Source organism: Engraulis encrasicolus, chromosome 9 (genome assembly GCF_034702125.1).
Source record: "Engraulis encrasicolus isolate BLACKSEA-1 chromosome 9, IST_EnEncr_1.0, whole genome shotgun sequence".
NCBI lineage: Eukaryota > Metazoa > Chordata > Actinopteri > Clupeiformes > Engraulidae > Engraulis > Engraulis encrasicolus.
In genome coordinates this window covers 14,989,008-15,133,186 of record NC_085865.1, presented here as the reverse complement: position 1 = coordinate 15,133,186, position 144,179 = coordinate 14,989,008, and the positions used below count along the sequence as shown (strand labels likewise).

At 41.8% G+C, this 144,179-nt stretch overlaps 6 protein-coding genes across 9 annotated transcripts in view; 4 read left to right on the top strand and 2 right to left on the bottom strand.

Moving 5' to 3' along the window:
* Positions 1 to 51,934, top strand: part of slc4a2b (solute carrier family 4 member 2b) — a 73,465-nt gene extending 21,531 nt beyond the window's left edge. Inside the window, exons 4-24 of the mRNA XM_063206660.1 lie at positions 2,811 to 3,029; positions 18,389 to 18,563; positions 20,593 to 20,834; positions 23,394 to 23,512; positions 25,370 to 25,551; positions 32,372 to 32,514; positions 34,390 to 34,570; positions 35,748 to 35,883; positions 36,436 to 36,658; positions 37,077 to 37,179; positions 37,647 to 37,831; positions 38,451 to 38,667; positions 39,023 to 39,378; positions 41,160 to 41,354; positions 41,620 to 41,856; positions 41,987 to 42,076; positions 42,379 to 42,545; positions 45,493 to 45,746; positions 46,116 to 46,285; positions 47,065 to 47,238; positions 48,628 to 51,934. Of these exons, the coding sequence (XP_063062730.1) occupies positions 2,970 to 3,029; positions 18,389 to 18,563; positions 20,593 to 20,834; positions 23,394 to 23,512; positions 25,370 to 25,551; positions 32,372 to 32,514; positions 34,390 to 34,570; positions 35,748 to 35,883; positions 36,436 to 36,658; positions 37,077 to 37,179; positions 37,647 to 37,831; positions 38,451 to 38,667; positions 39,023 to 39,378; positions 41,160 to 41,354; positions 41,620 to 41,856; positions 41,987 to 42,076; positions 42,379 to 42,545; positions 45,493 to 45,746; positions 46,116 to 46,285; positions 47,065 to 47,238; positions 48,628 to 48,708 (3,690 nt within the window). The 5' untranslated portion in view covers positions 2,811 to 2,969 and the 3' untranslated portion in view covers positions 48,709 to 51,934. The remainder of the gene's footprint in view (positions 1 to 2,810; positions 3,030 to 18,388; positions 18,564 to 20,592; positions 20,835 to 23,393; positions 23,513 to 25,369; positions 25,552 to 32,371; positions 32,515 to 34,389; positions 34,571 to 35,747; positions 35,884 to 36,435; positions 36,659 to 37,076; positions 37,180 to 37,646; positions 37,832 to 38,450; positions 38,668 to 39,022; positions 39,379 to 41,159; positions 41,355 to 41,619; positions 41,857 to 41,986; positions 42,077 to 42,378; positions 42,546 to 45,492; positions 45,747 to 46,115; positions 46,286 to 47,064; positions 47,239 to 48,627) is intronic.
* Positions 51,935 to 56,535: 4,601 nt separating this feature from the next.
* si:ch73-173p19.1 (uncharacterized) lies at positions 56,536 to 95,768 on the top strand. 2 transcript variants are annotated; one of them, XM_063206656.1, is made up of 19 exons: positions 56,536 to 58,301; positions 63,664 to 63,770; positions 64,494 to 64,624; positions 65,536 to 65,693; positions 67,558 to 67,716; positions 68,520 to 68,819; positions 69,616 to 69,742; positions 70,275 to 70,376; positions 70,616 to 70,717; positions 77,147 to 77,240; positions 78,455 to 78,678; positions 79,860 to 80,102; positions 80,360 to 80,458; positions 80,580 to 80,773; positions 81,335 to 81,509; positions 91,198 to 91,354; positions 91,674 to 91,827; positions 92,041 to 92,152; positions 94,115 to 95,768. In XM_063206656.1, the coding sequence occupies exons 2-19, from the start codon at positions 63,697 to 63,699 to the stop codon at positions 94,300 to 94,302; spliced, it is 2,793 nt and encodes a 930-aa protein (XP_063062726.1). In that variant the 5' UTR covers positions 56,536 to 58,301; positions 63,664 to 63,696; the 3' UTR covers positions 94,303 to 95,768. The 2 variants fall into 2 exon arrangements, with proteins under 2 accessions (XP_063062726.1, XP_063062725.1); XM_063206655.1 differs by lacking the exon at positions 56,536 to 58,301 and adding an exon at positions 62,417 to 62,701.
* Positions 95,769 to 99,456: 3,688 nt separating this feature from the next.
* si:dkey-12l12.1 (uncharacterized) lies at positions 99,457 to 103,451 on the bottom strand. 2 transcript variants are annotated; one of them, XM_063206657.1, is made up of 5 exons: positions 103,186 to 103,442; positions 102,098 to 102,175; positions 101,890 to 102,000; positions 100,872 to 100,907; positions 99,457 to 100,033 (listed from the first exon to the last, which is right to left on the bottom strand). In XM_063206657.1, the coding sequence occupies exons 1-5, from the start codon at positions 103,309 to 103,311 to the stop codon at positions 99,980 to 99,982; spliced, it is 405 nt and encodes a 134-aa protein (XP_063062727.1). In that variant the 5' UTR covers positions 103,312 to 103,442; the 3' UTR covers positions 99,457 to 99,979. The 2 variants fall into 2 exon arrangements, with proteins under 2 accessions (XP_063062727.1, XP_063062728.1); XM_063206658.1 differs by lacking the exon at positions 99,457 to 100,033 and adding an exon at positions 100,063 to 100,459 and having other exon boundaries at positions 100,823 to 100,907; positions 103,186 to 103,451.
* Positions 103,452 to 106,209: 2,758 nt separating this feature from the next.
* On the bottom strand, positions 106,210 to 118,343 carry uba5 (ubiquitin-like modifier activating enzyme 5). The gene is made up of 12 exons (XM_063206654.1): positions 117,944 to 118,343; positions 117,808 to 117,853; positions 116,278 to 116,367; positions 115,889 to 115,998; positions 115,546 to 115,632; positions 114,702 to 114,786; positions 114,476 to 114,580; positions 112,986 to 113,113; positions 110,022 to 110,157; positions 109,385 to 109,460; positions 108,640 to 108,746; positions 106,210 to 107,319 (listed from the first exon to the last, which is right to left on the bottom strand). Exons 1-12 carry the CDS (start codon positions 118,096 to 118,098, stop codon positions 107,233 to 107,235), a joined length of 1,212 nt encoding a protein of 403 aa, XP_063062724.1. The 5' UTR covers positions 118,099 to 118,343; the 3' UTR covers positions 106,210 to 107,232.
* Positions 118,344 to 118,629: 286 nt separating this feature from the next.
* tfr1b (transferrin receptor 1b) lies at positions 118,630 to 138,324 on the top strand. 2 transcript variants are annotated; one of them, XM_063206652.1, is made up of 19 exons: positions 118,630 to 118,794; positions 120,835 to 120,885; positions 122,201 to 122,414; positions 122,554 to 122,764; positions 123,086 to 123,232; positions 124,352 to 124,439; positions 124,529 to 124,648; positions 125,103 to 125,198; positions 125,644 to 125,783; positions 126,642 to 126,811; positions 127,294 to 127,413; positions 127,778 to 127,863; positions 127,982 to 128,045; positions 129,191 to 129,258; positions 129,352 to 129,422; positions 130,298 to 130,382; positions 131,679 to 131,909; positions 134,686 to 134,850; positions 135,856 to 138,324. In XM_063206652.1, the coding sequence occupies exons 2-19, from the start codon at positions 120,841 to 120,843 to the stop codon at positions 136,096 to 136,098; spliced, it is 2,364 nt and encodes a 787-aa protein (XP_063062722.1). In that variant the 5' UTR covers positions 118,630 to 118,794; positions 120,835 to 120,840; the 3' UTR covers positions 136,099 to 138,324. The 2 variants fall into 2 exon arrangements, with proteins under 2 accessions (XP_063062722.1, XP_063062721.1); XM_063206651.1 differs by lacking the exon at positions 118,630 to 118,794 and adding an exon at positions 118,802 to 120,787.
* A 3,430-nt stretch (positions 138,325 to 141,754) lies between these two features.
* The window catches only part of tnk2a (tyrosine kinase, non-receptor, 2a), a 31,751-nt gene continuing 29,326 nt past the window's right edge, over positions 141,755 to 144,179 (top strand). The window contains exons 1-2 of the mRNA XM_063206650.1: positions 141,755 to 141,917; positions 143,681 to 143,751. Coding sequence (XP_063062720.1) covers positions 141,755 to 141,917; positions 143,681 to 143,751 — 234 coding nt within the window. The remainder of the gene's footprint in view (positions 141,918 to 143,680; positions 143,752 to 144,179) is intronic.

Sequence of the window (144,179 nt, the reverse complement as noted above, 5' to 3'; positions counted from 1 at the left end):
TGAATTAACACATTCTAATGCAAGAGGAGGGTCTTAGCTTTTAAATGCAACTTATTTTATGTATTCATGTGCTTTGGAAGCTGAGGTGTTTAGGTTATTATAGGTTCAGGGCACCTCTTCCCAAAAAGGGCTCAGGCATTTAGTTTTTTTGCAGGTGCCTTGTGTTAAAATAGGTTAGCACACGCCGTTCCACTGGCTCCAAAACCATACATTTTAGCTAGGTTAAGTAAACTTTGACAAACTGTATATTATATTCTCCAAACACAGAAGCTTGGTATCATTACTCAAGTGACTTTCCTGCCAGAAAACTCACCGCCTGTATGCTGGACTCTTAAACTGGCTCTGTTCCACTTCTGGGTTTGGCATCACCATTCAGAGCAAAGAAGTCGTGCTCCAAACAGCCCAGACAAACCACAACACAAATTTGTTAGCTTCAGATTTAGGACCAGGGGGCCTGCCAGGAATGGCAATACATCAAACAATGACCCAGGGTGCCTATTTAGCTCTTCTTGGCAGTGTGCAGTGATCACATTTATTCTAAAACACAACATATTTTTTAATATGAACCTTTCAATAAACTACAGATATGGTCCTTCTCTTAGTCCTGCATGCCACCAGAAAGCTATGTCAAGGAAAAATGTTAATTAACCGATTGTCTCCTGGAGATGTCATATACGCTGCATTCAGGTTCTTGAGATTTGAGCTGTTTTATTAAAAATGTGGGTAATTTAGAGCTGAATGAGCACATTCTACGGCAAAATGAGGGTCCTAGCTTTTAAATGTAACTCTTTTCATGTTTTTATGACGTGCTTCGGAGGCTGAGATAAATAGGATTTAATAGGCAAGGGGCACCCTTTCCCAAAAAGGGCTTAGGACAACTTGGGTTAATTATACTATGTAATGGACATTCTTCTGCAAGTTGTTCTACTACTCTACAAAACATGGTAAAATGGTATCCATTATATAATTACTTCCACTTCCACTGTTTAGAAAAAAACAGTGCCCCATTGTCATGATTGCACTGTGTAAATCATGCATCAATATTTAACACTCAAATCTGTGCACTATGCATTTGACCTGTCCAATTATTCCTATATATGCAAACTGATCTTCAGTATAATGTATCGTATAGGGTAGAATAAGCCTGGTACCATAGAACAATATTCGTTTGATATTTTGTAGCATATTTGGTTGACATTACTTTCATCAGTCTACATGTTATGAAATTAATTATGGCCTGGAAAGCAAATCTTGCTGTGAACCTGACCTATCATGAGACATCAGACGAATGTCCAGACCATATGCTCTAATTCTGTTTCTGCTTTGTCAAATCCAAATCGTGTGCAATCATTCTTCCAAACATCAGGTGTCGTTTACTATAACCGTGAATATCATTGAGTTTACAGCTGCAATATTGAGCAAGTACAACTTGTACTCATCCCACCTCAGTCATGCTCAGATTTGGCTCAGATTAAGTTGGGAAATTGATACATTCCCATTTTGTTTTGAAATCTGTCTCTTAAAGGTGGTGGTGCAGGTTAACCAAGGTTAAAAGGTTACGTGTTATATTATATTACATTACTTTTCTGAAATGATGTTGGAGTCCCTGTATTCATGTTTAATCTTTTAACAGTGATGGTGTCACATTGGGGACTCCCCCTCTGCAGAGAGGCTCCTGTAGAGAGGCAGATCTTGGGTCTCCAGTCCCCAATGTGCTGTCATTCACTGCTTTATTGGGAAAGAATAATAAGTCACTTTTTCATATAATATTATGTTTTGTGGTACCCAACCAAGTCAAATACAATGGATAATAGTTTAAATGTGTACCACTAACAAGAAACCGGTGAAATGTCTTTTGAATCTTAACCTTAAATCTTAAATGACCACCTTTAAATCCTCTGTTAACTGTACTGACTGAGCCACGTGCGATTCCTTATCTGCATCAGTGTCCCACAGTAGCTGTTGCTTATCTGAGTGTTATCAGGCAGTCGGTCACTAATGATGGCTGGCAACGTGGAGGTGCGTTGTGGCAAGATCACTGCCCTACAAAGCAAAAAGGTTGAAAAAGAGTTATGATTTTAATTACATTTATCAAAAAACAAAGATGAATAAAATGATTCATCTGCAAAGAATGTGGTACAGTAATATAGAGTAACAAAAGAGCCATGTGTCAGTAATATACCTAAAACTACTTAGGCTGGACAAGAGAATAATTTTAATATCATTTTACTCAGTTTTGCGCAGTTACTGCCTATTTGCTTTGAAGGGCAGCATAGAACTCTCTCATTTCTCCTTCAGAAGCATCCAAGAGTATAAACCACTGTGCAGTCACCATTTATTAAAATTCAACTGTTTTGTTTAGTGTGCATTTAGGTCTCTTTCTACAGAAAATGAAAATCTATGAATGACACCCAAGACACTGAATGTATGCTTTTCTAATCATGTCTGATTTAAGCGTGTATTGCAAAACATACAACAAAATACAGTAACTATGAAATAACCGTTAAAAAGGGCCATAATAGTACTGTATTGTGTACCCTGCTATGCTGCCACTCTAACCGAAACAATTTGAAGGTGGTGGTAAGTATTTGTGAAAAAGTTAAATGGTACATTTGTGAATGGGCAGCATAAACTACTAAAAATATTACGCAGCGCACCTTTTAGGGGACACATTTCAAAACAAAAATGGGAATGTATACTACATTTCTCAATGTAATCTCTAACAGAAACAAGATCACGAACACACACACATACAATACTGTGGTGTTCACTCATCCAATCATGCCCCTGCCCGTGTGCTCTGCCCCCAGGTTATGCAGCCCATAAGTTCCGGCCTCAGTCCCAGCGAGAAGGAAAAGGGCTAAAGCCTGAGCCAGGTTTGAGGAGGCTCCATAGCAGTGCAGAGCCCTACCCACTACTTCCACACCACAGCCACCACCACAGGTGCCCACCACAGCGGAGCAGGAGCCATGAGTGACCCTCAATCCCCCATCCATGCCATGGACACAGTGGCGTCCATCACTTACACCGTGAGTACCTTTATCCTAATTAATCCAATTAGTTATATATAAATGTGTATATATATATACTGTATATTTGTTTGTTTGTTTGTTTTTTGTGCTTTTTCTTCCAATATTGAAAGTCAAATATATGTGCAATGAAATGCATCATTCACTGACTCCAAAGTCTGGCTAAAAAGTTGCATTAAGTAACAACAATAAGAACAACACCATGCATTCATTGTCTATAATTACAGTTGATATAGGTCACATAGAAATTATTTTGACATTGTTTGAACGAGTCATTCGGTGTCAACTCAGTCAGTGTCTCCCGCAACTAAATTTTGGTTTGGATGATACTTCACATGTACAGTATGTAATTGATGAGCAATGGTTAAACATTTCAGTTAAATTGTGACAAAATTTTCAAATTCAACAAGTTTTAGCATAGGAGGAAGGGTGGTTTCTCCCCCAAGGAATTTTGAACATACGGTAGTTGAAAGTGCAATTTTTTTTACACAATATGAGAACATAAATATAGACTAATAATGAAGTGGGTTTTTTGTAGCATTGAAGATTTGGGCTTCAGGCCCCTCTTGACTCCTGGGCCCTGGGCCTGGGCCTGGGCCTGGGCCTGGTAGGCCCGTACAGTAATCTGTCCTTGCTTGCCCGCTTGATGCCCTTCATTTACACTCCTCTCTATCAGTGTGTCTGCAGATGGAGCATGCTTGCGTCTGCTCCTGTAACATATTCGTCACAATCACAGAGACCTATTTCGAGGGGTGCTACTGTACATTTTTCCTGTCTGGAGTTTTGCTTGTTGTGGCTTCAGGCGACACACACTGTTGCAGTGTAATAATGACCTTAAACAAATTATTTCTTACAGAGTGACGTGTTTCTTCTAGAAAATAACCTCTACACCCTAGGTATTTTGTGCCCTTAAGATAAGGGACATGAGAGAGATATTTGCTAACCAAATATGAGAAAACCCCTGAGTGCATGCAGTACAATACCAAATGTCCGAAGCCCAGTTTGGTTGGGCGAAGGACCATTTCCAGAGAGAGTAATTGAATTGTCGCATACAGGCACAATTCCTTATTTCATTTAAGCCTTGTTTTAGGCACACCGGGGCACACATTTTCCTGAAGCCAAATAACTTTCTCCTGACCACTGCTCTGACTGTAGGACCTCATTGATTTTGCCCGTTCGAAGAGATTACAGTATAATCAATATTATGAGATCCAGTTATGTCACTTAAAACTGCCTGTTTCCAACACTGAGGTTTTGTCTCATTTAACAAGCACGACACACAAAAATTGCACTGTGAAGGCATATAGTAAAGCGATATTGAAGGTCAGGAATATTTCCCTATAGGTATTCCTTTCATTTAACATCTTGGGCATCTCTGTCTTGTTTTGATCACCTTACTGGATCAGGCTTAAATGCCACAAAGCAGCAAATGTCTGCAACTTGGCTCTCTCCAATTACAGCATCCAAAAGTCAGGCCTTTTCAGTAATGTATATTTCAGTATTTTCAGTGTATTCCAAATACTGTAGAGGTCATTTTTCTGTTAAGTATAACCTCATGTAGTATATGATTAAAACATATAAACCTTAGACAAACCTTTTAGTCATATTTCCTAATAATTACAAAACCATTCAAAATGAGTCATCTTTCATGCATGCCTCTCCACCCCAAAACATACTGTGAATCATGTCCTGTTTATTGTAAAGAGTGCAGATAGATGCAGATTTTCTAAAAAGTAAGAAAAGGTTGTGTTGTTCATCAACTTTTTTGTTATTGCACACATAGATACAGTATATACAACTAACAAAAGGGAGGTATACTATGGCCTGGTCCTGACCATCCCATAATACTACCATTTCATTTCGTATTCATGGTCTGGAGCTTGTGTGATCAGACGCAATTGCAGGAAGCGGAAAGTTTACACTCAGTTATGGTTTGAAATGATTGGACAGCTCTCACCCAATCGCCGACAGTTACTCAACAACAACATAGCGCAGACCAGAGCCATTGGCGCAGACGTTTACGTCACGAGCAACCTCCCCCACGTGGGGTGCTTATTCGCTTATTGGCCGTTTTCTTGGGCATCAAGATTCTACCGCTGCAATCGCTCCACAGAAAACAAGAGCCAGACTAGTAGTGGAGCCAATCCTCTGGCGGAAGCACGTAGGACGGCTCGCGAGGCTAGGTAACTTATACTAAGAACATGGTGATATATCAGGCTTAGTTAACCCATTGACTCCTAAGGCACCTGCAAAAAAGAGTGCTGAATGCCTGAGCCATTTTTAAGAAAAGCTGCCCTCAGCCTATAAAAATCTAAATATCTCAGCTTCTGAAGCACATAAAAATATGCACTAAGTTGCATTTAAACACTAAGACCCTCATCTTTCATTAGATTGTGTCCATTCATCTCAAACAAGGAGAGATTTTTAATGAAGTTGTCTCAAATCTCATGAGCCTGAATGTTGCGTAATGCAGCTCCAGGCGCCAGGACCAACGTTGCGCAACGCAACATCAGGCATCAATGGGTTAACCTACAAGAAGTTCTATTAGATGATTTACCTCTACCTAAAGGTTAACTTATCCTGGCTTACTATGAATCAGCTTCTTATATACCCACCAGGTTTTCAATAGTGTACTTAAGTCTTTATCTTAAGGATTTAACTTGACTCACTCCATTCACTCCCATTCAAAAAGTTAAAGCCCAATGGACCGGAAGTAGTGGGGCGTGACTTAGATGCCCCATTGGATGAGATGGGTGTGGGTATGGGGCCACACCCATCTCATCCAATTTCCCCAACACCCAATGAGAACTCAATGATAATTTACATCAATTATTTCTTCACATCATATTTGCAAATGCAGATTTTCTAAGCCAAGCGTTGCAAATAAGTAGTTTACAAACCAGTGTTTCTAATGTATTCCTGTAATTTAAAGTGGACCTTCCTATGTATTCATGACAACCACAAGTTAACCACTTAAGTTAAGTGGTTAAGATGATGTCCTTCTTCTTAAATGTTTCGTATCCTGGAAACCAACATCTTTTACAACCTTGGCTGATGTGTAGGCTAGTTTACAAAACTGTGAGCAAGCAGTTGTGTGTGTAACTCGCTGTATAATAATTATACAGATACCGAGTTTTCCTTTGGAAGATAAGACTATTTGCTATGGGACTGCTCCTCAGTTATAATTGGGTCATCATCCCCACAGCAGGCAGCAGTTGCTCCCCCGTAGTTAATGATTGATCTGGAAAGCGATGACTATATAGGTTTTTTTGTCTGTCTTTTTGGCTGCGTGCGTGGAGAACTGGTCATTGTGAAACTAGTCCCCACTTCACTTCCTGTTGCATAGGTGGTCATGTGAAGTGTGACACTGTTGAGTATGTCTGAACAGATGATCAGAGCTCCTTGAAGAACGTAGGATTTACCACTTGGTCGGCACGTTTGTATGGCACTTAATGGAACAACAGCCAACGGCTGATGGATTTCCTTTACACAAAGGTCAGTTTGGAAAGAGTATCATGTTACTGTTTACATAGTCAGATTTTGGAGGTGGTGTGTGGCACGTTGTGTTGCATGTCACACCATATGGCTGAACGGTTTAATGGAGTACATGTCATCTTATAAAGATGCTGATGTCAACGCTGTTTAATTTGAATGCTTTAATCTGAAGAAATCTCAGATTTGAACACTCCTGCGTCCTCATTTTTTATTCATACAACGGAAGCCTTCGGAAACGGTTCCAGTTAATGTTTGATTTTGTTAAGGGACACTGGCCACCGGTTGCCCCCAAGTAAATGACTATTGCCTAGATGCCATGAACTTTATCAAGTAGCAATTACATAGTTTGCATGTAAGAATGATCTTATCCACTTGCCACATCTTACAGACCTTGGTCAAGCTCCATCTTTGTTTTGCTTAGCGCTTTGACTAAAGTAGTTCTGGAATTTTCTGGTCTTTTTATAGGCCCTGTTTTATTGCTTTGTGAGCATCACATACTGCAGCCTGTACGTACTTCATTGTAAAAAAAAATATGAATCATTTGATAGCCTTTCAAATTCAAATGGTTCCAACTTCCAATGATGTCCACAGACTTTTGTAGTTAGCAACTAGACCAGAATGTCTTTGACAAGTGGTTTGTTTGCAACACAAACCACATTTTAATGTTTGTAGCTTTTGATTCAACCCTAAAATTGATGTTCCTTAACTGGTTACTGAAACATTTTGTTCCTGAACCGGTCAATTACGTTCTCTTGGGGTAATTGTATTTTTTTTTATATGGGTCAATGACATTTTTTGGGCTCAGATGTCAGGTTGTACAAACTCAGCTAATGCCCATAAATGAATTAGTGATTGGAAATGATGCACACACAATAGATATGCTCTATCTAGGCGAGATAATCCACTAAAAACAGAACAAAAAGAAATTTCATCCATACAATAGTGGCGTTAGCTGTGGTTGCACCACCCTGACATCTGCTAAGTACTACTTGGCTACTTTTGCCTATGTTGGTTACAACCTCAGTTATGAGACTATGCATCCTTTTGCCAAAAGCTGGTGACATCATACACCTGTGCAGAGGAGCATCTTGCCACCAGGCGCCGCGAGGCAGGCAGCCGCTTGGGGCCCCAAGCCCCTAGATAGTGGATAACAGCCCACACTTTAACACAGTAGTGGTGATTTTGGTTCAAATGTTCATTATTTTGCATTTTCGCTTGGGGCCCCATCTGACCCTAGAATCGCCTCTGCACCTGTGTACAGTATACTGCTAAAAGTATTTGCTAACATGTCTTGACTCGCATATGAACTTAACTACCATCCCATTCATAACCCCTGGGGTTCAATATGATATCGGTCCACCTTTTGCCACTATTACAGCTTCAATTCATCGGGGAAAGCTGACCACAAGGTCGAAGAGTGTGTTGATAGGATTTTTTGACCATCCTTCTTAAAGCGCATCATTGAGGTCACTCATTGATGTTAGTCAAGATGACCTGTCTCTCAGTCTCCGCTCTAATTCATCCCAAGGTGTTCTATTGGATTCAGGTTAGGAATCTTTGCAGGCCAGTCAAGTTAATCCATGTCATCCATGTCTTTATGGACCTTGCTTTTTGCGCTGGTTTCATGTCAGTCATGTTGGAAGAGGGGGGGGTGTGTGCTCCAAACTGTTTCCACAATGTTGGGAGCACGAACTTGTCCAAAATGATTAGGAGCAGACCAAAACGTTTTGGACAATTCTATGCTCCCAACGCTGTGAGAAGACTTTCAGGATACCAAAACAATTTTCAGGAAACCAAAACGATCATCCCTACAAGCAGATGACTGCTTCCAATGGTGCTGCACAGCTCAATGAGTCACCTTTCAGGGTGTTAAAGGGAGTTGATGTGGTCACTCCAGTCTATTGAAGACTGCGGTGATATTGATGAGCAGTTAAACTTGTAGGATGGTATTAAATGGATAATTGGCGGTGTAAACACCCCCATCTCCTCTGTTTAATATTTGTTGTTCCAGACAGCCTTAAATTACTTCCTTCACTCCATCTCAAACCATCTGTCCTCCTTATCCAAAATACAGTATGTACCTCACGCTGTTTCATTGAAAGTTACATAGTATGATATACTGTACTGCTGAGTGTGTGAGCTATCATCACCCTCCCTCTAGTTCTAGGACTGAAATAATATCTTCTTGCAAAGTCAGAGATGCATCAAGCTTCAAGAAGCAAGTAAAGACTCTTTTTTTCCGTGACTATTTACTGCACTAATGGTTGAGCTGGCCCAGTCCCGGGGTAGACTCTATGGCATGTTATGTATCTGTCTGTGTTAATATACATAAAAACAGTAACACTACTTGGCTTCTGCTATGTTGCTGGCTATGATTATGTCCTTGATTTGTAAGTTGCTTTGGTTAAAAAAAAAGTGTCTGCCAAATGCAATGTAATGTTGTAATCACAAACGGCCAGCCAGCTCACACCTAGCAGTACATTTAAGCAGCAGTGACCTGCAAGGAGTGAGAAATGTCCGACCAGCATTTCAACTGTACGCTTCATCATCACCACAGACATTTAGACATCGGTGTGTTGTTGCATTACGATGGGCTGAGGGGAGAGGCATGGTAGTGCACCTTAAAGGGCTGTAGAACTCCAGCTGCGAGTTTCTGCCATTTCTGCGACAGATTCTGCCGTTTCTCTCATGAACAGCAGAGGGCACACTTCCGAAAATGAAAGCAAAAACCTGTAAATGGCGCTTTTGACTATGAATGGCCTGCCACATTTTAATGGTTCTCTCGCCAAATGCGCCAAAGTTCGCCCGTTAAGTATGCAGAGCCCTTTAGTCTCTAGACTAGTGTTTGACAATAGAGGCTCTACAGCCCCCCAGGACCATTAGGGAGGCCTCAGGGGCTTAGAGAATGATATAGCTTGGGGGGTGCTTAGTTGCCACTGGGGGGCATTAGTCTATTTTATTTTTTAATACTAAGGGGGACATTGGCAGGCTTATCATGAGGTCCAGGGGGCATTAATTGAAAAAATGCATCTGCACATACAAATGCACCCGTCAATATACAGGTCCATGTGGACCCAAGTTTGAAGCCAGTACCTTCCCTACGCCATCTCTCTCTCCCACTTCATTTTCATATCTGGTCGTAAACCGATTAAGAATATTTAAGATAAGATAAGATACTGTAACAAGATCGGAATGGGATCAGACTAGATTGTATAGGATAAGATAAGAAACTACTTGTGTTAGATGTGTCACATGGCTCCAGTGGCTCCAGTCACTCTCACACACACAGACATTAAGGTGCAAGCTTCCCTTGTTTGTGAAACAGCAAGCCACCACTGATGTGTATATACAGTGCCCAAGTGTAGCAGTGGACATGCTCAACTTCTGGAGTAAAATAAATAACTTTGGATGCGTGGAAAAAGCGGTAAACTGAAAGAAGAGAAAAATCCACACTCATGAGCTGAGTCTCATTATTTATTTATCAAATACCACCATGTCCACAAGCAGCCGTGTTAGCCTTAGCCTGATGATGGGTATTCTGTGTAGAGTTGGGTATTCTGTGGAGAGTACAGCCTTCTGGAGAAATGTACATAATCGACCCATGATGTGTGAAAGAGTGCACTGTTATGAGAAGGGGAGTGGTTGCCCAGAGCCACGGACTCCAGTTGTGCATGGAGACACAGACGATTATACTATATGTACAGCTTATGTTTATGACCTTTTCAGTACAAGGTTGTATTACAAAAATGCTGTCCTGTTAAATGAAGTCTTGCTTCTATTGTACCTTTTTGTTTGGTCGTGTTGTTTCATTTTTTAGTACAGAGAGGCAAAGAAGCACATTTGACGCTGTTACAAGTTAATATATTTTTCTACAAGTTCGCTTGAATTAGGTTGAGGAAAACTGATTGAACACTGGAACATACTGTATGGCAGTGTGTAGCCTATGGCTGTATGCATAGAGTTGATTTTAGCTTTTGTGTATTGCCAGTTGTGGCTTTTAGTTGTGCGTGAGTGACCCCATTGTACGTACTGTATGGTGTGTCACGTTTACGACCTTTCTGCACAAGGTTAGATTACAGAGCTGGAGTTGTAAACTCAACAGACCTGGTGCTAAGTTAATCCCCCGTACCCTGTTATGCCCACTTTGATGCCAAACAAGAACCACAAGGCAAATATTGACACGTGCCAATGTCAAAAGTGTAGCACAAAATGTGTGGTATTGTTTCTGACCAAATCAAACAACCGTGTCCCTTTATGTTCGTGTTTGTCCTCTTGATGGAAAGAAAGGTTTTGTGTTTGCTTTAATCGTGTGAGTGGAGTCGTGTGCGTGCATGCGGGCCAGGTCAGAGGACCAGTTACTTTACCAATGTCATGATCAGGGGTAGGAATGGAAGAATGTTGATACTGGCTGTTACGCTGGCACCAGACGCTGGCACTTAGGCCTCCTATGTCGCCACAGTATATGTTGGGCTGTGATGCTCATAGGTAGGCCCAAGGAGATATGGGAGATGACAGGTGGATCAAAAATACATGTACACTCATTATACACATGTCCAAATATGTTCCTAAAATGTGTGTGTGTGTGTGTGTGTGTCAAGTCAAGTCAAGTGAAGTTGGTTTTATTGTCAATTTCTTTACATGCACTGGTCATACAAAGAATTTGAAATTACGTTTCTTGCTTTCCCATGCAGACATAGACTAATCTAAGTAAGGACATAGACAGTATAGACATAGACAGTACTCATACATGGACATAAGACAGTATGGACATAGACAGTACTCAGTGTGATGAAGCGGTCTGCACACTGTGTATTAACTCCAAAAATACTTTATTTCATTTAAACATATGGCAACGTTTCGATCCAACAGAGGGATCTTCCTCAGGCAATGAGAACAATGGTCTAAGTTGTCTTATATCACATGACCTACAGGTAGGCCACCTGGCAGAAAGGTGAGCGCACCCTAAGGTGACAAGTGGCATAGCATGCGCCTTGGCGCGCTGGTATACAAATTCAAGACCATGTGATCACAACCGGTGGTCAGAAGAAAACAAAAAAACTGAAAAACAAAACATTAAAAAGATAAAAACACACTCTAAAGACAATCAGTCACAATAGTCTGCACAGTCATAAATAAGGATTTCTTTTTTGTGTGCAGAAGACACATTACGTGCATCGATATATCATAGCCTAATCATAGTAAGGGCTTCAAGTCAAATTCCATGTTGAGACCTTTGGGGGACAAAGTATTTAGCATGTAAATATAGTATGCTTCCCTTCTCAATAGAATATTATCAATGTCTCCTCCGCGTCGGGGGATGGAGACCTGCTCAATGCCAATGTATTTTAATGTTGACAGATTATGTCTCAAAGTGTTGAAATGCACAGCCACTGGATTTTTTTGGTCATTGAGGCGTATGCTGCTTCTGTGCTCCGCGATGCGTGTCTTTATGCAACGTGTGGTTTTGCCAATGTAAGCGAGGCCGCACGGGCACTTGATCATGTAAATAACGTTCTTACTATTGCATGATATAACTCCTTTTATTTTCAGCACTTTCCCGGTGTGTGGATGGGTATAAGTGTTGCACTTATAAGTGAAATTGCATTGCGCGCAATGGGCGCATCTGTAATTTCCGTCGGGGATAGGCGAGAAAAACGACGCGGGTTTTTCTGGTGGTTGGTCAGCTCTTACGACCAGATTTGAGATGTTTGGCGAGCGTTTATAGGCGAACCGTGGCGGATGTCTAAACGACGCATCTCGTAATGCAGGATCAGAACATAGAATAGGCCAGTGTTTACGCACAATATTCTCGAACTCATTGCTGAGTGGAGAGTATTGTGAGACACAGGTCAGTCTTTTGTCAGTTTTGGCCTGCCTTTTATTATCCAGGCATTCTTCTTGGCCCATGTTTTTAAAGCGATCAGACGCAGCTTGAATCCAAGATTCATCGTAGTCTCTTTCTCTGAAGCGCTGAGACATTTGTGCGCTCCGGAGTGCGTAATCCTGATCGGAGCTACATACGCGGCGCACTCTGTTAAATTGACTCGTGGGTAGGCTGCGTTTTAAGCTAGTTGGATGGTAGCTCTTCCCATGTAACATTGTATACCACTTTTTGTCTTGCACCTGGACAACTACCTGTGGATGTGCGCACCCTACCTCCAAACACATAGACAGTACTCATACAGACATTTAAAGTGCAAGACTGGACAACAGAAGACTTGTAGAGAACATACATTAAGAGGAGGTATTTGTTGTGCTTTTTCTAAAAGTCCTTTATAGCGTTCTGACATAGTAATAGTAGCATTTTGAAGAAAAATAAATAAAATTAAAATAGGTCTATCAAGTACACCAGCAGCAGTGTGTGTGTGTGTGTGTGTGTGTGTGTGTGTGTGTGTGTGTGTGTGTGTGTGTGTGTGTGTGTGTGTGTGTGTGTGTGTGTGTGTGTGTGTGTGTGTGTGTGTGTGTGTGTGTGTGTGTGTGCAGGTAGAAAGTGCGGTGTGCGTGTGTGCGTGTGTGTGTGTGTGTGTGTGCATGGGTGTGTGTGTGTGTGTGTGTGTGTGTGTGTGTGTGTGTGTGTGTGCAGGTAGAAGGTGCGGTGTGCGTCTGTGTGTGTGTGTGTGTGTGTGTGTGTGTGTGTGTGTGGTGTGTGTGTGTGTGTGTGTGTGTGTGTGTGTGTGTGTGTGTGTGTGTGTGTGTGTGTGTGTGTGTGTGTGTGTGAGTTGTGTGTCAGTGTGTGTATGTTTGGGTTTAGTGCAGAAAGTGCAGTGTGTGTGTGTGTGTGTGTGCATGTGCATGTTTTGAGTTAGTGCAGGTTGAAAGTTCAGTCACAAATATAGTAGTGCAGGTGGAATGTTCAGTCGCAGATATGGTGGTGGGGATGAGGGGGGGGGGGGGGTCAGTGCCCTGGCAGGCTAGAGGCTGACAGTGGAGGGAGAGTGGGTTGAGTGTTCAGTATCTTGATTGCTTGGTGCATGGAGCTGCTTGCAAGCCTGGTGGTACGGGAACGGAGGCGCCTGTACCTCTTTCCAGAGGGCAGGAGGCTGAACAGTTTGTGTGCAGGGTGGCTTGTGTCTTTGATGATCATCAGTGCTTTCCGGGTGAGGCGTGTGGTGTAAATGTCCTGCAGGGAGGGCAGTGGTACTCCAATGATCTTCTTCGCTGTGTTCACAACACGCTGGAGTGTCTTCCTGTTTTTCTCCGTGCAGCTTCCTCCCCACACTGTGATGCAGCTGGACACGACGCTCTCTATGGTTCCTCTGTAGAATGTTGTCATGATGGAGGGTGTAGCACTTGCCTTCTTTAGTTTGCGCAAGAAGTAGAGACGCTGATGGGCCTTCTTCGCCAGTGATGTAGTGTTGGTGGTCCAAGAGAGGTCGTCGCTGATGTGCACTCCAAGGAACTTGGTGCTGCTCACTCTCTCCACAGCATCACCGTCGATGGTCAGTGGTGGCAGTTGTTTTTGGACCCTCTGAAAGTTGACAACAATCTCCTTGGTCTTGTTGACATTCAGCAGGAGGTTGTTGTCTTTGCACCATCTGGCCAGCAGGTCTACTTCTTCTCTGTAGTGAGTCTCATCGCCCCTAGTGATGACGCCCACCAGTGTTGTATCATCCGCAAACTTCACTAGATGGTTAGTGCTGTGGGTCGTTGTGCAGTCATGTGTCAGCAGTGTGAACAGCAGGGGGCTGAGAACACAACCTTGCGGAGCCCCCGTGCTCAGGGTCAGGGTGCTTGAGGTGTTATTCCCTACCCGTACTGCTTGTGGTCTCTGCATCAGGAAGTCCAGCAGCCAGTTGCAGAGGGAGGTGAAGCCTAGTTTGTCCAGTTTTCTGATGAGTTGTTGTGGTATTATGGTATTGAATGCTGAACTGAAGTCAATGAACAGCATTCTCACATATGAGTGTGTGTGTGCGTGTGCGTGTGTGTGTGCGTGCGCATATGAGTTGGAGAGAGCGGTGGGGTAGGGGTGAAAAATGACGCTGTCTGGATTCCAGCCTCGGTCCCCATGATCATGTAGCCCACATGGCCCATATGGCAGGTCTATTGGCACACGGAGTCACAGCAAACACCCCCACCCCTGATATAACTGATTGGTATTAAAAGTATTAAGACGTTTGAGAAATTAAATTACAATTTCAAGTTTGCTTTTTGCATTCCATGGACTGCCATTTACAATTAATTGCATTTGCAGGGTTAATAAGAACCATGTTATCCTGAAAGCCATCGCAGATGTACTGGCCATATACAATAGTGTGTAGGCTGTCTTTTGTTTTGAATTCAAACTTACTGTAAATACTGAGGGACTGGCAAATGTTCACCTAAGATAATGTGCGCAAGGCAAAAGCACATGAATGAAAATGTGTTAAAGACTGGCATGCCATTGGGAGAATAGCCCAATTTGCGAGAATGATTCCAGAACAGTACTGAAGTGAACTCCGGAAAACGAAGCTTCCTTGTACACTGTATGTTGTGTGAAGCTGAGGTTGTTTTTCTGAATTTTTCCTGGTCAGGTGCGTAGGTCTTCTTTCACTTTACTGTGAGGTCTTCACACTCCCTCACTAGCTCTGGGGATTAACTGTGAAGTGTTTAGAGAAAAAAAATCATTGCATTCTGCTGCGACCACAAACTTCTGCTGGTCCCACTGCAACAATATTAGAAACCACTGATGAAAATGTTATAAACCACATATACAAGGAAGCTTCTTCATTTTCAGGAGTTCACTTTGGTGCTGTTCTGGAATCATTCTTGCAAATTGCAGAAGTGAGTGGTAAGTGGGTCACTCACCCAACGCGGATTGCTGTTGCTGCCATCACATTTACCTCAACTTTTGGAAATTGATGGCGGCAAAGTTTCCCAGTCCACACACAAAGTGCATAAGAGTGTTAAGTTTCGAAATTTAGGGGGAAAAGACATGGAAACATAATTTATGGGCGCTGGCATTCAACGTATGGGGAGTAAAAAAATTAAATATTACGTTCCTGGTATTCAATGTGTTAAGCTGTTTGATTTGTTTGTTTGTTTCATCAGAAACCATAAAACTAAACAAACCATTCCCCATTAGAATAGTCATGCCTCGGCCCTACGTTGGCGCATGTGGCAGGGCACTCGTTTGCTATGAGGCCGACCTGGGTTCTATTACCAGTCCGAGTCCTTTGCCGACCCTTCCCCGTCTCTCTCCCAACTCGCTTCCTGTCACCATCAGCACTGTACTATCATGAATAAGGTCAAAAAGACCAAAATAAATCTACAAAAAAAAGAATGGTCATTCCTCTGTCTGATTGGTGACCTTTGTGACGTTTCTCTCAGTTTGGGTTAGTGTGGAAGTGGCACCTAGCCAGAGCCTAATGGAGACCCGTGGGGGCAAAGCTTGGGGAGATTTAATGTGCACTGCATGAGGCTCATTAGTCCTCTGTCAGATGAAAGGATCCCGACACTGCTAGACAGTAGGACATAGTGTATTAATCTTTCAATCATATCTTTTTATGATGAGGTATAATGAGTCCCTCATTAATGGTAAGGGATTACAGGTTCACCCCAGGACCCCCAGTCGCTGCATAGCAGTGTCTTTTTGAAAAAGGGGGCTGCTTTCCACACTCATGCACCTTGTAATGTTGTTAACTGGTCCCTGACAACTTAAAAGAGAATGCGTTCTGTCTGTATTAGCCTAACGGGACATCAGATCAGCATTAACTTGACTTTTTACTGACACATTTCATTTTAGTATGAACAGGTGGGAATACCATGTGGGTATTTATGTATATGTACATGAAGGATATACATGAATATGCGAGATGTACAGTATTTTAAATATAATATAAAGGCTACACTGTAATATCCAAAGAAATCAATCTTGTGCATATGTATCAAACACCTACTTGTACATAGAGCAAAAACCTGTGTTCGTGGATCAGAAACTGTCAACTTTCCAATGAATATATTTCACATGATTTTTTTCATGTTTTTCCCATCATACACTCGCCTCCAAAAGAGTTGTCGCCTATCCATCTGTTGGCAATAACAGCTAATAACCTGACTTTCAATTAATCACTTGGCTTCAGATGTCACTCATATGAAAGCTACAACCCTCCCGAATGAAAATGTATGTACAAAAATAAATTTCATGCACCAACGAAAGATTGACCCTTTATTAAACACAGACAGGGCAGATTTTCACAAGACATAAGTTTTGTCGCCTATCGAACATAATGTGAAAATGAGCAGATAAGTCACTTCAAAACACTTCAAATACGCAGATTGGGTGTCATACTTAATCACTGAATCACTCTCACCTCTCCAGAAAATCAACTTTGGCCTTAGGGGTATGTTTAGGGTCATTGTAATCATGGAAAGCAACACAATGAAAATCAATGGAGTTCAATGAGAGATGGTGACATATTCGCTATTCGTAGAGCAATACATGTTTAACTTCATGATGTAATCAATGATAAAAGCCCTCAAACACCTGCAGCATGCATGCAGCTCCTCATAAGAGCTGTATCTGTACCATGTTTCACGTTATGCACCATTTCTCTTTTTTCATATTCTTCGTCTACAACACCATATAGTTTTGATGCTATCAGTTCTAAAATGGTTGATCTTGGGATCTTGACTTCAGAGTATGAGTCCCATTAGCCTTCATTTTTGTCAGAATTAGGCCTGACATACTCTTGGCTGGCTTTTTTGAGACAGGACAGTGGGAGAGACTTCTTTGGTGTTAAAGGTGAAGAATTTGGAATAAATACATGGTGCCTAAAGTCAAACATGGGAGGGATACAGCTCTTATGTGGAGCTGCATGCATGCTGCTGGTGTGTGAGGGCTTTTATCATTGATTACATCATTTGAAGTGTTTTGAAATGACTTATCTGCTCATTTTCACATTATGTTCGATAGGCGACAAAACTTTTGTCTTGTGAAAATCTGCCCTGTCTGTGGTCATTAAAGGGTCAATCTTTCTTTGGTGCATGACATTTATTTTTGTACATTCATTTTCATTCGAGAGGGTTGTAGCTTTCATATGAGTGACTTCTGAAGCCAAGTGATTAATTGAAAGTCAGGTTATTAGCTGTTATTCCAAACAGATGGGTAGGCGACAACTCTTTTGGAGGCGAGTGTACTGTTGATAGTGTGACAATGGGAGAGATGAAGAGAGAGTGAGGAAGGAATAGGACATTTTCTTTGTCATATCCCTGTATTAAATACAGTATTTTCACCAAATGCATTTTTTGCGATGGCTGCTCTTTCGTGATACTTGCACCTAGAGGATAGTCATGAAAATGCGACCTGCTCAGCATCCTACCTGGAGGATGACTGTTCCTTATACCAGGCCCAAGGGCCACATGCGGCTCAGACGCAGTCCACATGCGGCCCAGACGTGGCCCTCAACTGCAACAGTGTACATTTCAGTTTTGATACTGCAGTACAACACGTGATTTTCTTGTGAATCTCCTCCTTGTCTTGGACATTGAACATTCAATGTGGTCAGGTTTTAGGTTAGAGGAACGAATGTTTAAAAAATGAGTTTGTAGACTACTGATTTCAAGTGTCATTTCTGTGTTAGTGATGGCTAAAAATGTGCGGCCTGACTTAAGTTCTTGGTTTCGAAATGTGGCCCAGATGAAATTCTAATTGAATCGCTCTGCCTTATACATGAATCATATTTTTTTTTCGGTGTAGTTTATGAATTGTAGCAAGACTGTTGTTTGACCGAATTGTTTTTCACGATCCCTGTCTCTTTCAGTCCGAGTCGCCGGCGGCATCATCGCGTGCCGGGAGTAGGCACCAGAAGCAGCAGGACGAGGACGATGTAGTTGTAGCAAGACTGTTGTTTGACCCAATAGTTTTTCACGATCCCTGTGTCTTTCAGTCCGAGTCGCCGGCGGCGTCATCGCGTGCCGGGAGTAGACACCAGAAGCAGCAGGACGAGGACGATGGAGACCTGAACAAGGCCCTGGGGGTGCAGCGCTTCCAGCAGATCCTCAGCCCCACTCCCGGCGTCACCGATGAGCAGCACCGCGCTTGCCATGAGGAGGACATAGAGTGTGAGTTGGGGACGGCACCGCCAGCCGAGAATAGCGTCCCCATCCACACTCTATGTTTATTTATTTTAGTGTGATAGAGTGTGAGTTGGGGACGGCACCGCCAGCAAGAGAACAGAGGACAATAGAACACAGAATGGAGGGAAATGGAACAGAATGTCTTTTATTGTCACTGTTATTGTCCACATGTACAATTAACACTATGCATATGCACAGGTCAGATTTTCAAAAGGGATTAGATTAGATTAGATTAGATTAGATTAGAGAACCAGTGCTCTCCCCCATCCCCCTCTATGCCTATGCCCACTTGCATAAATGCAACTTTGTTGTGTGCAGTGTGTAGTGTGCACTTTTGTGCTGTGAAGTGCTGTGTCACAAGGTGGGCTTTCGATATTTGCAGAAAATGACAAATGGTCAAAGTAACACAAAAGATGCAATGTTCTTTATGTAACGGAGGCTAGCTAGCAGATTTGTCGTGGAACGTTAGTAAAGCTCCCTCCGATAGCCTCATAGAGTGTCGATGCCGTTGGGCTGGGGGACTGGTCCTTTAGTCCAGCGGTATCGTACTGTGCCTCCCATTTCAGAACCGATGTAGTTGATGAGGGTTTTTTTTTTTTTTTCGCCCTACAAACTATGAGTCAAGCAAAAGGGAGTTTTTCCTCACCCCTGATGCCACTACGGGCCGCATCTGAGCGCCCATTTTCTGTGTGACTATCTATGACTTATGCTAGACCCAGCCACTATGGACCTTACGCATCTAAGAATCCTGGTCCTAACCTACGTTGACCTTATGACTCTATAATCTCTTTCTATCTCTTCTTCCTCTGCCTTTCTGCTATCTCTGCCTCTCCTCTCTTCCTCTCCTTTTAAATCCATCTGTTAACAATTATATATTTTTTTCTCATTTGTTAAGCACTTTGAGTTGCATCCCTTGTATGATACAGTGTTATACAAATACAATTATTATTATTATTATTACTATCGTGCCCCGAGGGGGACAAACAGGTGCAAGATGACCTCCGTCACAGTGGTGCTGTTAGACCCGGATGGGAGTGAGGTTTAAGGTGGAGAGTAAGGGAGGCTAACCAGCAGAGTTGGCGTGGAACGTTAGTAAAGCTCCCTCCGATAGCCTCATACAGTGTCGATGCCGTTGGGCTGGGGGACTGGTCCTTAAAGTGATACTGTCCCATTTTTGGAAATAAGCTTATCTTACACCTTCCCTTGAGTTAAATAATAGGGTTTTAACGTTCTCCTGTACTTTCAACCGTTTTCTAGTTATGACAGTGCAAATTTTACCTCCAAGCTAACAGTTAACATTGCCTCCTATGAGACCAGTTAGCCGCGAGCTGGTCTCATAGGACTCAATGTTAACCGCTAGCATGGAGGTAAAATTTGCACTGCCATACCCAGAGAACCGTTGAAAGTACAGGAGAACGGTAAAACCATATTATCTAATTCAAGGGGAGGTGTAAAATAAGCTTATTTCCAAAAATGGGACAGTATCACTTTAAGTCCAACGGTATCGTACTGTGCCTCCCATTTCCGAACTGATGTAGTTGACGAGGTCGCACGTTCGCGCCGCGAGGGGGACGAACAGGTGCAAGATGACCTCCATTACATTTAGCACCTGCCATAGATTCTCAATTAGGTTGAAATGATGCCTTTTGCTCCCTTAGCCACTCTGGTGCAATGACATGTTTCTCATTTATTAAAATACCATGTCAAAAGACAAATCCCATGGTCATGTAAAAGATGTTAAGTCTGTTTGAGGAGGGTCAAATGATGGGCATCAGCGATGACAGAAACGTTTGGTGTCAAGTCTAGGTTCAGCTACAGAATGTATTCAAAGAATGAGCACCGCTTACTTACTGAATATAGTGAATGACCAGATCATTCCATCAATGTTTTTTGTTTCCTGATGGCACAAGCATATTCCTTTCCTGATGTCAGGAAAGTCAGAGGGATGTGCATTTGTGTGTATGCCTACCCCCTCTGCCACCCCCTTTTTGATGACGTTCATCTCTCATGACAGATCACCGCAGCTCCTCTCATCACATCCACCGGCCTCTGTCCAAGCTTCCTGGAGACAGCAAGAGAAAGAAGAAGAAGAGGAGGGGCCGTGAGCACAGCAGCAGCTCCGGGCCTGGTGTAGCGCTCTCTGTAGAGGAGGGTGAGGAGGAGGATGAGGAAGAGGAGGAGGAAGAGGAGACCGCACGCAGCAAAGGCAGTGCTGCTCCATCGACTGAGGAGGCCCATGGGGTCCAAGATGTGCAGGTAGGCTACTCACTGCTATAGCCAGAGCCATGGACGTCGGGACCCACTAGTTTGACGCCCTCTCGGTACTTCACATGGTAATCAAACATTTCAAACAAGCGATTTAAGGTTAGGGTTAGGGTTAGGGTTAGGGTTAAGGTTAAGGTTAGGTTTAGGATTAAGGTTAGGGTTAGGGTTAGGGTTAGGGTCGTATGACGTAAGCGGTAAGTACCGAAAGGGCGTCGAATTAGTGAGTCCCCATGGACGTCAGAGTTGGGACAACCGGGGTACAGGAAGTCGGTTGGTGATACGAGTCAGGTAGATTCAAATAATTCTAGGCAGCAGCTTTCGTTTCGCTAGAGACTAACACAGAAACACTCAATGTAACAAGCACAGATGGTGTAAAAATTAATCTAAAAGAATTGCATTTACCATTACTGCACTTTTTTTGCTTTGGACGCTCACTTCCTGGAACTATGTCAATGGCGATGTGTGTGTCAAAGGTTCCGTGGGCCGCCATCTTTGTGTAAAAATTAGTGGTGGGCCGTTATCGGCGTTAACGTGCTGCGATAATGTGAGACTCTTGTCGCGCGATAAAGAAAATATCGCACGTTAATCTATTCTCAAAATATAGATTTGGAGTTTGGGTATGCACGTCACCATATCGCTTAATTGACAGACGCTTTTAGACTGCGCTCCAGTCGCTTGTCCTCTCTCCACCTGTTGTTTCAGCAGACCTACTAAATATGAAGTGTTTGCAGCTGAAAACATTAATCCCTCTGCCGTGGTAGTTGTTGTTTGAATGCTTTTTCATAAGTGGTAGACTAAAGAGACGTTATTGTTTGAGGTGAAGCATAGAGACATTATTGTGCGTGAGTAGCTACCAGCCCGACATAGCCTACATTTCCTCACGCATTGCATATAATACACAAACAACTTCCAGAAATCTTGCCTGTGCTATAATTGCAAAACATTCCGTGTGATAGTCCTATGCATTTTGAAGATTGTCAAACTGAAACTGTCAATCTACTCTCGCTGAATGTTTGTGTTGCAATCGCGCACATTTGCGATTCAGTGAGATATTCTCATGTCCGACGGTAATAAACCTCGCGGTTGTCGCGCTTGACTTTTTTTTTGCAAACTGAATTCATGTCGAGTTGTAACTCATCTGGCATTCTAACTCTGAGAACAACTGTCAAATCGCCGTGTGCCAGTGCTGTAGGTTCTAGATAGGCATATCCAGTAGCCTGGCTCTGCTGAGGGCTGCTGTGCCTACTACGCGCAGAGCTCCTCCCTCTCTTAAAGGAGCCGCTGCTCCTTTTAACAGTCAGTGGCAGATTCTCTTTCTCTCTCTCTCTCTCTCTCTCTCTCTCTCTCTCTCTCTCTCTCTCTCTCTCTCTCTCTCTCTCTCTCTCTCTCTCTCCCCATTAGAAATGAAATGCTGAATTGTTGAGGTAATATTGTTTAAATAGCCTAAATGTTTGATAGATTTATCTGTATTTGCCTCTACAACTTATAGCGCTGTTCATTTTGAAATTTCAGTAGCCTATCTTATAACTGTAAATGCTTCCTAACATATTGGACACACTTTACACATATTGCTGTGATTTTTTCATCTCCAAGTATCAACATGACCATTTTTTGAAGATGAGATGCATTTTGGAAAAAAAGATGAGCTCTGGTCTAATGCGCGCCATCTGTCTTAAGAAACCCCAATGTTTTTTTCGGCATTATTTCGCTATCTTGCCTATTCTGAATGAGCCATTTTGATATAGATTAATATAGATTAATCTAGATTAATTTCATAATTACAGTGAGATTAATCTAGATTAAAAAAATTAATCTATGCCCACCCCTAGTAAAAATGGAACACAGAGACAATGGGATTAGCCTAACTCTAATTTCCATGGCTGTGGCTATAGCCATAGTGATGAGAAGCTTGGATACAGTGCAAAGCACTCCTTTGAAAAATCATTACATCGGTTCATCTTTTTTGAGCTTTTGAGGTGTGCAGAGTGCAGAGAGAGTAGTGCAGAGTAGACTTGAGTGCAGTATTGTGGTTTGAGAAACATGGAAAGCTTTCTTTCATGGCGGTCATGCCAACATAATACACAAGCCTTCTCTAATTCACCCCATGTTAATATTTTATGGTTTAAATAATTAATGAAATAGTGCTTTGTGTTTTTATATCCGTGACTGAATTAAAAATGAAGCCTACTTCAACTACATGTTTTGTTTACCCTGAGTTGAGTTTCACTCAGTATTTTCTCCATATGTCTCATAGACTTTTAGGATTGCATCACCTTACATTACACTGAACTGACGATTTTATCCAAAGCGTCTTACAGTTATTATTTTTCAGGGTATTGGTTACAGTCCCTGGAGCAATGTGGGGTTAGGTGCCTTGTTCCAGGGCGACATTATTATACATATTATTTACTTTTAATTGTGTAGGATTCAGTGATTGGATGACTTAGTGTTAAAGTTAAACCCAGTGGAGTTACTCTAATTTTAATATGTGATTAATATGTGAACATAAAGATTCCCCTAGCTCATGTTGTGTCCCTATTGTCCACACAGTTCTTTGTGGCCTGTGACGACCCCGCTGAGGGGTCAGAGAGCGCCCACCCTAATCAGGACATCGCTATGGTGCCCGCCTCCACAGAAGGCATGGCTCGGCAAGATTCCACGCCAACTGAGTGAGTAAAGTCTGAGTGGTTAGACGTATTGCGTTCATTATGTCTAGCTGTTGAATCAAGTCTTAAAGGGATTTTTTTCGATTTTGAATTTAGCATTTGACATTGACATTTTTCATTGACCTTTTGTGTCAATATGTAATATACATAGTTCTGTTTGTGACAATCTGTTAATCTCTGTCAGATGGTATATGTGTCTGTGATGCAAGGAGTGTGTTATCCTCCCTGAGTCACTATGTGTTTTATAAAATACAGCAGCCCCAGGCTGATTCATGCATTGTCGCTTCAGCCTGTGCCTAGTGCAGTGGTTCCCAAACTTTTTCTGTCGGAAGTCGGGGGCCCCTTCTGAATCTAAAAATATTTTCACGCCCCCCGTCCCCCATATTTTTAGCCATTTCTTTTGTCCTGGATTTTCCATTAAAAGTTTGTCCACTAATATTGCTACTAGACATTTACAGGAAAGCAAATGCATCTATTAACCCTACAGGTGAATACAGTTACCTTCCAAATTATGGAGTTATATTAGCTTGTTACGTTAACCTGTGGATTTCCTGTTTTAAAGGGACACTGTGTAGGAAATGGTCAAACAAGGTACTGCAACTATGCTGCTTATTGAAATTGGGCTGCATATTGCCAAATTTGATCTTTACATGAAAGTTTACTAAGTATGAAACAAATATTTTCTAGTATTGTCTAAGTACAGTCATTTTTGCAGCTAAAAAAGGCTATTTTGGGAAATTCAAAATGGCGGACCATGGAGAAGATCCCCCTTTTCATGTATGAAAAGTGCAATTTTTCCAGTCATAATGAGAACTTAGAATTTGATGCTGGTGGTAAGTATTCATGAAAAAGGTAACATTAGTGAATGGGCAGCATGAATTCTGGAAATAAACAACTAAAAATCTCACACAGTGTCCCTTTAAGGCAAACCGTCCCTTCTGTCCGTGAACCCCCCCCTTCAGTACCTCTGCGACCCCCAGTTTGGGAACCAGTGTGCCTTGTAAATGTTGCTGCGGTAAGGTCAGGAGATGGTGGTTCACAGGACAGAGTGTACGTTACCTAGTCACTGCTATTCAGAAAGCCAGCAGGAGGGAAATGTGTTCCTGGATAAAAACAACGTCACCCCAAAGACCATATATTGAGCCATTTCCATGGGTACGGCCCCTCTCTTCTATATACCTTTCTCTTTCATGTTCTCTCACTCCATTTTTGTACCAGCTGGCCATTACCACTAGTGATAGTTCAGAGAGGTGTGGATTGCAGCTTGTGTATTGGCTCCATCGCTTCCGTTCTTTTCATGTGAGGATTTGGAAGAGTTTCTCTGCCTCTCAGTTATCTCCAAGGTTATATAGAAACGGCCTCATTGTTACAGGCAGGACAATGCCAGGCTCAAAAACGGTAGGAAAGTACTAAACTGTCCATAAAATAATCACTCAAGTTATAGTTTTGGAGAACTTCATTGCACGTGAGTACTGCTGATATATGTACTTTGTTTGCCAGATTGCTTAATGGGAAAAACTGGAAAACAAGTGTTATTTGATATATTGGCACATGAATTACTTGATCTGTGTTATGTGTTTTTGTTCTAAATGTTCAATCTTACACATTTTACATGGGTTCTTGAAGTGCATGATTGGTAATTATGGTAAAAATGTATGTAATAGGTGTAACCCTCAGAAGATTGAAAGTTTGTTTGACCACACCAGAATGTGCAGTTAAAACTAAACCTACAGACTCAGACATCTTGATACAGACACGGACTCACACAGACACCAACAACAAATCCACCTACCCGTAGTTTGAGGTTTGGCAGGTTGACTGGTCTACTCCTTCACGTCAGCGTTTGTATTGGTCTCTTAGGTCTCTTCCTGAAGCTCCCAGTGCCACTCCGATAGCGAGGGTGTCCAGCAGAAGCTACGACCTGCAGGAGCGGCGGCGTATCGGCAACATGACGGGCACGGAGCAGGCAAAGTACGAGCGCATCCCCACCGACGAGACGGAGGCACAAACGCTGGCCTCGGCCGACCTGGATGGAATCAAAAGTGAGTTGCTTTCAGCAGTTTCGCTCTATACACTAATCTTAACCCTATAATGCTTTAAAATGAATGTTGTCGGCATGAACCGCAGATGTGTACATCACTAAATGTAGTTGAAGAGGACTCATAGCAGCTAAAACAAGAAGATTACAGCTGCACTGCGTACTGTGTCACAGTTAATGGAACAGTGCTCTATTTTAATCTATTCAATTTACTGTTTTCTATTATAACTCCAAGCACCTTGGGGTTTTTCCGCCGTCATAGGACTGTAATGAGTGGACCTGTGTAGAGGACCTAAACTCCTCCTGACCCAGGAATGACTTCCTGGCTTCTCTGCCAACCTGGCATTCCGAGCTGTCCTTTTAAATCTCACTTCACCGAGCTCCAGGTTTGCTCTCCTGTGTCTTTGGCCGGCGATGGTACAGTCTGTATCTTGGTGAGAGGCAGGTGGAGTTGGTGTGTGAGTGCGGGCCTCTTTTCCCCAATGCACCTTTCCTGCGGTGCTTTGAAATTAAAAGTAGTCCAAAGCACCCAGAGGATAAATGTTGAAGGTCAGGCCAGGATGGCGGTTGGGGTGTGTGAAAGGAGGCACTACCTCTCCTCTTCTCTCCTCTTCTCCCTCTTCCACTTCACAGCAGCCAGTCTCCAACTTCTGGCAGTTTGTGGGTGGGTTCACTCTCCTCTGACTAATAGCACTCTAAGAGTCACATTTTTCATGGCCATTGAAGGTCAGTGTATTACCACCTGACTGGTCTCTTCTTTTAAGAGTTGTTATTTAAATGGCCAGGATTTCACCTCATGCAGAAAGGGGAGAAGTGTTGCTTCTAGTAAGATTGGTCTATTAGTATTGTGCTATGTTGCTATTAGATTTCTACTGTTCTACTAGCTCAGTGGTTCTCAAACTTTTCCCATCATTCCCCCCTTCGGAGGGTCTGGATGCTTCCTAGCCCCCCCTGAAGCAACAGCAGCAGCCCACTCGCGCAGACTGATTTTACGATCGCTGCGCTGTGCAGAATCAAAGGAAAGGTTCATTTCCTATATGAGAATTAATAACATAATGTTTATTATTATGTATATGATGCTTAAAACATATTGGCTTATTGGCAAGACAGGAAATCATTTCCTTGGGGAAAAAAAAACCCAAAATCAGATGTCACACGCCCCCCCTGTGATGCACCGCGCCCCCCCAGGGGGGCTCACGCCCCACTTTGAGAAACACTGCGCTAGCTCATAACACAGAAGTCCTTCGGTTTATGGAGTAGTTGGGGTATTTGGCAGAATATTTGAAGGTGCTCTGTGTTATATTTTAGTGGTTTCTTTCCAGAATTCATGCCGCCTATTCACAACTGTTACCTTTTTCACAAATACATTATGACGTGGAAAACTGCCCTTTTCATGCATGAAAAGGTTGATCGTCTTGTCATATTCCAGAAATAGACATTTTTACTTGCAAAACTTACTGTAGTTTGTCATACTAGTAAATATGAGTTTATTATATAGTAATATTAATGAGAAGATCAAATTTGGCAATGGGCAACACAGTTTCAATGAGCTGCATATTTGCAATACCTACCCTGGCCACAATCCTACACAGTGCACCTTTAAATGAGAGTTCTGTGAGTGTGCATCAAAAAAGAGAAGCCTTATGCATTCAGAATACCGATTCAGTCGGCACAGTGTGGAGAAGTTCTTCTCATATTGGGTCAGATTCAGTTTATGTACAGTGCCCTCCATAATTATTGGCACCCCTGGTTGAGATGTGTTAAAAGCCTTAAAATAAATTCAGTGTTTATTGCAGAAGAATACTGTCACACTGAAAATTGTAGGAAAATGTAGCCTTCAACTCAAATGAATTGTAGGAAAATAAAAAAAATCCCTGACTAAAAAATAATTATTTTTCATTAAATCACCTGTTCCACAATTATTGGCACCCTTAACAATTCCCAGGAAATACATATAATTGAAGCATTTCTGTCATTTCTACAGTAGTTTACAAAGTTTACCAGAGTATGTAGGAACATTTAATTAGTAATTCATCACTTCCTGTTTCCCTGGGGTATAACTATGACGTGACACCAAGGCCATTTCTCTTATCCACTCTTAAACATGGGAAAGACAAAGGAACACAGCATACAAGTGAGGCAGATGTGCGTCGACCTTCACAGGTCAGGCAGAGGCTACAAGAAGATTGCCACTCAACTGCAGCTGCCCATATCTACTGTGAGAGGAATAATTAAGAAGTTCAAAACAACTGGAACAGTGGTAAACAAGCCTGGACGAGGACCCAAGTTTATTTTGCCACCACGCATAGTGAGGAGGATGGTAAGAGAAATCAAAATATCTCCAAAGCTCACTGTTACAGAATTACAACAAATGGTAGCATCCTGGGGTCACAAAGTCTCCAAATCAACCATCAGGCGCTGTCTACACGCCAACAAGCTGTTTGGGAGGCATGCACGGAGAAAACCTTTCCTCACTCACAATCATAAACGCAAGCTTCAACTGGGACCGTGTGCTTTGGTCAGATGAGACCAAGATTGAGCTTTTTGGCAACAAACACTCTAAGTGGGTCTGGCGTGCCACGAAAGATGCGCATGCTGAAAAGCACCTCATACCCACTGTGAAGTATGGGGGTGGGTCAGTGATGCTGTGGGGCTGTTTCGCTTTCAAAGGCCCTGGGAAGCTTGTTAAGGTGCATGGCATCATGAATGCTTTGAAATACCAGGACATTTTAAATCAAAATCTGTTGCCCTCTGCCAAAAAGCTGAAGATGGGTCGTCACTGGGTCTTTCAGCAAGACAATGACCCTAAACATATGGCCAAATCTACACAGAAATGGTTAACCAGACACAAAATCAAGCTCCTCCCATGGCCATCTCAGTCCCCAGACCTCAACCTCATTGAGAACCTGTGGGGTGAGCTGAAGAGGAGAGTACAGAGGAGAGGACCCAGGTCTCTGGATGATTTAGAGAGATTCTGCAAAGAGGAATGACTGAAGATCCCTCTTTCTGTCTTTTCCCATCTTGTGAAACATTATAGGAGAAGATTAGGTGCTGTTTTGTTGGCAAAAGGGGGTTGTACAAAATATTAACAACAGGGGTGCTAATAATTGTGACACACATTATTTGATGTCAAATAATTATTTCTTTATGTGGGATTTTTTCCCCACTGAATAAATGCACTTGTATTGAAGGTTGGATTTTTCTCTTTTTTTCCATTAAGGTCCCATATTATTTAGAGAATAATAATAATAATTGGAAGCTAAAAAACACATCTCAACCAGGGGTGCCAATAATAATGGAGGGCACTGTATATGCATATGTACTTTATACTGAAAAGGTGGATTTTGTCCATGTCCACCGATTTGAATTACCCATAATAGACATATTTGGGTGCAAAAGTTACTGTACTAATTATCAATGAGCCTTCCCATCCAAGCCATCATGCCATCATCTTCGAGCTATGGCCCTCAGGAAGACAGTATAGGACCAACTCATCTGCAACAACGCAGTTTAGAGACAGCTTCTTCTCTTCTTCCATCAGACTCTTGAACTCTTGAACATCATCGTTTTGAAGGACAATCTTCTTTATTATTATACTTGCATGATGTTTGACTGTGCTGTGCTTTAACTTGTAATGTATTCCACACAGAAAACTCCACTGGTCTGGTGCACCTACTGTACTCTTCTCGAGCATTTTCATCTGTTTATGAATAATGGTAGAATTAGCCATATTGTCTTTGCCATATTGGCAGTCTTTCTGCTCAGTTTTTCCACCTTTCTGTTAGTCTACTTAGCCTATTAAGGAAAGTCGTGTTTTATCATTTTTCCTGGCCAGTGGTCAGCAGCAGGATTACAGCAGATCTTTACCATGTTGTCTGACCTGAGCATGTCCCCATGTCAGACCCCTAATAATCAGAGCTGATCCTGTTTGGGGTCAAGCAGGAGTCACTGCCACCTTTTTCATTTCCAATGCCACCTACAGTAGTCCCAAAGCACATTATTGGTGGAAATTCTATTTACTCTCACTGGTGGCAACAGATTGGTTGGCCATAATTGTACAGTATTCAGTGTCACCTAGTCACAAAGCACATTTGTGGCAACCGATCAGTTGGCCATATTTGTGCAGCATTCAATCACCTATACAAACACCTATGCAACAGCTTTCTGCAACCACTTCCTTTTAAGACTACTTTTGCTTATATATGAGCTAAACCCATCTTGGTTATACTTCACAGAGTCAACCTTTTTTAAGATGAAAACTCTGAAGAAATGTGTGATCGCTTTTCTTTGTTGATAGTTGGGCAAAATTGCTGGCATCATTGGTACAAAATGACTGAGTATTCATTTTAATTTCATGGTGCTGAAACCAAACTCTTGAGGAGACTACAGACATCTTAACATTGAATTCGTATATACCTGTATAAGTGAACCCATAGGATATCATGTGTTGATTTTCAAGAAAACATCACTGTTTCTGTGAAACCGTTTCTGTCAGGCAACAATGACGTACTGTGAATATTCGGCTAAATTATGTCTCAATGCTTTTGTTTGTGATGGGAAGATGGTATAGCATGTACTATTACAGAAGGCCAAGTATTTAGTATAATGCAAGTTTTACAAGTGTAAATTGTGCAAGGTATGAGTATTTGTTTACCTCTGCTGGTGAGTGTTTGTATTAAATATGTCTTAAATATTAAAACTATTTTGTTTTTAAGTTGATGTCTTTTGACTGCAAACCTTTTGGCAATTGCTGACATAATTTGCTAAAATCCTCTCAGCCAATCCATCAGGTGGATGAAATGTAATCCAACACTCAGTGGTCACTTAGCGGTCAATTTCTGTGAGTGCAGCCATCCCATTCCCTTGCATACCAGTGGCCGTTTTGTTCCCTAAAGCTGATTAGACTGTGTTCATCTGCAACACCTTGCACTCCAATCAAGAAGCACCCCACAGTCACCTCCTCACACCCCTTAACAGTTTTTTTCTCAGTTGCTTTGATACTTCATACTGGAGCAGCTTTGGCCTAGTGGTTAAGGAGATGGGCTTTAGATCTGAGGCTTGCAGGTTTGAATCCCACGCTTCCTCTCCCTACCATACTCCATAGCTTTGAGCAAGGCACCTCACCCCACACTGCTCCAGGGACTGTAACCAATACCCTGCACATAGCTGTGAGTCGCTTTGGATAAAAGCATCAGCTAAGGGTAATGTAATGGATGTGCATGTGCATGTGGTATATTTGGTGCATGTACATTTTGGTATATTTCAAGAAATATCCATATAATTTGCAAATCAATTAGTGGATTTCTCAAAACAATTGTACATTACCTGCAAAAAAAGTTTTGAAATCATCCTCAATATGCTCAGTGTATCTCTGATCAGTAAGATGAAGTTTCTGTGTCAATGAACATGGCATTGCCATCAGAATTACAAGTCCTTTCATCATTGTATACAAACAAGACTATGAACTTGATTGGCCTTGAGCAAATGCTAAAATGGCAAGACTAAAAATCAAAGGAGACAGTTGTTCATAACCTCTTGCATGGATGTACCGTACAAATGCATTTGCAGCCTGTAGAAAGAAAAGCCACAATGCTGTAGCAAATGAGCAATTAGATTGAGAACTCTTGACACATGCAAAGGCGAATGAGGGAAATTGTAACACAAACACCCAGCCACATGCGTGCACGCACACACACACATAGACACACACACACACACACACACACACACACACACACACACACACTTGCATGTGCTCAAGCACGCACGCACGCACGCACACACGCACGCACACACACACACACACACACACACACACACACACACACACACACACACACCCACACACCCACACACACACACACACACACACACACACACACACACACACACACACACACACACACACACAAACACCCACACCCCATATATAGCTGGTGAATGGCCAGCCCTGTAACCTGTAACTGGATTCTTAGAGGCAGAAAAACGGGACAAAAGGCGGACAGGGCTCCCTTAATTCATCAGCCTGAGATTTGATCTACTTGGTGAGGTCATCCTGACAGGAGCAAGATTGGAGTAGGGACACACTGAAAAGGCACCCTGGAGGGGACACACTGTCCCAAAGTGCACTGAGAAATCTCTCACTGGGCTCGCGTGGCGGAGGTCACATTTTGCTTCCCCCTATTAATGACTATAGTCAGCAGCTATGGAAGTATACCTGTACACAACACTGTTAAATGCTCCCAAATATTTAATGGCACGACGTTTCGGACTAACCGTCCTTCATCAAAGTGCAACGATGCACTTTGATGAAGGACGGTTAGTCCGAAACGTTGTGCCATTAAATATTTGGGAGCATTTAACAGTGTTGCGGACCTTTATTTTTTTATCAGTTATCTTACGTTTGGTCCAGCACCTGTGCCACTGATGTGAGCGCATTCTTTGACTTTCTAGTATACCTGTACAGCCATCTTAATCATTTATTCACTCATCTGCTTAAGCTCTGCAGTAGTAGCGACAACTTCTGTATCTGTTTCTTTCTGACCTGCAAGAAGCCAGAGTCGTGGAGTACTGTTGTCACCCGAGTTTGATCTGTTGTCTTTCACACTTGGTGGTGGTGTGCATTTCTCTGTTTGGACATACTTGTACATATCACTCCAACAACATGTTTTTTAATGATCGCAAATAGAAATCTGTGATTTTATTTCTTACCTATTGCCTATTATCTCTTCCTATCTCTCTCTCTCTCTCTCTCTCTCTCTCTCTCTCTCTCTCTCTCTCTCTCTGTCTCTCTCTCTCTCTCCCTCCCTCCGTGCTTCCCTCAGGTCACCGGTTCGAGGATGTCCCGGGCATGCGAAGACATCTGGTGCGTAAGAGCACCAAGGGTCAGGTGGTCCACATGGGCAAAGACCACAAGGAGTCCAGCACGCGCAGCAGCCGCAAACAACTGGACCGCACCCCACACGAGGTCAGCTGTTCTCTGACACACACACACGCACACACTCACTCATGCATGCACGCATGCATACACACGCACACACATGCACAATGACGCGCATGCACGCACAAACACACATGCCAGATCCGAACCTGGGTCCTCCTGGACATGTAGCCTATTCACCGTGTGCAGGGCCGGTTCTAGTCGATCTGGTACCCTAGATGAACACCCCCTTTCTTTTTCGTGCGTTTAGAAATTGGCGTCTGTAAACACAGACTGAAACAGTTGTTCGAATTCTGTGGGGCATTCGGGCATCCCAAATAAATACGGCACCCTAGGCGACCGCCTTGTCTGCCTATGCGTGGCGCCGGCCCTGTTGGTGCGGTGTCATGGACATGTAGCCTATTGGTGCGGTGTGTTAGTGCAGTGCGCCACAGCACACCCAGCTCACACAATTCTATACAGCAGAACTGACCTTGTATTTGGTTGCCATATTGTACAACATGGTATCATGACAATGTGTATACATAACACACCGATTTGAACCATTATCATGTGTAACACGCCTTTTCATGACGCCAGTCTGCATTGCACATTGATTGAAATTGTGTGGGTTTTTTTCACTGATGAAAAGTGCAGTGTGTGGGTCCTTTAAAAAAAAAAAACTTTTTTTGTCTTTGATGAGCCATTCCATCAGACCTGAGGTTCTCACGCTTTGGCAGGGTAGAATCTTTTCTGTTGGCTTTCTCTGCGAAGAAAAAGAATGCAGAAGCAATTAAAAATAAATGAATGAACCGCTTTCCTTTCACACACGGTCAAAAAGAGAGAGATCAGCTCCGGTAAGGTGACACCACGCGCTTGTGAGAAGAGATGTTTTATTAACGTGCTCAGACCCCCCAGTGGACAGGTGGAACAACAGCATCCTGTCACAGAAGGTTCATCAGAGAGTGGCGGTGTGGGAGTGTGAGAGCTCGTCGGTGCACTGTTGTTGGTGTTGTTGCATGAGTGTGAGAGTGTGTGTGCCTGCATGTGTGCATGTGAGTTGGTGGAGCTCTCTGGGCCTATTTGACAGCAGTTCTGTGGCAGTGAGCACAGCCCACTCTAAAGCTCACACCTTAACCTTCTACCGTCCCTCTAGTAAGTAGTCAGTTGTTCTGTATTGCTGACTCCCCACCTGACGGCATGGTGTTCCTGGACTTCTCCAGTCGGGTGGCCCGACACCAGAAGGTCAGCAGTTGGAGGATGTGTTGGCCTGCTTATCTGATTTTGGGAGTGCGTGTTGCCTGTGAGCCTTTGGATTACTTTGTGACTTTTTAGCGGGTTTTTTTTAGTGACTTCAAGACTTTTTGAATGAAGCCAATTGTGCTGTTTAGGATAGAGGTTTTGCATGGAGGATTTTTATTGTGTGATGGACGGGGACAAATACAGTATCTATAGCGGTGTATTTGAAGTTTCTTTCTGCATGTTCTGCACGAAATGTGAAGGGTAGTGTGTGAGCTGCTGTCTTTTTCAGGTTCACCCGGAAACTTTCAGGTTAGGGTTCAGTTACTGCTCTTGCAAAATGTGATGTACTGAGATGATGTGTGTGATGTGAAAGAGAGTGGTACTTGTACCCCATGCTTCTACTTATACTACGTACTACATGTCATTGTTCCACATGCAATGCAGAAGTCATGGTTGTGGTTTTCCCTTTGAATATCTGTCTTTGCATTGTCTAATATGTCATCTAAATGTTGCAATTTACAATGCAGTTTAACAAATTCCACACACATTTAATATACATCTTATACCTATACCTTATTGACATTTGACAATGGCTTGTTTGCTGATGATTTTAAATAAGACATCGAGACAGGTCATTGTTTTTCGAGGACTGATCATGTGGATTTGTATGTGTTCCATTAGGTGTTTGTGGAGTTGAACGAGCTGATCATGGACAAGAACCAGGAGATGCAGTGGAGGGAGACGGCTCGCTGGATCAAGTTTGAGGAGGACGTGGAGGAGGAGACGGACCGCTGGGGCAAACCCCACGTGGCTTCCCTCTCATTCCGCTCTCTTCTGGAGCTCCGCAAAACTATATCTCACGGTGAGGCTCCAAATAATCACTGTTAACATAGCTGACAAAATCACTATTAATAGCATAGTATTCTTTTAAATCACATTACACTTAGCTGACGCTTTTATCCAAAGTGACTTCTGTTTTTTTTATATGTTATTAGTTACAGTCCCTGGAGCAGTGTGGGGTTAGGCAAGGGCACCTCAGACATGTGGTGAAGCAGGATGTGAAGTAGGGAGAGGACGGGTGGGATTCAAACCGGCAACCCTCTGATCTAAAGCCCATGTCCTTAACTACTCGGCCACGGCTGCCCCTTATCAATATTATTTTAATTGGATAAATTCAGCCTATGTGTAGTTGTAATATCAGTGACATTTCTAAATGATAAGAGAATGAATCCCATTCATAAGCCAGTCATTATCAAGTGAATGGAAGCCTGTCTTGACCACTGCCACTGTATGCTGGGTGAAATCCACACTTACAAAAGCTGTCTACAGTCTCAAGAAACTTCATTATATTGCATTACGTTATACACGTTTTAACGACACGGTGGCGTTTCGGGAAGGTACTGTATTGGGGGGGGGGGGCGGTCCTTCTTCATGGGACATAATCAGATTTGCTTGCTGTGACTTTAACTTGGGCAACCATGGCCTAGTGATTAAGGACATCAGAGGGTTTTAGGTTGAAATCCCACCCTTCCACTCCCTATCTCTCTCCATATCTCTACTGAGCAAGGCACCTAACCTAACACTGCTCAAGGGACTGTAACCAGTACCCTGTACTTAGAATAATAAAAACGTCAATGGATAAAAGTGTCAGCTAAGTGTAATGGGTTACACTTTATATTATAATTATAAAGCATTAATAACACTTAGTAAATAATGAACAAATGATGAAGAAAGCATTAACAAATGTTTGTAAATGACTTGTAAATATTTGTGTTACGGTAATATTTTATATTTATCAAACATTTACACATTGTTTGTAAATGACTAATAATACTCTGTTAAAACATTTGTTCAATATCGTGAACATATTATTTGTAGATATTTTATAAAGTATGAACAAAATGTAGCTAATTATAAAAATATTTGTTAATCTTTTGTTCATCATTAGTTAATTGATTATTAAGCCTTTATAAGCAGACACTAATATAAAGTGTTACCGTGTAATGTAATGTAATGTAACTTGGCTTCTACCTCCTCAGGTACCGTGCTCCTGGATCTGGACCAGAAGACCCTCCCTGGCATCGCCCACCAGGTGGTGGAGCAGATGATCATCTCGGATCAGATCAAGGCAGAGGACCGCGCCAATGTCCTGCGGGCACTCCTGCTCAAGCACAGGTAAGGTGCACCACGCTGCCATGCTCAGGACTGTACTGTAGGATGTGTGGCTGAGCTCTCTTGTTAATAATGGATTAGGTAGGCCCTTCCGTGGCTGATATGGTAGGGCACACGTTTACCACTCGGTTCGATTCTCGGTCCGGGTCCTTTGCCGGTCCTTCCCCATCTCTCTCTCCCAGCTCACTTCCTGTCTCTCCTCCACTGTCCTGTCTCACAAAAACCAATAAAGGCTGAAAAGCCCCAAAAAAATACTTAAAAAAAATAATGGATTAGGTTCATATTGGACAGTAACGGCTGCATCTGCACTCCTGCTCAAGTACAGGTAAGATGCACCGCGCTAAGAAAAGAGCACTAGTGTACAGTACTTCTCACCTTCTTCTGTTTCCCCTCATAATGTTTAATCTTTCCTTTTATCTCACGACTGTCACTCTCCCGACTCCTGCATGTCACCAATAGACCAGAGTTACACCCTTTGCAGCCTCTTGTCCTGCACCTCACCCGCAATCTCCTCTTCCAACCCTCCCCCTCCCCCTCCCCCCGCCCCTCTCCTAGCCATCCGAGTGACGAGAAGGAGCACGCGTCTTTCCCGCGCAACATTTCGGCGGCCAGCCTGGGGTCCCTGATCTCCTCCCATCACCACCACCACCACAGCAGCAGCAGCAACCACCACATCTCCCAGCCGGAGCTGACCATCACTGAGCCCCTCATGACGGCTGGAGTCAACAACGATGGCGAGCTCCGCATCAGCATTGACAAGAACGAGCCACACGCTCAGGTAGGACCTTGATATGCTACTACACGGTTCATATTCATATTCAGTCACTGCTGCTAATCTGTGTGTGTGTCTGTGTGTCTGTTTGTGTGTTTAATGTGCAATAATGTGTATAGGATTTTGTGTATCTTTGAATTTATGTAAAATGCCAGACACCTTAATTTCCTTCTGGATTAAAAATAGTAATCTACTCTACTCTACATTGTTGCTTTAGTGCTTTGTCATTTTTTTCACTGCGGCTGTTCAGGAGTAAACCCTGGAGTTTTTACGTTCGTCCCCATTTTTCTGGGTGCGTTAATAAACCAACTAAATATGATGTGAACAGCATGATGATGATGCTAATTGTGATGATCATAATTGTGCTTTGAACGAATTCATTTTTCTGTAGTTCATGCTGCAGTTTATTGTTTCACCTTTGCAGAAGGACTCGATGCCAATAGGAATGCACAGGTCCAAATCGAAGCATGAACTCAAGCTGCTGGAGAAAATTCCAGAAAATGCAGAAGCAACAGTCGTACTTGTTGGTGAGTTTGTGTCACATTGAAAAGACTTCTGTTTTGAGTGTCTGTGTCAATTCAGTCCGTATAGTGAAAGAACAGAATTTAATATACACGTATTTCATTAAAATTCAGGGGAATACAAGGGAAAATAATAACCCATTATTTTTGGACACCTGTTTTTTTCATGGAATACTCAAGACCTGTTTTACCTTAGTGTTAGTGACCATGAACATTCAGTACTCAGAATAAGGGGTCTTTCTGAAAGACATTCTTAAACCAGGCTGGGTGTGTGTGTGTGTGCGTGTGCGTGTGCGTGTGCGTGTGCGTGTGTGTGTGTCTGTCGGTGTGCGTGTGTGTGTGTGTGTCTGTCGGTCGGTGTGCGTGTGTGTTTGTGCATCTGTGTCTGTGTGTCTGTCCGTCTGTCCGTCCGTCGGTCCTTCTGTCTGTCCTTCTGTCTGTCTGTGTGTCCGTCTGTCCAATCATGTTTCAAGGTGCTGTGGACTTCCTGGAGCAGCCCACCATGGCCTTTGTGCGACTGCAGGAGGCGGTCCAATTGGACTCGGTTCTGGAGGTGCCGGTGCCCGTGCGCTTCCTCTTTGTGCTGCTGGGGCCTCCCAGCACCAACATGGACTACCACCAGATCGGCCGCTCCATCTCAACACTCATGTCTGATAAGGTGAGAGAAGGCTTACGTCTGGTACACAAGCAGATAAATCGAGCGAAGACCAGTGAAATTCAGTGTTCCATTCTGACAGCTCAATGGTCAACAGGTTGTAGCAGCGAATCAAATCGACGATAACATTTATGCTGTTGAATTGATTACCCACCGCAGGCAAAATTAAACTTGGCCAAATACTTTCGGTTCACTTTGCGCCTGTTCGCTTGCCTTCGCCCCACTTCGCTTCCATCATAGGAATGAATGTCAAAGTTAACTTTGCTTGGCCAAATTCGCCAGCGTTAGAGAGACCTACCTCAAATGTTACAACGGTAATATTTTCAGCCTTTCAAAGTAATTCATTTATTCATTTTTTACTTGTTACTGAAGGATGAAGGATGCTTTATGTTTACTGAAAACATACATAATTGTAGTATATATCATTATTATCATTATATACTGTATATCATTATCGTGATATTAAGTAATCCGTATCATGGCATGTTTTTTTCCATATCCGCCCAGCACTACTGTACAGCACTTCTCACCTTATATACAGTATGCAAAACAATCAAATGTTGACTTTTACATTTCCATTTCCTGATTTGACTTGTCCCATCCTCCTCATCGTTACTGACAGCATTTCCACGAGGCTGCCTACCTGGCGGACGACAGGCAAGACCTTCTGAACGCCATCAACAGCTTCCTGGACTGCAGCATCGTGCTTCCGCCCTCGGAGGTGGGAGGCGATGAGCTGCTGCGCTCGGTGGCGCGCTTCCAACGGGAGATGCTGCGCAAGAGGGAGGAGCAGGAGGGGAAACTACTGGCCAAGGAAGTCAAGAGCCAAGAGGAGAAAGGTAATGCACACGTCTTGCACACTCATATAAAACTAACAATATTAGTGCCAGAGTCTTGCAAATTTCGTACACTTTTTGGGGTTCTACCTTGTTACTGAAATGGCATGTAAAGTTGCATTAGCATCTGTGCTGGCTGGTCCAGTGACTGGTTTGACATGGAGTGACTCCTCTTTCATACAAGCCCTAGTACTCTACCCTACTTAGCCATGTTCTTGGAATACTCCCCTAGTCCACCAAATAACAAATACAACAAAATGACACTGACTTTTATGCCTTGCTTCTTTACAAAACCTAGGGGTATCGAAATAGAAAAGATATGGAATAACATTTGTTCCATCCTCCTGTCCTTTCCCAGAGTCTCTCCTTGCTGCAGGCAAACCCGGAGATGACCCACTGCAGCGCACAGGCCGGCCTTTCAGGGGCGTGATCCGCGACGTCCGCCGCCGCTATCCCAAGTACGTCAGCGACTTCCGCGACGCCCTGAACGCACAGTGCATGGCCGCCGTCATTTTCATCTACTTTGCGGCCCTCTCGCCGGCCATCACCTTCGGTGGCCTCCTGGGGGAGAAGACGGAGGGGCTGATTGGCGTGTCGGAGCTCATCGTTGCCACGGCGATCCAAGGCGTGCTCTTCTGCCTCCTGGGGGCTCAGCCTCTCCTGGTGGTGGGCTTCTCTGGACCCCTGCTGGTGTTCGAGGAAGCCTTCTACTCAGTACGTGCATTACATTTAATTACATTACATACATTACATTACATTGCATTACATTACATTCAACTGACAATTTTATCCAAACCGACTTGCAGTCATTTACAGGGTGTTGGTTAAAGTCCCTGGGGCAATGTTGGGGTTAGGTGCCTTGCTCAAGGCCAGGGCACTTCAGCCATGGATGTCAGTGTAGGGAAAGGTCTGGTATGATCCGAACATACAACCCCCAAATTGAAAGAAAGGGGTTGGTGAAAAGGTGATGACTGCAGTCTGTTTGAAAAGACACAACTGACATGATTGGCTATGGGCTGAGTATTTACCAAAGGACACATTCGTAACGTCCAATAAACGGCCATGGACAATCGCAAACCACACCTTCCCTACGACAAAATGCATGGGTTGCCTCCTAACTATCTCACTTGTGCGATCGTCTGGTTCTTAACCAGGCAGCCCTTACCCCAGATCAGGTCTACTCACTATTGGACCTCTGCCCTCACCACACATATTTCAAGTACAGAGGAGACAGTGGAAAAACAGTTGTGCCATGGGATTCCCAGCTTTACGCATTGTAGCAAACTTAAGCGGTGCATGGAATTTCTAGAATCTCTATAGCCTTAATCTACTGGTTTCCTTATGTAGGGACAGACTACTGATAAAACGTAGCCGTTGTGCTCATTCTGGCACATGTTTACATTGATGTATTTTCAAATACAAATTAATATTCCCAGTCCCCATAAAATTAAATTATTTTTTTTATTAAAGATAAATTCTTTTCATTTCATAAAATTGCAAGACGTTGAGGCTCCCACATAGTGCATCTACTTCAGTCAGCAACATACACCAGGTTCACCAAGAAGTCCAAGGCAGAAAACTACCGTTTGGCAATAGAAGATGTAGGACACTTTTAACTCTGCATACGCTCAGGCAGACATTACTCATTATCAAGGGAAAAAAAACAAAAATAGGAAAACCTCAACAGTAGTGTCCACTAAAGAGTTCCCTCTGGAACAGCCTACTTTGAATAGAGGGTGGCGGCTGCGTCATCAACAACATAAATGCTACTTACTATTCTGACTGACATTCCACCCTAGGAAATAGAACTGCTTTTCATCCCACCAGTGCAGTTCCAGTCTCTGGAAACATGTGACCCAAACAGCTCTTAGTCCACTTCACACATTGACTTACTCACACTGTGTGACTCTCCTGTCATGTGGAGAGGGATGCCCCTCCAGTTTACGGGGAAATTTTGAACCAGAAATTGAAGATGTTCTTGCGACAAGGACCATAAATGTCATTCAGGCTCCAAAAAGAAGTCTAGCTGCCTACCACTTCTATTCAACTCAATTAGTCGATGGGGATATTTACTGTACTGTTGTAGCAGGAAGGCGATATAAATGGCAACAACTTTGATTATACTACAGTAAGAATAGAGATGTAAAAAGACAACAACATTATTTATTCTCAAATTTTAACTGGATAAATAAAAGGAAGATGATTAACGTATGAATAGAACATTTTCTTACATTACATTTAGCTAACGCTTTTATCCAAAGCGACTTGTTTACAGGGTATTGGTGTCAGTCCTTGGAGCAATGTGGGGTTAATGTAGGTGCCTTGCTCAAGGGCACTTTAGCCATGGATTTAGGTGTAAGGTGAGGCAAGGCTGGGATTCGAACCTGCAACCCTCCAATCTTAAGACCACCTCCCTGACCATTAGGTCACTGCTGCCCGTATAGTATATATGAAATACGACATTTCTGATTGCTATTGTTTGTCTTCCTCTACAGTTCTGCAAGTCGAACAATATAGAGTACCTCACAGGTCGGGTGTGGATCGGCTTCTGGCTCATCATCATCGTCCTCCTGGTTGTAGCCTTTGAGGGGAGCTTCTTGGTGCGCTTTGTGTCACGATTCACACAGGAGATTTTCTCATTTCTCATCTCCCTCATCTTCATCTATGAGACCTTCTCCAAACTTGGCAAGGTGAGATTGAATGCTGCGTTCAATACATTTTTGTTATTTTTCCTTTATAATAATAATACTATAATATAATAACCTATAATGATTAACTACATTGTATTTACTAGTACCTTTCATCCTGCTGAATGACTTTTCACACAACCACAAAAAATAATGAAACAAAATATCTTTTAATTTTATATACAGTACTTAACGCTTAATACTGACAACTGACACTGTTGTGAGATGTGTGTGTTTTGAAAAGCCAATTGTTTCCTCATCCTGTTAGATATTTCTTCATCATCCACTGAAGCGATGCACAATCATCACAGACTACAACAGCACTTTTGGCAATGATACAGCTGAGCTTGCCACTACCGATGCCCCTCCAGGCAATCGCACTCTTCCCCTCGTGGTCAACGGAGAGCCCAACACCGCCTTGCTCTCTCTCGTCCTCATGTCCGGGACGTTCTTCATCGCCTTCTATCTTCGCAAGTTTAAGAACAGCGCATTTTTTCCTGGCAGGGTAAGTCAGCAATGCTTTGAGACAACTGTGTGTACAGTATTATCACTGAGAACAATGTGTTGAACAAAAGGCGCACAGCAGCCATGCTGTAGAATTTTGATAGCTGTCCATTTTGTGTGTCTGACCATAGCTCCGCAGGGTGATTGGTGATTTTGGTGTCCCAATTGCAATCTTCATTATGGTGCTGGTGGACTACAGTATTCAGGACACATACACACAGGTGAGACTAATAACTATACTTCTTAAAGGCAGGTATCTTGGGTCCTAAGGGAGTGAACAGTCACAAGTGTCACAAGTCTTGAGTTAGCGGCTAGGGTGTCTAGGGATGGTGGTGGTGGGGTCAAGTGCAGGTGGTTGTGTGCGTGTGTGTGCGTGCGCGTGCGCGTGCGTGTGTGTGTGTGTGTGTGCGTGTGTGTGTACATGATTTACTAAATTGTTGCAGTGTTGGAAGGAACTGTCATTCATTATTTCATTACTTTTTTATTTCAAAACACCCTATTCAATTTTTTTTGTCGCTTGCAGAAATTAAGTGTGCCCAGTGGCTTTTCTGTGACCAGCCCTGAGAAGCGTGGCTGGTTTGTGAATCCGCTGGGCATGGTGGACCCCTTCCCTATCTGGATGATGGCCGCCAGTATCCTGCCTGCCCTCCTGGTCTTCATCCTCATCTTCATGGAGACCCAGATCACTACGTATGTCACGTTCATGTTCAGATTGTCATGTATGCCAGTGGTTCTCAACTGGAACAGTCTTGGGACCAGGGGCGGAGTGGCCCACCTTTTCCCACCGGGAGAATTTTCCCCTTGGCGGCCCTCTTTAAAAAAACAAAAACAAAAAAACAAAGCGAACATGGTTTCCTAACCAAAAAGACAAAAGCCACGAAATCTGCAGTCGTACTACATGTGGACATTAGTGTTGTCAAAATATCAACCTGAAGTGGAGAATTGTAGCCTACACCTTGATGAAATGCACAGCCAGTGGTGTAGTCTACGTAAAACGCAGGTATACGCACCCATTTCAAAATTTCAAGGATTACAGTATACCCACTTAAAATTGATTGATCCATTATTTACAATAGCACAAATATATACAGTAGACTATACACACATCAAAAAATGCTCAAATATACAGTATACCCACTTCAAAAAGTAGACTACACCACTGGAGCCATCATCACAGTCCAAAGCATTCATAGGCCTAGGTTAGGCTACATCACGCTACTGTTCCATGCAAATGTGCACTCCACTGTCATTTTGACAGTTTGAAATTGAAATATCGTTTAAGGAAGACAGGATGAGCATGGGCACAAAGTTTTGAGTGTGGGGATTTTTAGAAGAGTAGGCTTACAAAATATAGTATAGTAGCCTATAGCTTAGGCTACAAGTCTGTCTACATTGTGCAGTAAACCCACCATGCCGCAAATAAGCCAAACTTAGCTACTTCAAACCACAACCATAAGTCAACAAAATGTATAACCAAACGGTGTAGGCCTACCTTAAAACGCTGTCTTCGTCGCAGCAAATGTCTTTGTTCCTTGCAATCACTCTACTTTCATCCACAGCTTATTAGCCTACACACCCAGCACTGGTCACATCAGAATCTTGTGTGGTAATTATTTTGTTCCATTTCTTCAGACATAGGCTACATCCTAAATGTACCACATATAAATATATGTATGATAATAATATTATTTCGACTATAAGGAGATATACTGGTAGGTCTAACAAATCAAAACAAAACCCATTGCTTCTGTTAGGTGCAGTTATCTTCCTTACCACTTGGTGGAGTCTGTTCGTAACCCAAGTCAATAACCACAGAGCAAGTGAATCTGGACTGGAAAGACTGTAAACTGTAACAGTCGTGTGGAAATCGGAAAATAAATCATAATTTATTAATATTTCCATCCTTTGGTAACCAATATACATATCACAGGTTCTTCAAATACTGAAAACGAAACTGTGTTACTAAGATCTTGTAAACTTCCGCGATCTACGGTGTATGAAAATTATCAGTAGAGAAGGGGTGTGGCCAATTTACTGTTTGACACCGTCAGTGAGGTATTGCCGTCTGGTATACGGTATAAAAACTGGCCAGTCAGCTCATCACTACACAGGGAAGCGTGAAGTGGAAAGTGGGAAATCAGTGCTTACTAGCACTATCTCTAAACTTCAGGGCCGGCCAGGAACGCAGTGCGGCCGTATTTTTACATTTCACGGCCGCGGCCCACCGGGACAAGTCCCCGATCTCCCGACGGCCACTCCGCGCCTGCTTGGGACCCACCATTTTCCACTCTCATTCGGACGCGCCCCATTTTTTTTTAGCGTTCAAGTCAATTCAATGCAATTTTCAAAATATAACCAAGACTCGAATGACTGGTTGCACGCTATCTATCTCGCATAAACATTCAGATTCTATCTATGACTACAGATGACACGGAGTTCTAGCCTATCAAAATAAGAGTTGTAAATTGTTGCAGGAAAAGTTGGATTTTTTTTTTTAGAATTACGTTTTTTTTACACCAAGGCTCCGCGACCCACCCATGACCCCTCCGCGACCCACTTTTGGGTCGCGACCCACTAGTTGAGAAACACTGATGTATGCTACAACACTGTCCAGACCACATGTACTGTACGTGTACGTCAGGCTAAATGTCCAAATGTTATGTAGGCCTACTGGATACATGGCCAATGTAACATGTCAATGCACACTCACTGCCACTGATGTCTTATACATGGGTTTTCAATGTTATCAAACAGCTGGCTGAGTGCACAGACAGGAATTCCAAAAATGCTACATGGCTACGTGTTTAATATTGGAATTAAGTTATATTGTATCTTGTCAATCACATGTGAGTGCAATGTTTGAGTGTAGCGCTGTGCTTATAGTCATATATGGGCTTGCATGCCCATTGCGACCTGGGTTCGAGTCCGATTTGGGTCCTTTGCCAGCCATGCCCCATCTCTCTCTACCACTCTCTTCAGGTCATACTCTCAACTGTCCTATAACCAAGTAAGACACAAAAGCCCGGCCTGTCAGGCCTCCACACATACAGGAACTGATCCTGTAGGTGGCAGACGTGTCATTTTGGAGAGCCATGATTTAGTTCTTCTTCAAATAACGTTGCATTGCTTTTTCAGCATTTTGGGGGATAGCCACCTAGTATGTTCCACAGCCTGTTAAAGACTGGAAAGAGGTGCAAACAGACAGTTTGTCCTGATGAGAGAGGAGAGTTTGATATTTATTTTGGTAGGAGTGGTGCAAACATAGATATAGACCTCTTTTTTTAAATTTTCTGTGGGTCAACAGTCAAAATGCTAATTAAGCCCTATTTTGTCACATCATCAAGTCACGTGGTATTAACTTTTTTTTTAAAGCACAGAATTCTGTCACGTTGGTGTTATTGATGCTTTTCTTTTGGAACATTTTGGAAATTTGACATCTTTGTATTAGGCATTGTATTGCATTGCATTGCAAAATGCATTTGATACAGGTTTAAAAAGTTTGTTGTCAAAATATTTGAATGGCAAGAATTCACACATAGATGAAAGGATGTCTGAACAGTCATTTCCAATTATAAAATGCAATTAAAAAAATTGAGCTTATGTCATTTTGCAACAAAACTATTTCCTTCTATTCCAGCCTGATCGTGAGTAAGAAGGAGCGGATGTTGGTGAAGGGCTCCGGCTTCCACCTGGACCTGCTGGTCATCGTGGCTCTGGGCGGCACGTCCGCCTTGTTCGGCCTGCCCTGGATGGCGGCCGCCACCGTGCGCTCCGTCACTCACGTCAACGCCCTGACCGTCATGAGCAAGGCGGTCGCCCCCGGAGACAAGCCACGCATCCAGGAGGTGAAGGAGCAGAGGGTGACGGGGCTCCTGGTGGCTATTCTCGTCGGTGAGTACAGAGACCAGAGGACAGTTGCAGAGGAATTATAATAATAATAATAATAATAATAATAATAATAATAATAATAATAATACATTTATTTGTATAACACAATTCATACAAGACATGCGGCTCAATGCGCTTAACAGTTATAGAAACAACAACAATTTAAAAAAAAAAGAGAAATAAATAAAAACAGTAATAATAATAATAAAAAAGTAATAATAATACAAGAAAAGTATCGCATCTGTGCTGCTCCAGTTAAAATTTCCTGCCTGTCCCCCGCCAATGCACCAGATGACAAAACAGAAGCGTGTGGAACTACCCCTTTGTTATTTCATTGTTTCTTGTTTATGATGGCATGTGTGTTTCTCACAGGTTTGTCCATTGTGATCAGTAAAGTCCTGCAGCAGATCCCCATAGCTGTTCTATTTGGCATCTTCCTGTACATGGGAGTGATGTCTCTGAACGGGATCCAGCTGACCGAGCGCATGTTGTTGCTGCTCATGCCGCCCAAGTACCACCCCGACCACACCTACGTGCGGAAGGTGAGAATATCCTGACTCTTTACTGCGCTAATGCCTGAGCTGGCCCTGACCCAGGGTAGACTCTAGTCTAAGGCATGTTGTGTGGGTGTACCCATGTATGCTCTCTGTGCTAATGTACTTTTAAACTAACCCTACTTTGTATCTGTAGTACTTATTGTTCTGTATTTTTCCTGTGCGCTGTATCTGCAAATTTTGGATGCTATGATTATGTCCTCGATTGTACTAAGTCACCTTGGATAAGAGTGTCTGCCAAATGTAATGCAATGTAATTTAAGGAATACAGCACCATCCTCCTCTCGAGGTCTACTATCAGACCAGTTTCAAAATCATTGTGTCTCCAGAGTTGGAGATTGAGCTCCTCAGGACCCTCCCCCCATCCAATGCCTCCACTGTTGTGTTGTCTGTATGTGTTTGTGATGTCTCCACCGCTGTTTGCTGCCATTTTGTAAATGTGCTTATGTGCCGAGGTTTTTTGCCTTAAGCCTCGACATTGTAATAATGTGGAGGCAGGAGAATGTTTTTCCTCACCTGTCGCTTTGTTATTCCGTACTGGTTGTCTGAATGAGTGAACGCTGGTGCGATTGACTGTCGCTTTTCATATGTTTTATATTTTAACATTGTCCAGTCTCCTTGGGTGTTTTGAAAGGCCCTTCCAAATGAAATGTGTTGTTCTATTACCTTTTAGTACTTCGACTTGATAACACTCCGCTGACTCCCAGCTCTCCTCTCTGTTGTGGTTGCCTCCCTCCCCTCTCCTCCCCTCCCCTCTCCTCCCCCAGGTCAAGACGCTGCGTATGCACCTGTACACGGCGGTGCAGCTGGTTTGCCTGGCTGTGCTGTGGGCCGTCATGTCCACTGCGGCCTCGTTGGCCTTCCCCTTCGTCCTCATCCTCACTGTGCCCATCAAGATGTTCCTTCTCCCACGGATCTTCACCTCCAGAGAAATGCAATGTGTGAGTGACTGAACGCTTTATATTTGGTTATCTGCCTTCGCAATGGAAGTCTCTTTTCTGATTGGCTGATGGGGTGACCATTAATTCCGTGTAACTTAGCCGGGCATAGAATCTTTGATTGGAATGCCGACGGTATCTAAGGGATAACGTTGTAGGAATTGTGTACATGATCTATGGAAAATTAAAGGGGTAATCCGGTGTGAAATGGCTTACTTTGTGTTAAAACGTGATGATGAGCCCTAACTTTTGCCTCATACCTCGCCTCCAAAGGTCCCCTGCATTCCGAAGTCCGAGCGCTAGTCAAAAATTCCAGAGCTAGGTGATATTAAGCTTCTGCCGTGATGGACCGGCACCTGTCTCGCGATCGTTAGAAATCTCTACTTTCCACCCATTTACGAGGCTCAAAGTTGGTCAATACTTCATTCCGCAGAGTCGTGGGGTTGTTGACATGTTAAACGAGGCATAGAGAACTTTGGTAGTCCACCGTTGGTTTAGAAACAACGCCATACTTACAGGGTGTTGCAATCGCCGATATCGCCAAGTCCTGAGTTGGTTTAGCAAAATAAATATGTACAGTGTATCAATCCATGCCTGCAGTTCACCTAGAGCAGTGGTTCCCAACCTAAGGGTCGGGACCCACCTTATGGGTCGCCAAGGATCCACAGGGGGTCGCGAAGCCCTCTTGATTTTAAGGGGTTTCATTTTAAATATATATAGCCCATGTTCAATAAAATACAAAGCATTTAACTAATAAATGCATAGAAGCAACAAATTGTACGTGCTAAATTAAACATTTATTCTATATTTGACCAAAGGCGAATTGAGGTATAAAATAACTAAAATTAGTTTTAGCAGGAAACAGAGGGTATCTTGTGACTCCGTCTCATGCGGGTGCTCGCGTGGTTGGGTCATCAAAGCTTGCAATAGTAAAATCATGGGTCCCTTAAGAAAAAGGTTGGGAACCACTGACCTAGAGGGTGCTGTCGAGAGAGCACAGCCCATTCATTCGAATGGAGTCTGCATCCACTCGTTGGCGCCCCTAGAGTGCAGTACCACCCGCAAAATTAGTGAGTAGATACACTGGACATACCGTATCTCTTTTGCCAAACCAACGCCTGTTGTTTTCGTGTAAACAGAGTTATAGAAGACTCATTTAAAAAATCCTGTTAACAAAATGTGCCATTTTGGGGGCTAAAACGCGCCTGTCACAATGGAGTTTTCATTTTTATCCACATGTTGTGTTTATATGCTAACGGATAAAAAATATGCACGTTTAAAAATGTCTGTAACTAGTGGCTAACGATCACCTAAACTTCACTGGAAGTCAGTGCAATGGCCTAAGCACTGCAGTGATCTGATCTGTTTTCTTTGTGTGTGTCTGTTGTGCAGCTGGATGCCGACGATGCAGAGCCCACATTTGATGAGCGGGAAGGTCAGGACGAGTACACAGAGATGCACATGCCAGTGTGAGCCAGTGCCATGGAAGTAAGAGTTAGGCTATGCCCATTGACCTCCGCGTTTCATTTTTACACAAAATATAGCGGCTCAAGGAGCCTTTGACACACCGATCACCATTGACATAGTTCCAAAAAATAGTTCCAGGAAGCGAGTGTCAAACACAGAAAGTCAAGTAAAGGTAAATTTAATTAATTTCTATTAATTTCTACGTCAACTTTGCTTGCTATGTAGTGCTTCTGTGTTAGTCTTGAGCAAAAAGAAGGCCGCTGCCAAGAATTATTCCAATCCATGTGAATCATGTCACCAACCGACTTCCTGTGCCCCGGTTGTCACAACTCTGAATTCCATGGCTCTGGTCTGAGCCACACTGTATGTGCATCAGGACAGCACATATCCAATGGTGTCAATCCCTCCACCTACACAAATGTTTAATCAGCCAACAAAGACAAGTGCCTTAGAGAGGTTTCTCAATCATTGCGACATAAGAACAGAAAAAACAAACACACACAGACACTTGACACAATACCACAATACCACACACACCTGCTGCTGAACAACATGGCGTAGAGGCCAGATGGGTGTGATTTTAAAATGCGTTTTGTAATATTTATTTTTGTATGCATCACTACACAGTTTTAAAGGGCTCATAAGAAGATGATTACCATGAAGTGTCTGCTGTACTGAAACATCTGTGCATGTCATGAGTGTTTAATGTAAACACACACACACACACACACACACACACACACACACACACACACACACACACACACACACACACACACACACACACACACACACACACACACACACACACACACACACACACGGCAAATGAAGACAAATGAAGCTACTCTCCTGTCGGATGTTGACCACGTTGTAACTGAGATCGTCCTTGGTTTTATCAGTACATGTAACATTATTGCACGTGTGTGCACTTGTGTAAGGTCATCTCATCACTGTGTTTAACAGTACTTAATTCACCTGTGGACCAGCTTAAAGTATCATAATCTGTCATATCGTTAATTTTGCGTTTTTATGTCCTATCACTCCTTGGTGTTCAAATGGTCTACCCGCTAAGAAACACAGTTGATCAGTTTTGACCAAATGGCTGTTACAGAGTCCCTAGTTAATGGAGGTGTCAAAAGTAAAAGTAAAAGTGAATTCACGGTGTAAGTACAACACTAGCACATTACAGTATATGGCTGTTACACCATTTACTCCTTTGTATTTAATGAGAGATAGACAGTGGTGTTACTGAAAAACACTAAAACCTAACGAGGACCCACCACAATCTTGATCCAACCAGTGCAAAGTCAGCTGATCGTAAGACAAGTACACAGGTCTACTGGTTACTCAGATAAGTCACCTGTGTTGGAAAGGAACTGTTTTACTCTCGCTTTTGACACTTTTGCTGGTTAACTCTCTAAGTATGAAAGTACGAGTCACAGTTGCACTTACTAAAGACCTACAGTACAGACCTAATGCTGCCTAACCCCTTTGTCCCCTTTTAAAGAAGGCTGCTGTAAATCCAGGACAGATGTGCTTAACTTGTGTGTGGTGGTGTCATGCTGTTCAACATGATTTGTATGAATATGTGTTTATGGGAGTATTGAACATAACACTTTCATGGTGAGGTTGTCTACAAACTGTAGTGCATGGGAAATCTCCTGAATTGTGCCAATTTATCATTGCTTGTCCCTGTTGTTCGATGACACACTTGAGTGGTCATTCAGAAGAATTATGAATTGGTCCAAAAGTTGAAAAGTTGTAGTTGTCACCTTGCTGACATCTCTGACATTTGGGGTAACTGACACAAAGGTTTTACCTGTGAGGGTTGTGGGTGGTTTGTCAGGCTGTCATCATGCTTTAGCGTATGTATCGCACGCTAGTGCATTCAGCGTGTTGGTGCGACGCATTTTGAAGTTAAAGCGTGCTCCTGAATGCAACGGTAAAGCGCTTTCATGCACTTTTGACACGTGACGAGGTTTGCGCAGTTTTCCCTCCGTGTCAGCGATTTTGTTTTGTCACAGCGCATTTCTGCAAATATGCTTTGCTGTGCCCTAACCAAAACCACCCCTAAACCTAACCTGTCAGTAAAGCAATGTTTCTGCTGCTTTACTTTTGCCAATAACAGCGAGATTAGGCGAATTTCTACCTAAATTGAGCCTAAACCAAAACCATTCCTAAACCTAACCTGTCAGAGGGCGTCGTGGAGCACGACTTAACTTGAAAATGCGTAGTGGACACACGCGATAGTGGGTTCAAATCAGCGTGTCATAGATACGCCTATGCATGATGACATGTTGCGTTTGTAAGGGTTTAAATGCTGCATAATCAGTTACCATCTCAAGTTCACCGTCTATGTATCTTGTCATTGCCCTCCTTTTTATGTTTTTTTTTTTCAATGTATCTCAAACAAGCATCTCTATATAATATGAATGTTTTCATGTGTGATATACTAAATACCTGCTTTTCTGTGAACTCTTGTAAGTGCCTCTGCTGACCAGACAGTGTTCTTACCCTTCCTCCTTCAGACTTTGTTATGCTTGCTTGTGAATTTTAAAATCATAGAATTAACATGGATGATGGCGTGTACTGTACTTATAGCAAAGACACATTTTTTTCTTTTTAAAAAAATATATATATTTACTGGTCATGACTGATTCTAAGTATACCAAATATCATGTCTCTGTAGGAAAATCATTTGGGTTCCGCTGTCTGAGGTTATATTTTTCAGTAAATTATTAATAATGAACTATGAATATATTTTTAAGATTTATTTTTTATATATACTTCACACACAGCTGGGTGTTTGTATTGGCCAAGGTCTTTATATTGCTGTTCTCCGCTGTGCATAAAGGTCTTCTGCACTCCTCTACAGAGAATTGACTTCAGTTGTGCCATGTATGTCTTCATTTGGTCTGTCTGTATTTTTTGCATTTAAAGTTTCATGTAATGCTAATAGACAAAGGTGCATTACGAGATGTTCTGATTGTTTTGGAGATAAGGACAATGTTGTAATTACAATCATAGCCGATTATATCAAGATAAAGCGGAAATCGAAAATAAGACATGGAATCTAGATACCTTTTGGGTGAGTCTCAGACAAACAACTGAAGTCCAGTATGGAACAAGTATGCCTTTTTGTATCTGTTTCAATTACAGTTATTGGTCTGGCTTTTATTATGTATGTCCATGTATGTAGTGTATGAATAAACATAATTTTATGACTATCGATTTCCAAATGGCTGATTTGTGTGCATGTGTGAGTGAATTTACTGTGCTGCTCATAAGTTTACATACCCTGGTAGAATGTTTGGTTTTGTAGCCACTTCTAGCTTATTAAGACATGGTCCTTTTATAAATTGGCTGTTCATCTGAGCCAGAGCAAAGGGCAGTTGGCCATTGATACAATGTACAAATCTGTAGCCCTTACAATAAAGATGGAGCAAAAACTGGAGCAAAGGGAGACTAAAGTGCATTCACTGTCAATATTGACCAAAGAATCTGTCCTGGTTTTGTTTACCCATCCTAGAGTTGGGATAGGCCCTTGGGTCCCTAAATATATTTTTTAGGTTAAAAGTTAATGATTATCTCTACCCCATGTAGAGGTAGACAAAGGTAGACAAAACTAGAGGTACTAGAGGTAGACAAAACTAGAGTGGCCCCACCCCCATTGGTTGTGGCAATCCTGGATGTATGACTGCATTTTGCTCAGCAGTCAGTGGAAATCAATGGGAAGGGGCTGACCTCTCTCAAGAAAATGTCTGAAAATATCCATGGACAGACTAAAGAAGAACAATATTTGAAATGTCTGGCTAAATATCTCTCTAACATGAACTGATTTCTGAATTTATTTTATCAAATCATATGACATAGTGGATATTGAAAGGCTGACATTTCAAATCTTGTCCTTGTCTAATATTTTCACTTCCACTTTTTGACCGACGTTGGGCCCGTTCTCTATTGATCTGCTTTGACTGCCGCGTTACAACAGGTCTACCTGCATAACATGGCGGCAGGGGCGGACGCTTTCCGGCTCTGTCAGCCAATGCCATGTCCACTCTGGTTGTGTGGGGTTTTTTTTCTAGCTCTATGACTCCAGAGATATCTCTGCTCTACAGTGGCCTGCTGTGTTAAAGCAAGATGGCGTATGTACTGAGCTGCATCCTGCTGCTGACGGCTACCGTGGTCCTGGACTGTGCTGAGGCGCAGGAGGCCTACGACAAGCTGCCAGACACCTACAGGAAAGGAGTGGACCTGGCCTTGCAGCAGGTCAACAACCACACCACCATCCAGCAGCACTTCCTCTTCTTCAAGAGCCTCCTCATGTCCGACATAAATGTAAGTGAAACCCAATTATAGTTGTTGGATGCTTCAAAATATTTGAAGATCCCCCTCTCAGTGTAGAACATTTTGTAATGTGAAAATGGAGTGTTGGGGGGGTGGGACTCTTCAAATATTTTGTATTAGTAAAAATACTGTTTTAATGCTGGAATTTGGTAAGGAAAGATATGATAAACATATGAACGTTGCAATTGACCAAATGCTACTTATGAATCAATATAAAATGATTATATTAAAATGTTATATAATCCCTTTTATAGGGGTTTGGAAAGGATATTTTCCAAATTCTGATACTTTTTTCAGGAAAAAAGCAACAACATCTGTTTATTTTGAATTCATGATTCAAATGTTTGATTACGTAGATGTTGAACAAAAAGCATGCTGAACAAATGAAATCTTAAGAAACCTTTATGGAGAAGTAACCTGAGATGTTCATTTTTTTTAAGGCTGGATTTAATGTAAATTTTTACTATCACCACTTCAACCTGAAAGCAACCAAATGTAACAAAGGAACTGTGGATCCCGATCCAAACAAGTGTGCCTTCAGGAATGACAGAGTAAGAGATTCCGATTGAAATTCAGAAAAGATTTATTGTCTAACATCTCGCCGTGTGTGTGTGTGAGAGAGAGAGAAAGAGAGAGAGAGAGATTTATTAACTGAATAATTGTGAATTGAGTAATTGTGAGATTGGTGAGATTGAATATTTGTGCTATTGAGCTATGATGATGCAAAGCATAAACTGAATTAATTAAGCAATGTGTTAATAATAGCCTTTGTCGTTTCTTTAGCCACTTATAGACTGTGCTATTTGCTATAAAACCTTTGAACAACTGATTGAGAAAGAGCCGAAGCCCTATGTGCACTGTGTCCACAAGCCCTTACTTACACAGGTAGGCATACTCTCCCATCTCTCCATAGGCAACCATACTCTACGTTTTCTGCTTTGAAATGATGTTGCTTCATGTTTTCTCTGTTTTGGTGATTAGGAACTGAGGAAAACGCGAGTAGATCTCTGCAACAAGTTGAGCTACAGGGAAGGCTCTCCAACCCTTCTGGCCACTATTGGGAAAAACTGAACAAGAGGACATCTCTTGCTAAGGGGCAGACTGACCATGAAGTTATACTCTACAAAACAGTACAATAGAATGAATATTAAATATTGTTGAATTAAAAATAAAGATTTATGTTATATATACAGCAGATGTGATTCCTTATGGTGGCTTCCAGTATTTTCTCCCAGTGACCATGGGGCAATAAACATAATGTTAGTCCTTGTTAACTTATTCTGGGTGTTTTTGTCCTGTTTGATAGTTTCCCTTGCCAGCTTTATGTGTATATGGCAAGAGTGGCCAAGCACGAATTGGACATGAGAGACCATTCATTAATCTGAGGAGACTGTCTAGATGGCCGTATCTAATTGGCAGTGACTGTGCAGAGCTCCAAACTGAGTAAAATTACTTTAAAATAATATTTTAGTCCAGTCTAAATAGTTTTTGGGTAGATTATTGACATCTTTTGTTGCTTTATATTGCCATATTTTGTACAGATCAATCATTTTACTTCACTTTAAATTTTGATGTACATGGGTTTCCCATTCGTAAAAAATCCCTGGCTGCGCACCCCTGGCTGCGCACTCTTCAACCTCTGATTGTTGGAAACTTCTGTCACTCAAAAATGTGCTCATGTGGTTGGCTGCTTAGCATCTTGCCCCTCCTCACAGCGCAAATGTTTTCAACAACAACAACCCATTTTCAACAACAATGCTTTTACAGCCTTTTTGCTTTGTAGGGCATAATATGTAATACATAATTTATTATAAATGCACCCAAATCTTCAAAACTGTCAAGTGAAAAGTCCCTTCGGGTTCCCAATGTTATGCTTTTCATACACACAACAAGTTAACCACAAGTGTAACAAGTTGCCTCCTGCAACGTGATTTGATGTAGAAAGAATGTAACCCCCCCTCCTCCTCCTCCTCCCTGGCTTCATGTTGAAAGTGAAGAGGGGGTGGGGGTAACAGCATGTGAGCCATTTAGACCGTCAGTCTCTGTTCCCGTAAAACCATTTGCGTAATCTGCTGCTGTGGAGAAAGCCACTGAATCACAGCTTTCTCGATAAGTGCATTGGCCTCAGGGGTTACATTGGGAACTTGTTTTGAATCTGCTGTGGAAACCATCACTGATCAGACATTGAATCAAATTTATTACCATCTAAAAGGGGAACATATTTCAGTGGGGTGATGGCGTTTGTTCTGAGTATTCTTCTGCTGGTGGCTGGAGTCTGGAGTGGCGCTGAAGCGCAAGAGGCCTACGACAAGCTGTCTGAGCCCTACAGGAAAGGCGTGGATCTGGCCTTACAACAAGTCAACAACCTTCCTGCTGTGAGACAGACGTTCCTCTTCTTCAAAACCATTGAGCAGTCAGATTTGGACGTAAGTTTTCCTGAGAACAAAAATTATTCTGATAATTCACTTTTTTATTATACTGTAGTCTACCATATGATAATTGTTATATTCAAAAGCACTTGTTTCAATGTATCAATGCTTCAATGTTTGTTTCTTTAGATTAGTTTTGGTGTGCATTTCTACTACCATCACTTTTACCTAAAAGCAACAACGTGTACAAGAGGAACTAAAGATGCCAATTTCTCCAAGTGTGCTTTTAGGAATGACAGAGTGAGTATTGTTATTACCAAATAATTTATGATGATGGATAAAAGAAGGTTGAAACCAGATGTTTCCATAATAATAACCATGCTTTTGATCATGTTTCAGCCACTGCTCGACTGTGTAGCCTGCTATAATACATTCAATTCTGAGATAGAACCCACTCCGAAGCCTTACATCCACTGCATCCACAAGCCAGCCATATCCAAAGTAAGTCATTCATTTTGTTTCAGCAATATAATGTGCAGTAATATAGCTTAATGCTATGTATTTCCATGACTAAAACATCACATAATTAATCAGCAAATATTTTACACTTTTGCAGTAATATACAGTACATGGGTTTCCTGTTTGTAAACAATCCCTGGCTGCGCACTCTTCAACTCTCTGATTGTTGGAAACTGCTGTCACTCCAAAATGTGCTCATGTGGTTGGCTGCTTAGCATCTTACCCCTCCTCACAGCGTGAATGTTTGTAAACGGAAAACCTAGGTATAGCCTAATGCTGTGTAAACATCTGTTCTGGTTTCAGTTTCACTTCAAACTTTGACTTTCTCTTTCAGGACGCTCACAACAAAAGAAGAGATCAGTGTCTGAAAATGAATCACATCAGCGGAGGAGGGACTTTGCTAGCTCTGAAGAACTAGACAAAACTCTAACACAACAGTCTTTCTATGCAAGAAAATACATTTGCTTTAATCAAGTTTTCTTTGTGTAGTCCTAATAAATGAATTAAATGGAATTCTCAAAAAAATCACGTGACTAGAATGTTTTCCTCCATGCCAGATGGCTGATATTTTATATACCATAGACAGGCCTAATGCAGTAGACATGGACTGTAACTGTATTGAAATATAAGAAATTTAAGAGCACAAATAAAAAATAAAGGTCCTTCTTGGTCATTGCCTGGAGAGGTGAGTTTACAGCCCAGTTGGAATTTCAATGTCCGTGTAAACCAAGCAGTGCTGTGTAGCAAAGCTATGCAATAATTTACGTAAAATGTATGTAGAATTTATATTTTATAATAATTATATTTATTACTTAATCATGAAACTGTGGTGATGCATACAGTGTGTCACAGAAGTGAGCACACCCTTCCAAAGCTGTGTGTCAAATTTCAAAGTTTACTACCAATATGTTATAAAGTGTGTCACAGAAGTGAGCACACACCTCACATTTCTGTAGATTTGTAAGTATATCTGTAATGGGACAACATTTTTTAAAAATCACTTTGACTCAATGAAAGGTTGCCGTACAGTGTATATAAGTACCACCACTAGTGTTGGGAAAGTTACTCAAAAACTGTAGTGCATTACTGATTACTTGTTAGGCCTACTGTCTTTTCAAAAGAATCCTTTACACTACAATATTACTACATTAAAACTGTAAGGCACAACACTACTTTTGCATTACTTGAGTTACTTTCGCCAAAATAACTGGCCTAAATATGGATCTGGCCAGTATAACTCAAGCTCATGAGTCATGACTTTTTCACCTCCAAGTCCCAGGAGGTGTTTTTGGCAGCATGCAGACTAAAAACTACCAGGTTCAGAATTGGCTTCTTTCTGACCCACCACACTGAATACCACTAAAATCCAGGTAATTGTAATGCATTTGTAACTTAAGTTATTTAGCATTGTAACTAAATAATTATTACAGATTTTGCCCTGTAATGCCTTACATTACTGCATCACAGCAAAAAGTAATGCATTACAGTAATTTATTACTTTTGTAATGCATTACTGCCCAACACTGACCACCACCATATAGCCACTATTTATTGTCCACTCAAAATAATTCAAAATAGCGCCATTAGTGTCTCAAAATGTACCCACAACAAAAGTGAGTACACCCCTATGTTAAAATCTCACAGAGAGGATCATGTTCTGCCTCAGTAGTCACAGTACATGTTGACGTGCATGTTTCTTTTGGTGAAATTCAGCTTCCCAATGTTGATGGTAGGCCTATTCAAACAGCCCCAAAACATGTCAGGCCCAGTACCATGCTTGACTAAGCGTGTCAACATGTACTGTGACTACTGAAGCAGATCATCATTGGGATTGTAATAAGAGTGTTTCGAGACATTTTTGAGACTTCAATGGCTGTCTTTTGAATTATTTTGAGTGAACCATAAATTGACATTGTGATAAGTTATAAGTTGTACACTGGCTACCTTTCATTGTGTCAATGTCAAATTACTTAAATGTTTTCCCATGAAAAGATATCCTTACAAATATGCAGAAATGTGAGGGGTGTACTCACTTCTGTGACATACTGTATAACATGGGCCTATTGGCAGTTACTTTAAAAAATTGACACACTGCTTTGGAGGGGTGTGCTCACTTCTGTGACAAACTGTATAACATATTGGTAGTACCGTTTTGAAATCTGACATACTGCTTTGGGCAGAGACAAGGTCTGGGAAGTCTGATGTAGCACTACCAACAGGTCAAAGTTGGACGTGCATTCATGTGCGTAGCTTTGTTTTCAAAAACGTGGTGTCAATGGAATTCTCATATAAAGGAGGAAAAACTTTTTTGTCTTTCCACAGGCTTTGTGAGGCAATCCTGAGCTATTTGGGGTGCCCTGGGTAGGTAACACTAAGGCACTGGTTACACGTATGAGGTATGCAGATATTTTTTCATCTGTTTGCCGCAAACGGTTTACATACGACATGTGTAGAAAGCTTGAGTTTTGAAATTAGGTTTCTAAAAATCTGTTTATGCACTCTGTTTATGACGCCAAAACTGATGTGTTTTCATAAATATCCATACGTGTAAATAGCTTCTGAGTGATCAGTGTTATTGCCACACTATCAGGTGGATTGGTGGATATAATGGTAAAAATCCAATTTAATTGTATTTTGGTTGCAGACAGTAGTTGTTCAGATCCACATTCCAATACGAAACAGTGAACAAAGATTTTTGAAATTCAATTTAAATGCATTGAGGTCTCTTTTTTTTTTTACAATCAATCAATTTTAAAATGCTTCTCCACATTTTGAATGCCAGCCACAGCATTTAGAAAAATTGGGCCCTTATGTGCTTTGTATAGTATGTGATAAACATGTTGATTGCGCAGGCACAAACAAATAAAGAAGTTGCATAGATTATTAAGATGCTTTAAAGGCCAACTTCCGATAAAACTCAGTTTTACTCACTCCTTTCGAAGATCGGACGGTCACCCCAAGTTAAACTCACTTGCAAGGCTCTCATAGCGGTGCGTCAACTCTCCTGGCTGTGTTTCCCGGTGTTTCCCAATTTACATAAATAATGCAGAGAAACGAGCGAATCACGAAAGCCTTTCTGTGTTTCGTCAAGTCGAAAGAAGGCGTTGCCCACAAAGGTTTATATCGACCCATTTATCTAAAAACATGTCGAGTAATTTTTTTCTGCTTGTTTTCAAAACAAGCAACGTCTGGTGGCCCGAAACATAGCTTAGCTTAGCTATCAGCTGGTTGCTACTCTCAGGTACACACACAGCACAAAGCCTCATACATAAAGCCAGCTCACTCTGGTTGCTCCGTGCCTGCAGCTCGCATAGGGGTCGCTGTCGAAAGAGCACAGCCCTGAATGGAGCCTGCACGCCTCCGTTGGCGCCCCTATAGTGCAGTACCACCCGGGGAAGTGGCGACTCTGTTTCCCATTACATTCTCTCCAAGAACTGGAGGACTGAGCCAATCAGAGACGCGTTTCTTTGAGAGCAGGAGGAGTGAGCCAATCAGAGACGCATTTCCATGAGAAACACGGAACACTCTCTCGTTTCTCCACAAGCCACCTTGCCAGCTTGCAAAAACGTCTTGAAACAAAGCAACCTGAAACGTTTTTTAAAACAGGACCAACGCGTAACACATTCAATAACAATTGGGAACACGGCAATATTAATTAAATGACGTTGAGAGGCCATCTTTAATGCAATGGTATTATATTTGTTGCTATTGTTGTGAAATCTAAGTTGAGATGTGTTCCTAATTGCCAATGTGATTGGTTAGCACATATGAGATGTAATGTGATGTGAGGGGACATGTTGTGGAGAGGTGGCCCTATATACCGTAAAAGGATGTTCAAGAGATTGTGGTTTAATTAAGTGGACTGTGCGAAACATAGTCCTCTGTGCTATCTCCCATTTCCCGTACCCCCATTATGAAGTGACTTACTGTTCTACTTAGTCTAGTGTTACACTGGTGGAAGGATTCAAACTAATGCCCCCAAAGAGACTGGATAAGTCACAGCAAGTGCTTTTTTTGAGATGGTCAAGAACAAAGAAGGTGGATCTAACAAGAAGCGTCATATTGTTTCTTTTCCGGTATCCACTTTATGTCGGGTGAACGCCCCTTTGGAGACCTTCGGTTAGGAGACCTTCGGAGTCCTTAGGTTGAGAATCAATGAAGTCCTCTTAGCGCTGTAGATGGCGGTAGCGCACGTCTTGCGCAAACGCCTCAAAAAGAGAAGTAGGGGACAACGCCCCCTTAGGAGACCCAACTTGAGCACACGCTTTTGCATTGAGTGGGCGTGTTTTGCGATATCTTGCTCTGATTCAGTATTTTTGGTCAAGAAGGCCACCTAGGGCCGGATTAAGATGGTCCTCAGCTACTGGTTGCTGTAGAACCCCACGGAATGGAAATTCTTCAGCAAAACTACAAAGACAGCATGGTGTCTTTATTCTGACCGATGAATGAAGGATACTTGCCAACTAGTGGGGACCAGATTTGACAATACAAGAAGGATGAGATACAAATGTATTCAATACAGTTAATTATGACAAAGCTGCTTTTTAAAATTCATTTGGCCTATTGGCCCCAGCAGATGGGGTTCCCTCTTGGCTGCAACCATGTCTAGCCGGTGAGGCCAGCGTCGCCTCTTAAAGGGACACTGTGTGAGATTTTTAGTTGTTTATTTCCAGAATTCATGTTGCCCATTCACTAATGTTACCTTTTTCATGAATACTTACCACCAGCATCACATTCTAAGTATTCATTATGACTTAAAAAATTACACTTTTCATACATGAAAAGGGGGATCTTCTCCATGGTCCGCCATTTTGAATTTCCAAAAATAGCCATTTTTAGCTGCAAAAATGACTGTACTTGGACCATACTAGAAAATATTTGTTTATTACTTAGTAAACTTCCATGTAAAGATCAAATTTGGCAATGGGCAGCCCAGTTTCAATGATCAGCATAGTTGCAGTACCTTTTTTGACCATTTCCTGCACAGTGTCGCTTTAAATGACTTGGCCCCATGGGCGGTGTGATATAGCCTGGTCCTGACCATCCCATAATACTACCATTTCATTTCGTATTTATGGTCTGGCATTTGTTTGCTCTGAAGCGATTGTAGAAAGCAGGAAGTTTGCACTCAGTTATAGTTTGAAATTATTGGACACCTCTCACCCAATCGCTGGCAGTTACTCAACAACAACATAGCGCAGACCAATGGCTCTGGCGCAGATGTGTACGTCATTGTCACGAGCGTTCTCCCCCTTTCGTCCCCACGTGGGGGGCGTATTCGATTATTGGCTGTTTTCTGGGGGGGCGTTGCAATCAAAATTCTACTGCTGCAAGCACTCCACAGAGAAGCACGGCCAGACTACAGTAGTGGAGCCAATCCTTTGGCGGAAGTACGTAGGATGGCTCGCGAGGCTAGGTGTGATAGGAGAAATGTGTGAGGTGTGAGAAGGTAAATTACATGAAGCGTCACAGGTACTGTAGGATGGGCAGACCCAGGCCAGACAAAGAGTCCACCTTTTTTTAGATAGGTCTACCCCTATACAGAAGAATAATACACTGGCATTTGGGGGCCTGATGGCATCAATGCATTTCCATCTTTGCAGTTCAGTAATGCATTTATTGAAGTTTTGACTCTGAACCTGATTCAACAAATAAACTAGTACTACAAACCAACACGTTTGTATTATGTTTGATTGAAGTATTTGGGAATGCTAATTTATTGAGTGATGCCATCATCGTCAATAAGCTATGCAAACCATGTTTAGCTTACAGTTTTGGTATTGCTGGATCCAACACAGGGGCAGAGCTATAGGGCGGGCAAGCAGGGCATTTGCCCTGGGCCCAGGGCCCTCCTGTATTAGTGGTGGGGGCCCTATTATGCCCTTGGCGCGTGCTGTGTGGGGGCCCTATCAGTGTTTTGCCCTGTGGCCCTGTGTGCAATTGTTCCGTCACTGATCCAACACATAGGCTACATACGTATATCAAGCCATCACACGTGGTTATGCTGCTATGTAACCAGGGCCACTGACAGCTTTGGTCAGGCTCGGGACAAAGACATCTGCCTATTAATGGTAGGCCTAGCCTCGTTTTTTTTTCTCTAGGTAAGATGGAGACCTCCTTGATGCTCCCAATAACCTTTGGAGGAAATAGATTCAAGCTCAAATGTTCAAGCCTCCTTCTGGCCATGAATTGGACATAAAGGAGATTTTTTCTTCAAAAAGCAAGGGAAGTAGCCTAAATTCAAAGAATGAATGTAGGCCTACAGTGCATAGGCCTAGGCCAATTAAATGGCATAGCCCTAAATGTCTATTGTTGTGGGCTATATTAATGAATATTTGGGCCTCCAATATAAAGGAGTGATCATTACGTTATTTTCATTACGATCATTACGTTATTTTATATTCTCACGTGAATAGTAGGCTACACAGAGAAATGTCCCATAATACTAACAACTCTAGCGTAGCCTAGAACTACATTATCCACAATCACACAACCGAGACCGTGTATGAAGAGAAGACGCTGTCGTATTGTTTAGGGGCGTGTCCTTTCCAGTCAATCATAACTACAGGATTAATCCATGGTCACGCGAAGAAGTGGACGAAAGTTGTTGTTCATGTCCACTGGCCGACCAAAACCAGTGATGAACTGCTAGCCTTTCGAGTGACAGACACAATAAAGTCGACGCAGCAAGTTGGCATCTTTATAAGTTCATTGAATAGGTCTTGCGGAGACCGATTGTATTTCCCATGGATTCCTCTCCGGTGAGATTAAACCAGATAAGGCTAAGGTTTAAAAATCCCCAGCCACTGTCTCCTTTTTACTCTTATATTTTGTTATAGTACACAACAAAATGACTTCGGTTAAGCAAGATAACGCGTGGTACTTTTTAACGTGGCTGCTTGGAAATAACACAATGCAACGACTCAAAAGTCTTCTAAGTGAACTGTCTAAAAGCCTGCTAGCTAACCTCAGCAGGATTGCTAGGTAAACTGTGAAGCTACTTTGCATTGGGAAGGGAAAGGAAAACATTGACTCGCGGTGAACACATTCTTGCTATCTGCCTGGATTGTCAAACTTGCAAATACACTAAGGACCAGAATGTTAAGTAATTTTATACGACTTGGCCTACGAGTCCTGAAACTGACATTGTTCGTTACAGCTAACCAGGAACGCTAGCCCGTTATTAGCAAGTGACAACAGGACTCTGCTCTCATAATAACTAGCCAGGCGATTTGCACTGCAACAACCAGCTAGAGCTAGTAGCATGCAATGGTGCTACCATGCATAACCATTAATTGAACTCCACATCTTAAACGTTATCCTGACTCTGTCGTAATCTGAAAAGTTAATGTAACCGCATCTCTTCCTAAACATGCGTGGGACAAATAAACCACACGAAGGTAAACATGATTTGGAAGGTACGCTGAGTTTTTTTTATAAACACAAGAACCTCACTGTTTGTAAACACAGCTGCCTTTGCTGTCATTATGGTTATGGTTATGGTGATGTGTAGGTAGGTTACATTACGACAATCAAGACAAATATCTACAGCCATCACATTGTCTTAAGCACAAGGCAAGGCATTACTTATGTCTAGTTGTACCTATTTCCCTTTATCATAGGTAGCAAAAATGCCTACTTTGGTGCACTGTGACGTGTGCACCATTTGATTGCACACTACTTCTCTCTTTATTTATTTACTTACATTTGCCTTTTTTTGCAGACCATCGGGGAGTTTGTCTGCACCCTTAACGAGATGGGCTTTAGTGAGGCCCAGATCCAGGCTGCCATGCAAGCAGGACATTTCTCGGTTCCAGAAGCTGCTGAGTGGTGAGCTATGATCTCCTTCATCTACTCGGAGAGAGTATCTTTACATTTCATGTTATGCAGAAAACAGTATTGGCTTTTGAATGCACTATTAAAAGATGTGACGTGGTCTGATGTGGCATGTTTTCCCCCCAGTATACTCCACCTGCACCCTATCAATGATGTGATCATGAAACTGTGTGAGGGCTTTTACTGTGCATACACACTAGAAGAGACAAAAGCTGCAAAGAGTTGCTGGACTGTTCATAGCAAGAGCATCACGAGCAATACAAGAAACAGAGTATGACCGACAGAAAAAAGCAGAGTGCAAGCATTCCGATATTTGCAGTTGGCTGCGGCAGCTGTCAGCGAACCGCATCATAGGTCATTGGAATAATATTTGCTGAAGTTCAACTACGTACAAACTATCGCTCTTGTCTCCTCTGTCGCCAGTTCCTCCATACAGACAATTACTTCCGTCGTGGTTGTTGCTCTAGTCGCTTTTGGTGTGTTTGTGCCATTACTCTCTCCCAAACAAAGATGGCGTAAAAATGAATTAAAATGAACTGCGTTTACCTTTACTGCACTTTCTGTGTATGACACTCACTTCCTGGAACTATTTTGGAACTATGTCAATGGCGATGTGTGTGTCAAAGGCTCCATTTGCCGCCATCTTTGTGTAAAAAGGGAACACAGAGGTCAATGGGACTAGGCCAACTCATACTTCTATGGCTCTGCTCTCTCCAGGCTTCTGCAAGAAGGCGGAGGGCCGAGGCACAAACTGATGAAGCAGCCTGGAGAGTCCACTGGGACGGCGTTCGCTGCTTTCAATCCTCCCATAGCAGGGCCGTCAACACCGAACAATCCGGCGAAAGAAGGTTGGTGATGTGTTTAGAAAAATAACCCCCTCATTTCCTTCAACTAGGATTATTTTTGGCTGTTTTTACCAAGGGCTATAATATAGAGAAGAATGTTGACACCTGAAGATTGATTTAGAAAAATATTTTTGAAAACAAGCCTAAACAGTGTGGTATGGGTGGTACTGTTACTGTAAACATCATCATAAGACTATTTATTGCTGCTCTTAATTGAAAGTTTTCCCACACGTCCTGGAAAAATCTGGAAATTTAACCCGGTCAGTCGGAAGCTGAGTACTATTCCAAGAACATGGTTAAAGGGGTATGCCACTATTTTGGGGCTTAAAGGGGTATGCCACTATTTTGGGGCTTAATACAGTTAAATCGTTGGCTGGGGTTTATAAAGGTGGTATAGTGTCTTATTTTTCATGTTAAGCGTTGTCTTGCTTTAAGACGAGTTAAAAGAGGGGGTATGTCGCTAAGCTAGTGAAAGTCAATGGATCACTGTAGCAGGTAGCATGCTACACTGATCCATTGACTTTCACTAGCTTAGCGACATGCTCCCTCTTTTAACTTGTCTTAAAGCAAGACAACGCCTTACATGAAAAATACGATACTTTACCACCTTTATAAACCCTGGCCAACGATTTTAACTGTATTAAGCCCCAAAATAGTGGCATACCCCTTTAAGTGATAAACTTGGCTAAGTTAACTTACAGGAAGTGGTAAACCTGTTGATAGATAGTCCCCAAGTGCCATTTTGGTAAGAAAACTAGAACTGCAGGCTTTTCTATTAGGTGATTTACCACTCCCTCAAGGTTAATTTAACCTGGTTTACTACTTAGCCAGGTTCTTGGAATGCTCCTCGCTTGTTAGCTTTTTGGCCGGTTTGTATGCCACTTAAGATTGTTGACCTTGTTGTCTCGTCACAGGTGCCTCTCTGACTCTGGGCCAAGCGCCGCCCCCAGTACCGCCAGTCCAGACTCCACCACTGGAGCTGCGCATCAGGCAGGAACGCAGCAGCTTCGAGGACCAGCAGAGGCTGAAAGTGGCAGAGGAGGCTCGGGCAGAGAGGAGGCAAAAGAAACGGGTAAGAGCATTTGTAAGTCGGTACGTTTTTTATTTAGAAAGCACATTTAAAAACAGTGCAAAACTGACCAAAGTGCTGTGCCGTGTCTAACTAAAACAGTAAAGCATTTTAGCAGCATAATGACAGGAAGCATTCCAATAGATGGATAAAACTTTATAATTGGTGAACACTACTGCAGGATTGGAGGGAGTTGGTTTTTGACTGTTTCGCGTACTGCTTTTTTCGGAATCCTCCGACAGTTCAAGGAAATTTGACTAGAAACAAATTGCAAAGTGCACTTTAAATGGGTTGGTACACTTGTTTATGGTGCGGGATCATTGTATGGTGCGTAGATGGAATGATTGCGTTTCACTTTTAGAAGACGTTCATTTTGATTTCAACAAAAAAAACTAAATCGGCTTGCGTTTGGAGTAACCAACAAGCAACATTGTGCACTATCTGATGGATCTAGTTTACATAAGCCCTGGAGGGTGGTGCCGATTATCATTGGAATGTAATATGATGCCTAAAGTCAATGGAGGAGACATTGAAGTGCCAAGGCCATAGGTTTGGTCTCTGTTTCGTAGGGACAACTCAACTCCCTATCCAAACCTACGGCCGTGTAAAGTGTTGCACTGATTTCTCTTAAGGAAGAAAAATCCGCACTCACAAACTGCGTCTCATTATTTATTTATATTACCACCATGTCCAAAAAGCAAACACGTTTCGGCTATCAAGCCTTCATCAGTGCGTGGTTTCTTCCTTAAGTTGATACATTTTATCGCGCACCCAAAGACTTTCGTTTTTCCAAGAAGTTGAGCGCGTCCTTTGCCAATTTCTCTTGTCACACACCGAGAGGGTTTAGATGATTTAGTGGCGTGTGGCACATGCCAATGACATTTGGAAAATGTCGAAGTGGCATGTCAATCCAAGTGCGGTCACATGATGCTACTCTTGGTTATGGTAGGCTACAGTATAAGTTTATCATTTGAATATGTTAATCACTTGAACTGTAGGAATGTCATTAGTCATTGATATTTGCATACAGTAGCTTAGCCTTTACAGAGGGATCAATAAATGTCTACTTTATATTTCTCCTTTCATGAAATGGTAAATACTGACATTATCCCGCTAATGTGCTTTCCATGTTTGCAATGTCGAACTGAGCCTAGGCCAAAACTCATTCCTAACCCTAACCTGTCAGTGAATAATTTGTGTCGACCAACCTATAAACCTGTCAGTAAAGAAATGTTTAGGGGGAAATACATAGCCTTCCTTTGACATGCTATTTCCGCATGTCACATGTCAATGAATCATCTAACCCAGGGGTCCCCAAACTAAGGCCCGGGGGCCGGATGCGGCCCGCCAAGCCCCTTTGACCGGCCCTCCACCTCTATGCACCTCACCATTTGAGCTGTCCCAAAGAAGCAATTCTCACAGAAAAAAAAAGGAAAACATATATTTTTTAAATATTTTATTTTATTTATCAACAGGCCCTCCTACAGTTTATTTTTCACTAACCTAGTGTGAATCACCAGAGGTTTCTCATCTGACTGTAATATCAACAGGCTTGTCATTTCTATTTTATCACTCATAAACTGTCAATCACCATATTTTTCTAACCTTTCCTTGGTATTTTACGTGGTTCATAGAAATTAAAAGGAATACTTGTGGTATTTCAAATTGAAAAACATGTGAAGTACTCACTTGTAATGATTAACTATTTTGTGCTAGAAATTATGGCTATAACAGGCAGTGGCGTATAGTATACAGCCCACATGATTGATCCCGGCCCCTGATCACAGTCAGGAACGATAATGTGGCCCCCAGAGAAAAAAAGTTTGGGGACCCCTGATCTAACCCGTACATGGCACACCTTTGACAGGAGCGTGAGCTGGTGCTGAAGCGCATTGCTGAGGACCGTCTGATCCAGCAGGAGAAGAGCCAGACTGAAGCCGCGTCTGACACCCCATGCTCCAGCGAGCAGGGCAACAGGCTTGGAGGACGCATACAGACCAGTGTGGACAACTACTGCATGCTAATGGTGAGGCCGCTATATACGTATAGGTAAAGCCAGGCTCAAACTGCACGGCAGCCAATTTTGTATTGGATTTTGTAGTCATAAGGGGGGTTTTCAGCCAAGAATCAGGCCTGGAATTGTGTAGATTGAGCCTGACTTTAGGGATAACGGCCAATGAGGTGACCAGTTCCACAGAATTAATGGCGAGACGGGGGCTTAGAACTGCGGCCACACACATAGTTGCCTCCACCCAGCCATTCACTTGGTGGAACAGGTCGACCTTGAGACTGTTATTCCGCTTATCTGCCGTTAGGGTAGAGTGTTTTTTTAATCTACCGGAATTACTATCTGTGAAGTGGTAGGAACTAGGAACCATGCCAATTGCACCAGAATCTAGTGAGCAAGATAGACGCTATTGGACGCATTTAAGTGTTTAAGTTGGGTGCGCCTAGAATTTTCGTTTGGAATGCTGACGGTGTGATTGTTTAATTTTCCACAGATCATATGCATGATTCCCACGGCGTTATCCATTACCGTAGATACCGTTGGCATTCCTAACGAAGATTCTATGCATGTCCAACGTACACACATCTGAGACGCTTGACCGGGTCCACAGAATAAATAGTCAGCCAATCAGAAAAGAGAATTCTGTTGTGAAGGCAGATAATAGTTAAGAAAACTTGATTCTTGGCTAGCTAGATTGTAGGACTAAATTATTTCTTGTTCTCAACACAATTTGTATTTCTTCCAATGCCTGGAGATGATAATGATTCACACCATTTGACATACCTTTTTACGTTCATGTTTGTAAATATCATTGTTGACAGATTCGCTTGCCCTCTGGTGAGTCCATGCGGGAGCGGTTCCCAGCCGACGTCCCCCTCTGCCGCGTTGTGGAGCACATTGCCGCGCGCCACCCCTCCCTGCCCTCCTTCTCCCTGCTCCAGGGGTTTCCAAGGAGACGGTTTGGCGATGCTGAACTGGACTGTTCTCTACGCTCACTGGGGCTCGTTCCCAACGCTGCACTCTGCATACAGGCCACGTCTCCCGAGACGTCGCCCCCCGAGCCTCCCAGCCCCGTGTCCAGACTGGCCTGGAGGCCCCCTCCAGAGGAGCCCACACTGGGGGTGGGTATTGGCAACGGCTTCACAATTCAATGCGCCCCACTATACACATGCCACGATATGCGATTCTATCACGATGCATTGCGATTCATGTACTATCGGACACCTTGCAGTATCAGTGTGAGTGTTTTTGAGGTTTTGTGGTTGAAGGGGAAAAAAAAAAAAACCATATTGAACAAATTCAGCGTAGTTCATCTTGTAAGTGTCTGCTTTGGTCTATGCTTCTTGTTATGTCCTTGTTGTGTATTTTATTGCTGAGCTCTGTTTGTCTTGCTTGCATGTTTTTGTTATGTCCTGCATAATATGTTTATGTCCTGCAGGTTCTTATGTCTCAATCTTTTATACTTTGCTGTCTGTGGATATGTTGTCTTTGTGACTTGTTTGTTTCTGTCTGTATTGTGAGTCCTATGGAGTGCGTTTTGCGTTTTTTGCTGCTCTTTTGGCTAGGGCCCACTTGAAAAAGAGGCAACTGCCTCAATGTGTTTTTACCCTAGTAAAATAAAGGAGAAATAAAATAAAATATCGCAATGCATTGTGATATTTACTTAAGTAAATGTGTAAAAAATACAGCCTATTTGTTAGTTTCTGTGTAGCATATCTGAGTCCATTTATTTTATTTAAGCATTTTAGAATCCATTACAACAGGAATATAACCTACTCTACTGAACAAAATGAACCAGTGGCAAATTCAATTTTATAATTATTAAGTAATTGTCATGAATTGATACAGTATACCGTGAAGATAAATATCGCGATGCACTGTCATGACGATTGGTTTGTTTTTTTTGCACACCCCTAGCCGACACCACCTGCCGCTGCAGAGCCTCCTCCTCCTCCATCTCCGGCTGCAGACCAGCGGCCCATCCCTCAAATCCCGCCTCCAGCAAGAGACGTAGCAGCTGCAGAGGAGGAGCACGCGCCACCAGGTCAGTATAACAAGATGTATTCACAGTAGTAAACCAGGTTAAGTCAACCTTGAGGTAGAAGTAAATCATATAATAGAAGAGCCTGGAGTCCACACTTTCTTTACTACATGAGGCCTGCAGATATATCTATTAGCAGGTTTACCACTTCTGCAGGGTAACTAAGCCTGGTTTATCACCTGGTTCAGTAGTGGCAGATGAACGACGGGCAGGAAAATGTTGTTTGTTGCAATGCACACAGCCGTAGGAATCAATGCTGGAAACAATAGTCCAGTGGTGTATGAAAATCCAGTGAATCCACATGAAGGCAGAAAAACTGTTTAGGCACTTTTTGCTTCCGACAAAAGGCGCCAGTAACACAAAGGCAAAAGTTAATATGAGTCCAAAGAAAGGTTACAGGGTAGCTTTGGGGTCTTCCACTTAGACCAAAGTAAGCTGCCAGACATTAGTACAACATGTTGCTGAGCGTGAAGCTGTGGCCATACCAGGGGGCATGGTGCCATCTCTGATTGCCAATGATGTCTTGTTCCACCAGGTGTGCCACCTCTGCTGCCGGCCCAGGTGTGGGAGGAGGCCCTGGGCTACGCTGGCATCCCAGCAGGGGGCCCACGCCTCTCAGGCCCATCACACTTTTGGGGTGAGCGAACCAATATTAATTATGTTACCCTTCAGTCCAGAAAACAACCATGTTAATATGATTGGGTAGTGCTTCCAAGTTTCAGATAGTCGTCATTATTACTAAAAAAAAATCTTTTAATTATAGTTTTTATTTTAATGTTCATCATTTTGGGTTATTAAGTACATCTACAGTATTTCACGTCTAGTGTGTATGAATGTATGAACGAACGAACGAATGACGAAACATCCCCTTTTCAGGCAGGGGCCACAAGCTGGTCCCAGGTGATGTGGAGGACGGTGAAAGCTCTGAAGACGAGGAGCCTCCACAGATGGAGCCGGATCCTCACTTCTTACTCAATGGTAAACTGATCCTGAAACACACACCCTCTGAAAACCCAAACGACCACTGCTCCTGAAACACACACCCTCTGAAAACCCAAACGACCACTGCTCCTGAAACACACACCCTCTGGAAACCCAAACGCCAAAATACATCCGGCAAACATGGGGCAGCCCTGGTCTAATGGTTTAATGGTCTAATGGCACTGTGTAATATTTTTTAGAAGTTTATTTCCTGAATTCATGCTGCCCATTCACAAGTTTTACCTTTTTCATGAATACTTACCACCACCATCTGATTCTAAGTGCTCATTATGACAGGGAATTTCCCATTTTTCATACATGAAAAGGTGGATCTTCTCCATGTCCTCCATTTTGAATTTCCAGAAGTAGACATTTTAAGCTTCAAAACGTACTGTACTTTGGTCATACTAGTAAATATTAGTTATCACGTAGTGATCACTTAGCGAATCCGGTTGGCGCTGCTCTGCGGCGACACGGACAACACAGCTGCTGCATTTTACGTTGTTTGTTTGTGTTATAAGTCGTAAATGTTATCGTTTTTCTCGGTTGAGTTTGTTTGAAGTTACACGACATTACGGGATGGCGCTGCTGAAGGTTTTCGGCATTGCAATGCTTCTGTTACTTTGGGGACTGAAGCCAAGTCAAGCAGTTGACAGTGACAGCAACCAGGACATGTTTACCTACGACAGAGAAACACTGTTGTCTCTGCGAAACAGTGAGGAAACGTTGCTCGTCATCACCCTGCCCACGGAATTACAACGACCTACAGGAGTAAATTGGCAGGATGAAAATGTAGGAAACAGGCCGAGGAGGCCACGGCGACGGGGCAGAGCTGGCGGCGTGAGGAAGAGGCTCCGACGGAGAGGGAATAAGCCACCACTGCCATCGATTATTTTGGGTAACGTGCGCTCTTTAAATAATAAAATGGACGAACTAAAACTGTATACCAGGAACTGCAACGAGTATCGGGAGTGTTGCGCCATGGTTTTTAAGGAGACTTGGCTTTATCCGGACATTTCTAACTTGTTTGTTGAGCTGAGTGGTTTCTCCCTCGCACGGCTTGACAGAAGTTTTGAGTCGGGCAAGAAGAGAGGGGGCGGAGTATGTGTTTACATTAATGATAAGTGGTGCAGGCAATATACAACTCGAGAGTCGGTCTGCAACCCGGACATTGAATTGCTGTGCCTGAGCCTCAGACCATTTTACCTTCCGAGAGAGTTTGGAAACATCTTGATATGCGCTGTCTACATTCCACCCAGTGCCAACGCAGGGAGAGCTGCGGGCATTGTAGCTGACTGTGTACACAGACAACTGCAGCGCACACCTGACGCTCCCATACTCATATTGGGGGATGTCAACCACTGCAAACTCGAAATGACTCTACCTGGGTTTGAACAGTACATCACTTGCCACACCAGGGCTAACAAAATACTGGACAAATGTTATGGGAATGTTCAAAAAGCATACACAGCCATAGCCAAAGCCCCACTGTCAAACTCAGACCACAACATTATACACCTTATTCCCACCTACCGCCCCACAGTAAAGAGGAGTAAACCTCTGGTGAAAATAATTAAAAACTGGTCCATGGACAATATTGAAACCCTAAAAGGGTGTTTTTTAAGCACAGAATGGGATGTTTTTCATGAACCTGACCTCAGCACATCCACAGATGCCATCATATCATACATTGGCTTCTGTGTGGAGGCGGTAATACCGCACAGGAAAATAAAAATATACCCAAACAATAAGCCATACATTAATAAGGACATTAAAGACTGTATCAGACGTAAGAGGATTGCCTTCAAAAACAAGGACTTACTACAACAAAGAATAATTCAAAAGGAACTTAACCGGAAAATAACCACAGCAAAGCATCATTATAAAGAGACCATTGAGAAGGACTTTAAGGCAAATAACACCAAAAAAATGTGGGACACAATGAAATCTATCACTAATATGACCCCTTCCAGGAAACCATTGTACACCAGCGATGAAAGTGCTATGGCAAATGACTTGAATAACTTCTACCTTAGATTTGATACACAGGACCATACTTCAGAGAGTGATATAGCCATCAGCACTATACCAATAGAGGGGGTTCCAAAAATTGACATCGACTGCTTGGCTGTGACAAAACTGTTTAAAAAACTACAGACAAACAAAGCAGCTGGCCCAGATGGTGTCTCGCCATTCCTACTAAAGACATGTGCAGAAGAACTGACACCAGCTTGGGTTCCTGTTTACCAAAGGTCAGTGGACTCACATATAGTTCCATCTCTGTGGAAGAGGGCGACGATCATCCCCCTCCCCAAAAAACCTGTCCCTTTGGAGAACAACGATTACAGACCAGTAGCCTTGACCTCTATTGTAGTCAAATGTTTGGAGAAGTTGATGGTGAGGGAGCTGAAATCAAACCTACAAGGTCAATTTGATCCATATCAGTTTGCCTATAGAGACAACAGGGGCACTGATGATGCAATACTAACAATAACACACTCAATCCTACAGCATCTTGAAAATCCTAAGGCTTATGCCAGACTACTGTTTGTTGATTTCAGCTCAGCCTTCAACACTGTGCAACCACACATCCTTCTCACTAAATTACAACACATGTCTGTTAACCCATATATCATCAGATGGTACCACTCCTTTTTGACAAATAGAACACAACAGGTCAGAGTCAACCAAACAACATCTCAGTTAAAAACAATAAGTACCGGAGTCCCCCAAGGATGTGTGAGTTCCCCGCCCTTGTTCACAGTATATACAAATGATTGTACTAGCACACATCCTACGGTCTCATTTGTTAAATTTTCTGATGACACGGCCATCTTGTGTCTGTTGGATGCGGACCTGAACACTTATGTTTATAAGCAGGAGGTGCATAGGTTTGTGCAGTGGTGTGAGGAGCACCACCTTAAGGTCAACACCAAGAAAACCGAGGAAATGGTTTTTGACCCTAGTAATGTAGGGGACCACATCCCATTAGTCATTGGTGATGCCAATATTACTCAGGTGGACTCTTACAAATATTTGGGAGTGTACTTTGATAATAATCTGTCTTGGAATGTTCATGTTAACAATGTGTGTACCAGGATCCAACAGAGACTTCATTTTTTACGTAGACTCAGGGTGTTTGGTGTTCAACAGAGGATTATGTTACTTTTTTACCGTGCTGTTGTTGAGAGCGTAGTACGCTATGCAATCACTGTGTGGTTTGGAAACCTGACAGTGAAAGTGAAGTCTCAAATAGACAGACTGACCCGCACTGCACTGAAGGTAGTGGGGGTGAGGGACTACCCCACCCTCCAAGCAATATATGAAGAGTCTGTAGTTAGGCATGCTAGAAAAATAACTGAGGATCCATCACATGTTCTGTACCCAGAATATGAGCTGCTACCCTCTGGCAGGCGATTCAGAGTACCAGTTAAAAACAAGAAAAGGTTTCTGAATAGGTACAGGTTTTCTTTTGTCCCTGTTTCTGTTAACCTACTGAACGCAGGTCATTAACAACTACCATCCTGTAATGCCATGTATGTATGCGGGTGGTGGGCTGTGGTGGATATGCACTTGAGTGTTTCTATGTATGTGTGTGTTTATTGTTGTTTTTGTTTTTTGGCGTCATGTGTATGTTGTGTGTATGTGGCAGCTATGTATGTCCAAGACAAATTTCCTTCGGGACTATTAAAAAAAAAAAAAAAAAAAAAAAGAATCTTGAAATAGTCACAAGCAGATCAAATTTGGCAATAGGCAACACAGTTTCAATGAGCAGTATTGTTGCAATACCTACTCTGGCCACAATCCTACACAGTGCACCTTTAAGGTTCTGACCTTACCATCTGAGTGTTGCAGCCACAGACCTGTATTAACCTAGACTGGCAATGCCCCTCGAAATTTTCGGATTTCTCAGAGCCTCAGAATCGTAGTCCGCCATCTTAGTGGAGACTCCCGTAATTACGTAATGACGTCATGCACCGATGGGTTTTTAAAAAAATATATTTTTTTGCAACACTGGTTCACTAGTTAAGTTGGACCAGGCCATGTGTAACGTCTTTAGAACAATAGCTCTAGTATAAATTAATGTTCTAGAAAAGTCTCGCTCTCAAGTGGCTCGTTATTTTCACAGCTGCAATGTGTTGTTGCTAGGTTACCTTCAGCGTCCTTGGGGGGGGGGGGGGTGTATTAATAATAGCACAGTTACTTGTAGCTTCACTGAAAACAATGAAAGCTTATTTAAGAAATATACATACCAATATACACAGTTGTCATTACATCTGCGTTAAGTACATAAAATAAACTTTACACACGTAAGCATGGCCGATTCAGTGTCACAAATATCCACAAACCTGCATAAGCGGCAACGAAAACAGTCGGCTTCGGGGTTGCCAGATAACACTGATTATTTTCGTCCATTTTTACCCACAGACCGCCTTCCTCAACGGCCCCGATTGGGCGGGAAACCGCCCGATCTGGCAAGACCGCTCAGCTTCAGGCTCTCTAATAAAACGTTTGGAGGTAGTGAGGGTTATTTCATTATTGGAGTGAGAATTTAGACGTTACGACTTGTCAAAATCTTACAAAAAATGATTGAAACCCACTTTGATAACGTTGTAATCACCGTTTGAAATCGTATGCATTCCTATGGCTCACAGCTGCGATAGTCTCCACTAGGCGGGGCTACGTCTGTGGGAGGAGCCCACAGGGCGCGAAAAAGGCAAAGATGGCTGCGCCCAGTCAATCCGAAAAGCTGCCACTGGCTAGAACCGCCCATTGCCAGTCTAGGTTAATACAGGTCTGTGGTTGCAGCAGAAATTGAGGCTCATCAGACCAAGCAACCTTTTTCCTATCTTCCATTGTCCAGTCATCAAAACTTGGTGGCCGTTGGACCTACATCAGGCAACTCTTGCATAGGGACAAGGAGTGATGCATTTAATTAAGCCAATGAATTTAAGTAGTAGAGCTTTGCCATCGCAATGACCAAGCTCTTTCATTTTATATTCTGCGTTCAAGCAAGTCAAGAAGACATACTACAACCAAGATTAACACAAAAGACTGCATATTCAGACAACTTTAAACTTAAATTGGTCTAAGAAGACTCACGTGTACGTTGGCATCTTGGTGGAACGTAAAACCTTTTTTTTCCAAATTGGTGACTCGAATCCAAGTCACATGACTCGAGTCCTCAACTCTTATGATGGTAATTTGATGAAGTGATACACAGAGTGTGGGGTAGCTGATGAATTACTTTAAATACTTGTCTAAATCTGTCTTTTTGTTTCTTTACTGACATACAATACAATACAATACAACAGTGGTTCTTAACCTTTTTTTCTGAACGCACCCCTTTACCTGTTGCCAAGACAAGCAGCGCACCACCAACCCAATCTTCTATGCATGTATACGCACAAAAAAATGATTTTAGCTACTAGAGGTGCACCGAAATGAAAATTTGTGGCCAAAACCGAAACGGAATAATAATTAATCACTTGGCCGAATACCGAAACCGAAACCAAATATTACAATTCAGGCAAAAGTTATCAAAAGTTAGATTTTTCACTATTTTTAAATAAAACTTAAATCTACGGCTTACAATTAATGTTTAGACATGTTTTTGAAAGAAAATAAATGTGTATTGAAGTCTTCAAATGTTAGAGTAGAACTGAAATTAGTTTAATTCCCATTTCTATTCATTTTCTATTCGGCCTCCGAGTCGGCCACTCAATTGGCTTTCGGCCGAAAACCGAAAGTGTCTTTCTTTTTGCGTTTTCGGCCGACTATTTTCTGCGGCCGAATTTTCGGTGCACCTCTATTAGTTACTAATTACAATGATTCTTGCTTGAGACATTATTCAATACATTAATGACTTTACATGGGGACCAGAACATGCTTTAATTTGGTTTTGATTTGGCCTAATTATAATGATCGCTAGCAGAATTTTGGTCACAACCTCAACACAAACAAATTTCCGCGCACCCCCTGAAATCTCTTGGCGCACCCCCAGGGGGTGCCCGCACCCCAGGTTAAGAACCACTGCAATACAACATGTATGTATATAGCACAGTATCACAACTATGAAGTTGACTCGAAGCGCTTTAAACATACACACACTCACAAACACATTCCCACATTCACATTCCAGCTCTGGAGGCTGCCGTACGGCTAATTGTCAGGGGTTAACACACACACATATACACACACACACACACACACACACACACACACACACACACACACACACACACACACACACACACAGTAATACAAGTCCTGAAATAGATTAGCCTGGAAGCGCAACATAGTCTAATTTCACAGCATCAAGACCTAGCCTGATTGTAAAAGCTGTTCTTATTGCCACAGTTGTTAAGGGAGAATGCAGTATACCAATGTCTTATGTGTGGTGTTTTCTGTTCTGCCTGGCTTCAGGTCTACCACGTTTGCCTTTTCTCCCTGGTGATAACCATGGCCGAGGTCAACCAGGGCCACGCCACCGGTGGCCCGATCACGGCAACCGGCTGAGGTAAACCTCCCTCCAGTCACTTTATATGATGTGCATAAATATGACTTGTGACAAAACACACACAAGAGTATTTCAGTTGAGGTTTATGGCACAAGGATATGTTAATCAATCACTACCTTATCCGCATTTGTGTCTCTGACACAGTATTGAATAGACTAAGCACATCTCTTGCAGCCTTCAAGAAACAAGTAAAGACCTTCCTCTTTCGAGAGGAGCTACTAAACTAATGCTTGAGCTGGCCTAGCCCCAGGGCAGACTCTTGACATGATGTTTACTTTAGTTTAGTCTAGTTTAGTTTAGTTTGAGTGTGTGTGTGCGTGTGTGTATGTGTTTGTGTGTGTACTCTTTATTAATTAAAAAACAAAACAAAAAAAAAACAACCCCTCTTTGGAACTGCCCTTGTTGTTCTGTATATTTCCTGTGCACTTTGTATTTGCTTATGATGTTGGCTTGATTATGTCCTCTTTTGAAAGTCGCTTTGGTTATAAAGCGTCTGCCAAATGCAATGTAATGTAATGTAATGTAATATTAAATCCTGCAGATTCCTAGATCCATTTCCCTTACCTTATGTGTGTGGGCAGCCATAGCCTAATGGTTAGGGAGTTGGATTTCGGATCAGAGTGCTACAGGGTTCGAATCTCACTGTGACTAATAGGAAGAAGGTGTATGGGTTGAATACACTTGAACAAGGCATTAGACATTGATCCAGTGACTGTAACCAATAGTCTGTAGTATGATTGTGAGACGCCTTGGATATAAGTGTCAGGCAAGTGTAATGTAGTGTAATATGTGTTTAGAGACAGAGTACAGGGTACAGAGTTTTTGGTGTGTAATGTAATTGCAGTGTAATCTCATTAACTTGTGAAGTGGCAGCCCAGTGTACAGTGTTTTCTGAACTTTTAATATTGATCAAGTTTTCCTGCTTTCATGTAATTTATTCAGTTGAACTACTCTGCGTAAATGAGTAATATTACGCCGATTGTTAATATCGACCATGTTTTTCCGATTAGCGATAGTGATATGTTAAAAATGCTAAATATCAGCCGATAACGATGTCTGATATGGTGCATCCTTAGTAATTGATTTATCTTTATGAACGCGTTAACGTGGCAGTGCTTTTCATGAATCGATGCAGTATATTGTGGAAATAAGTATTGCACTGCATTGTCATGACAATTGTTTTTGAACACCCCTGATCATAATGTGTGTTTTAGGGGAGCTGAGGCTGCGGAGCGTGCTGAGGAGGAGGAGGCGGCTCCGCTGGCACCCGGTGCTGCGGGGCAGGCGGCAGTGCAGCGTCTGGAGAGGGCGGGGCTCCAGGAGGAGGCAGGCGGGGCGCCGCAGGGACACCCCTCACCCCCCAAGAGGCCCTTCTGCATGCCCGCCGTGCCCTCCCTCTGCGTCATGGCCACACGCGCCACCGTCACCCTCATGACAGGTGAGCGTCGTCAGAGAGAGTAGAGGGAGAGAGGTTCCATTGGCCCATTGTTTCCGGGTTCTATTATTGCAAGGGGGAGGAGGGGGGGAATCCCCCTTTAGGCAGACCTAGGCAGACCTAAGGACTGTTCTATTCAATGCTATGAGTATTATGACGCGCCCCTTTAGGCAGACCGGAATGTGGTCATGTTAGGTGCCCATAGCAACCTATTATGTTGGCATATCTCTATATACTTAAAGAATCTCTGGCGTCGTCATGGGCTCAGCTGCGTATCCCGCTGTCTCGTACATTAGTGATTCCTAACCAGGGGTACGTGTACCACTAGGGGTACCGCAAGCACATTGCAGGGGGTACATGGGAAAATGTAACGTCAAATGTATGGAGCAGATTCGCATTCCACTGGCGGAAGATTTGTACAGCATAAGTGAGGGGGTCCTTAGGGTATGGCAAGGAGGCTTAGGGGTACGCAAGCCAAAAAAAAAGTTGGGAGACACTGACGTTCATGAATCTGGTCTGTGGCGGTGTATTTTGTTTAAATGAGTTATTATGCGAAATCAGACTCGATAAACCGTTTTAGTGACCAGGTAGAACCCCATAACTTTATTTGCCTGGATCTGTCACTAATATTAAGGGAGAAAGACCTTGTTTATATTGGAATATCTTCAGTTTGACAGGTCCATGAATGCTCTACAGCAGCAGCAGTCTGTCTGGCCTGTCATTTATAAATGTTTTATTATATTATATTATAGTATATTATAGTATATCATAGTACAGTGGTGCTCAAGCTGTGGTACGTGTACCACTGGTGGTACTTGAGACATTTCTGGTGGTACTTGGAAGAATTCATTTTTTGTGCATTGATTTTGAAGGCTGATCAAATTGTTGCAGTCGAAAATGTCTCTTTGGTCTCACATTTTGTAATATTGAACTGTATGAATCTGAAAACATAATGCAGAATAGTACTAGCCAAGCAAGAAATTTAAAAACAACTTGCACTGAATGTGACCGTAGCTGTTGATACCGTTATGAACCTCTCCTGTATTGACTGGCAAAAGTGAATGTACTCGGAGCTCAATATTTTCTCGGGTGGTACTTCACACAAAAAGTTCGAGAACCACTGTCATAGTATATCATAGTATATTATATTATATAGATTGATCCACCCTGTTTATCATCCACAGCTCCCAGCATGCAGTACAGCAGCAGTCTGGCCGGCCTGACCCCGGAGCTGGCCGAGCTGCTTCTGGGCCACATGGCTCGTGAGCGGCTGCTGCGTCCGCGCACCCTCGAGCTCTTCTTCGGCTGCCCGCTGCAGAAGCTGGTGCTCAACAGCTACTCGTACGCCACCAACGAGCTGCTCCGGCAACTCCGGGCCTTCACCGCACTCAAGCACCTCAGCTTGGTCAACTCTCCTCTCATTACAGGCATGTGGATCAACTTAATAATAATAATAATAATGATAACAATAATGAAACTGTGTTTGTATAGCACAATTTATACAAGACACAAGACTTGCAGCTCAATGTGCTTAACAGTTAGATTAACAACAACAGTAATAAGCTGGAATCTAAGCTGGTCCATATCCGATGAGTGTTGGTCATGCTAACTTAATTAATATTGTTATGTAATAATTGTTATATAATAACTTCATTTATATTTCCTGTGACTGTTGTTGTTTCAGACTCTGGGCTTTCTGTCTTATCCAGCCTGTCGAAACTTCAGTACCTCAATTTGTCATCCTGCAGCAAATTGACAGACTGCTGTCTACAATACATCACAGGTACTAATGGTCTACTACCACTATAGTGATGCATACCTCACACTAAATACTGTAGAGGCTAGTTTCTCAGTTTTTTTATGGCTTCCCCTACTCTTTAACGTTGCTATTTGTTTGTGGGCAGGTCTGAAATGTCTGTCGTTCCTGGCACTGGATCAGACCAAAATAAGCGATAGTGGCCTGGTGCTGTACCTGCGCTCGGCCCCGTCCTCCCTCGTCCAGCTCAGTCTGAACCAGACGGCCATCACCGAGGCAACGCTGGCGGAGCTGCCCTCCTGCACACCCCAGCTCCGGCTACTCAGCATCAAGCACACCAAGGTCAGCACTCGACTCCACCACCACACACATCCATCTCATCCAGGGCTACAGTGGGGTCTTTCCGTTACCCCAACGCCCGTTCCTCCTTGGTGTTTTGGCCCTGTGATGATGACGTTGCAAGACGTCATTGAAGTCAAAAATTTAATTCAATATTGGGATGTTGAATGGGGAAAAGTCCCCCAAATGTTGTTGTGGCTTATCAGGCTTATCAGCAGGGAAACTTGAATGGTTTTCTCCATGGAGGCGGGGCATCAGTGAAGCGTGAGGCCATAAGGCAGAAGTGGAGGACTTGAGTTTTGGAAATGGAAAGAACCCTTTGTGTTGCTTTATAGGAAAGCGAAGCTAAGAAAAGCGTTGCCGTCTGAACAGGTCTACTGGTGACTATTGTTGTCTTTAAACAACTTTCACTGTATTTGTTTTAGTTTTCTGGCTAATGGCTAATAGCAGGGCTTCACGTGACAGCACGGTAATACTGTAGGTTGATGAGGAGGGGGGCTGTTTAGTTGTTGGTTATTGAGTGCTTTGTTAAATATTTAAAAAATGTTTTCTGTTGTTGCTCAGGTAGCGAACGTGTCGGCCCTCGCTGACCTGTGCAGTCTGCAGACGCTTCACCTGGACGGCACAAGTGTTAGAGAGGACTCCCTTCAGAGTTTGGCCAACCACGCGTCTCTCTTCGTCCTTAGCCTCGCCGGCATACCAGTTGCGGATGGCAATCACACGTTGGAGCTCATCGCAGGTATGTGAATGTCGGCAGCCGTGGACTAGTGGTTAGGGAGGTGGTCAGTCAGAGGGTTGTAGGTTTGGCCAAATGCTGCTGGTGAAAATGCAGTTTTGTTGGTAGAAAAGGAAACTTATTAGCCACTTTGACTGTGTATGTTTGGCAAATAAGACTCAAGATCTTCTAGGCAAATTGGCTATTATTGAAATAAATGTATTTATATCCCTGATGTAATGTAATATTATGTAATGTGTATACGTCTATACATGTGTCACCAAGATTTTATTTTTTGTCTGAGAATTTGCTTTGGTCTAAGTCTGTGGTTCTCAATCTTTTTTGAACAAATGCCCCCTGTATCTGACCTCCCATGGGTCATTCCAGCTGGAATCAGCAAATTTCTGAAAAATCTCCCACTCGACCCCCTCGGATTTGCCTGAAAAAAATGTATGTGATGGCTTAAACATCCAATAGATCATATCCACAATATCAGAACTCAGCTCTGGATACTTTTGACACAAAAAATCTGTAAATAAGTACACCCCCTACGCTTGTTTTAGCGACATTGCATGAGTGACCATGTTCAGACTCAATTATCTCCAGAACTATTTGTGTCAGATTCATTATATTTTCAGGGGTAAGAGTCCCAGACCTGAATATCATATATTACAATTTGCAGCACTGTAAGTCAAATCACACCGTAATAATGTGCCTCTACTTTTTGTAGATATCATATGTTCTAGGGTTTCCAAATGTCTGTAAAAACCTCAAAGTTCTACATGTAAGGTTCATCCTTGGTAAATGGTCTGATATGTACCATGACTTTCACATCATAGTATATCTAACAAAAGGCTCCAATGGTTGTTGAGATACAGAGGTCCAAAGATGGGAAAAAAATAATTTGCACCAATGTTTGGAGCAATATTTCCAATCTATGACACTAGTTAGGAACTTTCTGTTTGGTGTTTCTGAAAGAGGATGTTTTTTTTAACAACATATAAAAAAATTGGGATGGTGTTTTGCCTCATTCTTTTTATAACGGACTTCAAAATCTCAATTGGCTACAATTACTTGAAACTATGAGGACCATGTCACCAACCGACTTGTCACAACTCTCAAATCCATGGCTCTGATGTCACCTTAATAGTGAAAACAAGATGGCTACCCTGTGAATGACAAAGCAAATTCTAGGGAAACCATAACACTTGTTAATGAATTGATTGATGCCACACAGCAAGAATAGCACATTGCACATGGCTTTGATAGACATTAATTATTTTAATTGTAAAATCATAATAATCATCATCATCATCATTTTAGTAGTAGTAGTAGTAGTAGTAGTAGTAGTGGTAGTAGTAGTGGTAGTGGTAGCGGTAGTAGTAGTCTTGGAATAAAGTGATGAAATAGGAGAGGATTAAAGAATTGTAGCACTCTTGTTTGCAACAAGGACTCCCACCCTAACTAGTCTTTCAATCAGCACCTGTAACTTTATATTTGCTATGAAGCTTGTGTCTTACTCGTTAAGTTATCAGCTGTATTGCAAAATAACTTAATTCATACTGGCTAGAGATTCCTTCAGACTATTTTGACAACAGGTCCTGGAGTTTTAGTTAGAAGAGTTTGCTTGCATGCAGTATTCAATATCAGGTGAATATTGAAGGCACAGAAGTTCATATTGGCACCAGACAACCATGTGGTTCTTGTCACATTGTTGCACCTAATTCAGCTGCTTGCATGATTATAATATTATACCCCTGTAATGCTGGCAAGTGGATTGCAGGTTAGCAGCAGTGATTACAACAATCATGGTTTAGATACTTGTAGACAATGTTCATTACTTGCAATGTTCATCATCATATTGATCCAGGTCAGTTGTCGGAAGCCGAAAGGAAGCTTTGCAGCATGCAAAAGCGTTCAGATATGGTGATGGATTGGGGGCGGGGCACAGTTCTACAGTCAGGGTACCTCTGTCGTGGTGACTGTTGGCGGGGGTGGGACTGTTTTATGGTCGCATAGGAAAGTAAAAGTTGATTAGAGATGACACATAGGAGGAGACCGTTTGTAAAGAGGTATCCTGATTGTAGAACTTCCCGCCCCCCATCATCCTCCCCTGACCGAAGTGCCCTGAGCATGGTGGTGGTATCCTTACTGAAATCAATATCTATGTTGTCATTGTCCTTCAAGGTACCAATTTTGTTATACTTGTACAATGACAATAAAGTTTCATTCAAAGTTTTAATCAGGTGTTCCTCATTGAAGTGCCAATGACAGATGGTTGCACACAACAATATGAATGCAAATACCTAATGCACCATCAATGACAATGGCAAACTACCTTATAAAGTCAACTTATAAGATGCAGCTAGTGATTGAAAGTTTAGTGTGTATAAAATAATTTCTCACAGGCCAGAGCATTGAAAGTTCCTGACTTGTTTAATACATTTCATTTTTTTTTTTCAAATATTAAATCACCATCAAGGAAGTCAAGGTTGCATCAAGGAAATCATATCAACACCTTGTTTTATTTCCAGAGGTTGTTTTTTGTATGACTTCTCTCAAAATGGTACTTCTCTCAACCATCTTGAATTTATTGCTAACGTAGCGCCAGTGAGAACATGTTGCGTAGTCACTTGATCATCTGGCCGATAGTACACTTAAAAAGATGAGACCAGAATCCCTGAAAAAAAATCAGAAATACTGATCTGAACAAAGAGCTTTGCCTGGGCCCAGGATAAAGTCGTCTGAAGAGACCCCTTCCCAATACATGCAATGTAATGAGTACCCAATCTTGATTCCCCCATGTCCTTCGCCCAGAACAATTCACCACTTCCGCTTCCCTCTGCACTATTTGATCACAGGCTTATGTCACACCGCAATACGCTTTACGATCATTAAAAGGAATGAGGCAAAACACCATTCTATTTTTTTTTGCTATGTTGTTAATAAAAATATCCTCTTACAGACACAACAAAAAACAAGTTCACAGCTGGTGTCATACTTTGGAGGTATTGCTCTAAAAAATGGTGGGTTTTTTTTCATGACGCCACTTTGGATGGATTTGAGGGATGCATGCCACACTGCATTCAGATTTGAAAAGGCATTATACAAATACAGGGGCAAAACACCATCCCAATTTTTAGATATGTTGTTAATAAGAATATCCTCTTCGAGAAACAACAAACAGCAAGTTCACAACCGCTGTCATATATTGGAAATATTGCTCCAAACAATGGTGTTTTGTTTCCTTCCCTTGATGCTGACTTCCTGGAACTATTTTGGAACTATGCCATTGGCTCCATGAGCCGCCATCTTTGTGTGAAAATGGAACACAAAAATCAAGGGGATTGGCCACCATCTTAAGATGGAATTGAGGGTTAAGTGAGATATACTGAAATACTGAGCTGAACAAGTATAAAATCACCTATTTGGTATCAGAGATTTTAGGTTTTAGTGTACACTGACTTGGCTATTCATTTTAGGTGTAGTAAACCCAATTTTTTTCTAAGGTAACAGGGCTCCTAAGGTACACCTGCATGTCACACAGGAATGAGTTTTCAAAATTCATTATAAAAATGATGGGGCAAAACACCATCCCAAATTTTAGATATGTTATGAATAATAATATTATCTTTCAGAGACACCAAACAGCAAGTTCACAACTGGTGTCATAGATTGGGAATATTGCTCCAAATAATGGTATAAATTAGTTTTTGCCCATATTTGGACCTCTGCATCTCAACAACCATTGGACCCTTATATCAAATATGATGTGATGTGAAAGTCATGGCACATATCTGACCATGTACCAAGGATGAACCTTGAATGTTGAAATTTGAGGTTTTTATGGACATCTGAAAACCCTTGCAATTTTAATTTCAAAGAAAAGTAGAGGGCCAGTATTAAGGTGTAATTTGACATACAGTGCCGCAAATTGTAATGTATGCTCATCAGGTCTATGACTCTTAGCCCTGAAAAAATAATGGACCTACCACAAATAGTTTTGGAGATAATTAAGTCTGAATATGGTCACTCAGGCAGTGACGCCAAATCAGGGGGAGGGGGTGTCCTTATTTACAGATTTTTTGTGGAAAAAGTACAGATGGTGTAACTTCAATCTGCTCATTACCGTGCCGGGCCGCGGCAGCGTACCGTGATCATTACACCCTGTGGCCATTCGGAATGCGGGGGGCAGTATAGCACCGCTTTTGCAGAGCAGCGTCTGCCTGTGTCTGTGGTCTGTGTGTGCTTCCGTCCTTGCCCGTCCCCCAGTTTTAGTAGTAGTAGAAATGCAGTCAGCAAATTGCATGTTTTATTTAGCATTGGGCATTTGATAGGGCATTTGATAATAACACAAGTGTGAGCCCTAAACAAGACCACCATGTGAATTTAAACTCGACTTTTTTTCTGTCTTGCATTCACCGTCTCCCAATCCGTCCCTTACTTATTTCGGCACTATTCAAGCCAGGAACAGGTATCCTCAGGATACAGAGTTTGCATACCTACTACAATTTGAACCGGTAAAGACAATTAAAACCGAGTCAATCAGACAGGAACACCATTGTAATTAAGTGTGTCCCGTGACGCCAGCATGAGAGAGATCGAATTTTAAATTTGGCGACGACATTCTGTCTTCAAAACTGGCATCGGCCGCTTCCAATTTAGGACCATAGGCCTATTCAACCGTTTCCACAACCTCACTGATCACAGTTGCTTCATCTCTAATGCCAGGGCTAAGAATAACGAAAATAGCAAAACAGAGTAGGCTAATAAACCGTAATGGAGAGACTGAGGAGACATGAAATCAAGCGGCGGAGTTCGGACCATTTTGAGTGGACCGATGTCGCTTGCTTTGTGTAGCCCTATCAAGCAAGCCAGTCTGTCTCATTTGTGCGATGAGCACACAAACACAAATTGAACCACTCGTGTAGTGTCAGTCAAACAGACATGAACAACATTGTAGCCTAATGAAGTAGTGCCCCGTCATGTCAGCATGAGAGAAGTGATTTTACATTTGGCGACGACATTCCGTCTTTAAAACTGGCGCATGCCGCTTCCCCTATTGCAGGCTATTAACCTGATCTACACTGTCGTACCACAAAAACAAGGTAGCACAACTTAATACTATTACTAGCCTATATATCTGGTAGCCTAAATAGTAGGTTGAAGACGGGGGTAGGCTATTATTGGTGCACTGTTTTTTTTTTTGCGAAGCAGAGTAATCTGCTTCAGTGTAGCTCATTGTACGTTGATCCCTCCCTCAGTTTTAGGCTACAAGTGGAAAGAGTCAGCCAATTGCGCGTTGCACGTAACATTGGGTATTTGATAATAACACAAGCGTGATCCCTAAACAAGACCGCCAGTCGATGGTGTTTTGTTTTCATTATTCTGTCCTGCATTCACCGTCTCAATTCCGCTCCTAACTTATAGGCTAAGTGATGTCTGTTAATTATTTCTGCACTACCTATTCAAGTCAGGAACGGATATCCTCAGGATAGCCTACGGACTAATAGGTTGAAGACGTTTTTTTGTATTGGTGCTTGTGAACATTTCATCCTTTCAATGCGCTGTTGTGCGCGATCGACGGGATTCCGGTTAACTTATGTGATGCACACATGACAAGACATCTGTTACACCAAGTGTGGCTAATCATCTGTGATTAGGACTGCAAATTCCGTTGCTTCGGTGGAGATGCGAACCAACAGTATGACTGGGGAACTATGACTCCTTCGGAGGCTGGATAACCTGTCGCGCCACGACATGTCACAAAAGGCTGTGCAGTCCCTGCTGTAACCCACCCCCTCCCCCACAGACAAACATTCATGTTCTGAAAAGTTCAACACGTTCTGAAAATTTTAGCCGCTTTGCATTAAGTTTTCGAGCAGACACTTGTCCACGGTGACGCAACATCGAAAGAGAAACGCAGAGACTGTTCACAAATAACTGGGTGACCACACTGCCTATGCCTATCCAGATGCACGTATAGCAACAATGAGAAAGAGAGACGGAGAGAGAGAGCGATTAGCGCGTATCTGTGTGTGTGTGTGTGTGTGTGTGTGTGTGTGTGTGTGTGTGTGTGTGTGTGTGTGTGTGTGTGTGTGTGTGTGTGTGTGTGTGTGTGTGTGTGTGTGTGTGTGTGTCGGGGAACATTTGAAGTGAAAAAAAAAACACCCTCCCCCACTTCAGCATCAGATGTTGGTGGTCTACAGTCAATCCTTGTTTACCCGACTATCTTGTAGCCCAGTCATGAAGTTCATAAAGCCATCGATAGCCTATAGGCCAAGATATCCAAAATCCCTCCGCAAATTTCTGCATTGCCTGAGTTCATAGGCTAAAACAACTTTATTTAGGCCTGACTTATTTAGCTTACTTTATTAGCCTTATTTAGGCCTATTATCGTATTTAGGCTTTAACGTGGGCCTATTTTACAAAATATCGAAAGAAGGAAAAGACACGACAGACAAGTTGAGGCTTACTGATCGTAGCCTATTACAGCAAACCGAACATGCGCTTTATGAACAGACTAGCCTGAGGGCAAACATCTTCTTGGCACTATTGAGATAACCAGGCCATGCCAGGAATTCAACTACCTGGGCACACACTAAAATACTGACAGACTACAATTGCTTGGATCTTCAGTGGGTTTCGTGGGTCCGGGGGGGGATGGGTGGTGATGGCACGCTTGATGTATTTTTCCCCACCCCATGCATGCACGCGGATACACAGGGTCGGGATATTCACCCAATGAATGACTGAGTGCGGCTAAATATGCCTGTTGCATATCGTAGCCTAATTATTCACACATCACGTCAAGTCACAAATTAGTAGTCTCTTGCAGTTGACCTATGCCAAATTAGGCCTAACGTCTTCCCTGTAAGACTGCACTAATTCAAACAGGTAGGGCCTAGAGGAGTCGGCTTACCCTATAGCCAAAGTCTATAAAATGTAGCCTATTTTTTGTAATTTCCAATTATCTAATAGGCTATGTTTACGATAATGATTTGTTGCGCTACGACGGTGCTCAAGACAAGTTGGAACATAGTCATCTCAACTGCTCCCTTAAAAAACGGCTGGTGTCACATCGGGAAGACCGCAGTCTTCATTTGCTGCCTAAATTGTAACAGTTTAAATGCCTCATATCCAAGCAGCACAATCGAAACTATTGGCTATCTAGCTTGTGAGTTTGGCTGGTAGGCTTATTCAACAAGACGAGTCAATTGGAATAAGGTCTTGCGAAGAGTGGAAAGAGTTTCGTTACAGGCTACGTCGTGTGTGTGTGGGCGAGAGAGGGAGAGAGAGAATTTTATTTTATTTTAGCCTATTTGTTTTATTTTGATCCTGCTTTAAGTCAATGGGCGAGAGGGACGGATGAAACGGGTGTTTCATTCGTCCCGACAGTGTCTACTGACACTTAAATCCCCTTTGCCTGTAAACCTGACTTTGCCTGTAAACCTTGACTTTTCATACTTTCGGATATGTTAAAGTTTTCGAGTAAATCGCAGTGTTTCATTCGTCCCGTGTTTCATTAGTCCCTGCTCTCCCCTTCTGCCTAAACTGCAACAGTTTAAATGCGTCCTCTCCAAACTGTGTGTGTGTGTGTGTGTGTGTGTGTGTGTGGGCGAGAGAGGGAGAGAGAGAGCGAGGGAGAGAGGCGCTTAATTCCCCGCAGAAAGAGCAAGGCGATGTCTCCAAATATTAGACAAATGCATCTTATTTTAGTTAAGTAGACATCAGGGATGTATTTTGCTTAATAGCAACGCCGACCTGATTGGTTCATATTGCTCTGAAACTGAATAGCCACAGAAGGCTAGGCTATATTTTAATGGGTTTACGCGCGCGAGGTCATCTAACTGTGGTCACAGTCGCCAGGTGCTATTATGAGAGGAAAACTATAGCACGTTGGCAAACATTAAAGTCAGTTTAAGCCATGCATATGATGAACCAGTTTTCTTGTTTGAAAAAACACACTTCCCGGTGCGCAGGGTGCATGCATTTCTGACTGACCCAGATGAAATCGCATGAGGAACTCCATGATTATGAGACTGTGGGGGGGGGGGGGGGGATCTCCAAGGTAATGGACATGGGACTGGGTTTGGAATTTCGGTACTTTTATAGATTGGGGTGGGTGCCCCGGACTCTTTTTAGATTTCTGTTAGTTTAATTAATATTATTTTAAAACTCAATATTTGTGTCTTGGCGTATTTGTGGTGTACAGTATACTCTCCAGGGTATTTGGTAACAAGGAGAGGTGTCGCTGGAAAAAATGCGCAGTTTCTCATCTGCGACACAAACCCGACAGTTGGTTACACTTACTTAATTGAGACAGAAAACAAGGAGATTCGTCGCTTGATAATTTTTGCCAACATGTGACAACATTAAATTCATTAGGGAGTGTAGGTTAGGTTATCGCCCCACGGATGTGAGATAAATAGCAACGGCTTAGCCGCTCAACGAATAAATAGGTTTACTGCGTCAATAGGTGTATTGTGGTGTATTGCTTCTCAGTAATTTTTACCAAACGAAAAAGTATCCACATCGAGAAAACAAGTCTGAAGTTGCAATATTAGATTAGAGTTTCAAATCTTGCGATGCGTAAAACAGCAATAGTTTGGCTTCTGGCTATAGCACACTCAGTTTACATTTTGTCAGAGCTTGCACATTAATGGCAATTCATCCGATCATCATTTTTAAAAAAAAAAAAGAAAATTCATTACGTTATTTAGGCTATTCTTTTTATGACTCTTCCTACTTCCTGGAGGTGTTCTCACACAATTTATAGGCATGTTGTTATCCGCTGAATCGGTGCGTGCTGGTGAATATGAGCATATATTAATATGCCGTCAGCAGTGCGTGCGTGCGTGCGTGCGTACGTGTGCATGCATGTGCGTGCATGTGTGTGTGCGTGTGTTTGTCTGATATCGGACCATTGGCTTTTTCTCCCCCGATGTCCACAAATCCTCCCCAAATCCTTTTGGCCTCTGTCAATTACGAACAGTAAATCTGTTTTTCTGGGACTAAAACCGATTTGAGCAGCTCTTCATGGCTGTACTTTACTGATGGAGAATATGAAAGAGAGAGAGAGAGAGAGAGAGAGAGAAGGAGAGAGAGAGAGAGAGAGAGAGAGAGAGAGAGAGAGAGAGAGAGAGAGAGAGAGAGAGAGAGAGAGAGAGAGAGAGAGAGAGAGAGAGAGAGAGAGAGAGAGAGAGAGAGAGAGAGAGACTACCACGTGGTAAAGCGTATAGAAAGCGCTCCCAAGTGCCACCCGGCGGTTGTTTGGGTACACTGCAGCTAGGCCCGGTACGTACCGAGGTGGAGGACGTGGCATTACCTCGGTAAAGGGTGTGCATTGTAGGGGGACCGACTGTATGCACAGCTGAAATCTGCAATGGTGGATATGTTCTATTGGGTGTTGAAGCCATCACATATATTTTTTTCAAGCAAATCCGAGGGGGTCGAGTGGGGACCATTTGCTGATTCCAGCTGGAATGACCCCCATGCCCCCTTGACCTCATCATAAGCCTACCAATGCCCCCTTAGTGTTAAAGAATGTAGGGCTGTAGAGCCCCTGTTGAGAAACAATAGTCAAAGTGGAAAATATCAAAGTTACCCTGGGACCTTTTGTTTGATTCACATTAACATTTTTGCCTTTGTATGTTACTCTGTGATGATAAACGTGTGTGTCTGTCTGTCTGTCTGTCTGTGTGTTTCCCAGATCTGAGCCTGACCCAGCTGACTCTACCAGGCAGGCACTCAGTCACAGACAGCGGACTGCTCTTCCTATCAAGACTTGTCATGTTGTCAGAACTGGACCTGACCGACTACACGCAGGTCACTGACCAAGGGGTCACTCACCTGGCTGCCTTAACCAGGTCTGGCATAACATTTACTTCCTTTTAACCCATTTTGACAAATCACGGGAGACGCATCTGGGTGTCTTTACCTTTGTTGTTGGCTGCCCCATATATATTCACCATTAAGCCTGGGAGTGATGTTCAAGCAGATTTAGGGAGCCTATATACATAATTTCTCATAGGCCAAAATGGGCCTTTTAGCAGGCATTTTCAGGTCAAAATGGATTCAAAACAAGTCCACCTTTACATATACCAGAAACGGGAACCGGTGTCCTGTTTTGCTGTTTTGAGATGAAGAAATGTATTTATAGTACGCCCCACGTTCATTCCCTCACAGGCTGAAGAAGCTGTCGCTGTGCAACACTCAGGTGTCGGACACGGGACTGCTGTCTCTGGCCAGCCTGCAGGAGCTGCTGGACTTGTGTCTGGACCGCTGTGCCGTCTCCAGCCGTGGCGTGGCTCGCCTCATCACAAGACTGCCTCACCTTCAGGTTTGACTGATAGATACTCTTTCTTTATTCAAGTATATTGTGAGTATGGAGATGCAGATCATTGCCATTTTTTTGCCTGGTGCCTTTGTATGCGTCATGTTTTTTTTCTTTTCTTTTCTCAGCATTGCTGTATTGGCTTGAACTGTTTTTGTTGGTCAGTGTTGTCGTAACACTACTGAACACTGGTGTATTGACTGCTGTTTTGTGTTGCAGGTCTTGGGGCTTGCGAGTACTCCAGTTGGAGACAGTGTGGTGAGGAGAGGCTTGATTCACTGCCCAGAGCTGCTGAAGCTCAACCTCAGCAGAACACGCATCACTGACCATGGTAAGCTTAGAGCTTCGAGTTCAGTGGAGTTGATGTGTGCACATCCCACCCGATGTGCCAGGTGCAGGACAATGAGATTAAATCCAAGTGAAAAGAGAAGTCAGCGACACTGCTTGTCTATTGCGTATTTAATCGAGCAACGTTTCGACCTTCAGGTCTTCATCAGGCAAAGTGATTTGACTTTGCCTGATGAAGACCTGAAGGTCGAAACGTTGCTCGATTAAATACACAATAGACAAGCAGTGTCGCGGACTTCTCTTTTCACTTAAGTTTAGAGCTTCGACCACTTATATTTGTCTATCTTTTTTTTGGCTAGGCAGTGTATATGTTGCCTGATAATCATCATGACTTTCAAATCTCTTCGAGACTTGGTCTGACCAAGATCATCACAACTAACATTCTTAAAGGGGTATGTCACTATTTTGGGGCTTAATACAGTTAAAATCGTTGGCTGGGGTTTATAAAGGTGGTAAAGTGTCTTATTTTGAACATGAAAAATAAGACACTTTACCACCTTTATAAACCCCAGCCAACGATTTTAACTGTATTAAGCCCCAAAATAGTGGAATACCCCTTTACACGGCATGGTTGACCCACCTACCTTGGTTTGCTACTGGTCGAGGGTAGAACAGGCTGAGCCAAAGTTTAAACCAAACATTTCTTAGTCGCCAATAGAACGTCCCTGCTTACACAACGTCACTGCTTTGAACACGCCTCTACCCATAACGGTTGGAAATGCTCAAAGTTGATTAGTTCCCGACAACGTGGGTGGAGTTCTCGCTGTAGCGGGATCCAGATTCTACCTGAACGAGCTCCTGGCCTTAGTGAGTGTAGCTGAGCCGAAGGCGTTGCATCACCACTAAGGCGGAGCCTGGGTAGTGTATATGTGCAGTTTTGGTTGTGCATGTATTTGCAATAGATTGTCAGTAATCCTTGATCACACACATTGCATTATGAGTATGATGAGGATTTCTTTTTTATACAGGTATAACAGGGGGGGTTGCCTTTATTCTGGATAGTATAGTGAAGGACAGACAGGAAATGAGTGGGGCGAGAGACGGGGAGGGATCGGCAAATGACCCGGGCTGGAATCAAACCTGGGTCGTTAGAGCCACGGTAGGATTTCAATCAGGCTTCACTGGTAAAACTAGCACAAGTAAGACATATAAAGTGAGTCTGTGTGTGGTATTTTGATTTAATTCTTAAACTATTAATTGATGTGCTCAGATGTGTCTGTGCTTTCCGAAGTACAAGAGAATACAATAACTTGACATGCATTTGTAAATACACAGACGTGAAAAGTGAATCATAGTGAATCCTCTAGCGCAGTGGTTCCCAACCCTTTTCTTCAGGGACCCATGTTTTTAATATTGTAAGCTTTGGTGACCCAACCGCCCGAGCGCCTGCACGAGATGGAGTCACAAGATGCCCTCTGTTTCCTGCGAACACTCATTTTAGTTATTCTATTGCTCAATTTGTCTTTGGTCAAATATAGAATGAATGTTTAATGTAGCACTTACACTTTGTTGCGTCTATGCATATATTCATTGAATGCTTTGTCATTTATTCAACATGGGCTATATATATTTAATATAAAATCCCTTAAAATCAAGAGGGCTCCGCGACCCCCTTGGGATCTTTGGCGACCCATAAGTTGGGTCCTGACCCATAGGTTGGGAACCACTGCTCTAGCGTATACTTGTCAGTGGGGGCTCTACAGCAGGAGGCGCTAAGGAGCCATCGGGGGGCAATAAGAAGGAAACGGCTAAGAGGGGCGGTGTTTAGTTGCCATTGGGGGGCATTAGTCTATTTCATGTTTCAATACTAAGGGGGGGGGGTGTTGGCAGCCTTATGATGATGGCATGGGGGCGTTGGGAGGCTTATGATGAGGTCAAGTGGGCGTTTGTTCAAAAAAAAAGGTTGCGAACCACAGATCCACTTACTGTACGCTTCCCTCCTCAGGGCTGAAATTTCTGCGACAGACCAAGCTGAGCCAAATCAACCTGGACGGCTCAGGAGTCACTCTGGTGGGGGTGGCGAACCTCATCTCCTGCTGCCCACTGCTAACCAGCGTGCGCGCCAGCCACATACGGAGCATCCCTCCAGACCAGCTCTCCGACGACGAGGGTGACGTTGGTGCTGTTCACTGAGTCATGAAGGACTTGACGTTGTTCCCCAGCTTCATCCCAATCAAAAGCTTGCCCCCCACCTCACTGACATAGCCAATGAATGATCCTGCATGGACCTAGTTTTAATCCTGAACACACTTAAGATGGCTATGGTTTACAGAAAGTCAAAGAGTCGGGCAGTGTAGGCTCTTGTAGTCTGTAATGGGTTTCTGCAAATACAAAGTAATGATGCTTGCCGATCCCCCAAACCACTGGAATATTTAAAAATGTCTCTTTTCCCAACGGCGCTAGTGGCACTTGGTACATGGCCTTGCCTTTTAGTTGGACAGCAACTTGAGTCCTGTGTACTGTAGACGCACCTTATTGTTTGCCATCACTGCCACGCTCCTACATTCTCACTCCCCCACGTAGACGCCAAAGAAACGTTTCACTTGTTGGCACTGTTGTTTGCAAATGTGTAGAAAACTAATTAGTACTGTGCATTGGGCAGTACACATCGTTGGTTTGTGTGACAAGGTTTCACCTTCTACAAGAGCAAACATCTTCAGGTTTACACATAACTTTCAAGACCCAAAAGATGGTGGATCAGTACGTCTCAGACCCTTAGAAACCGCACAGCATGCAGGGAATCACCCAGAGGCAAATGTACTTTCTTCTCCATTCAATTAACACATAATGTTTCAGAAATATTTGCGAATATACAAATTTATGCGAAGAATGCGTTTAAGATCTTAAACTGTCATTACTTAACGTCTTACCCATCCTCCAATACAGCCCATGCTGGTTGAATTTACCGCCTCTAATTGTATCCTGTTGTAGAGCCATTGTTTCTTATCCATCATTAATTCATTGAACTTGTAACATTGTCTACATAACTTAATTATTTTCAAGCATTGGGTTACCTAAATTCTTCTGTCAATGTCCCTTAAATTCGTTTTGGGATTAACCCTTAAATACACGCCCTAATTTCGCTTTGTCATGTTGGTGGTCTGATGTCCTTGTTCCCAACCATTTTAAAGCTGGGATGATCCATTCATATTTAGTGTGTTCTGTGCCATTAAACCTTAAGGAAACGGTTCCAAATGTAGTTTGCCGATTATTTCAGGTTAAGTCATTTTGCAGGTTGAAAAAAACTATGTAAAATAAGGGAGTTATGCATCGCAATCTGTTCAAGCAGCATCTGTGGGAATATTTATCTCATTCGATTACTAAAAAATGCCTCTGTCCCTGTCAAGCTAGCTCTGAACAGACAGTTCCCATCTGATAGTTTGTCATTCCTACAACTGCTAATTTAATTTTTCATAATGTCAGCTTAAGGACAACCAGGCAGGCAAGAATTTGTGTTTGGACATGCATAGGTATTTTGAGGGGTAACTGGCCATGTTTAATGAACTCTTTCACATGTAAATGTGTTTTTTTTCATAATGTATGTTTAAATGCTCTGGAAGTGTTTTGTAACCAGAACGGAATTAAATTAATTAATAGAGCTTTGCTTTTGGTGTCTCTTAGAAGCACACTTTTTCACAGCAATGAATATCAGCAAATTAATTTGCTCTTGAAATGTGTGTGTGTTCTTTATCCATCATTCTGTAACTATTTTTTCAGTGGTGGACAGTAGTGCCCTTCAAAGCAAAAAGGTGCCAACTGCATTGTTGTTGAAAATGAGTTATGATTTTAATGATATATCAAAATATAAAGTTCAATAACATGATTGACCTGAAAAAAAAGTGAAAATATAGAGCAGGGGTGGGGAACCTATGGCTGGAGGGCCGTTTGCGATATAATTTTAATGTTATTCAGCTTCACATGAAATACGACATATTTTGTAAATGAATCTTAGAAATCACATTAAATTAAATACTAATAAATTAAATTAAATACTAATACTAAAAAAAAAAAAATAATATTCAGGGGACCTAGAGAATGTGGGGTCTGTTTTAAAGGTGGCTGCCTTCAATATAGGCCTAAAGTGCCGGGGGAAATCCTGGTCTGTGTTCATAATATGACCCTCGGAGTAATTTGAAGTGGCCCCACGAATGATTAAGGTTCCCCATCCCTGATATAGAGTAACAACAGCCGCACATCAATAATCTATCTAAAACTACTTCGGCTTCACAACAGAATAATTTAGAAGTCAGTTGACTCCTTTTGGAGCTATGCAGTTACTGCCTTTTTGCTTTGTAGAGCAGAGTAGCTGAGAGCATTAATCAAGTGCTGGACTAAAGTACAATTTTCAAGTATACTTTACTTAAGTATTATATATTTTGACAACGTGTGACTTCACTTTCAAAAGAAATGTGGTACCTTTTATTCCACTACATTTGAAATAAGCATGAAGGACATGATGTATTCAGAGGTGAATGCACTCAACTCTACTACTTGACCGAGCTTTATCGACCAGCTTCGCATGGCGATGGTGTAATATTAATAAATGTTAATAATAATTATGCCAGAGTACAGCTCTCCAAATAAGTACCGACCAACAATGAGAGAGACATTTCTACAGTAAGGAAAGTTCTGTGTCATGCCTTTTATGATGATAAATGAGTGTGAGTGCATAGCGCCCCATTGAGAAGCATGGTTATGGGGATGAGCAGGCTACTAGGGGCACTATGTTGATGAAACAAGGGCCCAACACCCACACCAAATATTTTAATTCAAAGGGAAGCCTGATCAAGCAATTAAGTTGAGAAACAAATGTGATGATAAAGAAATGTTTTTTGGTGCTTATTACACCCTAATAAAATGCCGGTTGAAAATTACCCGAAAGCCGGGGATGGTAACAGGAATTGAAGATGAGACGAGGGTTAAGGTGCCATGGCAAAGACAAAAACTGCCCTCAACTCACATCCTTTCCAATGGGGTGCCCCAAGGGTTGGTGCTGGCCCCCGTCTGTTCTCGCGGCTTCTCTCGCACCACTGCTATGCTGACAACGAGCAACTTTACCAGTCGTTAGCCAGAAGATTTCATCATCTCAGCATGTAGCTATATCCGCCTGTCTCTCCAACCTGTCAGCATGGATGCCGTAAAATCAGCTGAACCTGTGTATTTGCCTGAAAAACCTTACAAAAAACTGGGTTTCATGATTGATGGTCATAACTTTCTGTAACCACATCACATCGGTTGCCCAATCATGCACAGTCCAATATACAGAAAAATCAGACCGTACCTGACATAGTATGCCACTCAGCTGCTGGTACAGGGCATGGCCATCTCTCTGGCCTTACCTACTACAACTCTCCCATGGTCTACCTGTTGTAGACAATAAATCAACTGCAGCTAATACAGAATGTGAGGTACCTCTGGTATTCACACAACCCCAAAGGGCCTAAGCTTATGGTACACCCAATGAGAGTAATTGAAGAATTTTGTTGCAAAACAATAAGCGCCTTTTTTTTTTTTTACTTATTATTATTTATTATTGGAAATGACTGTTCTATCAGTGGAAATTACTGTTCTATATTCTTGCCATTTAATTAGTATTTTGAGAACATACATTTTTAGGGTGTTTTTTTGTTTTGTTTTGTTTTTTTGAAGAGAAGAAGAAGCTACCACAAAATTAGGGTCCTCTCTATATCCAACTACAACATTTTAGGGTCTTCTCTATCAACCTTCAAGAGGCATGGGGAGACTACGTAGTTTTAAATCACTGGTTCTCAACTGGAACAGTATTGGGACCCACCATTTTCCACTGTCATTGGGTCGCGACCCAATTTTTTTAGCGTTCAAGTCAATTCAATGCAATCCTCAAAATGTATCCAAGACTCGAATGACTGGTTGCACGCTATCTATCTCGCATAAACATTCAGATTGTATCTATGACAACAGATGACACGGAGTTCAGTAGCCTATCAAAATAAAAGTTGTAAATTGTTGCAGGAAAAGTAGTTTTTTTTTTTTTTTAGAATTACATTTTTTTTACACCAAGACTCCACGACCCACCCATGACCCTTCTGCGACCCACGTTTGGGTCGCGACCCACCAGTTGAGAAACACTGGTTTAAATCACTGACAGAACTAAAACTAAACCCACTCATCTGCTTTATCTGCTCTTGTCCTTGTTGTTGAATGTAATGTAATGTATCGTCATTGGGGATACATTGTTGATATTGATGGAGAATAGACTAGCGTGGCTTCACAGCAGAGCTTTTTTTGTTATTTGGCTTCCAGTCTCTTGGTAGAAACAGCAGCCCAGCTTTGTACTGCCTCTATTTTTACATTGACTGATGTTCTGTGTTATTTGCGTGGCCTTTTATATTTTGGGCTGTTTCACTTCTATTTCGAAATTGCCACTTAAAGCTATTTGTGAGGTAACCTGGTTTTGTGTACACATTTACCATATAACTTTTAGGTCTAGAATGGCATTGTTGTAAATTTGTGAAGCTCTCTCCTGTATATTATGTCTTTTCTGAACACCCATGAGATATTTTTTTGTATTCGTACAAGGCAAGATGCATTCACTGCTTTCTACACATTATTCTGCCTCACCTGTCCGCTCCCCTTTTCTTTGGTCAGCAATAGTTTAACAAATATTACATTTTGTAAATGTTAGTTCTACGATTCTGTATTCAAATGATGGCAACACTGATTCACCAGACACATGCAATACACACAATCCCCCGAGAGAATTCCCTCATCAGCCAAGCTGATAGTCGATATAAAGAATTTTACAATGAGCCATAACAAAAAAGTGCTTGAATAAATTTATATTAATTTTAGCCCACATAAATAAGTTGCCCCTTTTAGCGGCAACCACATTAGGCACATTTCATAATAATAAAAAATACATCTAAAATACCTCTCTATGATAACGCTGAAGCAGAGACACCAGAGTTGCTATGGTTGAATTCATAATGGAATGTTCAGCATTTCCCATTTATCTCTACATGGAAACTTCAAACTTGGATTGTAAACATTACTAGTAAAAAAATACATCATAATTTCCAAAGGAATTGTGTTCTGACAAGGTAACTGCCTTGAAGGAATGTACTTCCTTACTATTATACGCTAGTCTATGCATAGATAGATACCATAGATACAACACCATGGATAGATACAGTAGAAGTAGACCCCTTTGATGATTACATAGCCATTCACATTCAACTACAACTAAATTAGCTTTTACCTTTATGTTTATGTTACGTTTTACAACAACACATGATGGCTAAATTATTCCCATTACATGTACCATTTCAATGCATCACAATTTGCTTTAGAATGAATATTATATTATGTTAACATATTGTTAGTGATACATTGCTCAAGTTAGTATGGCCTATATACAGCTCTGGAAAATATTAAGAGACCACTTCAAAATGATTTAGTTTTTCTGATTTTACTATCAATAGGTAGTTAGTGTTTCCGTAAAATGAATATTGTTGTTTCATTCTATAAACTAGTGACATCATCTCTCCAGAATTTTTAATGAAAATATTGTCATTTGCAGAAAATGGCAAATGGTCAAAACAACACATTTTCATTTGAAATTCAGAGAAAATGTTGTCAGTAGCTTATAGAATGAAACAACAATGTTTGTTTTACCCAAACGCATGCCTATTAGTAGTAAAATCGAGAGAAAAAAACTGATAATTTTGAAGTGGTCTCTTAGTATTATTATAATATCTATTTTCCGGAGCTGTATGTCCTATTCTGGACATAGATAATAGTGTAGCAAATATATAATATTCATTTTAGGACATTAAAACATCCTGATACTGTTGTGATTTGGAGGTTGTTTTCTGGTCAGCCTCACCTGTTGAGACACACGGTAGCTTAATATTAACATCAGGCTGATAATATCTTGTAATATCACAAAAAAAAACAGAACAGGTTGGGTTAGTTGTACATTTCACAAGGTAAGGCTTAATATGTGTGTTAAGAAATGACACATTGCAAATTTCTAGATATGACAACGTAATGTGGCAACATGAACTCCATGAAATGAACATGGCCCCTTGAACACTAAATCTATGACAGTTTCATGGATTCTGCCTAAATTCTATGATGGGCCCACAGATTTTACAGCTAGCAGTGCCAATATACTATATGTTGAGTTGAATTTCGAGGGGAACTACAAGTGCCTTGGCCATAACTGGAGGGATTGGGCACTATTGCCGCACCACATACATGTACATGTACCTTGAATCTGAGGGATAAAATAAATGGATTCAAAGTTTAAAGGTACACTGTGCAGGAAATGGTCAAAAAGGGTACTGCAACTATGCTGCAAATTGAAACTGGGCTGCCTATTGCCCAATTGGATCTGTTCCTGAAAGTTTACGAAGTAATACACTAATATTTTGTAGTATGGTCCAAGTACAGTCATTTTTGCAGCTAAAAATGGCTATTTCTGGAAATTCAAAATGGCGGACCATGGAGAAGATCCCCCTTTTCATGCAAGAAAAGTGCAATTTTTTCAGTCATAATGAATACTTAGAATTTTATGGTGGTGGTAAGTATTCATAAAAAAGGTAACATTAATGAATGAGCAGCAGGAATTCTGGAAACAAACAACTAAAAATCTCACACAGTGTCCCTTTAAGGAACATTTTCGGATACGTGGAGGGCCAGTGAAAATGCATTCAACTTACCCTTTTCTGTTGCTCATCCCTTTTAACCCTTGTGACCTAAAAAAAAAAAAATAATAATAATAATTAATTAAAGCTGCAATTGGCGATGATGGGGCCCTCACACCTACGGTGCTGTGGCGGACCATGCTGCAGTCGCCCCCATCAACTTCGTTTATTTGTCCAAGCCAACTTTCATGCCATCATAGACTGAAAAGGGAAAGTATGTATGCCAACCATAGCAACAATTAATTCAGCCAAAATGCTGATCCTTATACTGTACATGGGGGCCTTTTAGCGGCATACTATTTTACTACATACTACATTTTAACACCAAACTATATGTCAGCCAGGACCGTTAATGTGATGGGGGCGCTATTCTGTGCCTGGGCCAAATCCGGACCTGAATTTCTGGTTCTGAGTAGCAGTCGCCATTTCTGATCACCGTGCCAATGGTGGTGCGACCAAATGCTTCTCAGACAAAATGGCGGGCACGAACATGGATCAAAAACAAAAACAAAAACAATACTAATCTGAGCAAGAGCAATAGAGCTTCACGTCTTCAGAATTCTTTTTTGTTTGTTGTTTCCCCTGCGGTTTTTCCTTTCTCACACAGGTGTAAGTATATTGACCCATGCCACCTGCATTCATTAGTCTGGATTCATTAGACTGTATGCAGCAGGGTAGGGAGAAAGAGCGTTTCAAGTCTCAGTTTTCTCAGTTTACATGTCAATGCAAAACCAAGGTTATTAAAAATCTCCATTTTTGGAGGAGTTTTTAGAAAGAATCATTTTCAGAAAGGAAAATCTCTGTGTGATGTGCAAATAGGGCCTAAATTATGTGCCATAATTGGGAGTTTGTATAGAGAAAACAAGTATTTCCTCCGCAAAGGAGGTTATGTGATCGTCAGAGTTTGTTGCGTGTTCGTTTGTTTGTTTATTCGCCAGGGGCAGAGGTGTGCTCTCTGAGTGCTTGTCTAGTCTTTAATTACTTTTGGAAAATGCACGTTATGAAACACATGTGACAGTTTCAGTTCACTCACCTGCAAAGGGAAGGTCGGGTTGTTGTGACTTAGGAGTGAGAAAGAGCCAACACGTGACTTGCGCTTGACCTTCCTCTTGTTACCGGACAGATGTCTTCTTGATCTGTCAGCCTTTGAGAAAGAAAATAACTTCCGTCAATTTGTCTCCCTTGTCCAGATCTACTACTATAGAACATGAATACTTAGGGAAAAAACTGATTTGTTTTACCTGTAGAAGCACATTAGGCATGCCTCTCGCTGAAACAGCTCCAATCTGGCTTAAGCTAGTGTCTCTCCTCAGTCGACTCTAATGAGCACAAGTAAATTATAAAATAGAAGATGCAGGTAGTATATATTCTTCATCTTATGAGGATCAACTATCCATGATAACTTCAAGTTTTATCACCATGATAACCCCTACTGAAATGTAAATCTGTAGAATTAGTCTGGAGTGTGCTTTGTAGTCAACAAGTAGCAAAGGTGTCAATGTTTCTTGACATTTTCATGTGTAAAAAACAGAGCTGGCATGACTTACAAAAGAATAGTACATAGACTTATGTTATCTACTAGGTGCACATGGTTTGTATAAAAACAAACAGGAATTTCTGATATGTAAGAACTATGTGACATATAGGTTTGAACAACAAACATATTAACCAAATGGTGTACAGTAGATATTCTCTCTGCCTCTGTGAAGCTATGAAAATTCAGGGAAAATCTTGGTTAGCAAATTAGTGGTTTTGCATGCCTAGAATGCCTGCTGGTGTGTTAAAAATCCAGTGGGTAGTGGGCGACCATTTTTAACCCTTTGTGGGGTACGTTTACATTTTATATATCTTTAAGATATTTAATCCATACAGAGTATACACAGCAGTGAAAACAGCAGCAGTAACAACAACCGAATGGCAGCTTTCAATCCAATGTATTTGTTACTCTCCATCTGTTTTAGATTCCAAGAAATGGGCATTTTAAGTGCCTTCCCTATTTTTGGCCCACTGTGTACATAAAACCAAGAGGCTCAGCATGAAGCGGTCGTGACGTATAGTATGAAACTCTTGGAATTTTCCACTGTCCTGTCTGTGCTAACATGTGTCCTCAATATGGAGGAAACGTGGAAAGGACAGCAGTTGCTGCTGATTCATAAGCAGCAAATTCACGTCAACAAACAGTCTTCAGACTCTCTTGAATGTATGTATCTTTAGGTGATTATGTAACCATCCATATTGTAATCTACACTGTGTTACACATTTGTTTTCAGAGCAACAGTAAAAAATCATCTTCAAGCACAACTTCAAGACTACATGAAAAATGTCTTACCTCGGACATCACGCCATCCTGATCTTTGGTTAATACGCTAGTGCTTGTGTCTTTGCTGTTCGGCTGACCATCTGTTAGCAGGCAGGCCTGAAGGCAGAGCAGGCAGATGAGGAATGCTACCTCCATGGCTACAGTGTGTATGTGTGAGAGCGCAGACAGCAGAAAGCCATTTTATACCCAGTGTAATGGGAACCAGATGTGAATGTGCCATGCCACCACAGGCATGGACATAGACACACACAGACTCAAGTACACACAGAGACTCTCTCTCTCTCTCTCTCTCTCTCACACACACACACACACACACACATACATACACACACGCACACAGACTCAACTTCACACACAGACAGAGAGAGACAGTGTGAAAGATAGATAGAGAAAGAGAGACAGACAGACACACACACACACACACACACACACACACACACACACACACACACACACACACACACACACACACACACACACACACACACACACACACACACACACACACTTTATATCAAACATATACAATAACGGTCAAACAGCACTAATGTGAAGTTATTCATAATCATGCTGTACTCATAACATGTAGGCGACAGTATATGCACACAAGGAAATTCATAGCGGTACAGTAGCCTAAATGTTTACATCTCCCACACAAGGCTGAATTTAGCAGTGCATATATCCGTACAGCCTGTCATTTGAGGAAGTTAGTGCTTTACAATTGTGTCTTCTTCTAACAAAACTGCTGTTTTAACAAAAAATCATTTGTAGTCAAACAAACTGAACAAAACTCTGCAAAATCAGACAACACTGCTGCCCTTCAGTCAACTAAACCACAACACCACAGCAAAAAAAAGGAAGCAAGAAAAGAAAATACTGCCTTGACTGGAGCCAAGAATGTTGGAACAGTAAAACAACATCTTGTCTTTAATTTTAACCTCACTAAAACATTTGCACAGCGCTGACAGTGTGTACTAAAAGGTTTGTACAATACAAAGCTATAAAATTATCAACACTTTGTGTTAAGGCTTAACAAAAGAAAATCAGGTACCCTGCATTGCTCCTTTGCTTTGTTATAGAGGTAGCCTACAGCTGTCAGAACTATTTCCACGCACAGGGCCGGATTAACACACCTCCCAGGGGCCCCTTAATATGCCAAAGGGAGGGAAATAAATCATAATTGCAGAATAGTGACAAGATATGATATTGATAAAATAGTCTGCTGTGTCAGGTCGAGTTTGAAATCTAGTGTACTCCTCTCTATATTTGCCACAGATGTTACCCATCATCCATCTATGTAATTTTGTTATGAAAGTTGCCTCTCGTGGGGGCCTAAAGCAACCTGTAGCCTAGGGGCCCCGGGCCATCTTAATCCGACGCTGTTCACACACAGTTCTTCCTTTTCCTGTTGATGTCTCTGTACAACCTGCCTCTCCTACTAGACATTTAAAAAATTTTCCCCTTTATTCTTGTGCCCCTGCCCCCTTCTCCTCCCCCTCCTTGTCCTTGTTACCACTGTGCATGTGGCACAACATCTGTCCTTTCACTTTCTTAAATCCAAAATATATCTCCTTTCCACAGTGCTATCCATGAGTCATACTGTATAGTTGACCTATTTTATACAGCATAAACTGTATACTAGGCCTACGCTTTCACTCTGAGGCATTTTCTTTTACGATAAAAATTGATATATTTTTTAAATATTTCCCAAGTTAAGCTTTTCATCATAAACAGAAATGGCAAAAAAATCAGCCTCTATTATTTTTTTTATTCTTGAAATGACCTCTTCTCAACGCGTAAGTTTGTACATAAGGTGAAAGATAAGACTTTTGAATTTTCTGTAATGTTCTCTAATGTAGGTCTATATTGCTTGTTTTTTAGTTGATTCTGGATTGTTTTTTTGAACTTTTAGTCACTTGCTCTTGTTTTTTTACCTTATTGTCATGTCATAGTCATTGTTAATATTGCAATAATAAATAAATAAATAAATTTATAAATAAAAATGTAAAGTATAAACTGGTAATTTTGTACCTTTCTCTTGGTGAATTGTGGCGTAAGGTGTCCATGCCTCTGCAAAACACACTTCTTGTTCTCGGTGAGTGCTGCACTGTTTATTTTTCCATGTTCTGCCAGACTTTGCCTTGGACTATAGTTCTCAGGCTTTGAAGACACTGTACCAAACCACTTGTCTGTCCATTATTGTCCTTTATTTACCCATTGAAATAAATGGTGGGATATTCAGTCTCCTTTGTAGTTCAGCGGCTAATCACAGATTTTCAGAAGAATTGATCACTTTGTGATAAAGCGTCAAATTTGGTATGCAGACTATCAAAATTGGAAGGAAAGTTCACAAGGGTGGTCTGGTTAGATTTAGAACCATTTCCCCCCCCAAAAAAAAACGCCACCAAATATTTCATAGAGGGAAAATGTATATTTATTATATGATTAAAGCATCCATAAACAAAGCATGATAAGATATATTACTATTAGCTGTCTTGTTTCTTTTTTCACGTTCATCCACTTTGCCTCTTCCCAGTAGTGCTCATGCTTTGGGGACTCTGTAACCCTTCATCATGCCATCTGTCCATTATTGTCATTTTTTGTTCCATTGAAATGAATGTTGGGATGTTCAGCCTCCACTGTGAACCACAGTAGGCCACTATTAACATTACACTGTGATTAAGTACTTTTCATGAGTAATTTTTAAGTTTGAAAGGTGGGTACTTTCTCTGTTACTTGAGTACAGTTTGACACATTTTTGAATTAATTACAGTTGAACCTGTGGCGTGTACTGATTAAAATCAGATAGATAGAAAAAAGATTAAATGTGGGAACATTTTCCAGTAATAGAGAGGGAATTGCATGTTTGCACCATTTCACATTTATCTGTCTAGACTAGATTTTTACATAGGTAACTTTTGCCTTAATACATGAGGTCCTAGTGCTCTGGCCTATTCTTTGTCAGAATCAATGTGTGTTGGGACTTGGTGCACAAAAAATGGCAGACACTGCACACTCCATAGCCCAAGCAGGTTCTTTTTTGAACAGGTACATTGTGATTTAATTGTTGATATTCTGACATGTGAACTAAATAATGTGTTTGTTTTCCAGTGTTTTTACGAGAAATCAGGGGATATCATTTGCAATGTACCCAATATATGGACATCTATTCAAATCCAAGCTTTACAGACATTTTTGAAGACATTGCAATTACTTCTTCCCATTATCATCCATCATTTTGAACCATTATTTATTTGCCCACAAACATCATTCCGTAACAGACACCAGCTAGCACAGCTTGGGTTCATTACACAAGAAGACATTTTTCAAATATTTTAATGAAGTGAGAGAGATGAATGAAGACAGCGACAGCATTTATAGTAAGACATGATAATCAAGGCAGGCCTGCGGAGGTTCATGAGGAAACTACCGGAAAATGTGCTTTTAATATTAGCACTATGTGTTAACTTACAGCAAATACAATTTCCAATACGAGTCCATTTTAAACATTCTGTCTAGCTGTTCATCTTTAGGGGAGGAAAGTGCAATGTCAGAGTCACTAGACGTGGAGTTTGTCTTGTGGTGTGGCTGGGCTTCATGCATTACCTGTCCAGAGCACCAGAAGGGTTTATTTTGCTTTATTTAAACCATTGAGGCCAATGCTGCGTAACACAACATTGACCCTAGGGCCGGGATCTGCATGATGCAGCTTTAGTCTCATAATATTTTTGAGAAACTTAAAAAAAAAAAAAGTTTATATGTTAGAGCTGAATGAACATGTTCTAATGCAAGATGCGGGTCTTCGGTTTTAAATACAATTCATTTCATGTTTTTATGTGCTTCAGAGGCTGAGATACTTAAGTTTTTATAGTCGGACAGTACCTTTTCCCAAAAATGGCTTAGGCATTTAGCAGGCATTTTAGACAGCAATGGGTTAATTTACTTTGCTTCCCAAATGTTTGATGGCAAACGGCCAATACATGTCCGTTTGTTCCTGAAAAACAAATGACTTGACAGAAGTGGAAATGCCGCTGGACGTCCATTTTCTTGTCCTCTTCAGATCTTCTTCATCTGTGCCATAAGCTCCTCAAGGCTCACATCCTCCCCACCCACCGTCGCCACTTCTGAAGTAGAGTCACCACTCTGGAAAAAAAGTTTAGTTTAAAGGGGTATGGCACTATTTTGGGGCTTAATACAGTTAAAATCGTTGGCTGGGGTTTATAAAGGTGATTAAGTGTCTTATTTTTCATGTGAAGTGTTGTCTTGCTTTAAGACAAGTTAAAAGAGGGAGTATGTCGCTAAGCTAGTGAAAGTCAATGCATCCATGTAGCATTGCTACATGCTACACGGATCCATTGACTTTCACTAGCTTAGAGACATGCTCTCTCTTTTAACTTGTCTTAAAGCAAGACAACGCTTCACATGAAAAATAAGACACTTTACCACCTATATCAACCCTGGCCAACAATTTTAACTGTATTAAGCCCCAAAATAGTGGCATACCCCTTTAATGAACATTGTTGTGTAGCAAGAGTTCCAAACCTGGGGGGCAGGACCCCTAAGGGGTCGCGGACAGAGGGGACTGTTTGCAGAAAACCTTCAATATATGATTTCATAAACTTTCCATATTATTAGTGATAATACTCCCTTCAATTGGTAATGTATTTGTATTTCTGTGTTTACATGAATTTACCTTCCCTGTGATTTAAATCAAAGGTTAGCAAAAATATTTTTTTCCATTTAGAAAACAGGAGGTGTGGGGCTGCAACAATATTCTTAGGTCCAAAATCACTGGGAATCACTGCTGTGTAGAAAGGACACTATGCCTGAATTAGTCATCTGCAGCCTCAATTAGTCATCTGCAGTCCCATGGCAAGCTACACCAAACAGAGCACAAGAAAAACATTCATACGCTCATTTGCTATAATATCACAGACATTCTCCAAAAAAAAAAAGATTAAAAAAAAAATTAAAAGAAAGCCCGACAGACGAGCAGACCAAACATCTTCTAGCAACACAAAGAAGTGAAGTTGTCTACTGTTAAAGACAAAATGAAGCAGTGGCCTAATATAGGGGTCTATAACACCAGTAAAATAAGCCAGCAAACGTTAAGTGAATGGAAGGTTACATTAGCCACCAACTTCTACCATTCGCGTGACGTAGGTGGCGAACATGGCTGCGCCCTTGTGACGAAACTCGGTAATAACATGTCATTTTTCAGCAAAACTACTTAAAAGTGCAGTCCAACGAACATCCATTCGTTTATGAAAATAAATAAGCCGCCAAAAAATGTGTATAGTTGTCAGTGCTTCATTTCCACTTTAAATTGTGACTGATTACAATCCAAAGTCCAGCTCCCTCACCATTAGGCCATGGCTGTGTTGCTTAACACATTGTTCAGCTGAAATTTATACTGGAGTACACTGAAAACGTGTGATGTCATGTGTGGTTGGATTTACCCACCTCTGATGGCATATCATAAGCCAGGACGAGTCCTTCTGGCAAAGCCACTGATGGTGCAGATGCTGATTTCAAGTCCTCCTCTGTGACCTCCGACACTAACTCAATACCTGACAAAAAAGGGTAAAAATATATTAAATATTTAGTCTATATACAAACACAAACACGAGTCGGCTATAGTGCATGTGCATTTACCAGTGCTTGAAGTGGGGAAAAAAATAAGTGCCACAACCCACCATCTCAAAGCTCCTTTGGATACCTGCTCCTACATCTCAAAAAAATAAATAAAAATAAAGCCTCTACATCTACATAAAGTATGTAGGCTACAGGCAGGGAGTAGAACGTACCATCTCTGCTTAGAATTCTGACATTCTTTGCATCCACGTTGACTGCTGCTGAGAAGGGAGCTACTCAAACTCTGATTTAAGGGCTTTATATTTTTATGTGCACAGTGTACAAACATTATGACTTCATTCCTGCCCTCACAAAATACATTGGGACTCGAGATGGATTGTACACAATCTGGGCTGCGTCAGATCATTTTCACTTTTACCTCCACTGAAAAAGTAATGGAACCCTATGGACAAAAAAAGTATGGGGGGGCGTCGGCTGCGGATGCTCTTCAATTTTTCATTCTTTGTGTGCGATACAAAAAAATGGGAAGGGATATGTTGTATTTTGTTTTTCTGTAAAACGTCTCTGACCCACTTCAAGCACTGATATTAGCATAAAGTGTAAATGCCCTCACCCCATTCATTATCTTCGTGCATCACCTCTTCTTCAACTTCTTTGACTTCCTCTTTTGGTCTAAGTGCTTCCTTTTTCTGAGGGAAAGATTCAGATTCATATTCAAATATTTATTGAAGAACTTTAATTGAATTCTCTTAATGCCCCATAAAAACATTTTCCGCTTACACTCCACCAAAATGTTTAGCCACAGCACGGCATTTTGTCATTGTGAATAAAACTGTAGAGGAATTGATGGGGAACTGCACAGTGACAAAATATTAAAAGACATTGAACTTGTAGTGCCAAGTGAACATACCTTCGAACGTACCATGGTTCATGTTTTTTACCTTACAGACTTAAGTGTAAAATGTTAAATAAATTAACAAAAGCTGAAATATCTGCATGTATCCCATTTGAGGAACAAAACGAGTGCAATAATAACAAAAGTAACCAAAAACAATTAATCGATTCGCTTGTGGACGAATCGATTCAATTAATTGCCGGCTGTAAGATCGATGCATCAATACAAATTGATTATTATTTACACCCCTGCTATTGGCTGACATGGTCGTACTGCACAGGATAATACAGCTAAACAAAACATGGCAGTGCCCTTCAAATCAAAACGCTTCCTCTGTAGGTGTCATTTGGTTTACCTGATATTCCTGTTGTTGTCTTCTACAATGTGCATCGCTACACTGAGGATTAGGCTTCATCGACATGGTGGGAAAGAAATCCTGCATGGCATTATATCCCAGATAGTGACTAACAGTGCCAAAGTCAAGCAGGAACCTGCAAAACAGGACACATAAAGATTTATTTTAGAAATCAAACTAAGTTAAAATAAAATACAAAAGTGGTGGTGGGCAGGCACATCAAACCTCACCCCAGCAGTCCATTAACTATGATCTGAATTTGCCCAAAAGATAAAGCAACACTATGCTTTTTGAGTTATTTTTTTTAATTTAATTACCTTAACTAGCCAGTCAATGCGCAAATAATAATAGATAAATATCTAAATATTAATAGGCGAATGTTGTCTCTCACAATCACTTCTGTGGTTTGTGTGCAGAAGCCCATACTTCCAAAACCTGGCCTCCCCAGCTCATGCAACATCTCAAGTATTACGAGATTCCACAACCCGTTCATTTTAACAGCAGTGTGGATCTTCAGAAAATATTAAGGGGAGACAAAGTCGTTCTTTATGAGATCCAGCTGAGAAACTGTGGAGAAATATTCAAACCTGGTTCTTGGGCCTTTAATGAGGTTATCTGAACAATACAATTATTTAGTGCAAGGACTAAACAAGAGCAATCAGAGACTGCAACCTGGCTCCCTCTGGCCAACACTAGATGCACATGATGGTGTGTGTGTGTGTGTGTGTGTGTGTGTGTGTGTGTGTGTGTGTGTGTGTGTGTGTGTGTGTGTGTGTGTGTGTGTGCAAAAAGTGTGTATTCGCGTTTGGCGCCCTCTGCAGATGTCTGAAAAACAGTGCCGGACAAGTGGACAAACATTGTGGACAAACACATGCACGGTATTTCTCAAAACCTAGTCTGCACACTTCCAAGTGTGCTCAGCCTAATTAGTCACGCCCAGTGATTGGATACTCCATAGAGTTCACCAAAGAGTATCCAATCACTGTGCGTGACTATTTAGGCTGAGCACACTTGGAAGTGTGCAGACTAGGTTTTGAGAAATACCCACAGTCTGGCAGTGTCTTTGCACAGGCATGAAAACGGGTCAGGGGTGAAAAAGGTGAGGCGTGGTGGCACTGAGCGGCGCGTGTGCTGCAGCGGTGCGCGCGCATGTGTGGTGAGCAGTGGCGTTTTTGGGGGATAGTGTTGTATAAGAGTCATACTAGGGGGGTCTGGGGGCATGGTCTCCCATGGGAGAAAATGTAGCTAAAACCGCATTTAAATGATGAATTTTGAGCATACTGTAGCGACCCAGGGACAGTGAACATAAGAAGAACTGCCAACTATCTTCGTTACTTCATGATTGTCATGCTGTCATGTCTGATGAGGGGGGCAGATAGGCAGATAGATAGGCAGATAGATAGGCAGATAGATAGGCAGATAGATAGATAGATAGATAGATAGATAGATAGATAGATAGACAGACAGACAGACAGACAGACAGACAGACAGACAGACAGACAGACAGATAGACAGATAGATAGATAGATAGATAGATAGATAGATAGATAGATAGACAGACAGACAGACAGACAGACAGACAGATAGACAGACAGATAAAATGGGTTTTTGGTTCTCAGCCTTTTTAAAAAATAAATTCCCCCTTGACCTCATCAAAACCCTGCCAATGCAGACTAATGCCCCCCAATGGCAACTAAGCACACCCTCCTCTCAACACTGTCCAATGTCCCCTCAACGCTTGTCTGGTTGTGAAATGATCTCGTTTGAAAAGTTAATCATCATATTTCAGACAACTTGTAATACAAAAAAATCTTTGACACAGTTTGGATAAACTGGAAATTTAGTCCATTCACCTAGTAGCCTAGGCTATATCTGTTTCCCTATAAAAAAAAATAATAGGAAAGCTCAAACTTTGACCGTGAAAAAAAAACTGTTTGACCGTGTTCCACTAGATTTTTAATGTCATTTAGATGTAGGCTACCAAAGGATTACAAAAAAACTTGGCATGATTCCTAAAACAATTTGTCCCGTGTCAAACGATTGACTAAGTTAGACGCTCTTTCTCCCTCTCCCTCTCTCTCGTGCGTGCTATAAGAAGCCGCAGCATTCGAAGCATGATGTTGGATGCCTCGCGTAGATATGCGCTTCTTCCCCAGCCGTAGCGCCTACTATTTCGTAGCCGTAAGCCTACCCAAGCTTTCATTAACGGAGCTCTTTTGAGAATAAATACTTTTTCACGTGGGCAGGGCAAATGCGGTTTCAAATTATTAGGAAAACAGCTTAACTTCTGTGGCTAACTACATCCACTCACTTCTCATCGAAATGCTTGCGTCTTGATGTTCTCATAACAAGAATCATGATCTCAAATAGCTACCTCTCTGGGAAACGTGTAGACTATCTGTGACAGATCGTTTGGACATTTTCTTATAATCAGAGATATTCTAGAAATAAAAAGAAAGATATTTGATACAACCACGCCAGCCCCGCAGACCAAAGCTTCACCTGTTTAAAACGCTTTCAAAGATAAGTATGAAGGGCGGGACTTAGATTGAGCTCGTTGACGTTATTGGCTGTGCCGACAGCAACAAATGCTGTGATTTGTCAAACGTCACTGTCAGTTGTGGAATCTCTCCTTAAATTGTATGAAGTTTTCTGCGGTATAGCGCTACACAGTATGACAATGATACAGTAATTTGGCGCTACACTTTTCTCCTCGCTCGACCCCCCCCTAAAATGTTCTCCTCGGATCTACACGATTCACAGAAATGACCCATTTTGATTTCAAAACGGCGAATTTCGCCGAAAGGTGAGGGATTTTCATGCCTGTTTGCAATGTCTGGCCCAACCCCCTCTGGGCGGCCAGGTATTGACCAACATATCGCAATGAAGATGTAAAGAGGTCCTTATTACCGTATAATGTGCAATTATATTACAACAGAGGGGAACGAACAAGGGGACACTCACTTGAGAACATTTTGTACGAGTATCCCGGCAACGACCCCCATGGTAGTGGGCAGGCTGGCTGCACAGACTCCGTCTTTCTTTAACGTCTTCTCATCAATGTTTGCTGCCACAACCAATGGAGGTGCACACTACCATGAGAAACAGTATAAAAAAAGGAAAGATCAGATCCATGACATCTGATGCAGGGCTAGTTCAATTCACACTGTTGAGATACTCAAGGCATTCCTACGCTGTAAATTCAGAAATATTATAAACTTTATTGAAATCTACTGAAATTTTAGTGCCATGCTGCGTCATGTCAAACCATCGTGGGAAGATCTACACAGTACATCGTCTTGATTCCCGTCATACTCAAAATATTATGCAACATAAGCAGAAAACACAGCAGTACCATCGGGATGGCAATTGATTAACTTTTCAATCCTACCTTGTGTCCCTTTTAAGGTATGTATTTTTGAAGCCAGTAATTAATATTATATTTACTACATAGTAGTGTGAAATGACTATGAGCAAGTTTACCAACCAAGTGGTTTAAAATTCTTGTAGCTCTTTCATGTGCAGTGCAGAGTTTTTTTCAATCTAATACGACAGATAGTTGAGAAAACTTTGGAAAACCCGAAATTCTCTCACATTCAAAAGACAGCTAATTTCTTTAACAGGAGAACCAAGTCTTTACTGTAGTTCAGCCTCAATGTAATTTCACATGTTCAACGTTGCAACAGGGTGTTGGGCAATTGTTTGCTTTGCTGCCCTCTAGAGGCTAAAACTAAGTAGTTCATTTGTCTGAAGAGCCGTGTAACTCTATAATTTGACAATGAAGGACAAAGAAACTCCTGGACTTTTCAGCATAATGATCACCCTTTTTTGTTATCTATTTTTATTTTTTTCGAGGTTTTTTTTTTTTAGATCGGTCTATACAGAGCAAAAGAATTTCCCCTTGAGGATGAATAAAGTTTAAATCTCAATGTAAATCTAAGCAAATGTGACAGATGACAGGACTCGTGTCCCTTTACTTGTATGACGGAGAGAGAGGAAACAAGAAATGACTGCTGATGTGTGCTGTTCGTTAGAATGTGGAAAGCACAACAACTACAAGCTGAGCAGGGACCAACGGGTGATACTTCGGGGGTTAACCTTTTGTTTACATTACTCAGATCTAAGAATCAGAAGAAAACCTAAGAATCAAAAGGGACACTACCATAATTGAAGTTGATATTTTGACAAGTCAAAACTATGACAATGCATGGGGTTGTCAACAAAGTTTTCTTCATCAAAAACATAAGTTACAGGCTATTAAATGAAGTTAATTGTTTCTATCCACAAAGTGACCCAACTTTTTCTAATTTAAGGTTGTATTTCAAACAATATTGTTGACGCACCGTATGGTCAGCACAAACAAGCTTCTACACTGATTTAACCTCCAATTAATTTCTGCATTTAAAAAAACAAAAAACAAATGACAGTTCATTAATTAACCTTCAAAGACTTACAGCAAAACAGGCTGTTTCTCCTGGGGAAATCAGCTGAATGTGTCCAGACATGGCATTCTCACTGACCCCCGATTCCATCCATATCTGTCCCAATTCATTACATGCCTAAATCACACATGAATGTAGCATACATAAACAGGACTAAAACACTGTGTATAAATCATGAGCCAAGCTATTATATTATTATAGGGTTAGTGTGTACGCATGAAATATAAGGTCTTCTCACAGTGTTTATGGCCATACGAGCTTCAAAGTTATCCACACAACTGAGGACCACATTGACTGGATTCCCTTCTTGGAGTCCTCCATGACTGAAAATGATAAAGTACACAAAACAAGCAAGTAAGGGGGATATGTAATTTCATGAGATTAAAATTCAGAAATTTTGTAGAGGTTGAACTGTTATCAAGGGTCACTGGAGATTTTTGCTACAAGAGTATCCACACAATTCTTAACTTCACTACAGTGCACATAGGCATCATTCCCCCTAAAATCAGACACTTGCAGACCTCATTTGCATAGACCATCATAGACCTTGACTAATGGAGACCAAGTTTGGGGTGAATTTCTCAAAACTAAAGTTGCTTACTACATTAGCTACTTTGTTGCTTTCAATGCATTTTCCCATTGGCAACTACCGAAGTTGCTAACAGGCTAACAACTTCCCTTTTGAGAAACTCAACCCAGATGAGAAACCCACAAAACCAACTTTGCACAATTTCTGCTTCAAGAGCTGCTTGAACAGAAGTGCAGCCTACGAAAGCCATGTACTCATTTATATACAGTATACAGCAGAGATTCTTTAAGTATAGAGATATGCCAACATAATAGGTTTCTATGGGCACCCAACATGACCAGGTTCCGGTCTGCCTAAAGGAGCGTGTCATAATACTCCTAGAATGAATAGAACAGTCCTTAGGTCTGCCTAGGTCTGCCTAAAGGGGGATTTCCCCCCCTCCCCCCCTTGCAATAATAGAACCCGGAAACAATGGGCCAATGGAACCTCTCTCTCCCTACTCTGTCTGGTATGCAGTACATGTAGCGATGATTGCAATATTTACAGAATTTACCTTATGCGATCCATGAAATGTGTGAAATTCTCCATTGTGGTAATGTTGTAGTTGTGAACTTCAAATGTGACATCTGGGTTGATATTCCTAGCAAAAAAAGAAAATGCAAGAATGTTCAATGATTTAATGTTTTAGAATGCATCTACTTTATGTAACCTAATGCAAGAGGATGATAGGCTTCCTGGCAGTAGCTTCCACTTATTGTATTAGACGGACTTACACACAAATTAAACTTTGAACAAAAGTTGGAGAGTGCCATGCAGCAAGTGTTTTCAAATTAGTCTTCGATTTCAAAGTCAGATTCTATTTTTTCAAAACTCAAAACAACCAACATCTTACTTACCTGAGCGTATTTTCAGCGGCTGTGACTTTACTGAGACCAGCTTGGTGAGGCTGGAAGAAGAGCCGGTTCATATTGGCCAGCTCCACTTTGTCATAATCAAACAGAAGCAGCTGTTGGGGAAGACAAGAGGTAAACAAGTTATACCAAACCTTTAGGTTAACTTTGGTTTAAAAAAATAAATAATTTAAAAAAAACCCCTACAAATTGCTAATTAAAAAGAGTGATCAGACAAGATTGCTCACGGTTAAGTCCCTTCATGCTACGAAAATAATTTATGAATGGACTGTACCAACCTTGTAATATAGAGGTACATTTATAGTCACTGTCAAATCGTTGATATGACAGTATTGCATCAAAAAAATCCAAGAATAAATTGTGAATTTCCTTACCTTACCAATGCCACATCTCGTTAACATTTCTGCAGTGACGCTACCCACACCTCCAACCCCAACAACAGCAACGGCATATGAGCGGATTTTCTGATGGGGAAAAGGGTAGGTACAGTTATATTTTGTTCTTCATGAGTGAGAATGGGAACTAATGCCTGTAAGGTAATACGTTCTTTAGCATGCAACTCTTTAGCATGCAGTGACTACCGTATACATATGGTGTCAAGTCATGACGAGAACAGGTTTTCTGTTGCGCAGCCAGTGCTTGAGGTGGGGGGAAACTCAGGGGAACCAGTTCCCCTTCCTCATAACTTTCATCATCAGCATTTTTCAAAATGTGTGCAGGCAATAGACCTACAAAAACAACGTGACATGTACTGATTTGCCACTGATGAGACTGTCGGAAAACCAGGGTTCCTGCACTTGTTTTTGGATGGTATTTTTGGACGATTAGGGTTCTTCCTGCACTTCTTTTTTCCCCACTTCAAGCACTGTGCACAGCTGTGTAGGATCTCTACCCTCGTTGCACTGGCATGGGACCTCCTCCATGTCATCAGTAATCCACCCCGATTGGTACTCATCTAGCTGATGTGAATTGTGTGTGCCGTCCCCATGTTTAAGAGGAAGTTTCATTGATGCTTCAGGCAGGAAGCAGTGTTTTAACCCTTTGAGTCACATTAGATATTTCTGTCCACACATTTATTTTGCCAACCACGACGAGATCTGCTTGGTCCTAGAAAGGTGGGGATGAATGTTCTGCATCCAACGTGGACAGAAATATCTAACTTGACTTCCAAAGAGTAAAAACCCTGCTCCTCTCTGCTTGAAGCAGCCAGTAAACGTTCTCTTAAATACGTGGACTGCACACGCAAATCACATCAGCTAGATCAGTGCCAATCTGGGCAGATTACTAACCACATTGAGGGGGTCCCTTGCCACAGTTGCCAGTGCAGTGAGGGTAGAGTTGCTGCGCAGTTACGCCTGCTGCAAGATGTGCCATCAAGAACAAGCCCAATGGTTTGACTTTGGTCCCACCCACAGCCCTCAGCTTTCTGAACTGTGCGGTGCCAGACTCCCTTTTTACGATATTGTCTATCTTAGGCCAGCCTATCTAGCTTTCTCTACTTGGGATGACAGTGCTGCCTGCATATTTAACCAATCAGAGGGCAAATGCCTGCCATTTCTTCCTGAAATATCATTTTTCAGCTGTTTCTTAAACTTCTGTCTTGATTTAAGATAAGAAATAGGGCAGGCCGTGGTTACACTCAGTAATTAGTTAGGTTGTGCTCACGTGCACAACTTTGTGTACAGAGGGGGAAGGTTTGTAGGGCGTAGTGCATGTTGAGAGCTCAGGAAATCATTTTAACTTCGAGTCAGAAACTTGAGAATTCGGACATTTGCCAACTACAAATTTAGCTGGCTTCAGCTTCAACTGTGTTGATATCCAGACCAGCAGAACGTGGCAGTAACACAAGATAGAAGACCACGATCACGTCAGAATTACTGTGCCATCTGGCAAATGTTGCTCACCTCATAGTCTTCAACGATGCCCATACGTTTTAATGCCATAAGGCGACTGCAACAAATAATAAAAAACAATGCGGTCAACGTCATGTCATCTGATAAATTGCAGAAAGACAACTAGATAAACACTATTCTGCATCACCTGTAAGGATTCGAATCCACCACTTCAGCACTCATCTGTTCGATTTTTGGTCGAAAGGATGCCTGGTGATCTGTGTTGTCGCGTTTTTGCTTGCATTTTATCAGCTCGTTTTCCAGCTCGCGCACTCGGAGCTTTAGTTCTTCGACTGTAGACATTACCGGCGTTGTAGAGTTTATTGAACAGATTTACTGTGAACTGTGAGAGAAATTTTGAGTCTTCCGTATGTACACGACAGGCGACGGTCGGAGCAGGCGCATATCTGACGTGGCTGATTCATGTCTACGTGAAGCTGGCAAAAACTACACAATTTTTTCAAAATAAAGGAGAAAAGGCAAAATAATTGATTCACTGGCACGTACCAGAACACTGTGAACATGTTAAGGGTTAAATATATTCCCAAGTAGTTTGTGTCTATTTAAAATGCCACGATACATGTTTTCTCGTTATTTTTCTACTTTATTACTAATGCCCTTGTAACGGAACCAGAATACTTCCGGGTGGTACTTTAGCCAAATATGACCATGTCAATTTAAAAGCTTCTATCATCATGTGGATGGTAATATGCCCGTAGACAGATTTAAGCACATGATATACATATCCATAATGTGCCTACGTGCTGCGGGAAGTGACGGAAATGAAGAAATAACAACTCCACGCCTCTTCACGAAACTTTGCGGGCAATCAAGTCGTTACCGGTGCGCGTGCGGCGGCCATTCATTTGAAGTGCGGATGCACGAAAGGACAAATTAACGAAATACTGACCGGGAGAATAGAAGACATCGTTGCCAATTGGGAGGCGACTGTGTGTGAAAGGTGGTGACCAAGTGCAAAGACCAGTAACTCTTCAAAAGGTAATAGCAACACTTCTTTCATTACGAAAAATGGGGAGAATCAGTTTAGACAAAGATACATCTACCTGTAATTTCAGATATCATAAAGAGTAGCACTAGACGAATTGAATCTGAATTAAAATTGATGAATGTCTGTGCCTCAGTCTGAAAGGCAGCTCCATATTGTCACCCACTCCATGCAGTAATAATGGTCTCAAGCAACGCACGGCGTGCATGTGGAAGGTCACAAGATGGAATACGTTTTATTATAAATGTTTATTAATTGTTTTATGTACTATGTGCAGTCTACATATGGTCAAATTTACGTATCAGCCCCATACCAATTGACAGTGCTGTTCAATTCACGTGGACTGCATGGATGTTCAGTTCCCTCAAGGGTCAGGTGTTTTTATTATTATTTTATTGTATTGTTATTATTATTTCTGTAATATGTTGAAGGTTAATTTGACCAGGCTACTTGCAGGTATACCCTACTCCCTATATTTCCTTGTCAGATTCAGCAAACAGCAGTGCATTAAGGCGCGACTTGACAGCTAACGTGGTTAGCCCACTTCCTGCTTAGCTCTTGACCTTGGCTGTGATGGAAAGATTTAACCTTTTAGTGTATAATTTCAGTTTTGTAACACGTTTTAAAGTACTATCGCAACTGTAGGGCTCATGTAAGTCTGTATTTGAGCTCTGTATTTGGAATCTCTACCTAAACGCATTGATTGGTACTGTGGTAACTACTAGGCACCACGTGGTGTAGAAAACTGAAATATAATACCACTTGAATTTTACTGACTTGAGAACTCCAGGGCTTTCATGTACAGTGCAGTGCCGCCCGTCGGCCGGTTTATGCTGCATTATGGCTGTTGGGTCTTGATTTATATTTTCAAGTCAAGTCTGCTTTATGGTCAGGTCAGGTATTCTTCAGGTCCTAAGGAACAATGGCACATTTTAAATTGCATATAATAGTATCAAGTATATAACATTTCATACAATAATACATTATAATTGATTTATTTTAGTATTATTGATGTGTACATAATTGCTCAAAATGATTTTCCAAGTGGTCTATGATGCTCTGTTGTCGCAATTTCCTTGTACTGTAATAAACAATGGCTAGGTCTAGTAAACAATAAGCAGGTTTTGCAAGTTCTTTTCTTGGAATTTTATTCCAGGAAATGTTTTACCATTGTTATTTTACCATTGTCTGTCCTTGAGACAATAGGCACGGAAGCTAGGGCTCATCGAAGCATGAGGAAGCAGATTCCTGCTGGCTCTAATAGGCCTATCATTTACCGGTACAGCAAATTTTGTCTATGATGCTTATCACAATGAGGTTGCATAATCCAGTCAGGAAGACTACTCTGATCCAATCTGGTCTTGTTTCTGTGAACACAAGATATGGGTTGTACTGATGCCATTACACTGTAACGATGCACGAGTGAGTTTTGTCCATAATTTTGTCATTCGGTAGATGTGTGCTTCTGTTCAATTTACTTTTTCAAATGACCTATGCCCAACAGACACTTCTAGAGAAAGCGTTGTAGTTTTTTTTACTTCCTGGTAAACTAAATACAGATAACTAAGTGATCCTTTTGTGTCTACTTACCCCGTATCCTGGTTTTTGCCGCTATGAAGTTCTTCTGAGCCACTAGTCTCGACAAGTTGCCATAATTTAACCCATGTCAATCAAAGTGCCTCTGTATACTGGTTGAAGCTTATCAATCAACTCTCTTCACAGAGTATCACAAGAAGGATGAGGGCTCAGACCACCGGTATATCAGTTTGACTTAAGGTTCTAGGCTGCCATGCCCTTTTAGGACTGCCATCACCAAGCATGCCCGTTTAGTAGAGCGGAATTGATCCCACTGTAACTGACTTATAATCACGAATTTTTGCTGCACTTGCCCAGGTCTCTAATGGAGACCAACTGACTTCCATCTCTCTGGTAGCTTTGGTCGCTTGTGGTCTGGATGACAATATGACCACTCCAACAGCTGAAACGGTATTTGGTGTGACTTATTTAAAACCTTTTGTTGGTGTCTGTCTTAGGTCCGGATGGCAACAACAATGAATCAAGCAAAAACATCAATTTCTAAAATGGTGGGTAACGTATTTCTTTGACACTTTTTTGGATGTAGTGACTTTTTGTTTAGTTTATTCAATTTAGTTCAGGAACAGGAACCATGCACAATAGTCATTGTTTACAAACGTAAAAATATGGCTTGTGACAGATTATAGCTTATACAGCTAATTTCCATCTGCAGTCCCTGGGCCTGTAAAACAAGTCCCTGGACAGGTTAAGCAATGGATGTAATTAGAGGTGCTCCGATCACCATTTTTTGGCCCGATCACCGATACCGATCACCAAAAATCTTTATCTGCCGATTACCGATCATTGCCGATCACAACAATGATTTCCTATTTTTTTAATAGCCTATTAATTATCCTTATTGAATACCATTTCTGCCCATAAACCAATCAATCTTAATTTGCACATGTCTATTATTAGGCTATTATTTTATTTTTATTTTTTATTATTATTATTATTATTATTATTATTATCTTTCAGACTAGTGTTGGTAATACAGTCTACAGTATTAATCAATGTATACGTTATTGCATAGAATAACTAAACTATTTAAGATTGAATTGAAACTGAAACATTACATCAAATAGTCTTCCACATACGAGAAAAAAACAACCTGTCGCTTTAAATGAGCAGCCTCGTGAGGAGAGCCCCTCCCCTCTCTGTCACCGTCCACAGCTGCAGTGGTCCGCTGCCGTTCTGAATCTCTCTCTCAAGTTTTAACCACATCTGTCGCCGTTTGGTGTTTCAGCGACTATCAAACTAATCGACTGACTGCCAATTACAACTTTAAAAACAATAACGTTGACATGTTTGTGCTGACAACGTGAAGTTGTCGCGTGCTGACCGAGGCAACTAGGCTACACAGGCTATAACGTAAAATGGCTCACTGGCGAGTACTCAATCGCAAATTACATTGTCAGGTAAACGGCGCATGGATCGGAAAATCAGATCATTGTTGATGCAGATATGGTTAGGAATTGTGGAAATGAAGGGGGGAATGGCGAAAAGTTATAGACAAGCAAAGATGCCTTCTTTTGGTGCAGTTGCAGCTGTGCAGAGCCAGCGCCTACATGCAGCGCCAGGTGTAAAGGCAAATGGTTGCGTGAGGAATTTAATATCTCTCGATCGGTTTTTTGATCGGCATGTTTTTCCGATCACCGATCAGGCTATTTTTGGCCATTATCGGCCGGTCATGATCGGCAGCCGAGCAATCGGAGCACCTCTAGATGTAATGGATTCGTATTAAAAGCCAACAGTAAAATATGGCAAACTGTGTGTTGGGTCTACCCTAACGAAATGTGGCATCTATTTTTTTTTCCCTTGCAGTTCAATGGAGAGCCTCGTTCGTATACTCGCTTCAGCTTGGCCCAAAACACTGATGGAGAGTGTGGTGTTGAGATGAAATTGTCCACTGACGGCGAGGATGAGGCTGGTCCCCCTGATGACGTGGAGGCCCCCAGGCCCTACATCCAAAACCCTCTCTTCACCCACAAGAACATCATCTTCTTGGTGCTAGGCACTCTGCTGATCTTCTTTCTGGGTAAATACAATACATACATCCCTTCAAAACCATTCTCTTTTCATCTTTTTCAAAGAGTCAAATATGTATGAATCTTGCGTGACTCCTCGATGCAAACCGAGTTTGCTGATTTCTTGCCTGCTTCCGAATGTTTTTTTAGGTTACATAGTTGCCTATGTCAGCCATAATAAGACAGATGCGACTGTGGTGTGCCCAACTTCATCAGCGGTTACTGGGGAGAAGACAACGGGCACTGAGGACGTTTTGCCACCCCCAAGTCAGGACGTTGTACTACCAAGTTTGAATTGGGATGACATCGTCCGCCTTCTAGAACAGAAACTAGACAAAGATGCCTTAAAGAACAAAATCAGGTATTCCCCCTGACATTAAGTGTTTGATGGGTGCTGTTTTTGGAAGGGGCGACATGTATTTCTTGGGGGTCATAATGCCGTTCCCTGACTGTTCGGACATCCTTCTACGGTATTTTATGGCAGTGACGCACCATAAATGGCAGTATTGTACATGGATTTGGGAATGGGAAATAACCCATTAGCCATGCTAACTTGTTGTAGCTTAGTCAAGTTGTTGGGTAGTGGTGGGCTGATCTCAGCTACACGCTCTTCAGCAGACTTCAGACTTGTATGTATTTGGGAATGGGCAATAACCTAAAGTTAATTTCTCTTCCTGCTTAGTGACTTCACTCTCTCAAAAACCGAGTCCCATGAGGCAGGAAGTGATGGCGATAACACGCTTGCTAACAAAGTGTTACTCGCCTTCAATGATTTCAACATGCGCAGCTGGACCAACGAGCATTCTGTCAACTTGCCTCGTCAGTCAAGGTAAGCGGATGGGGGTTGAACACAACACCAGGGTTTTCGTATTATTTCCAGCCCAATACATGCTCAAAACCTGCCTGCAGACACTGAATCTCTCCCACTTGGCCCAGATAGATAAATTCTGAAGCACTCAAGGTAAAAAAAAAAAGGTACTTTGTATTTGGCTACAATGCCTACGCGTTTCGGCCCTTATGGCCTTCTTTAGGATACGGCCTGAAGAAGGCCATGAGGGTCGAAACGTGTAGGCATTGTACCCAATAAAACATTTTTTTTAACCTTTATTACCTCAGAATTTCTTTCTCTGGACCAACTTTTAGAGCCCCCACACTGATAAGCACCAAGGTAAATAAAAAGGTGAAAACCCGGAAGCACTCCGATTTCCTGCTTGTGACTGAATCCTTCCCAGTTTGAACAAAATTATATTGACTTTATATGGCAAAAAATGTACACACAACCTGGCCAATATATATTTTTTGCCTGCAGATGGTCGTCTGAAATGGTCCAATCTAGTAACCCTGCACATTTTAAAATATAGATGGTTGAGTTTTGCAAAAAAAAATTGCCGTTGTTTGGATTCAGGCAACTGTCCAACAATCCACCTGCTCACTGAAAACTAGAATTAACTGAACAAAGCGTGAATGTTGTTTGGGGTTTCATGTTGAGTGAGTGTCTGGATCTATGCTGCATTTGTACTGTCCGTTAAAGGCGGTACTGTACCACTCCTTCAGTGGTGTAAAATAAAGCGTTATGCCATTCTTGGAATTAAGCTTAAGATAACTCGAATGAAGTTGACTTTAAGTTTGACTAAATTCTGGGTACCACAAAGTCTGAAGGCATAGTCTTGAGTCATATGATTTGTCACAGTATAGACGAAAGCTGTATTGTGTTCGCTTTGGTTTGCGTTGTCTCATACACTGCATTTTTTTGTCTTTCTGAGGTGGCTGCAACCTTATTAAATTTGACACACACACACCACCCACCACCCTCATGAGCTCAAGAAACGCTGGTCCAAAAGTAGTTTTCTAAACAATGACTGCTAATGTCACGTTATCTTCAAATGTCAAAACTCTTTTCTAGTACCAAGTTTAAGTGTTGACTGGTGGGTGTGTTCTTGCCTTTCAGTGAAAACCCAAACAAAGTCCTCTTTGGAACAGACGAAATTGGAACACCCAAAGGTTTCTTGGCTTACAGTGAAGTTGGAAACGTTACGGTAGGAACTTCTGCGTAAATGTTTTTGCATCAACCAGAATGTTCCTCTTTTTTTGTGTCTTATTCTTTGTTTTGAATGTGTGTTTTCAGGGCAGAGTGGTGTATGCCAACTATGGATCAGCGAAAGATCTTGCTGACATAAAGGACAAGGTGGACCTTAAGGGCAGTGTCTTGCTGCTAAGGGCTGGCCAGATGAGCTATGCACAGAAGGTAAACAAGATTTGACCATGTGTTTTCTCTCCAGTGATTTGATGCGTTATCGGTATTAGGGCAGTGCTGAACTCTCCCTGATCATTATGTGCCTGAAATTAAGGTGTCTTTTGTGGTTTTGGTTCCAAATGTATTTGAAGGGACTAATGATGACAAAGATTTAATTTGAATTTACTACAGTGTGATCTCACCGTAGCATGGTCTCATGGGAACACTTTACTATTCTCCCATCTTAGGTTTAATCCATATTTTATTTACTCGTCATGAAATTGTAAACAAATTGCATCAAATGAAAATAATCAAATGGCTTTGTAAAATCAAATGCCCCCTCTCATGCAAAGATTAAACAGAAATTTCATGTTTTTGGTCATATCATGAGAACTGTTTTTGTGATTTGCTTCAGATCAATTGTGTATTAAGCATGTAAAATATAACAAGTGTCTTCTTTTGCCAGGTTGCCAATGCAGCTACATATGGTGCCAGTGCCGCATTGATCTATCTTGATCCTGCCGACCAAGACATTGCTGGCTCAACAGAACTCTATGGGCATGTGAGTTAAACCAGCACTATAAGGGCTTAAAATGTGACACACTGGGGCACTGGTCAACTATCAACAGTGCCCCAAGGTTCAGGGGGGTATACTATGAACATGGTTAAGTGATAAACCACACTTAGTTAAGCTACAGGAAGTGGCAAACCTGCTAATAGATATACCCACAGGCATTATTTAGTTCAGAAAATGAGGACTCCAGGCTCTTCTAGTAGGTGATTTACCTCTGCCACATGGTTAACTTAACCTGGTTTACTACTGCACCAGCTTCTTAGTAACCCCTGTACAGTGGGATGACTGTACAGTAGGCTGAAGTGCCCTTGAGCAAGGCACCTAACCTCACACTGCTCCAGGGACTGAAACCAATACTCTGTACTGTACTGTATTGGATGAAGGCATCAGCTAGGTGTAATGTAATGTGATATATTGTGTTGTGTGTACCCAGGTGCATCTAGGTTCTGGTGATCCCTACACCCCAGGTTTTCCATCCTTCCAACACACCCAGTTTCCCCCAACCAATTCCTCAGGCCTTCCCTCTATCTTGGCACAGACTATCACCGCTAATATGGCCAAGGAAATCTTCAGGTCAGTTCTGCTTGTTCTTTGTAATCACTACCCACTGTTAATATAATTGCTCTGTGTTTGTATCATTTCATTTTATTTTGTAGTTGTAGATTACTAGGGCTGTAACAATATTGTATCGAAATGAGAAATCATGATACTGTATCGCGATACAAGAAGGCAGTATCGTGATACACCCTTTCAAAGTTCTGTTACCTTTCAATTCAGAAAACAACCACATGACATGAGGTGATGGTGCTTCCAAGCTTCAAATCAATATCATTATTATTTGTAAAAAAAAAAATTATATTCTTAGTAACCACTTGTAACCTATTTTACCTAGAAACGATCCTCAAAAAGATACATTTTAAAAGTCGTGGGGTGTATCGAACCGTTGGTCAAAAATCGTGATGAGAATCGAATAGTGAGTTGAGTGTATCGTTACAGCCCTATAGATTACTATTAGTCTTGTAATACTTCACGCTGTTATTATTATACTGCATGTCTCTCTTGTTCTTAGCTTGTGTTGTTTGGGCGCTGTTTATACATACCCGTGTATTTTGATAAACTTTTTTTTTCCTTCCCTGCGTTTATCAAAATATATCTCAGTTCACACCATCGGCAAAATCTGCATAAATATAATGCTGCCGAGAGCCGTCATAAATATGTTTAGCCTGTGTGCGCTAAGGAGAGTGGCATTCAAGTTTTTTTTTACCTCTGTATATTTACAAACGTTAGCCAGAGTTTAAAAAAAAATAATACACACGAAGAGAATGGTCTTCATTTATCAAAATACCCGGGTATGTTTTAACAGGCCCTTGGACTTGAGGGTGTTCTTGCTTAGTGCACCGAAATGTAATCATGGTTCCCTCAAAATTTCAGGAAGATGAGTGGTGATTCTGCTCCTGAAAACTTCCAAGGGAAAATGGTTGGATTTGGAGCTTACAAACTGGGAAGCACAGAGGACTTGGTGACTGTCAGTGTTAACAACGTCCTGACTGAAACCACCATCCACAATGTGTTTGGGGTGATCGAGGGGAACGAGGAGCCAGGTAAAGCATCCGTTTGATTGTAAAATTTAAGTGTTAACTGAGGACATTTATGTGACACGTTTAAATATTTGGATTTTTTTTTTAATATGTAATGTTTCACAGTGTGTATAAGTGGGCGAATGGATTTTTTTTTTGTGGTTTATGTCATTGGTTCTTAACCTGGGGTCCAGGCCCTTAAGGCTTTGTCTGAGATTGCAGGGGGTCAGTGGAAATGTGTCTACTTTGAGGTTGTGGCAAAATTATATTTGTGAATATTATAATGAGGCCAACAGAATCCTAGCAACACTTCCAACAGGATAACAGAAATTAAAGCACATTTCAGGTCCCCATGTAAAGTAATGGCATATATTAATGACTCGAGCAAGCTTTTCTCAGATAATGATAAGAAGGGCTTTGAGTAAAGAAAAGAACCTCTGGTTTATATACTAGTATTTCATTCACAAAGTGCTGAAATGACCAGTTATTCTGTTGCATACCTTCAGATCGCTACGTTGTACTCGGTGCACAGAGGGACTCCTGGGGGCCTGGTCTTGCCAGGTCTACTGTCGGAACCACCTTGCTGGTGGAGATAGCCAGAGCTGTCTCTGAGATGGTCCGAAAAGGTAGCGAATCTTGTCATTCTTTTCTATTATTATTATTTCATTATTAAAGCACATGAATGACATCTGTATCATGATGACGGATGTGTGAATGGATTTGAACAATTGAGGCATTCAACATTACAGAGCGTTACAATTAAAGCAATCCATAGTCCATTGTTAAAGTCTTCATCTCGTACTCCTAATATTTTACTTTGTACGAGCATTCCCAGGACTCGGGGAATATCAATAGCACATAAAATGCTCAGCTTTTTCAGTTTATTCTTCCCTCAAAACAATTCAGAATGCAACCATTAATGTCTCATCTTCTGGCAACAAAATTGAGTAAATGTTGTGATGTAAATGGCCCTTTCCCCTGTTTTCACAGACCACCTGAGCTTAAAGAGGAGTTTGGTGTTCACTAGCTGGAGCGGTGGTGACTATGGAAACGTGGGATCCACAGAGTGGCAGGAGGTGAGAACAACAGTCATACTCTGTTCATTATGAGGTTGGAGATGTCTGGAGTTTTTTTTGTTTGTTTGTTTGTTGTTGACTGCACTGGTGTGTTTTTTTTCTCCATTTCGCTTTGCAGGGATACTTGACATCGCTGAACATGAGAGCTGTCACCTACATTAGTCTAGATGGAGTTGTCACAGGTCAGTGAGAAACAATCTTTTTTGGTACCTGCAAGCGATACTGTCCCATTTCTTGAAATGCGCTCATTTTACACCTCTCCTTGAGTTAAATGATTGAGTCGTACCCTTCTCCTGTACTTTCAACCGTTCTCTGAGTATGGCAGTGGACATTTTATCTCTAAGCTAGCCGTTAAAGGGGTATGCCACTATTTTGGGGCTTAATGCAGTTAAAATCGTTGGCCAGAGTTTATAAAGGTGGTAAAGTGTCTTATTTTTCATGTTAAGTGTTGTCTTGCTTTAAGACCAGTTAAAAGAGGAAGTATGTAGCTAAGCTAGTGAAAGTCAATGGATCACTGTAGCATGTAGCATGCTACACGGATGCATTGACTTTCACTAGCTTAGCGACATGCTCCCTCTTTTAACTTGTCTTAAAGCAAGACAATGGCTTACATGAAAAATAAAACACTTTACCACCTTTATAAACGCTGGCCAACGATTTTAACTGTATTAAGTCCCAAAATAGTGGCATACGCCTTTAACATTGAGTCCTATTATATGAGACCAGTTAGCCGCCAACTGGTCTCATAGGACTCAATGTTAATTGCTAGCATGGAGGTCAAATGTGCACTGCCTTACTCAGAGAATGTCAGGAAGTACAGAAAGGTCCAACTTAATCATTTAACTCAAGGAGAGGTGTAAAAAAGCTTATTTCCAAAAATGGGACAGGATCACTTTAAGCTAGGCTCAAATTACACTACTCCCGATTTTGACGTCGGGTTACGGCTCACGCATAAAGAGAATCACAACTGTCTATTTTATCCCTGATCGTAAACTCCCGAGATAATGCCCTAAGTTTTATTTCGATTTAATGTTTGATATTTAGGATTTGTGATCTGCGACTCTTTGAACCAGCAAAATTTTATCTCAGAACATCGGTCACAATAAGGAAATCTTGCTCGTCAAACGCTTGCAATGGTCCTGCTGGGTAACATTCCACCGATTGTCCTAGGGGCGGGTTCCAGCTGAGAATTGTGCCGATAGTCGTGGAGTTTGAGCTTGGCTTAAGTAAGACAAATTTGACACCAAAACTGCTGGTGGCAGTTGAGATCAAGTTGGCGGCACTAATATGGATAATGACGTTGTTTCTGTTCAAATTGTATTCTCAGGTCGCCAGAACTTCAAAGCGTCTGCTAGTCCATTGTTGTACAATCTCCTCAAAGAGACATTGAAGAAGGTAATCTTTAAATGAGTGATGGAATCACATGTTAAATGCACACAGCGCATTGTTAAAAGACTTACCTGAACACAATTTGTTTCCCCCCCCTAGGTGAACAACCCTCTTGCCAAAAAGTCTCTCTTTGATCAGTACACCAAGGGGGCGAACTGGGAGTCTTCTGTGTAAGTACATCAAGTACCGAAAACTAATAGGACTGCTCAATTAAGAATAAAATATTTGTCAATGAGTGCAGTAAGCATGCAGCGAACATTACGGTTTCAAACTGAATATTGGCAGTCATGTAAACTATTAATTTATTCATTCCGAATACCAAAAACCCAATTAACTCCCTGGTTATTTTTGCTTGTGCATATGTCCAATTGACGTGGGTTTTTTTTTTTTTTTTTAATTGCTATCATTTTAACTTTAACTCTCCGATTGCAACCACTGAACAAATGGAAGGATTTTTTTAAAGTGCCCTCAGCGTGAGAATGTAATGTAATGGAGTTTATAGAGGGGTATGAAGTATGATTTGGTGCAATAACGGGGACAATTTGAAATGTGAATCAAAGCACGAGTCCATCATCCGACGCACACACAGGCCTATAGTTTAGCCTGCATTAGCGAACACATCACACTTTCTTATGGAATTGGGAAGACCAAGAGGCTCCCCCCTACAAATCCTTCTACAATGCTGTGCATTAGCCCAAAATCACGTCTGCCAGTTTGCACGTCCTTGTCATTTATTGTGTTTGGTTATGGACTGTGACTAATGTTTGCAGTAAATAATGCTCGCTTCCCAGTGTTTAGGCTTTGCTTGAAGTACAAAAAGGTTTCAACATTCGTAAAAAAAAAAAAGTGGCAAATAATCCACTCAATTGTATGAGTACGGAGATCAGTAGATTGAAATGTGATTAATTGCACAGCCTAACATAGTAAAGTAATTCAGGCTTTATTTATTGTTTGCTGGAGCTTTTTTGTTCATCCTTGTGGTATGAGCTGTCTGAGTGAGTACCAACAGCTAAATCACCATTGTGTCGTTCTGTCTTTTCACCAGATTGAAGGATATGAAACTGGACGATGCTGCTTATTCATTTCTGGCTCTCTCTGGTATCCCATCCATCTCCTTTGGCTTCCATGGGGTATGTGATTGCATCTACTCTGTTGCATTAGTAAGGCTAAATGGGTAAAGATACTGCACAATATCTGGAAATAAGCTCATTATCTCTCATTCAGTAAAATAATTGACTTTTTACCTTTGTTCTATAATTTCAGCCTTTCTCTTAATTATCATTGAATGTTATGAGTCCAACTAGCTGCTATCTTGACCCATAAGATTCAATGTTGTATGACAGCTTGGAGGTAAAATTTGCACTGCCAGACTCTGAGAATGGCTAGAAGTACAAGAGAAAGGTAAAAGTCAATTATTTTACAGTGTAGTGCAGTGTTGCTTCAATACTTTATGAATTTTATGTTTTGATAATGTTTTTGAGAGTTTTCAGTTTGAAAGTTACATACTGTATATTACATAGGCCTTTTTGAGCAGACTAGAAATTTGGGTAATATGCCTTCAGTATTATTCAGTGTAATGTGAGACAAATTATTGCATACAATTATGAAACTATTTAAATGAAACTGAAGTATTAGAAAGGATAGTCTATACATGACACTTGTCACTTGAAATAAACGGTCAATAGGTAGGCACCTTCAAAAAAATTGGCATGATTTAGCTGATTCCGATCAGGGCTGCGTTTCCCAAAAAACGTTAAGTAGTACTTAAGTATGAGGGGCCACCTAGGCAATATATCAGAATAGGTCTCACATCATTATTAAAGTTTATACATAAACTATTTTACCTAGCACATGCACTTTGAACAAGCATTTTAATGGCATGAACGAGAAAAAAATATTGTATGTGGGCCTATAAAATTATCGTATGCATAAACTTTCAGTTGTCTGCTATATTGCCTAGGTGGCCCCTCATACTTGAGTACTTCTTAGGCTTAAGTACTACTTAAGAGTTTTTGGGAAACGCAGCCCAGGCTAGTTTTAGCCAATATCGGCCAATCATAATCGGTAGCCGATTAATCAGTGCAACACTAGAAAAAGGGAAAGAAATTTGTTGAAATTTGGTACTTTCCAAATAATATGTCAGTGTTTGATACTTGGTTAGGAAAAGGATTATACCCCATAGATTACCATACTGTACCACGTTTAGGTGCTTTGGTGCATTTTAAGTCACTAGACCTAATATTCCATTGATTTTCAATGGGGTTTTATGTCTGGTGAGTTATAATGTCCATACCACCAAAGCACCAAAACATGGTATGGTAATCTATCTATGGGGTACAATCAAGAGGAAAGTGTGGGTGACCAGATCAAAAAAGTAGAAACAGCTGACAGCTAACAATTGTCATGATCCTTGCTCCTAAACTCAGACAAACGAAGACTACCCTTACTATGGCACTGTACTGGATGAGCAAGACCACCTTAATGCTGAAACGGGATCAAAGCTGGCTGACTATATGGCAATGGCTGGTCAGGTGGCCGGTCAGATGGCTGTCCGTTTGGCCCACGACCACCTTCTGCCCCTGGATGTGGCACGCTACGGAGTCGAGATCAGAAAGACGATGAGCGAGGTCTACGCGAGTGTGGACCAGCTCAAGAAGGTAAGCAAGGCTTGAAAATACTTTTTTTTTTTCAGAAATATGGCCTTTTTTTCAGTTTGGTATAGAACATTAGTAAACCTCCCTTCTGAAGCCTCATGCAGTATCTGTGGCGCTGAGTTATTGGTCTGAACCTTTTGCTCAGCGGTATTGTGCTGTCCCTTCCATGCCCTAACTGAAGCGTTGACTTGTAGGTTGCAGGTTGTGGTCCTGCGTGGCAAACTAGCGCAGTTTACCTCAGTCATACATGTGTAAACACTGTATTTACTGAAGCCCCACAGAGCTGTGTCTTTTCTCACATTTTGTTGTAAATATACACCAATAGGCGAGTACATCTATGCAAAAAAAAGACCTAACCCCAAAAAAATTGATACAAAAGGTTTTTCAACTGATTTTGTTACCTCTAAGTGTCCTTAATAACATACTAAAAATATAGGAAAATCTGACTTCAGGAAAGGTGTCATTTTCAAGATCAAAGTTTTTAAAAATAAAGGTTACTACATGATAATTACATTGGCATGAACTAACATGTTTTCAGGATCTGTTTGTTTGGAGTGCTGTTTGGGTGGATAAAGACACTACTGCTATGATAATATCCATGTGCTGTTTGTCACGGCACATCATCAGTGATGAATCATGGTGTCACTAGGTATTTTGGGTCTTTCAGCAGCTGAACTGAATAGACAGGAGCCACTACATGTGTAAGTAGAGGGCAAGGTGAAACGGTTGGTACTGGAGACAGACAATGTCCTGAAAGGACATAGGGCTTTAGCATATCTTTCAGGTAAGCCAGAGTAGGGCCTGTTGTAGCGTCATAGGCAAGGGTCAGGGCCTTGTATTCAATTAGGGCATGAGAAAGAGGACATGACTGGGAAACTGAGGCTATGTGGTCAGAGAATGATAGATGGTCATCAACAATGACACCTAGACAATGACACCTAGATTTCTTGTGGCCTTATTTGAGGCAACAGTAGCAGAATCCATATTGAGCTCGATATCATGGAAACCTAAATCTTTTGGCTGGGATCACCAGCAGTGCATTTGGGCGAGGCTCAACTGAAGGTTGCATTCCTTCATACTTGTGGATAGTTCAGAGAGGCAAGCGGAAATGTGTGTGACCATGGAGTCATCTGGCACAAAGTAACTGTGCTTCATCGGTGTAACAGTAGTATGAGAAGCTGTGAGAACAGATAACATGGCCCAGTGATGTGGTGTACATGGCAAATAGGAGTCCCAGCACCAGCCCTTAGGACACCTCTGTGGAGAGGCTATGATTTGAGGACAGCTGACCTTGCCCTTGATACATGCTAACAATGATACCACCAGACTCAAAGAATGTCTGGAAGAACTTGAGACACATAAAACTCAATTATTTATCTAAGAGAGATGTTAAATAATCATGTTTTGAAAAAAAAATGCTAGCTGGTGTGTCTGCACAAAGATTTTTAGATTTACTACAAAACAAAAAGAGATGTCCATAATCTCTTCTGAAGATATCTTCTGGCTTACTAGAAACAAAATAAAAGAGTAATTTTGAGCTTGGCTTTTTCAGATGAGGTTTGAGGTTTTGCATTTTGAAATTTAATGCATATTTAATTAGATATAGTCCAATTACCATATTAAAACATAACATTTCAGAAAACTTGCAATACATTTTTTTCTCACAAATATGTGAGTAATCACCGGATTACGTTTCATGGTGATATCGGAAAGCTAGTTTTTTTGGCCTATTCACCTAGAGTGTCTCTTAACCCTTATAATAAGCCTATGGCAGCCATGTTGAAAAAAACTCATTTCCCAAAGTCAGATTTTACTAGATTTTTAGTATGTCATTTAGCAGGTCCAATAGTAAAAGAATCTATAAAAAAAACTTTTGTATCAATTTTTTTGGGGTTAAACCCTAAATGTACTCGCCTACAATGAGATTGCATACAATACCAATGGACCCAAATCAGGTCGTCAGCATATTTTAAATACCGGCAACTTAAGTGGCCAAACTAGCAGATTAAAATGCCCTGTAGACAAATATGCAATATATCAGTGACCCTGGCCCTGTGGTTTACAAGAAAGCACAAAAGGGAATTCTGAGAAACTGAAGGCTTTTGTCAGTAAGTACATTTTGCCAACAACTTCAAAAAAACATCCTGGTACAGCTTCATAGCAAGTAGATGCAAAAACAATACCAACTCCATGCTCCTGGATCCCTCCCACCAACTTCATCCTTTTGTGCTGCTCCCCTCAGGCAGAAGATACTGAGAGCTTTTGGCCAAAAAAAGAAAAGAAAAAGCAATTGACTATGGAGGGCGGGAGTTAGCCCTTATATTAATACCGCCATGGTTAAAAAAAAAAACCCCAAAAAACAAGGAAACCCAATGATTTGCTTGATGATGCTGATGAACATTTTCATGATCACATTAGTAAAGTATTTGAAGTTAAAGGGCAAAAGTGAGCACAAGAGGGAATTGCATATACTGAATGATGATGATAATGATGATGATGGTAAAGGATGATGATGATGATGGTAAAGGATGGTGATGGTAAAGGATGGTGATGGTAAAGGATGGTGATGGTAAAGAATGATGATGATGATGATGGTAAAGAATGATGATGATGATGGTAAAGAATGATGATGATGATGATGGTAAAGAATGATGATGGTAAAGAATGATGATGATGATGATGGTAAAGAATGATGATGATTATGATGGTAAAGAATGATGATGAAGGTGAAAAATGATGATGATGAAGAATATCATTTTTTTTAATACACTTTGTGCAGTCTCCCGGGATGGATCCAGCTCTGCTCAAGTCTTTATCTGTGGGCTGGCTTGGTTCAGCCCTTGGCTCTTATGGACGTGCTTCCAGAGCCTTGGCAGAGTCCATTGGCAACAGCAATCTGGAGGACAAGGAGATGTGCCGCATTCTCAATGACCGCATCATAAAGGTGAGCGGAAACATTTTGTAATGGCTGGATTTAATCAGTGATCAAATTAACTCTGCCCTACAAAGGCAAAGTGCTGCAACTACGCTAACATTGAAAATGAGAAAAATGTCTTCAAAGCCTTGGCATTAGGTTGGATATTGTAGTTATTGCAGATTTGACATGCCAGTATCTCTAAAACGGGGCACTTTTTAACCATAAGGCTTTGGCACAATATAAAGGAGGTGTAATGAAGACAATTTTCAGTTTAAACTCAATTTTGACAAAATATGCAGTTGTGAAAGTGAAAGTGAAAGCCCATTGGGAAACTCCAACTCCCATTGTCATTGTGACACAGCACTCCACAGCACACAAGTGAACACTGCACACAACGAAATTGCATTTATGCCTCACCCGTGCAAGGGGGCAGCCCTCAGTGGCGCCCCATGGGGAGCAGTGCGGTGGGACGGTACCATGCTCAGGGTACCTCAGTCATGGAGGAGGATGGGGGAGAGCACTGGTTGATTACTCCCCCCACCAACCTGGCGGGTCGGGAGTCGAACCGGCAACCTCTGGGATGCAAGTCTGACGCCCTAACCGCTCACCCATGACTGCCCAGTTACTGCACTTGTCTGCTTTAAAACTGAACACTGATATTTTTTATCAAAGGACCCCCTTGAAAATTTGATGATTCATCTCAAGGGGCTATCCTTAATACAATTTGAAATGGAACATTTTAAAATTTGTTTGGATGGACAGTTTATTGTCATTGTCCAAATAAGCGTTTACCCGTAACTCTTAAAATTCTAGTGTGTAATATTAGTAGCTTATTTCCAAAATGTCTGCTGTACATTGACCAAATTTCATATTTTGCATGAATATTTACTACCACCATCAATCTCCAGGTTTTGACTTGGAAAGTTTTATTTTTCATTCATGAATATGTGGATTCACTCGATGTAACCATTTTGAATTACCAGTCATAATGCATCTTTTTTTAAATGTATTTATTTTTTTGACCGTTTTAAGGTGGAGCACAATCTGCTGTCCCCGTACGTGTCTGTGACTGACGCTCCTTTCCGTCACATCCTGTTTGGCTCTGGTAAGCACTCAGTTCAAGCCCTGCTGGACCACCTGAGCGCACTCAAACTGAACACCCCCGAGGCTAGGGCCCAGGACTTCCCCAAACAGTTCGCCTTCATCACCTGGACCATTGAGAGTTGTGCTAACGACCTCGCCGGCCCCATCTGGGACCTAAATAATGAGATATAAGGAGATGTAAGCCCTGCACTTATCATTGTGACATCAAGAATAGGTTGTTGTTGACATTCCTGTTGGTTCAGGAAGTCAGCTGTTACTTTTTTCTGCAGTACACCAAAAATGGCACTTAATACTACATTTGGTGTGCATTTTATGTTGCCTGTTGCATGCATAAGGTCACATAACCCATTTGTCACCAATTAAGTGTACGATAATTAAGAGGAATATCAAATTGTTTCTAAAGAATTCGAAAGAAAAAAAATCTAATACCCATTCTGATGTGGAAGGCATGGGGAAAGTTTTTTTTCAAATGCTACACCGTTTTGAAGAGATTATTTTGGTCGAGAGGGAATTTTCCTTTTACAATCTTTTATTGCCGTTTGTTTTTCCTTTGCACTGTAATCTTTGATCTTTTGTATTGAAATTTTGTCTGCATAACGCTTCTCCTGAAGCTGTCTTTAGCCTGCTGTATTTGATGGGATTCGTGTGTGCTTATGTTGGAATTTGGAAGGTTACATCTTGCTATACTGTACATGGGGGTTTTGACACTGGTTGATGACAGGGGATCCACAACCCACCTCACTGCATTGTTCATACTCATCTCTGTAAACCAAACGACAGCCCGACCGATGGGGACCTTTTAGCCTTTGCCATGTTGAAATGCGTAAATCCTAAACCTCACCCATATAATGTAATATTTATTATCTATCTATTTATTTATCAGTGACAGTGCTCACTATAAATAGTACTTTTTTTACTTTTTTATTTTAGGACATTTATCGGAAGCAGTGTCTTCCATAATTGTGACGGTTATACCGTTGATTTATTTAAGAAAAAGCAGCATCTGCTATGGAAATACGTGTTACCAACAGCTGTTACTAGAAATTGGTATTGGGTGTGGGGTAATGGATGGTCTACCCAACTCATTGAGTTTAAATGCACTTTTATTTGTTCTTTTTGAGCTAGGCAGATGCTTCATATTGACTTATGGAAGCTATGTCTTTGAAACGCTTCTTTGTTTAAGAGGGGTAAAGATGAACTTGTCTGAGGCTAAATAAAAAAAGATATCTCCTTGAGCAACCTGGTGCCACCAAATGCTGTAATTGGGGTATTTTTGCCCCCACTTTGCGGGTGGTGGCAAAACATTGTAAAACTTTTTCTCGGAAATATTGAAGGTACATTACACTTTTTGGGAAATGGCCCTACATTCAACTGATTTGTGATGGCTGTTGTGATTTGTGTTTTGAATCCGGTTAATCTGGCATTTCAATCTGCAATACAAGCAACAAATAGCACTTCAACTGTTACCTTAATAAATGCCTAAATCAGATTACATTCGTGGCATCTGGAATGCTCCAATCAGAGAAATCATTTATGGTGAGCTGGTGCCAATATTGTTACAGGCGGAGACTGAGATCACAATGCCAAACCTGTACATGGAAATCAATATGGGACTGGAATACAAGGCACAACAGTGAAGAATCTAGGGCCATTTCCCCCCCCAAAAAGTGCTCCTTTTTAACCATTTCTGTGACCAAGCAATTTTTTGGAACATTGATATTTCTGATCCCAAAACATTATCGGGAGCAGTGTCTTCCATAATGTGAAGTGTTGATGGTAGTTTTTGCCTACCAGCGTGTATATATCGGGGGCAGTGTCCCTCATATTTCACTTGTAGGGTGGATCAAATAATTGGGAAATTTTTCCCAGAATATTTTATACATGTATTTATTTCTCGTTTTCCTGAGCTTTTTGTGATGTGCATATTTCTTCACATCGTTGTGATGCTTTTAGATCGGTGTACTGTGTAGGAGTATATTGCAGCATATTTGCCTGTTATGTAGATGTGTACGTAACAGTGGAACCATCCTTGTCCGAAAAACAATATGGCTGTAAACTTTTCTTTATACCTTGCTTTGCTGTGCTCTGTTAGAACTTATTGTAGTAACAACTTTGAATGTCCAAGCATTCTCTGTCCATCTTCAGTGATATAACTATGTTAATGTTCTGTTTCAGAAATGATCTGCTCAGTTAAAATTAAATGTGATTTTCTTTTCAAATGCTTTCTGTACTATTTCTCAACATTTATTGACATATACAATGGAATCGTTTCTTTCTGTACCTTGCCTGTTACTTGGCGTGGAAACCAACTTTGTATCTGAATTTGTTTCTTCTACTTGGCTCTAAATTGTACATCTTGCTCTGTTTCACGATTCACAATAAACCTTGACAAAGCTAGATCATGGCATCAGTTCTCTTACACCTCGAATGTTTCCTCTGCACTTGTTTGTTAGAGAAGGACATGGCTGACGTGGAATAGGGCCTACTACAACTTTAACATAATATATACCCAGGTTATACAGTGGTGCTCATATGTTTACATACCCCAGAAGAATATACACTTAGTTGGCGATTTCTCACAAAATATGAAGGATTACACAAAACCTTTTTTTTTTCCACTCATTGCTAGTGACTGGCTTAAGACATTTATTAGCAATCTTCTGTGTTTACTCTTTCAAAAGCATGATCACAACCCAAATGACCCTGTTCAAAAGTTTACATACCCTAGTTTCTGATGCTGAATATGGCCCTGTTTAACATCAATGACCACTCTAAATTGTTTGTGGTAGTTGTGGATAAGGCTCTTAATTTTCTCAGATGACAAAACTGCACATTCTTCCTGGCAGAATGGTTGTTTCCTATAATATCTTTGGGTGTCTTGCTGACATGCTTGAATGTTCCTAAAATGCAGGTGCGCTGAATAATTTTTGGCGCGCTGCACATTTTCTTCCTCTATAGGGCTAAGCACCCTTGTCTCTCAAACCTAGAGACGGGCCTGACCATAATGTAAGGTTGCAGTATATTCATTTGAAAACAGGCATGTCTTTTTCTTCAAGATAACCAGTGATTCATCCAGGGGCGCTGCCAGAAATCTTGGGCCCCATGAAAGATTCAAATTTTGGGCCCCCTTAAGGGCCCCTCTCGGTGCTTGGGCCCCATTAAGGGCCCCTATCAGTGCTTGGGCCCTTAGAATCTGTACCACTTTTCCCCCCCTAGCGGCCCCCATGCATTCATCTGAGGGCTGTTTTAACGTAATGACCCCTTTCCTCCAGCATCCTCATGTGACTGGGGAATGGGCCTTGAAGATGGCATCCTTAAAAATGAAACCTTGGGATACCATTTCTTTCACTTCTAAGTGGTTGGTTCTACTATTTGACATACATTTGTGCACTGCCAATTCATGCCATTATTTTCATTAATATTTTCTATTGCCACCACCAATTAGTAGATTCATTATGTCTCTTCAAATAGGCTACTGAACGCTCGTGCATGCATGCGTAAACTACTGCGGACTTCATCCGGGCATCTACATCGAAAAGCATGGGGGTGGGGTTGTTGTTTATAAACACGATGTTGTGGGGCGGGGCAAGACACTGACAGCCAACCACGTGAGCGAATTTTTTGACCGACAGTGGTTTCCGAGGTTGAGTTGTGCGCATCCAGGATCGCGCTGCCAGGGGAAAACATACATTTAGAACCCATATCGATCGACTGTTGGGCACTGCGCTCTGTTTAAAGAAAACGCATTGCACCTGTCCCCATTGGCCCTACCTCAAAACTCCTGGCTTCTTTCTTATGTGTCTGCCCAGTGCAATTCCCATCAGTAGGCCTAATAACCTCACATCATGCGTTCGTCAGTGGTCACGTAAAATGAACGCGGTGATTTAGCGCTCTCTTGAGAGAAAACACTATTTCTGCTATTGCAGCGCTCTGCGGTAGACCCGCCTGGTGCAGTGCGTGTCTCTTTAAATGTAGACGGAGGTGAAGAACGGTCTTGAAGATTTGAGCCTCTGACGCCGTAATCCAAGGCTTGCTTTACGGCTTGCACACATAAATGAGGAGGTTTTATCCACATATCTGTGGGTGTTATCCTTCTCGTGCGATATGTCATGTGTGCGAGTATGGCTAATGACATCCTGCGTTGCAGTGAATGGCCGTAGTGATGCATCTGCACTGAAGTCGTCCTCTTTGGGCACAACCAGCTGAAGATTCTGCGTCTACGTCTTGCAGTAAATCAGACAGGTAGGTTAGTCTATCCTATCGTTTAATCCTCTCAAGGACCACGCAGTCTGCAACATTTCTGACAGCCAACAATCCAATTGAAACATGGGATGATTGGCTAAGGTGGAGACCATCAATAGGCAGATGTATCTAGGCAAAATCACGCGTTTATGGTGTTGCCATATCTGTAGTCAATGTCAAATTCCCATCCAGTAGCCTACCCTAGAATAAAACGGCCTGGGTTTTAGGAGCTCTATCGCGTTGTTATGTGCCTTGTGAAATAGCCTACGCAGTCATTTGACTATTAGGCCTTCGATAACACATTCAATGTGTTATCAAATTGTCATGTTTTGCGTGGGATGATATTTTAGGCCGCCTCCCACTGTTGTATTTTATTCAAGGTGTGCCTTAGAATTAGATTCCTGTCTGGTGAATGAGTGCCTTAGAATTAGATTCCTGTCTGATTGAAATTGGCTACTGAAATCTGCTAGTAGAACTGGCGCCCTACTTAAAACCCTGGTTTAGGCCTACTTTATGAATAATAATAAGCTGGGTTGACACACTTCACCTTCGATTTTTGGGGACCTGTGTGAAGCTACCCCCCACCCACTCACTGTGTGTGTGTGTGTGTGTGTGTGTGTGTGTGTGTGTGTGTGTGTGTGTGTGTGTGTGTGTGTGTGTGCGTGAGAGAGAGAGAGAGAGAGATAATTTTTTTAACATTTTAACTAACTTTCAATCGAGGACATAGTCATAGTCAACAACACTAGTAAATATGGTAACACTTTACTTGACACCGTGTCATAAGCATGACATTACAGCGTCATAATAGTGTCATGACACGGTCATAGATAATTGTGGAAAAAAGGTTCGCTCACTCCTTTGGATTTCGGTGAATTTAATGAATGCCAATGAATGAATACAAAGAAAGAAATTCAAAGGAGTGTGCGAACCTTTGTTCAACAAATACGTAATTTTTTGGTTCAGCACAATTGGTCATAGATAAGTCAGAATCATTATGTCCATGTTATAAACATTTTTTGACTGCTGGCCTTAAGTGACATTCGGTTATAGCAAAGACAACTTTGCCATGACACTATTATGACACTGTAATGACATTCTTACGACACCGGCATCAAGTAAAGTCTTACCGTAAATACAAAGTGCACAGGAAATACTTTGTTTATACAGAACAACAAGTGCAGATCAGGGTCTCGAACTCGCCACCACCTAGTCAATCAGTTCAGGTATGGGAGGCACAGCACGATACCACTGAGCTAAAGGACCTGTTTGATAGCTCAATGCTACCGACACAGTTTGAGGCTTTGAAAGGGATGTTTACTAACGTTCCACGCCACACTCTGCTAGTTGGCCTCTATTACATAGGATTCGTTTTTTTGTTTATTTGTTTAGTTGGTTGTTTTTTTTTATAGTACATTAGCACAGGATTTAAGTAGCATACACACACACACCTACATGGCATGCCATAGAGTGTACCTAACATGATGCCAACTATAGTGGTCTGGCACCATACCATTTAGCTGTGACACCAGAGGTTGACGTTCCAACATGATGTTGAAGCTGCTCTGCTTGTGCAGCAGGCGCCACCATGCAGGCGGATGAAGGCACCGAGTGGCTGATGGAGCTGCTGACGGACGTGCAGCTGCAGCAGTACTTCCTCAGGGTCCGCGATGAGCTCAACGTCACGCGCCTCTCCCACTTTGACTACGTCAAGACAGAGGACCTGGAGAAGATTGGCATGGGACGACCAGGTGAGTGAGTGCACTGCCCACACAAATATTGGCGGGGTCCATGGCATGTCACCTACTCAGTCTCGGCGCCCCTGAATCATTTGCTTTTTTGAAGTGGATGGTGCTGAAGTTGCAGAGCAAAGGTGTATCTGACTTTGACAGTAGAAAGAGTAGAAGTCCACGCACTGTGCCTCCACTACGAAGGTTTATTCAAGTCATACATTTCAACCCAACAGGGTCTTCATCAGGGCTCAGATACGCCTTTGTCCTGCACCTGGCCTCAATGAGGAGGGATGTGCATACTCTTACTCTTTTGAAGCTATATAAATGTAATCCATTTACCATTTTGCATGCCAATATGTTCCCACAGCCCATTGGTCCCACATTCCATTGGTCCCACAGCATATTCCTACTGCTCCATGTTCCCACATTTTTAGGAAATTATTGAAGCAGGCCCTATGTTCCACAACTCCATATTCCCACATTTAAATGCTTAGTAAACTAAGATGACATGCCTTTCTCCCCGCCATGGAACATGGGGCCTAGATTTGAATAAATTCTTAGAAATGTGGGGACATGGAGCAGCTGAAATATACTGTGGGACCAATGCGCCTAAAAATGAATGTTAAAAGTCTTAGTGATGTGGGACCAATGGGCCCTGGGATCAATGGGCTGTGGGAACATATTAGGCATATTATTCAATGAAGGCTTGAAGTGCCCAAAAATTAACAAATTATACAACACACGAATGAAATGTCAGTTAGTATGTTACCAGTTGAAAATAGCTGACTTTGCACCTTTTGGCACCCTTGGTCCAAAGGGCTTCACTAGAGGGAAGCAGCTCTTTTGCACATACTTTATATTACATTACACTTCATTTAATTGATGCCTTTATCCTAAGCGACTTACATTTAATGCAGGGTATTAGTTACAGTCCCAGCAATATCGGGTTAGGTGCCTTGCTCAAGGGCACCCTAGTCACAGTAGAAGGCATGGGGGCACGCCATCAAGCTAGAACATAAGACTGGAGGTGACTCGTCCCCATTTTCATGGTAATCCCGGCAGCCATTGTTTGTTAGACCTGAGCAGGGTAAATTAATGGAGAAGGGGTCATTTCCACCGACACACAATACAACAAGAGTATGAGTGTACTGCTAGATATCTGTACCTAACTAACTGATTTTAAAATTTATTTTATTGACTCGGTTTAAGTAGATATTTAGCCTGACATTTCAAATCTGGTCCTTGATTAATGTCTTACTCCATATTCACCTAGTTTTAGGCTATTTTTACATAGGTGGGCGTGTTCTCCATTGATTTGCAATGACTGAAGAGCACAGGTCTACACAGAAGATTGCAAATTGCTGTATCACTAGTCTAATGTTCTGCCTCAATGGGACACATGTGCCTTCCATGTGCTCTCAGAAGTAGATATTATCCAGTCTCCGCAACTTGTTTATACAAATTTACAACGAGTTATCCAGTGGAAAATACCACAAGGGGGGTAGTCATGTCTCCTTCCCATGTCGCTGTGTGGTATTTACCATAATTCCCAGAGCACATGAATGCACGGACACATTCCTGCAGCTGGTCATGATTGCACTTCAACCTTCAGCTCTCTGATTTAACAATGAACCCAACCTGCAACCTTCTGATATAAACAGCAGTAGTAAAGACACACTGCTGGCATAAAACAGTGCTGCCATGACACAAAAGATGAACTAAAAACAAAGCATGTCATATTGTTTGTAATGCATATCTTTGTACTATTTGCAATGTTCAAGGCCAGAGGAGGCTATGGGAAGCTGTGAAGCGGAGACGAGCCCTGAGCAAGCGCAAGTCCTGGGTGACCAAGGTATGCTATGGTTTCTTAGTCACTCGCACCGCCCTGACATACTGTATCTGTATTAGTAACTAATGAAAGTGTTGAGCAGAGGTGTCAAAAATAAAAGTAAATTCATGCTGTAAGTACAACACTAACTCATGGTATTACATAGTTGTTACACTAGGTAGTCCATTGTACTGGTAGACAGACTGTGGTGTTACTGAAAAGCACTCAATCCTCTGGACAATACTGTGCCTGCACCAGTAACTGATGTGAAGTGCTGATGAATACTGCACAGTCTAGCTTTGTAGCTAGCAGAGCCATAGCCGTCTTTCTTCACACCGAGCAAAATGGAGACGCGCAAGATGAGTACAGAACTAACAGTCCATCAAGGTGTCAAAAAGTGTGAGGTGCACGCACATCCTAAAAAAACAATTGTTTCGAATGCAGGATATAAA

What these genes read in the sequence shown, in the direction of transcription:
- si:ch73-173p19.1 (XM_063206655.1), top strand. An exon ending in AGAGGAGGCAAAAGAAACGG is followed by an intron (nt 65,694 to 67,557) that starts GTAAGAGCATTT and finishes CACCTTTGACAG; the next exon opens with GAGCGTGAGCTGGTGCTGAA. An exon ending in TCCTCACTTCTTACTCAATG is followed by an intron (nt 70,718 to 77,146) that starts GTAAACTGATCC and finishes GCCTGGCTTCAG; the next exon opens with GTCTACCACGTTTGCCTTTT.
- tfr1b (XM_063206651.1), top strand. Translation starts at nt 120,764, where the DNA reads ATGACCACTCCAACAGCTGAAACG. An exon ending in CCACTCCAACAGCTGAAACG is followed by an intron (nt 120,788 to 120,834) that starts GTATTTGGTGTG and finishes TGTCTGTCTTAG; the next exon opens with GTCCGGATGGCAACAACAAT. An exon ending in GCGAACTGGGAGTCTTCTGT is followed by an intron (nt 129,423 to 130,297) that starts GTAAGTACATCA and finishes TCTTTTCACCAG; the next exon opens with ATTGAAGGATATGAAACTGG.
- uba5 (XM_063206654.1), bottom strand. Translation starts at nt 118,098, where the DNA reads ATGTCTACAGTCGAAGAACTAAAGCTCCGAGTGCGCGAGCTGGAAAAC. An exon ending in CTCGTACAAAATGTTCTCAA is followed by an intron (nt 110,158 to 112,985) that starts GTGAGTGTCCCC and finishes CCTGTTTTGCAG; the next exon opens with GTTCCTGCTTGACTTTGGCA. An exon ending in GCACGAAGATAATGAATGGG is followed by an intron (nt 108,747 to 109,384) that starts GTGAGGGCATTT and finishes CTTTTTTGTCAG; the next exon opens with GTATTGAGTTAGTGTCGGAG.
- si:dkey-12l12.1 (XM_063206657.1), bottom strand. Translation starts at nt 103,311, where the DNA reads ATGGAGGTAGCATTCCTCATCTGCCTGCTCTGCCTTCAGGCCTGCCTG. An exon ending in AGGATGGCGTGATGTCCGAG is followed by an intron (nt 102,176 to 103,185) that starts GTAAGACATTTT and finishes TGTGCTCATTAG; the next exon opens with AGTCGACTGAGGAGAGACAC. An exon ending in ACCCGACCTTCCCTTTGCAG is followed by an intron (nt 100,908 to 101,889) that starts GTGAGTGAACTG and finishes TTTTTTTTTTAG; the next exon opens with GTCACAAGGGTTAAAAGGGA.